The 123,763-nt window shown below is 33.1% G+C and overlaps 1 protein-coding gene across 1 annotated transcript; it reads right to left on the bottom strand.

The window, feature by feature from the left end:
- Positions 1–44,489: 44,489 nt before the first annotated feature.
- LOC106717546 (lachesin) lies at positions 44,490–120,831 on the bottom strand. Its single transcript, XM_045679473.1, has 11 exons — positions 120,772–120,831; positions 120,594–120,645; positions 50,781–50,884; positions 48,609–48,816; positions 48,153–48,308; positions 47,709–47,837; positions 46,144–46,281; positions 45,822–45,971; positions 45,678–45,746; positions 45,079–45,162; positions 44,490–44,600 (listed from the first exon to the last, which is right to left on the bottom strand). The coding sequence occupies exons 1-11, from the start codon at positions 120,829–120,831 to the stop codon at positions 44,518–44,520; spliced, it is 1,233 nt and encodes a 410-aa protein (XP_045535429.1). The 3' UTR covers positions 44,490–44,517.
- Between the last annotated feature and the right edge of the window lie 2,932 nt (positions 120,832–123,763).

The following is a 123,763-nucleotide window of genomic DNA, read 5'->3' as shown; positions in this document are numbered from 1 at the left end:
TGAAAAATATCGGTTCTTGTTATAACGTCAAACTTGTAGTTCGTATGAGCTTCGCGTATGCAAAACAGTTGTAGTATGAAGGAAATTTGGCTCATTGCAAAGTTGGCGGAGAAGTCAAGCACGAGGTCAATTATCTCTAAATATTACGAAGATGCATGTATTTTATTGGATCATTTCTTTGTTTACTGATGAATGTAGTAAAAAGTTGATGATTTTGTTTCGCTACAATATCAGATCATCAATAAATTAGCATCGTGTCAAAATGGCTGACTAAAATGTAGTCACTGCAAAAATATGTAATAGTTTCTGCATTGTATTTAAATCTTTTCCCAATTCGGTACTTATAGGGTTTTGTAAATTTCTTTATCTATGTAAATTACCGAAGGGATGCCATAAAATGAGGTATAAAATAATTACCACCCAAGCAAATACATAATCGTAAATAAAACAAAGTTTGAAGATTTAGGCGCGGCGTTTCGTGTTTGAATTACTGTCTGACCTTTAATTAAGCCTGCGCTACGGAGTTGTATTTTATCAGTTATCATTGAACGTAAACGTTATGAGATTCACAGTTTATTAAATTGAAAATTAATGCAAATATTTGTACAAAAGAAAATACTCTGTAAGATCAAAATAAATCTGCTTCAAACCGTCTTTGTAAGTATACAAAGAAATCTTTTCTCTTTATTAGTATAGTTTCTAGTAAAGATGTAGCTTGAATTTTAAGAACGGACTCTGAAGTGAAATTACCACTTATTTTCTAGTAAATTCGTATGATAACTTGATTCTACAAGGTATCTTCCGCCTTTGAAGAGGGAAATGTGAATCAAAGCCTGGGTCGTATTTTACAAGCGGTTATCATTGAAAGCTTTACCGTACTAGCTAACTCCACAGGGACCGATCCCTCTATTTCCTTTTGTATTTGTCGCATTTCTTTGCATTTCCCTTTCAAAGGGATTTATTTAACGGTCCTAACAAACGTTAGCTTTTTGTGTAAATCCCAAGATAAGAGATAAAAAATGCGTGCAGTTCATTTAACTTGGCGTATACAGTTGATTGAATTAAGAAGGTTGCAATGACCTTTAATTTTTTTTAAAAACACGTCTCCCTTTTTTGTAAAGTGTGATAACTATTTTCAAAAAACAATGTTCACGTTCGTTAACTGTTCTTGACTGAAACGTGAAGGAAATTACATTATACTAGTATTAAATTACTTAGACTAGCAAACCTTCTATATATTTTTTATACTTGATATTACCATAAGATGTCAATAATCGGCCAGGCGATGATGATTTAGGGGGGGGGGGAAACTAGTAAAAATCTTCTTTTATTGGCAACACTGATGTGATCGATTTTTTTTTATTAAATACTAACAAGTAGTTTTTCAGTTGCGTATGAGGACCTATAGGCGTTGTAGGAATCTTATTATTTTTGAAGTAGTAGTATATCTATTTTATAATTTTTCGACTGTCTAGAGCCCTTGCCTCCCTTGGTAACGCCCATGCCATAACATAAACGTTGACGCTGAGTAAAACTACGCTCATAACTGGAAAATATAAAATGTCATATTTTTAACTATACCTATATAAAGTACAAATACCAAAAACGTAGACTACATTAAAGCAATTACTTCGACAATCTTTTCTTTAAAACGGTGACAAATAGCTTTATAATTGAGAAAGATTCTCCATTTAAGAGCGAAATAGACTTTCTTCGTCCCGTTTTTGGCCTCATTCTTATACAGTTGTTTGTAAAGGATTTATTTAAATGTTTCAACAAACATTACCTTTTGATCTTGAGCCTAAAGATTCTGCTTTGTTTGAAAAACTTTGTTATAGTTATTTTCCTCAGATTTACTTGGAGTAAAAATTAAAAAAATAATATCAGCTTGAAGTTTTTATGTAGAGAAATATGACAAAATGTTACCGTTCTATTTAATTCCAACATATTTGGTAATAATTAGTTTCAGTCTTGACCATTGACTTCAGGAACCACTATTTATGACGTCATCAAAACTCCGATCTTCGTTAATACCTACGGACTACTTACCTTCCATTCGTCTGTTTTTTCCTATCTATTTTATTCCTGTAGTATGTTTTCTTTAGGTATCTATTTATCCCACTCGCATAATTCACTAACAATATTACCAGAATATATTCATAAACCTTTATTTACTTCTGGGATTTACAAAAATACTAACGTTTATTCGGTGTTTTAAGAAAAATCCCTTTGAAAGGAAAATGTAGAGCAATTCGACAAATACAAGTAAATGGAAAGACTGATCTCTGGGGAGTTAGCAAGTGCGGTGCGTTACAAAGCTCTTAATGACAACCGCTAGTAAAATACGGCAGCGTGCTCCTGATTCATGGATACCTCTTTAGAAGAGAAAGTTATTTCTAATATTAAGTATATTTCCGGTCAACTGATCTTAATACCTCGGTGTCTTGATGAAAGACACCAATTTGTATAATAGTAAAATATGTATGTACATAAGAAAATATAGTTTAGTTTAGTAGAAAAATACAGGTTAATAGTAGTAATGGTAGAAATATGTTCGAGCAATATACTAAATAGTCCCATTAACTGCTTTTACCGTAACATATTAGACATCAGTGGAAATTAATTTGTTTTAACGTCTTAAATTGATCTCGGAAAAATTTGAATTTCAACAGAAAAATTGGTACAGAAATAACTAACTAGGGTGACGCAGTGACCCGAAGTGGGTCTAGGCCTCTGACAACAAAAGTCTCAACTTTCTCCCTGTAGCTCCCGAAGATCTTTATCCACCTCATCTATCCAGCGGTACCTGGGATGGTCAACTGGGCGCCGTCCAATCTATGCGCCTTTATCATCCATTCAGGTACAGAGATACTAGATGATAATAGTAATAATAACTATGAACAAACATAGGTATATTAATATAAGTACAAATGACTTCAAGAAGGCATTTGAGGTATGCCTTTTATTATTAAATCTTACAAAAGACGAACGTAAGTGAGACGTCGCCTTGATCTTTATAAGTGACTACAGTCTTTATGTAGGTATTTATGAATCCTACTTTAACCTTGGGAAATTATTAACATCAGAGAACAAAGATTAAAGATAAAGTGCGAAATATTAAAATGTCACCCATTTTCATTTAAATATGGTAGAACCAAGTAATTCCACGTATTTTAAATCTATTTTTACTGTAAAACTACCTTAAAATTACTAGTAATTCTTTTTCGGTGCTCTCTTATGCTTCACGAACATTTACGCGTGCCTAGGCGAAACATATTTTATGACTGTTACAAGGTGCTTCATAAAAATAACCATAAATAAACTTAACATTATTGTTAAAAACTAGAAGAGTAAAAATATAGTAGAAATTAGTGTTATTTTTTATATCATAAGGTGGCACACAAGCGATCATCTAAATACGCCTAAATAGCGAATCGACCGCTGTCCACAGACATTCGCAATTATGTTGCTCATTTTTTTTGGCTTCTACGTTTTTGAAAATTATAAACAAAAAAGTATTTGAAAAAGAAGTGTTTTATTGATTGCTATATTCGCCGATGTGAGCTGTATTGCATGCTCGTTTCTGTACGGTACGTTTTGTATGGACGGGAAAAATCGAGTATGTGTGGTAAATGTTCAACAACCGAGCAGAAATTTTCGCCTTTTTTCTAGACGATGCGATGTCGATGGAATTCCATCCATTTACTTCGCTCTTTTTCGCACCAAGATTTAAGGGAATAATAAAATGTAGGACCGTGCCAAATTTAATGTTAACAATTATATTTTGTATTATGTTAATACAATTTTAATATTTAGGTCCTTCGTACACAAGATAACGAAAATCTTCGAAAAGGGCGATTTTAGTCGCTAGGTATTTGACTTACGCAATGCAAAGTCATATTGGTTCGTACACAGCCCGCGTCGCCGACATTTCTATCTGTCATTCTTGAAGACAGCCCGCAACCTGTTTATAAAGATCGTCGTGAGAAATGTCGCTGCAATTTTAACGATGACGGAGCAAATATATACACTTGGTATATAGTCGCTACACCTGTACTGACCGACAACTTGCGTCAGTGATTCAACGCTGTGTGTACCATACCATACAACCGTACAATATTCGTTTCAACGATTTACGTTGTCTTGTGTAGGAAGGGCCATACTTTTAAAAGCGACATATTTTTTGCACGACAATTAAATATTAAAATTAAAATATTAATGAACTATCTCAATTAATAAGTGTCATTTATTTGAAATGCATTGTAGATAATGAATTTTATCGCATTCGCATCGTATTTCATATCGCAGTGTTGTTCTTCGGTATATATCTTCATACGTTTTCATCAACATATATACAAAAAAATACAAAACAGAAAAATATTTTTTTTTACAAATATAGATACATCTTATTTAGTACTGATACATCTTCCACAACATTGTGCTTATTTCTAACACTATTGTGATGCTATGACCTACAGTGAGAAACCGACTATATACATTGTCAGGTCGTAGCGTAGGTCGTAGCAGCGTCGTAGGCAATTTCTATAGTTAATTGAAAAATACTAACAAAGTGAATTTAAACATCTAATCACATAGGTTTTAAAAAAAATATTATTAGGTGGTAAACAAGCAAGCTGCTATTTGGATTCGCCGAAATAGCGAAGCGACCGCTGCCCATAAACATCCACAATTTCAGATTTGTTGCATAACTGTAATCGACGGAGAAGAAGACGCATATAAAAGAATGTTTACCGAAAAGGGTGGGGAGGGACAGAAGGTAAAAAAATTCTTGTCAGGTTAGGATAAAATTAATTGAAGCATTTAGAACAAATGAAATGGTCAGCAAGTTTGCTTAATAGTATTTGCCGTTCGGATGACTAAACTTTCAAAGTCACTTATTATTATAACAAATAATATTTGAAATGTAATTGAATTGTTTTATGGGCTAATTACTTACTACTAATAACATTAATCTGAGATGTCTGCGCCAAACTTCACGCACCTGGCGGAGCGGCGCGGGAACGTCATTCAATTACTCATTCTTGTCATTCTACTCATTCTATTCATTCTATTCTTTCTATTCAATTCTCGCACTCGCGCACTAACATGTAACATCTAACTTTCAATAAAATCGCATCTAACCTAATTGCAAGCGGTTTTTTATTTCTTGTTCTGTACTGAACAAAGTGGCGACCGTGACAGGACGGACATTACTACCGTCACCGAGCTTCCTTGACTGCAACACCAATCGACTCGACAGGTTTCAATACCTAGAGCAGATAAGACAACATTTCTGGAAACGTTGGGCTAACGAATACATTGCGGAATTGCAACAACGTTCAAAGTGGCGTACTCAATCAAGACACTTGAAGATCGACGATCTTGTCCTTGTAAAGGAGGACAATACACCTCCATTATGTTGGCGCCTCGGTCGAGTCAACAGGTTGTATCCTGGCCCTGATGATGTCCCTCGTGTCGCTGACGTCGTGACTTCTCATGGAACCGTTCGAAGAGCACTCAATCGCCTATGCCTTCTTCCCTCCCCGGAAGAAGACCTATCTTGAAGGATGTCTCCTTCAAGGCCCCGGAGGATGTCTGCGCCAAACTTCACGCACCTGGCGGAGCGGCGCGGGAACGTCATTCAATTACTCATTCTTGTCATTCTACTCATTCTATTCATTCTATTCTTTCTATTCAATTCTCGCACTCACGCACTAACATGTAACATCTAACTTTCAATAAAATCGCATCTAACCTAATTGCAAGCGGTTTTTTATTTCTTGTTCTGTACTGAACATGAGATTTTATTTTGATGTAACGTTCTTATTTTGCTAGTGTAATCTTTATTATTCTTATGTCATGTCACTTTTTATTTTGTATAAAATACATGTTTAAGTTAAAAGATTCTTATAATGTACATACTTGGAAAACTTACGGGCGCAAGTTGGCCATTGCCTTAATATTAATTTTCTAGTAAGATTTTACAGCAACGTCGGAGTAATACGACCTATTTAAAAATAAAAAAAGTAAGTTAAAATAGGCGGGTGGCGAGAAAACGTAGTCCCGACTCCGACTCGTCCGTCGCCCGCGGCGTCACTGTGGGTAGCGGACGCTTTCAGCTGACGAGCTATCTTCCGGCATTTCTTAAAATATTGGATATATTTACAAATACCTTCTTTCGTAACTTTTTAATAATTTAGGAGTAGTTCCGCCATTTACATACCAACGCGGTAGCGATAATGCGGTTTTATAACATTGCGAAGCTTCTATGCTGATTAAAATTTTACTAAAGCTTTGTCGGTCATTTAAATTATACCTGATTTATGATATAAAAATATTTAAGATTCATTATACGAAGAATGAATGAGCAGCGGCATGTAAGCAGGCCTTTAATCCCAGCCATATTGAAATATCCGCGACTGTGTTTACGAGGGATGATCCGCTTTTATTGAAACATCATATTGCATAAGATTGCTACAGAAATCGACACCATAAAAACGCTAATATCAATGTATTTATTTATTGCATAGATTTTTCGATCTTCAGTATTGGCCGTGGAAAATGATTTTAAAACGAAAATCATTTTGAACTATCATTCTCATTGTAAAATTAATAAAAAAATCAAAGCAAAAGGCAAAAGCTGAATATTTCCCATATATTAAAGATTATTTGTAACAAACGGGTTAACGTTGGCCAGGTGTGCATATCATATATAATAGGGGTTAATTTTTGTCTCTTTTTTTGCTATTTATTTTATTTATTTTATTATTTATGTTTTACTATTTCTTTCTTTATTTTTTAACGATTGTTGGTGATCTAATACATTTTCGTTTCCACATTAAAAAACGGATCAAAATAATTTCTATGTGAGGATAAATGAGCATTTATAATTTTAGAGCCACTGGTGCGTCAAATGGTCGGACCACGAGAAACAACCATTACTGGAAATAAAGCACTTGAAATGTAGGACAATAATGTTAATTTAAAGCCGCAAAACACAAATAGTTAAATGAACATTTTGGTTCGGCCTCATACATTCAGTCTATGCGAAACGCATTCTATTTTATGTTTTAAACTTATCGAAATTTTCGAATCGATTTTAACATTCCAACCATTATCAAATAAAGGTTATGATCGTTCCTTGTTTTAATATTTTCACAGTTCTTACTTGTTATGGTTATTTTATCTCATATAAATATTACTAACTGAACTGAACTAAATAACAATACACGACTCTTTTGAACGCCTCCAGTACTGTAGCTAAAATTTTCCAACTAACTATTTTGATTTTGACGTAGTGCTTTCAGTGGGCTGACCAGTGCAATATTTATGGGCGCTGTTTGCTAGCGCCAAACAACGCGAAAACGGCACTCACTGCAACACGAATGTAGTGTCATGATTTAATTTATCTAATGGCTACATCTGACTGTTTTAGAGACAAGGGTAACATTCGACACAAGCTTGAATGTTAGTTTTGTTAATGTTATCATTTTTTGTTTAAATATTAACTAATTATTGTTTTTGAATAATTCTAATCCCCTGTTTTTCAAAGTTTACCGAAACTTGTGTGTTATCTTGCATAATATATAGTTATATGTTTTGCGTTCTTATTTTTATGTTACAATAAGCGCTTGTATCCAAATAAAACGTTTCGATAGATATAAGTAGCGTTGCAATTTTAGTTAATTATTAATCGTAAAAGTCAATATCTTATACTCTTCTTACTGTATAAATATCACAGACCTCGAATTGTTATAAAATAGTACCTATGTTAATTAATCCGTTATGTAACATTGACTTATATTTTCATTGCCTTTGCCTATGTCCAGTAAGGTCTATGTCCATTTAAAGATAAGAATAATAGCCAGAAATGGTTCCTGCGTCGTAAACTTGTTGTAAAGTGACAAAGGTAACAAAGAAGCATCAAAAGACGACCTGTACCCTGTACCATACTAATTACACAGGTCTTAGGTTGGGATAAAATTGATTAGGGGGCTTTCAACAAATGGCGTGGTCGGCAAATTGCGACCGTGGTCCGTCGAATAGTAATTGCCGGTCAGGCGACCGATCTTTTAAGCGTATTCAGTGTGCGTTTAATTATGTTAGTGATACAACTTAATAAAACTGTTATAACATAATAAAATGGTAGTAATTAAATAAATTAACAAAAATCAAACAATTGTTTATAACAATACAAAAATAATAGGATTGTTATTTTGTTGTAATCTCTGATTAGACACATGCCATGAAGGTTCGCACGAATGGATTCGACGTGGTAATGGTTATTAGTGAAACGATAATTACAAAGATAAAAGCAGACAATGTAGCTAGGAATTAAGTGAATCCTGCGTTTATTGGCAGAATATAGTTTTAATAGTGTCGTTAAAGGCTGCCATATACCGACAGCTTCAAACGATCTCGTCGTGGGCCGGCTACTTTTTTTAACGTCGAATTTAAAATGCGTTTTTTGTACGACGTTGTTCAGGTAGATCAAATACTAATAGTAATGTTTTGTTTGCAGGGAAAAATAATATTTTAAATAGAAAACAGATGAACATAAATTTCTTCATAAAAACACTATCTATAATATTAATATTAACCTAACCTTTAGTATTCAACAAAGATGAGTTTCATCCTCTCTCTTACCGTATCGTTTGTTCAACCTCCTTAGTAAACTTCCGTTTTCAGTCACTTCCGCTCTGGTCGATATAAACTTCGTTTGAGATTTTCCACCGTGTACTTTATGAAATTATTTTCTTTCTAACATCAATCCTGTACTCTTTGTAAAAATAACAATGATAAATTAACTTTAAAGTAGCAACAAAGCAAAAAATATACATTGATAATAAAATAAGTATATCTATACATATAAAAGAAAGTCGTGTTAGTTACACTATTTATAACTCAAGAACGGCTGAATCGATTTGACTGAAAATTGGTGGGCAGATAGCTTAGAACCAGGAAACGGACATAGGATAATTTTTTACCCCGTTTTCTTTTTTTTATTCCGCGCGGACGGAGTCGCGGGTAAAAGCTAGTATATTATAAAACATTACTCTTATGTAAAATTATAGCTATATAAAACTGTGTTGAACTAAGATCAAATGAAGGAAGATAGATCGCTTTGGAGCACGAAATCTAAGTGCGCCGACTCCACATGGATTTGGATAAGGAGAGGGGAATGATAATGAGTTAGTAGGTAGTTTAAGTGATATTACGGACACATATTTCTTTGTTCCAAATTTCATCCAGGTCCCTTCTACTCTTCTAGAGTTGCATGGTAACAAACATGCATATGACCAGGCTTTTTATAAATTAATCTTACTTATATTATAAATTAGAATGTTTAGATGGACGGTTAAATGAATGGATGTTTGTTAATGAGTTTCTTCAGAACGGCTCAACTTACCTCGCTGAAATATTGGCATAAAAGTAAAAAATTGTCTGGAAGAACACATACTAATGAAGTTTTTTTTTAATTGCGCACACATGGCGATGTAGACGACAGCCAGTAAATCAAAATATAAATTGAAACACTGTACCACTTGCATTAATGGCAGAAAATTTAGAACAAGAAGAATCTTTGTCCGTAATATCGTTTGTTTAACTTCTTCAGTCAATTTGACTTCTGATCTCGAGTCTATTTGAGTTGCATAAGAGATAGCTATCATTACGGCCACTTTGTTGTCACGGGTTAGCCATCAAATAGATTCAAATTCTTTTTTTTTTTTTTCTTTAAATATATTTCTGTAACGCATTTAATAAAATGTAATCACATTATTCTTTTGAATGAAAGCAATATTAATTACAAGTAAAAAGGTGTAAAAACTTTATATCAATTCCATTAACTCAAGAGAAGCTGGGACGCGTTAGTATTCTAAAATGTGAATATAATTTTGTCACTTGCAAATGAAATACACATATTTTATAAAAGCATTGTCTACATATCTGGAGCATTGTTATCAAATCAGTCCCAGCGTGCGTTACATGCTTGCACACTAGCGCCACTAGCTCCAACAGGATTGAAATGCATTCTACTCCACTAGCGTAGTTACTACTAGAGTAGAATGACTAGTTAGTCATTGTGCTTTTGTATAATCAACTTCATGTAACAGACTGCACTACAAAAATGTGATTTAAAAATAAATAATCCAGCTTATACTTTTGAAATGGTAGAAAAGGGAATAGGCAAATGCATATACTGTTATGCATAAGTATGTTAAACAGTTAATAGTTAATTAAGAGTCGTTTCTACTGACGATACGCATATAATCGTTTTATTATTATATGTCATAGCACAATCCTTTAGCTGTACTTTATTTAGTATTACCGTTGATATAATATAGCTCTGCCTAAATAACTATTCAGGCACAGGTAAAAAATCATGGTCTCAGTTGAGAGCAATTAAATCCAAAACCAGAATGATGTCGCTTAACGTCTAATTAGTCTACCCGTTTCCTCCCTTTGCTATTATTAGAATTAAATGAAAATCTTTTTCACATTCATACATTTTTCTTATTAACAGATCCTCTATAAAGCGGCAGCCAGACGTTTCTGTTAAGCTATCAAGTTTTACGGCCTGTTAAACCTGATCCTCTCTAAACTGCACTAATTTGAGGGTAATTTATACGCAACGAGCGCCGGAAGTTTTAAAACCGATTTTAATATTATATTTCATCTTTGCACGTTATTAATATTTTTATTGAAACGTGCAAAGATCGTCTATATATAATCACTTTTTCAAAAGTACTTTAGTTTAGTGGCTAAATGCAATAGTAACTTTAAATGGCATAAATATAAAAAAAAACATATGTACGAAATTTTATTTCGTTCTACACTTTATTTTATTGTTGTTTGTAACACTATTAGTAGAGTGGCGCAAATTGAAGCAAGAAAACAAAGAGCGATCAAACATCGCCCGGCCCCTGCCGTACTAATTACACAGGTCTTAGGTTCGGATAAAATTGATTGTAGGACTTAGAACAAATGACGTGGTCAGCAAATTGCGACCGTAGTCCGTCTGATAGTAATTGTTGGTCAGACGGACCTTTAAAGCGACTGCCTTATAACTTTATGTAGGTTTATTAATTCGTTCACAATGAAATGATATGAATGAAATCATATGAGATGAGATGCTTTTATGTTATAAAATAAAAAGTTAATTGTTAATTTTTAATGAAGGAATATAGTTTTTTCAACTTGAAGATTACTTGTAGTTGTTATAGAGTTCATATTAACATAATAGGACAAACTTTAGCTTAGAATGGAATAACTTTAGCTTTAGCTAAAGAATGGATACAGAATAGTGACAATTTTTTCTCGATTAAAGTGTTTCGCCTTTTATTTTGTTTGGTTTGACGGACGCCGTTGAATATTCATTCGCAATGTAGATTTCACCGCCACACTTCCTCGATGCGGCTTTTTGAAAAATCGTTTCGTATAATAGGAAGATAACGAGAAATTTAATGTGTTATCATAGACATTAATAGCTATAGTTGTACAGCACACACACTCCTCTCTCTCTCTCTCGATACTAAAGCAAAAGGAAGACAAGAGAACCTAAGACTGTTGCTTTAGAAGACTATTTTGAATTTTTAAATGGTAACTTACCATAAGATATTTTTGTCGCCATCAACATTAATTGACACAAAAGCGAGGTATACGTCGGAGCATATAAATGGGAATTGACAGGAGCACAAATAAGAGCATATTTGGGTACGATTAGTATTCGCCGTGCGGCCACCGTTCATTGACCACGTCATTTGCTTAACCCGTGTGTCAATTCGATTTTGGAACTGTTCGAATTTCCATTTCAGAGGCCAAAGTTCATTTACAAGTGCAAAGGTTGGGTATACTTAAGTTTGGAATTGTCGAAAATACTGTTTATTTGTAGAGTATACTTAGTTTAGTTTTGATATTTATTTAAAAACATACATCGAGATAATTATTAACTAGATTAGTTTACTAAACCTTCTCTCTATTAATATCAAAAATGTAATCTATGCTCGATAATTTCTGTTTTTGTCAGTGCGAGCAAAGAGAGCCCTCTACTATCCAACAAAGTTTACAGTATAGAGGCGGTATACTTTACTAAAAATCTATTACTCTTCTAGATTTGGCCTATGGCATAGTTATTTCAATTTAACTCTAGATGTGTTTTCTATTATGAAGAACCAAACTTATACTGAAAAGAAAAAAAGTAGTTTTAATTGTATTTTATGTAATAGTATTTCTAATGCTATCTGTAAGAAAATTATAAAACCAATACATGTCATATGTATATTAATCGACATATTAAGACATATTTTTATAAATTATGTTTTACAAATTATGATAAAACCTTCCTTATTATGATGAAACCTTCGCGAGCCCTACTAGACACCAACAATTTTACAACTTCAATGTTAACTTTTGCTTATGTATGTTATTAATTCTTTGCTTATTAATAATCAAGTTCTTTAAATAATCAATACTTTAAAAAAATATACATTTCAAGCGAAAACTTGCCTTTGATTAAATTATTATTAGGACTGTTGAGGGTAGTCTCAAAAAAGGTTTTATAAGGAAGCGTGCGCTGCTGCTCGAGGCAGTCTCTCTCCATCCGTCATTGCGGAACGTCTGACATTCTTGTTACATTTTTGTTTACTTACGTTCGGTTTGAATTTATACTATTGCGAGGATTATTTAGAAGTAGAGTTAAATTCACTATTTCGCTGTTAGTTTATTTCTTTTAAAATACTTTTGCATCAAATATCTAACATTATATTATTAAGCAGATTTAGTAGATGTAGAAGCAAAGTATATTCGTTCTGCAGTGCTCAGAAACAACTTTATCTTGCTATGTGATACCAAAACATTTCACAAGTTAATATGTATTAGAAAAACTATTTTACTGTCATGTTGCAAATTACTTAGCAGTGTGCTAAAGGCTCCCTATAAATAATGCAATATAAGCATTTTTATGACGCCAAGGAACATAGATGATGTAAATTCTAGTTAGTTTTCTCTACATTTTTAAATTATCTTTGAGAAAATTTTTAATCTAATTTTTTTTAATATCAAAAAGGCAAATACTTCTTTGCCGAGTACATTTTTTAATTTTATCCGCACGAAGCGGCGTTGGCGGCGCAGTCCGGTAACTGTTATGCTATCAAGTTTAACGGCCCACTAAACCTGAGCCTCTCTAAACACCACTAATTGTTGGATTATTTATACACGCTTCGCGCCGTAAGCAATTAAAGTGATATGAAAATGATGTTTTACCGTTTAAACTATTTATATATTTATATAGATGATTAAAAATGTTTCAACGTTATTTAATAGATGATGTTCTTTTGCTGTAACAGACATTATATATTATTATTAAACTGGGGTAAATATGAAATTGGGATCAATCCAATGTATTATTCCCGAATGTTTCACAAGTTAGTTTTGCAATGTTATAAAAGTGCTTGCGGAAACCAAATCAATATTTTTAAATTTCTATAATACCTTGTTAGGTCTCTATTTCTTGGAATAATTTTTTTTGACTGAAAGGTTATATTAAAAATGTGACGAAAATTGTTAAATGTTTTTCTTAGTTCGTAGTTATAAAATCTCTAGCTATAAACATTTGCTCTTTGATGCAGGTCGAACGTTGTAACGTTAAAGGTTACAGGCTATTATTTTCCGATACAGTAGAGCCTAATGTTCGATGTGTGGGCAGTAGAGAGGGGTAAGGAAGGGTAGGGAAAGAGGAGAGAACTGTCCGCAATTTCGATACTCGCTGCGAGCAATATTTTGCCACGTACCAGAAATTGCAAAGCCAATGTAGTCGACACTAAACAACGTTTGACGAATACTGTTCAAGTTTTGACATAAATAGTGTTTTGTCAAAATGTGAACAATACTAATGTTTTATATTTATTTTAATATTCACCATCTTCTCTTATTTGAATATAAATAATTCGACGCTGTGGTAAAAAATGTAACACATCTCGGCGTTAAAAAAACTTCTACAATCATATTTCTAATAAAAGGACTACAATCATAATCTTTACACAATTACTTCAAAGTTGAATGCCACGCCCTCATGACGTATTAAAAGAGAGTTCAACCGTTTATGCTATGGAAGATGTACAAAAACTCCAAACATTAATATTTGCGTGGTAACTAGTTAGGAGAAATAAAATAAACAAGATAATTTTATCAAGTTTATTTTTTTCCATTTCGATTTTTCCTTTTTCTATTTTACTATGAGAGAAATTCTTTGTTTTAGAATAAGGAGAATTTTTTCCCTTACATTAACAAAGAATTGAAGCGCAAACATAACGCAGAGGGTTTGTTCGCAATTTGATTGACGGATCACCAACCTTTTTTGTTATTGAGACTGGCATGAAAATAGGACTCAATTTTAATAACAAAAGACGTATAAAAGACTAAATAAATAAAATCAACACTACGAAATGCGTAGAAAACTTATTATTAACGTAATATTAAAAAGTTACACTAAATTATTAGTTCATGTAACTCAAGAATTGTGATAATAATAAACTAAATATATTAAGTAACTAGCGGTCGCCCGTCACTTCGTCAGCGCAGAATGTAAAAAAAATAGCCCTTAGTATGCCTGCACTGGACAGACATACATTCATTTTAATTAATAATCATAAATAAAACGTTTTGAAGACATTTAAAAAAAAATCACCACAAAGTATAATGTGATGTGATGTATAAATGAGTTATATTATATAAAAATACGGTTCTGGCAAAAGGATTTAATGTTTTATTACCTCTAATCTCTACATACATTTATATCATTGATATTATGCCGAGTATTTGTTATTCGTATTAATATTCCTCGAGTGTCGTCATTTATTGTTGTGATATCACTTTAATACTCATTAACAAGATGGTGTAACAATGAGAGCTTTGTTTGCGCCAAAACTAGTTTGTAATTACTGACATAGCCCCGAGATACGAATGACAGTTCATTGTATCGAGTGACAAATGTTGATGTTGATTCTGATAGTGTTGGATAGTTTACACGACTGTCAAATAAATTATTGTAAATGTAAGACATTTTGTTAAAGATAATATAACCCCTTTTTATCACTATTCATTTACACTCACAATGGTATGTGTTATACAGATAAAATATGTGTATCTTTGTATATTTCTATCATATAAACTCAAAACCTAATGAACCGATTTAAAAAAAAACACCAATAGAATGCTACATCTCTGAAAACTTTTCACTATGGCTACAATTGTCATCATCGACATTATGAATTTGTAGAGTTAGTTCGGCAGTGGAGACTCTACTACGATATCTAATTAGATATGCAGCCAGATCTAAGGGAATACATTTTATAATGCGTATTTATGGTAGTATAGTCATGTACACAAGTGTGACAATGCAGTAGCGTGTCAGTGGCGTGACGTCATGCTTGAGGCGGCTCAGTGTCACGCCGCCGCCGTGATGGACACCGGCTGAGCTCACAGACCTGTTCACATGTCACCGACAGAACACTGAAAGTATAGAGTATACATTTAGCAAATAATAATGACTGAATTCATTCAGTTGTTTAGTGAAAGGCTAAAATTATCGTTCGTAGTTTAAATTTATTACTCCCGTTTTAAAGTTACAAAATAATCTATATATATAAAAATGAGTTGCTGTTCGTTAGTCTCACTAAAACTCGAGAACGGCTGAACGGATTTATCTTATCTTAGTCTTGAAATGTTCGCTAGGGAAGGTTTAAAAGGCGAGAAATAATTCATACCGCTATTAAGTTTTTTTAACTGCGCGCGCACGGAGTCGCGGGCGACAGCTAGTTAATTTATATTAAATTTTTGTTAAACTTGTAATCAGTGACAAATTTTAGTTTGTTAAAGCTATGCTAGTACTGCTTAGTATACCTTACTTGCATTTTTAAAAGTATTTTATTAAATAAAAATGTAAAAACGTTGACACGGTAAGTATCTAGCACTTGTGCACATACGTACTTTATTTGTTATTGATTTCAACTTGCCTTAAACCAGCGAGTAGATTATAACTGATCGAAATTACATCTTAAGCGATAAAACATGTACAACTCACTTTATCTTTTTAGGCCTACAATGAAATTCCATTAATAAAAATGAAAAAAGTTGCTTGTACCATTTCCGTTTCCTTGGTAGAGAATAGAATTAGAATATTATATTTTTAAGCCGCATTGGTTTATTTACAATAAAAACGCTTTCGACTGTGTACTTTATGAAGGAATGAAAGTATTGCTAATAAGCTTCAATCAGTTGACAGTCGTGGCGTTAAGTTGAAGTGTGTTGTAAGTTGTCCTTGAAGTTGTCAGTGTACGGCCCTTAGACATTGCTATCAATATTAACAATGAAGTAATTTAAATTAATCCATATACGAAATAGTGACAACAATACCAAAAGGCGACATGAATTAATATGCAAATAAGCTGTACAGTAAATTGCTTTACTGTTTTAGCTTATTCGCACGAACAAGAGATGTAAAGAATAATAAAGAATGTAATAAGGAACATGAAATTGAATTTAATTTCAGACATAGCTGCGATATTTTTAATATTACGCACCGGAGAAAAGGCGCGGATTTTCTCTTAAGCCGTATACAGAATTATTGCTTTTCCCCGTAACAATCTTAACAAGACCAATTTGCTTTAACGGGAAGTGGCGCCCTTACTTGAAAAAGTGTAGGGGTTTAAATACAAAGCTGACCCTACGTGAGGCAGGACGTTATGGTATGAATACAAATTAAGTTTTCATACAATTTTAATTTTGTAACATCTTTGTAAAACTCTTTCTAAAAATTTTTGTAATTAACAATACACGGGATTATATTTCGTTTAAAATACATTGTTTTTACAAACTAGCTATACCACGACTACTTTCACGCAGAATAGAAAACTGAGTTAGAATCCTATGATTTTTTCAGACTATAATCTGTCTCTGTATCAAATTTCATTCAATCATCCCAATTCTAAATTAGTAGGATGCAACCGGAAATATCTACAAGAAAAACATAAGGTTGACGAGACATTTTGACAATCTTTTTCCTATTAGCTCTTTTAATAATATTAGTATAGAAGATATAGAAATTGTATCGTTTCGTATCTGAATGTAGTTGCCTATTTAGAAAGCTGGGCAGTGGCCTATTCAATTTGGTACGTTTTGATTAAGAGCCTGTATATTCAGTAAGCATTAGCTGCGCACTTAATTAACAGCCAATCTTAGTGGCAGTCAGAATGGAAAGCCGATTACAAGTAATCCGTGTTGTGTGATTAATAATAATGTTACGTCATAGTTTAAAATCAAATTGAAATAACAAATAACTTTTGGCAAATATGATAATATATTTGTTTTAAGTTGTTTTGGAAAGTCAAGTTGTGAATATATATATATATATATATATATATATATATATATATATTTTTTTATATAATTAGCTTGTAATTTACGCGAATCTTATGCGGAAGCAACGCTAACGCAAGTAAGCGTTTTGCAAATATGATAATATCTTACGCTAAGATATCTAAAATCTTTATTTTTCTTATTCGTGGTTTTGATTCAATACTTGTATTATGTTCAATAATTATGAATACTTGTGCCTTAGTCAATTCTCCTGTTAACAGTACTCAACTATATTTGACACAACTTGAAAATAAACCTACAAACAGCCGTACCGATGGACTGTAAACGTAGTAGAAATATATAGATTTTGGAAAGAATTTTTCAGTTTATTAAAAAAATACTTCTAGATTTATAGTAGGATCCCCAACAGAGATTTAAACATTGTTTATTAGTCTGTCGTTTTCAAACACTAATTAGTAAATATCAAGCGCAAGCAGATTATCCAGAACGTCTGCACGGGACGTTGACTTTGATGAATATTGCCAATAAACAACAATGTTTACGAGCCTCTCTAAACAGTTTGTCTTCATCAGATACACTCATATTTCGATCATATTCAATATTATAGAGATTTCAAACGAATAAACAAGAAATAGCTGCAATAATATATTTTTTTAATTGTTTAAATTCATATAATGGCATACTCAGAGTCCTGTGGTCACTTAAATAGCAGAATTTCTTACTTAAGAAGAAAGAAGTGGGAGGTATTATTGTTCTTTTCGCTTAGTTCATGACCCTTCGTTACCTGTTTACCTTTTACTCGGTCTCTTTCTAAAAAATAAAAGTCGTATCTTATGTCAATTTTCGAATTGATATGTACAAATAAACGTCATGTTGATGTAATCTTTAGTATCAAAATGATAAGGTGTATAATGAGTAAAAGAATATATGTTAAGGAAAAATAAAACTATAAGTAAAACCGTACCACAGTTTATTTTTGTTTGGTGTTGTCTTGCATACTCATTTTTAATTTTCCGCTTTCACACTTTTCATTCGATATACCGTGTATATGGAATAAAGAAAACTTAAAAATTTTAATGGTCACATATTCTGTAAAGTAAGGTTAGCTTACAAACAGATAAAAAAAGGTTACAGACAGATAAATGTTGCGAGAAAAAACTTAAGCTAAATGAATAATAATAATGCGTAATTTTTTGCAATAAGTATTATTCATAAATCTATAATGCTGAAATATTAATTCAAATATTAAATACATATTATATCACAAATCTTGTAGTTATGTGACAAACCGAATCAGGACATAAATACACTGATTGGAATTGACTTGAGGCTGTAGAAATGGCGCTTTTTCCTGTTTCGATTATTTTTAACTTTGTAACATTCGGTTAAATTACAATAGTGATTTATTATTTTTAACTTTTTTTGTTGTAGTCATGATTAAAAATATTTTTTAATTGTCATACCGAGCATTCGAGATAGGTTATGTACTGTTGCGGATTTTTACGAAAGCATTATGTTGCAGATGACATGAGCGAACGCGCTAATTAAAAAAAAACGCATTCTAATGCCGCGGGCGTCGCGTGCTGAAAACAAGTTTCAGTTTATGTAAAAGGCCTACGCGCGAATACTTCCCAAGTCTACGAAACGCTACGTACAGTAGAGGACGTACATGCGTAGAGGACGTAGAGCAGGTAGCGAATATTTTTTTATTTCCTACCCATTTCGGTGCAATGTCATTAGGTGCCTACATTTAAATTAGGTCCAAAACTTGTTATAGCAACATACCTGCTAATTTATAGCTTTTATGGTGATAGTTTACCGAACGATATTCAACTCTAAGTGGGAAGTGAATTTAATTCTTTGACTGTAAACATTAAAGCTATTTATTGCTACTTTTATTTTTAGTAGCATTCCTTGTAAAACGTAAATCTTAGTGAAATCTAAGCGTAGTTCAGATGAAATTTTTTGTTGTCAAATTAAAACGACATAGGTTTTAAGTTCTATGAAGCAGCCGCACAACTTGTCATTTCGAAAACCTGCCTTGTCAACATGTCATTTAATATCTTACTCTGAAAACCACTACTTAAAAATTATCTATTGTAGAATGATAATTCTGCAAACATAATAATGACGCCGAAAGATTTTAAATTGATTTCTGATCTCACCAAACATAACTCTCACAATATCGTTTCTTATAATATTTTGAAATAAAAATTATGTTGTAAATTTTTAGATTAGTTTGATATATTAAGCAACAAAGTTGAATTTATTGCAACGCTAACGTTAATGCTCTATAAATCGATAGAAATGTTGTGCAATACGGGAATTAACGAACCATTACTTTGTCCGTCGCCGTTAATGTCAATGGAACGGAAAACATAGTTGTTTGTGTACAACCATAGCGTTCTGATTTATTTTTATAAAGTGCAAACAGATAATAAAACATCTGGTCACTTAAGATATGCCGTGAGCTAAACTAAATAATTTTAAACTACTTCGGCAGGGCTAATGTTTTTCTAAATTTATTAAATGGATCGATCTAATTTTAACACGATAAATTGTTAACTGATAATATAATCTTGAAGCGCTTTGTTTCTGTTATTTATTAGTTACTTGTTATATATATCTGTATTAATGTTATAAAAAGGATTTGGATTGAATAGACTCCGAAACTAATGAACTGATGTGAATGTTGGGAGCAACACTATTCCCGGGTGACAAAGGCTATATTTATTATTAGATTTATTTAACTCCGCGCGGACGAAGTCGTGGGCAACTACTAGTTAATGTTAATTGCTTTTAAAGTACTCGTTTCTCGTTTCTACTTGTAGCATAAGTATTTTATAAATAGACGAACTTCCCGTTCCTATAAAAGGGCTATAAGTAAACAGCGTTATGTCGATCGTTCCCCTGACATCGCTCTTTCTGCCAATCTCCATGCAAGGCGATGTTTCAATAAAAACGGATCATCCATCCCTCGTAAACACTGTCGCAGATATTTCAATATGGGTGGGATTAACGGCCTACTTACGCACCGGTTTCGATATTTCCCTCACGTCGTATTGGAAAAACATTTTTTAAGCGTAATATTACATTACTCAATTTTCTTTTTACAATACAGACAATGTTTGTAGGCGGCACTTCAAACTACAAGAAGCTGCTTACATCAAAGGGAATTTAAAATAAATTATACTTTTACTCATCTACACTATAATGAAGGAGTTGTGTTTCAAAGTTTTATATAAAACTCGAGATTGTACTTATTTCAAAGTACGTTATTAGGTTTTGTTTCAATCTCATCTTTCTTAATTTGTCATAATGGAACAAGTTTGAAACGCTACAGTTCAGTTAATATAGAAAATACGTATTAGTTTTGAAAGGAACTAAAATTATTTATAAAGAAAGGTACGTTCTTAAATACAAAAATATCATAATATGTATCATTGGAGGTGATACAATAATTGAATATTCACATAGCAACTTACTTTAGATTTTTAATTGTTACTTATTACCCATAATTTATTTAAAAAAAATGCGTTTCTACAAAAACATACGAATGCTTTAAATCCGTTATTTCCATAATGTTATTACAAAATATAAAAGGAATTCACATTCTCAAAATGCTTTATAAATAACGTTGATTTTACTTTAACATATTTGAGGACATAACAGAAAAATATTTTATTATAAATCTTTATTTTATTGTCATGTAAAGGCTATGATAGTATTTTCGTGTCGGAAACAGATAGGTCATAAATTGGCATGTAAAATGAATAGGGCTCCAGCAAAGACATTATTGTAAATGAATTATATAAAATTTTAGCTCAGTTATTTACGTTCTGTTTTAATGTTATACGAAGATTTATTAGAGTATAATCTTGTGTCTTTAAACGGCATTTTAAAAATATTTTACACATGAAAAGTATAGAGTAAAATACTTCAGGTCTTTAAATCAACATACGTTAATTACATACTAGTAGGACTTACTAAGAGTGAAATTACTAGAGGAATACATCATGAGGAACGTATCTAAGAGTAATATTTGTTTCCACATACGTTCACATTGTCATGTTAACAGAGCTCGGAAACATACTAGTATATTCAAGACAAATAATCTAGATTGCTGTTCAACAAACAAGTGCAAGTATGTTTACTTTCATAAAGCCATTTTAATGAAAAAGATAACTTCGAAGAGCTATTATGTGCTTTAAGGGAAGCTTGTTTTATTATCCTGGGGTGCTAGACAAAATAAGACGCTCATCAAAAAGCCAAAAAAGTATGGAAGTATCAACAACTTTCGATATGTCACGTATTTTTCCTGTACATTTTTACATATTTTGTCAATAATCGAATGTTACATTGTCTACGAGGGCTATTAAGAAAAGCTTGATTTAATCCAGACGTAAAGCTTTACGTCTGGATTAAATGCTTTCATATTTTACAATATTAGTTTTCATTTGTGTCATCGTCTTGAGTATGAGTCAGAATTATCTATCATTCTATTTTTAATTCGTTTTCTTTAACTTATCGAAAAACACTTTATTTTTTTATGATAAATAATATAATTTCCCGTTATAATCATGTCCCTGGTCTTACCCCAGGCGTGGGGTCGGCGTACAAGGTTTTATAAACTTTAAAGTTTTGGCTTAATTCTTTACGTCCGCTTGCCTGTCGCTAACCCTACTTGGGTAGCATCATTTCCTGTAACCCTGACAATCTGTGTGGTAAATCGTGTCATGTTCAAAATGTGGAAGTGTAACAAAACATTCGAATTAATAATAAAGATTAGGGTAAGTCCCGACAAGTTAAAATTAGAAACATATTGATTATAGTTATAATATTGTTTCAGGTCGTTGTAACTCTATTAAAACGTAGTATCATTTACGCGAATCGAATGTGAGTTCATTTTAAGGGATCAACACTTCGCAGCTAAAGGCTAGAACAAATAAAAGCGTATTCAGCAACCGATTAATATTCAACGGAGGAGAGCTTCCACTCTCTAACCGCGTCGTTTGTTTAACCTCTTCAGTCAATTTGACTTCCAACCTCGGCCCTGTGTAATGTTCATTATAGGGGTCAGAATCGAAGTTTAACTACTCGTAACGCAATCAAAATTATGACTCTCTTGTAACAATATCAATAACATTAAAATATGTTTCAACATAATAACAAAAGTGGTATATCATTTTTATTGTTAAGTCGTAAATATTCAGTGATTTTGTTTGTAAGATATAACATAATGCAGTTTTTCGTGCTCGTTCGTCTGTTCTAACGTTAAAAAAGCATTTAGAATTTCGAGACTATCGGGAAATAGATATTTAATACCTAAATTCAGAAAATAAACAACAATTATTAGCATAAAAAGTTAAGCATAGCTTTTCTTTTGCGCATATCTTTCATTAAACAAAAAAATCAAGGCAATGTATTTCTGCAGTTTATTTAACTACATGTATTTTTTCTTTAAAGTTCTACAAAATTTGTTATTAACAACTCTATATTGGAGCAAACAATCGTGAACAATATCAGTTTTGCGGTATTCTAAACTTCAATGCTAACCATTCGGTTCTGGTTTGGACGTTGCTGAATCTGCCTCACATGTTTGCCATTATAACTTGCTACAGATGAATTCCAAACTGAAACAAAGCAATGCGTAGTAACAATGAAAAAGGCCATATCTGAATTTCAATAAAAATATTTAATTAACTATTGGTGGTTCATGAAATATTTAATACCCGTCCATTTTTATTATCCGTCCCTGATTCGACAGGCGATTATTATTATCTTATTTGTCAATCATCATCCCATTCTTTTCCCTGCGGAGAGTCGTCATAGCTCTATGAATCAAGCCGTCATATTCACTACTAAAATTATTTTTTACAAAAAGAAATGTTTGACACTAGGTAATAATTTCAAGTGGTTAAACAATAATCAGTGGTCACAATGTTACCGTACTCCTCCGAAACGGCTTTACCGATTTTTACCAAATTTTGTATGCGTATTCAGTAGGTCCGGGAATCGGCTACTATCTACTACCTATTAAGTTTTTTTTTACTGCGCGCGGACGGAGTCGCGGGCGACAGCTAGTGATAAATAAAATTATTTATTACTCTGGCTGTTGTAACTTAAAATTTCTTGGTGCAACGCATGAATAGCATTTTAGCTGTATCTTCATTTTGCATTCATGTGGTGACATTTTGTATGAGTTATGTATCTCTGTCCGCTAGGTGCAGTTTATTTTGCATATGAACACAATGGCTAGTTATACTGGTTCAGTGATTTGAGCTATTCAAACATATTCTATAAATAGGAATACGTTTAAAGTTAAGAAAAAGCGTATTTGTATTTAAAAGTTCCATAGAGCGTTTAAAAATGTATGCAAAAAAAAATTACAAGGAAATCTGAAAAAATAATTTAATACGACTCTTTACGATGTTATTTATGTCTATGTTTTGGTATTTTATTATGAATCAAGAAATGTGAATCGAATCAAAACTTACTTGACTCAAATTGGTTTTTAAATATAAATTACCACATAAAAATATATTTCATTGAGATGACAGAAGTACATAATGTTTTTTACAGATTATAAAAGAGAATTTGCTTGAGAAATGATTTATTCTACCTTTTGAATGATTAGTCTATTTAAAACACGAGTTACGTGAGCTTTAGATTTATGCCTGATCCAATTAAACGTACTTAAAGTTTGTTGATCTGAAGTCGAGAATTAATTGGAATTGTAAAAAAACTATGAATGCTTTTTCTGAGAACGTGGATCAGTTCCATCGCTCATTGTGATCTCAATAACAAAAGAGTTATCTAAAAATCTCGTTCTTAATTTGGATTTGAAATATTTTTTTTTTCATCAATTTTTATACTACAATTATGTAAAAAGTAACAAACAATAAAACAAAAAATAAAGCCCGTATAAGTATAATTTTATCCCGTTTATCTTAAAGCAGATTTTGTTTGTGAAAATAAAACTAAATATAGATTTTCACATATAAATCCCATGAAGGTTTTAGTATCATCGTCTAATTTTAAAATCGCTGTTCCTTTTACAAAAAAAAAATTGAATTCACAGGAAGCGTATATTCCAACATCAATCACCATTTAACGCATTTGGCGCTCTCATTTTTAGACTTTATACTTTTACGGCATCGCTTTGTATACAATGAAATATGCCAATGGGTTGCCATGCCGTGTAAGGAATCATTAATTTTGCTTCACTTTGATTACATTGTTAACTTTAATTCATTTTTATTTATTTTTTAAATTTAAATCATTTGCGCATTTCTTATAACCATATCGACTAAGCTCCATTTTTATGCTGTGATATGGTTCACGACAATAGTCGGATTTGAGCCCTCGACCGCATACAAAAATCTATAATAATTTAATAAAGCGTAAACACACTTCTTCATAATAATCGTAGCATTCATGGCATGTTTTGGAATAGTTCTTTTTGAAATATACTATACGCGAATAAAAAAGGGGTGATTTAATTAAAAAAAAATGTTACGCGAGAAAGGGGAAAAAATTATAAGCAGCAAAGATAGATGGTTGCCATGGTAACGACTTCGAATTTTGTCATTAACAATTGAAAGTTTCACGCAATGTAAAAAAGAAAACAAAGTTTTTCTGTGTAACAAAAACGAATGAAATCCCTGCGCAATGGTAAAGCCGCCCGGAAACAGCCAGTTAAAATATATAGTAAAGATATAAAATAAAACAAAGAAATAACTATTACTTACTACTACTACTTTCTTTCTTTTTATCTTATTAAGTCTACTACTAAATATATAAGGAGAGTGGTAGGTAGGTAAAGAGAAATTAAATACCTGTCGTTGGAAAAGAAACGGCCGTGTACGCGGAAATCAAATTGACTAAAGGAGTTAAATAAACGACTTGGCTTCAAAGCGAGAGCCGTAGTTTGTGGAATATTAATTGGCTGTTGAATTCTTTTTAATTGCTTTTGTACTTCGACGCGGTATGGAGCTGTAACTTGATGGTTTCAAGCTCTAAAGTGAATTAATTAACTCGTTGCAATTCTTTCGTAATGCACATTCATAGTGAACACCTTGTTAATCATTTTTAAGGAAGGAATAATGTTAGATATTATTTTTATGCATACTTTTAAGAGTCTACGTTGTGCTTGCAACTTATATGTACGTTTTGCATGAATTCAACAAAAATACTATTCCTTAGAGCAAGTTCTTGTTCGATAGTTCTAGTTCCTTAACAGTATAAAAATCTTTTTAGTACGACTACGACCTCTGATTTTCCTTTAAATCCGTAACAGAATCGTGTTTAGAAGGCAGTTCACTTAGTTTCCGATTGCATTACAAGGACGGCAGTGGAGCCATTACCTTATCTTAAGTCCTCTGTGGATTTATTTAGCTTTCCCTCGTCGAAATTTATCGAAAACCTCTCGATAAAGTTGTCAACAGCAATGGATTTATGCCAATTTAAATGGAAAAAAAGTATTTACATCAATGAACAATATTTATTTCACTTTCGTTACAACATACTTAAACCTAACTAAACAAGGTAGTGAAGAATCAAATCGCTTTAACATTAGATCAAAATCTGATCTCCAACACGCATGGAAAAAAGTCATCATATTACTTTATGTTTTTTTTTTTTTTAATAAGAGAAGGGGGTAAACGAGCAGCGGGAACACCAAAGTGTTCATCGACGCCCATGGACATCTGCGATACCAGAGGAATCGCAAATGCGTTGCCGGCCTTTGAGATGGTGATACGCTCGCTTCTTGAAGGACCCTAAGTCGTAGTGGTTTGGAAATACCGCCGAGGACAGACCATTCCACAACGCAGCCGTGCGCGGCAAGAAATTTCGCGAGAACCGCACTGTTGTGGAATGCTAGCCGTCCAGATGGTATGGATGGTACGTGGCGGTCTGTCGGGTCGTCCGATGACGAAACTCGGCGGCAGGAATCGTTCCAAACACTTCTTCGGAACACTCCCCGTAGCACAAACAATAAAAGATGCAGAGGGAACTGACGTCCCTCCGTAAGGCCAGAGTATCAAGCCGATCGGTAAGAGCTCGGTCGTTGACGATTCGAGTCGCTCTCCATTGTATGCGGTCAAATGGAAGAAGCTGGTATTGGGGTGCTCCTATGTTTTATGCACATTTTTAAATTGACGAGTACGCATGAGTTTATATTTTTATTTTGTTTAGAAGGTGACTAAATACTAAATCACAGAGATATAACGCTCTTAGTTTAATTATAAGATTAGATGATAGATTGTTTAATGCAACTTAATATAAGACTTAGTAGTGTTTAAACAATATATAAAAAATATCAGGTTTACATAAAGCGTGATATATAACTTGCAACTTTTCCGGACATGGCGGAAGAGGCAACGAAATTAAAACAATAAAGCAAGTTGATTTGTGAAATTGTTTTCGGTAGATATTAAAGTATTTCTACCGGATAACTTATATTTCAGCATATTACGAAATCGCAATCGCATATTTTTCTGGGTTGAATTTGTGAATACTCATCATCTCTCTGTCCTTATCCCATTCTATGTGGTGTGATCACAAAAGGTTTTTGTATTCTAAATCGATCTACATTTTATAAATTCAGTCATCATATCCTTCTTAATCATAAATCTTTCGTGTGTTCCATCCTTTACCGTACAAGCTTTTTCTTCTTTAATTCCTCTATCACCGGTATATTTTCGTTTATATTAAATAAGTGAAGTTTAACACAGTTTTTTACATATTTATTTTGTTAGTATAAGAACAACTAATGAGGTTAATGTGAAATCTTGCGTGGAATAATTACTCAGTACTTGGCATAATTTCGCAATTCTGTTCTAAAATTTGACGAACTTAACCAAATTTTCCGCAAGGGATAATGAGAGGAGTTTGATTTAAAGTTCCTCCAACTGAACAGAGTACAATTGTAATAATAAATCTTTTGATATTTGAATTGCGATGCTTATGATTAAGATACAAACGACAATACGAAGAACTACAAAATTTGTAGTTTTTACCCTGAACAAATAGCACTCTTTCTGTTTATAGAAGTTTTCTCTTCAAAAATTATAAAGTAAATTACTCAACCATTCCACACAACATTCTGAAATGTTTTTTGCAATTATTTTCGAGAATGCAAAAAAACAAAGACCGTACTTTGTTAAAATGAATTAGGTACGTTTAATTTGTTCTGACGCGTTGAAAATTCCCAAGTCAATTTCGTTGATTTTCTTTTATTACAAATTCGTTTTTATTTTGAGCTACATTGTTCGAATTGACGAAGGTTGACATTTTGTATACAAATATATAAAATATACATACAAACATAAGCGAAAATCGTGACAGTGCAATACGTTATATTGTAAAATGTTATGTGTGAGAAGTGATATATTGCTGGTACACTACCAATCCACCCCTGTTTTACTCAGGGACACAGACTGACGTTAGAAGTCCCTATCGGTTTTTGTTTATCATTACACTATTTTTCAATTTGTTCGGACCAATCTTTAAAATATTAAAGAAGACGTGTATTTTTGCATTGTTATTTATGCGAAACCATATAATAAGCTTTTTCAATATAATCAAAATGGACATGAATACGATATATTGTGAACATATCCAAATTTTCAATTCGTTTTCAAAATAAGAAAATTACGTTACTTAGTAAATAAATAAAGGGTTAAAAAGTTCCATCGTTTATAATCGCTATTAACAAGAAAAACGGGTTCAGGCTAAACCATCAGTGTAGGTTACGATTATCACACGGCTGTGGAAAAAGATTAGCACATTGGCCGTTAACGATCCTGAAAACAGAGCTACACTCGACGACCTCGGAGCCAGAGGAATAAAACGAAATTGTAATAAAAGTAAATCGACAGACGCCGTTCTAAGCCCCTTCTACGTGCTTCCCAGTCCAAGTTTATTCGTTGCACAAAATTACGGCCTGTTCTTCTTCAACCCGGGTTAACTCAACCTTTAGATAATATTATTGTAACAACAAATCAACCTATTGTATTCGCAAAGATTATCTTTATCAAAACTGTGCTTACTGCGGATGAAATTTCTAAATGCAAACTGTATAATTTAACAAGTTACCTTTAATGTGAGAAGTAATTTGTAGTTAAAATAGAAGCTTATTTGAGTAACTTAAGTTTTTGCTGAATCGAAGTAGTAAGTTTTCTATTTCGAGTTCTCAGTCATAAAAAAGTTTATAGCGACGTAATCTCTTTATTTATTGATATTAAGTAGATGTTTACGACTTGACCTTACTGTACTGTGACTTATAGGTTTTCTGAAACTTATAGGTTTAGATATAGGTTTAGTTTATGCCTTTAGTACCTAATATATGTGTTTTAGGAAAGAAGTAATTGAAATTACTCAAAGACATAAAACATCAAAATAATAAATGTGGTCGCTGTTGTCACATATTCGTTGATATATGTTAGTGATGTTGTTAATTGTATTTTACAAGACTATTGCAAATATTTGGACAGTTATATTTGCAATGAATACAATATACAACGGTTCTTTTTAATCTGACGGCATTTAGGTAAACACAAATAAAAATTTTCGGTCGGAGCAAAAGAAAATCAACGAATTGAACACGGAAATGTGAATGTGCTAGGTTAAATGAAACGTTATTCATCTTTACAAATTACGGTTCACGTTATTTGGTATACTCCGAACATGATTGCTGCGAAAGACTCAAGGCATGGAGACTTAAATGTGTACTGGGAATTAGTATGGTAAACAAACTTGGCAGGACAGGAAATTCGGACTAGTATAAAATGAGGATCGTAAAACTTTGCTTTGAATATTTTTAGAGAACCTTTAAAGCTAAAGCAAAAAAAATTATGAGAGTCTGTATTAACTATGGTTAGGTAATAATTAGCAGTTACTTTTGGGGCGACACAGTCTTAGGAGATGTTTTCATGTCGTTAAACAGTGATAGATCCCGCAACCACAATATTTGTTGAGTGCACGAATTGTGAGATACCATGACCACACAGAAGACAGACGAGAAGTGGAGACAATTCCGCGTTTCGTCTGATGATTGTACGTACCGGAGACATAAATTTTAGTCCACGTTCCCTTTCTTAAAAGGAAATGAAGAGATTGGGAAGTGGATTTGACGCTTAGGAAGGGGAAATGTCCGCTTTCTGTGCGTCATCTCCTCCGTTCATTAAAGGTAGGCAACACATCTGCAATTGCAGATGCGTAGCGGTCGCTTCGCTTTTTCGACGAATTCAGGTGGCCGCTTGCTCGTTTGCCACCTTATGATGTATTAATAAACATCCAACGGTAACAGGATAAAAATTATCTTATGTCCGTCTCTTGGTTCAAAGCTATTTCCCCAGGACTTTTCAGCCAAATCGTTTCAGCCGTGTAACTAACACGAATTTCTTTTACATATAAAGATTTTACCCAAGACCAGGATTGAATTGGATATTTCTTTTCGACCTATATTAAACCGATAGATGTTCAATGAAAATTCTAAAGCTCAATTCCGTAGTGCTTTGATGATAGGTACTCTTGAAAATTCCTACTTGAAGTTGACCAACTAATTCAAGTTTTCCACAGCGACTAATGAGACGAGTTTGATTTGAATTTCTCTGTGAGACGGAAAGTACACTCCTATATTGAATACGGACTTTAAATGAACTAGACTTTTGTTTACTGTGAAGTTCAATATATGAGACATATAAATGATACCTTTGCCCTTTAATTAAAATGTTATGGCCTTACCACAACATAGACAGTGTTTAAAATACATTTTAGCTTAAACATACAACCTTTTTATACCGTGACGCTAGCGCACAGCGCGGATTTTTGACTCATCATGATTATTGAAACAGTTTATGCGTACGCTTGCGAAATGCGATCTTTTTCAATAAATAATGAAGTACTTATACCAAAACCACTGTGGTGGATAACCACATTGACGTCAATAATATCAATCGGCGGCGGTCAAAGAGTTAACGCTTGTTTAACTAAACAGTGTCAAACAGTATTTTTTGTAGTAATACAGCTAAAGTTTAAAACACACGCTAACGCTTTAGGTATGAAATTTCATTTAATTTTAAAGCTAGCTACAAAAATACCGTATATATTTAACAATAGGAAAGCAACTAAGATACGTAAACAAAGATTAATATTGAAATGACGGATGATTTCAGCACTTTTGAAACATCTGAAACAGCGAGTGAGTGTACAGTAATCCGCCTTTATTGCTTTTAGAATGACAATAAGCATAATATTGTGTACCAGGAACGACGCTTAAATATAATGCAAATGTCCAACATGTCAAATAAAATATTATATTCATGTTAACTTCATATAAACTTTTATAACTTCATCTTTCTAACTTATAAATTGATCTGTATTTTCGTGAGGTTAATGTTAGGAGTGGAGTTACGTACTTCATGTTGTTACCTAATGTTACACTTTGATAACCAATCTGAGTATTTATCTTAGAAAGTTTGATGTACCCTTGCTCACCTTTTTAGTTGTAATACACAAGTAATATCTAGGGTAGGTAGGCAATACACTAGACTTCAAACCTCTTAACATTTTAATTATGTGATAACATTTTGCGTTTTTCTCGCTTAAGATAAAGCTTTACTTTAGTACTACTCAGTGATCCAGTATCTCGAGGGACAACAATTGCAATCTACAAAATTTCTTGGAAAACTAAACATTTTTTTCACCTTTTGCAATAGATAGAACCACAGGTGGGCACAGTTAATCGAAAAGTTAACTTCGTTAATCGTTAATTCGTTAATTTAAAATTTAACTTCGTTAATCGTTAAAGCGTTGAATTTTCGAGAATTTAACGCAAGTTAAAGTTAATCGTTAACAGTTAACCATGCCAAAATTATACATACTATTTTCACACTTATTGTGGCGACACTTGTTTAAAATATTAATTTGATTATTTTAATTATAAAAATTAATTTTTATTAATATAAAAATTAATCTTAATTCTATAAAACATTAGTATTAGAGACAAGTATGAATTAATTATAGTATATTTCATTACGAGTGCGGAAAGCCTGTCATTGCAAAGTGTTCCGACAAATGTCTACCCAAGCCAAGGCGCAGCCAAAGGTGAGGGTTGACAGTTGGCACAAGTATTTTTAATACAGTTGTAAAAAAATTAAGCAATTTAATGTAATAATAAAAACACAACTCAACTAACTAAAATGTTTGGAAAATAGCGCCAACCGTAAAAGAATACAAACAGAAATTTTTTTTTGTTTCACCCATTCTGGGTAGGCAAAGGGAACTATGCCCAAACGGCCAAGTCTTCAGTAGGTTATTTTTATAGATATGAAATAAAAATTAAATTTAATGAGATGAAATAAAATGAAACCAACCTAATTCATTAAATCAAATCATTAAATCTGATATTGTAAAAAATTCGGAGCTTCTTTTTAGAAATATTTGTATGAAGCATAAAAATTTCAGTGATTTTTTTTTGTAAAAACTTCGTGGTTGGTTTTTTCTTTTTAATAGACATTATTTTGACAATTGGGAAAGAGAACACACGAGTTTAGAAAAGTAAAGAAAAAGCACGAATAAAAAAGTGTTTTTAATACAGTTGCTCAAAGGCTTATTGCAGGGACGAAGAGCGTTCGGAATGTGGGCTATTACATACTCGTGCTTTTATATACTCGTTATGAAATATACTATTTCGAACCTTCTTCTTTTGATTTTGTCCTGTTGGCCACGTCTTTCCCGGACGCTCTGATGCATCACACTTGCACGCGAACTTCACATATATCAATTATCGACTCGTTCGTTCACCATTCGAGTCGCCGACAGTTGCCAAACATAGTTGAACTTACGAGCGTGGCGTTTCGCGTAATTTAAACAAAATGACAGCACGTCTCCAAGTTTCTAATTTAACGATTAACGGACTTTTATTAACGGAAGTTGTGTTTAACGGAAGTTAACAAAAGCGTTAACACTTTTTGAAGTTAACTTAAAAGTTAATCCGTTAAGCAAAATGTTAACTTCGTTAATTAACGATTAACGGATTAACGAGTTAATGCCCAGCTCTGGATAGAACCTTTCTAATACAATGCTTTTTACAAAATGTAATCACGTATTTTTTATGCCAGTTGTACACTTGCAATATTCCGAGAGATTTCATTTCAATGGAGTTTGAGCGAAATACACCGTTAATTAGTTAACCAATACACAGTGACAGTGCCAAGAGGAATGGTTTCAATTTAACCGAACAATAGCCTCATCAATGCGCTTGATAGTTACATGCTTCATGTTTTTAGCTTACGTGCTCAAAATGTTTATTATTTGTGTGATTGATTGACTATAGAATAAAAATTGGTTTGAATTTTGAATTCGATAATTTTACATAAATAAATACTTTTTGTATTTGGGGTGCAGTAGAGTTCTAGTAACGAAAATGAATCATTACAGAAATGGAATGAAATCAAAATTACAGTAGTTTTAAATCTGAAATCATATCTTACTAGTCTGAAATTTAAAAAAAATGTAATGAAATAAAAGGACACATCAAAGGGATATTTATGTATATTCTTTTTCATAACTTGTAATGAAAAATGTAATCGAGCCTAGTCTGAAATGAATTGGAAGGACATACAAAGGGCTGATACACTGCTCGCTATGCATTTCAGCGACGACTGTACAAGATGTATGAAAAATAAAATGCCAAAGATACTACAAAATAAATTTATTTAGTAAATAATTAATGTACTAACGCTTATATTTATAAATGCCTTTTATTAATATAAATCTATTGCCCTCGTTTCTATTTATAATTTCAATAAATCAATTGATTAAAAATATATGGACAGCTTGATTTTATTTTGTTGTCATTTATCGGAACATAATCAATAAATGTAATATAGTAATGGTTTGACATTTACATTTACATTAATTCGTATTAAATGTTCAATAACGATGATAAGTAAACTTTATTTATAACGAACTAAAGACAAAAACTGGTTCAAAATATATCGCAAAGGAATCAGAAGTTAATGGAAGAAATGTTTGAACAACATGTTCATCTTGACAAAAGTGTTAAGATAAACATGTTTAAGATAAATAAAGGTTTTGTACTGATCGATATTGTTAGTACATCACCTGGTAAATAGCAGACGTTTAGCAAAATCCGTGTAATGAAAGGGATTTAACTAACAAACAAGTTTTATCTCCATGGAAGTTTGCGGCGCACCTTAATCCTTCACGTGCTTATCTCCTTCCAAACAATAAAGTAACGATAAACCGGGGCTTTCAACTTTCTGCTTTCATATAATACAATATATAATATTTTCCATTTATAATACATATATAAATAAATAAGAGATACGGAATGCCTATAAAGTAATCCCTATCAAAATAATCATAAGATGGAAATGCCACATTTCCTTCTTATGATTCTATTTTTGCTTTTGTCTAACTACAATAAGTTTGAACTTCGTAGAAAAGAATGTCTTAGTATATTTCGGTTTTATTTGTCAATATTCTTTTTTTTATATTACAAGGTGGCAAACGAGCAAGCGGCCACATGAATTCGCCGAAATGGCGAAGCTACTACTGAATATAGACTTTCGCAATTGCAGATGCGTTGCTTACTTTCAATCGACGAAGGAGGAGACCATCAAAAAGAGAATATTTAAAATTCCTATGCATCTCCTCCTCCATCAAATCCACCTCCCCTTCCTATCCTTTCCTTATAAGAAAAGGGTGGGAAGGAAAAGAGGACTAAAATAAGGCCTTCGGCACCACACTCATCAGACGAAACGCGGAATTACTTCCACTTCACGCCTGTCTTCTGTGTGGTTGTGGTATTTCACCGGGCGAGCCGGACAATTCGTGCAACAGATGGCGTCTACCACTGATAAATTTATAAGATTTGTTCACTGTTAAGAAAACACAGAATCTTTTTTCATTTTAATTTGTAAAACCTTTTAAACAACAACAGATATATAGTGATTACTTTAATGGTGGTCTCAGAAAAATTCGTCGACATTTTTTATTACTGTAAGTAATGGAAAATATTTTTTTTTGATTCTCATTCAAGTAAATATTTGTGTATCAATTGTCATAACTTGATGCCTCAATATCTTGATTATTTTTTTAGTGGGTTTGTAAATGAAATTACTAATGTTATAAGACAAATCAAAAAGTATGAATTGTACACGTGATATTGGTTAAAATAAATATTGTGTGCATTTTACAATCTGTGTAGTTCATAGTTACATGAGCAGAAACAATTGATACTTGCCACCATTCAGTTGGAAGCGATATCGTTCATGTTATATTTATACTCGACTGCGTACTGTGCAGTTGGCCATCTAGTATTGCAGACTACGTAGATGTATCACTGAGGATATTGTATTTTAAATATAGCATATGAGTAGGTATACAGTACAGGGGAGGTCTTCGGACCGGTTCACAATGCAAGTAGGTCGATAACTTGTTAAAGCTACATACATAAATATATACGTGCTAAATTGTTATATCTCTGTACGGTGATTGTTGCATGCCAGTTTGCAACTACTAAACATGTAGGACTTTTTGACAAATTTATAACTGTTTTTTTGATATTTAAACTTACACAGACATATGAAAATAATAATCCTCACATAATGTCCGCGATTTAAGTACTTACAGGTTAATTTTATCTAAGTTATAGTGTCTAATATAACGTCTCTAGATATAAATAAATTTACCCACATCATCAAACCCTTTTAGGTTTATTATATTCCAAACAAATATGAGAAGACGCAAATCCGACACTAACCTCCATCAGGTGGGCTCTCGATTTCCTATAATCCATTTGGCAAACAACGTAAAGTCGTGTCGAAGTGATTGATGCTCGACTCGGGGAAGGATCCCATTGTTGTTTAATTTTTTGAGTTACAGCAAAAATTTAAGAATCTAATTCAATAATTAAGCTTTCGTCTTTCGTATCATATTTATTTAAATCATTTTAAATCCGGAATAACGTTTATTTTGTTTTTGTAAAAAGGTAATTGTCTCCATACCAAGTATTCTCTAGTGTAATTTGCTATAAAAAAGATTAGGCGTATTAAAAAACATAATGTTCTCCTTGGAGCTCTTTTACCGTACATTCTATTTTTTTAGCTTTTAACAATGTATTTAAAGTATTTTGTTTTTATAAATTGCGTTTAAATTAAGCGCCTACCAAAGTATTTTATATTCGTATTTTTAAAATTATCCATTTGAATAAATCAATTGTCAAAAATCAAAAAACCTGTTTTCAATATTTCATTTCAGCCTTTGTGCATAAAAATATTATGCCAAACAAAACACACCTATTTTTTGTCTGATAAATTACTTTTTAAGATATCATTTTTGTCCTGACTGGATAAAGTAACTATTACGTTGTGTTTAATAAAATATAACATCTAACAAGAGTTTCTAGCAAACAGTTTCTACAAAGAGTTCTATACTTAAACAAAGCTTTTTCCAATTGCCTTGTTTCAAAGCATATATTCAACCCTCATACATTAAACATACTTCATCTTCTTCGGGTGTCTTGGAAGCAAGTCGCTATGATACGGAGAGGTTTACATTATGAAAACATTTGTAATAAAATCCTAATACCGATATATATTTTTTTAATTTCAAGATTTCTATAGTTTTCTGTTAAGTTTCTGTGTTTTAAGTTATATGTCTATATCTGGTCAGAATTAATTTCTAGGAGAATAACAACTCAATATTTCAATTGTGTGGGTTAAGACGACGTTTTGGTGATATTGCTATACGAATATAAAACTGTTGGTTATGCGTCCTCTACTCCGCCAAATCCACTTGTCTTTCCGAACATTACCTTGAAGAAAACGGTGGGAAAGGAAATAGGACTAAAATTATGCTTAAGAAATTCTCCCATTTCATTCCTGCCTTATGTGTGGTTGTGGTATTTCACCGGCCCAGTTGGCAATGAATTTCCCAAAACTAAATAATATTATTTTTAATTTGAAAGATTATTTTTATTCCATTTTGTAAAATAGTATTTTTATACTTGCTTTAGTATACTTTTCATTAGAAATTTTTAATTAAAAAGTACTAAAACATTATTTCCTAAAATCTGTGAAAATAACGTAGCTGCTTTGTACGTACAGGTGTGTTGAATTTTTTTCTAGAATTATTTATATACAGGAATTATGTCGCTTGATGCTTTAAAAGCATTTTATTGTTCGAAACGTGCAACGTAGTTACGTTGAGAAAATGGAATACTGCATTTCGCGTCCTGCGCCTTCGGCTGTGAAAGAAAAATATTTTACCGACAGCTTTTCATCTCTATAATATTTTTTAATCAGGTTACCTGGTTTTTTACTTTCTTATAAAGCTTTAACCAACAAGTAATTAAAATTTGATTCTGTCAACTTTGTAGGCATAATACTATGTTTAGAAGTTAGGCGAAATTTAAATGCTTTCAAACAGAAATTAATTATAACAGGAAAGATTTTAATAATAATATTTGATTCGACAATTTTGAAATGTCCTAATTAAACATTAGAATGAAGTACATAAAGGTGAAAGATTTAGTAATAGTTTAGGTTAGATCAAATTGTAATTATATGATATTAATGTTATTTTTGGTGAAGTAAAAAATTATACGTTTAGGCGCAAATCATTACGTTTTTTCATTACGTTACAGTTTAAATTAAAGGAGCGTGTATTAATGTATGGTCAAATACACATACGAAACGAAATCTTATAATACGTTTTTTAGACTTCAGCCATTTATCAAATGTCCTTGAAATCACTCATTTAATCTAATCCCAAAAGCTTTAAACATTTCCCAAACGATAACGTGTATTGACAATTAGATAAAGTTATTGCTCTTCTGCAAGTAAAAAGCAAAATGCGACGTTGAATATTATTCCATAAAAAGTGTTGCATTTCATTGTATTGCGATATGACGCGACGAACCGTAGCCCCGTCTGTTTAAGTAAGCAGCTAATCCCACCAGTATTAAAATATCTGTGACAATATTCCAGTCGACAGGCGTTCTCTTATTAAAAGCTTCAATATAAGTCCCTATACAATATGATGCGACCTTACCAACGATATTACCATAAAAATAAACAGAAACAGATAAAATAAAATGTACTTATTGCATAATGTTTGCACTAAAATGTAGAATGTTGCATTCGATTTTCAAAAGAAATATGTACTAAGTGTTATTACTAACATGTAAAGATGTAATATTAATTCTTAGTTACTAAATTTAAGAAACAATTAATATTCACTAACTTAGTTAATATTCAGTAGGATAGATTCCATTTCATTACGACTAGTAAATACGAAATATGTACATACCATTTTGAATGAAGTTGCTACCTGTGCATATCTTAAAATTAATGATTCATGTAACAGCGGTGTTCGAAGACGAAATGAGCCGAGTTTACAGTTTAATAACAACAGGCTGCTTACGAGAGGGCTTGCTTGCATTTTGCATAAAATCGATAGAATGCGGCTAGTTATTCGTAATAATAAGGTACACTTTGTATTTTCTTTGCGGATGTTGTTCTACTAAGTTCTGTAAAGTTATTTATATTCTATTTTTATCTACTGTTGTTTTATTTTAAGACATATATAAGAATGTAAATGTTGTCATTATTTTCATGCTGTTGTATTGTATAAATGATTTTCAATTTACTGTTGTTGACTTTTGAAATATCGTTTCTATTGGGTATGATATCTTTATATATAAAAGAAAGTAGTGTTAGTTACACTATTTATAACTCAAGAACGGCTGAATCGATTTGACTGAAAATTGGTGGGCAGGTAGCTTAGAACCAGGAAAAGGACATAGGATAATTTTTACCCCGTTTTCTATTTTTTGTTAAGCGCGGACGGAGTCGCGGGGAAAAGCTAGTTTAATCTAGTGATTTGTTAATTAATTTGTTGTTGCAATAAACACTTTTTACTACTAACTTTTATAGAGTTAAGTTTTATGTGCAACGATTTCATTCCCAATTCTCCTCTTTTTAAAAAACTTTTCTCTTACATATTCCTGTTCATGCAAAAACAATTCTTCTTCATGTCGATAATTCTGTAAAACTATTTAACAACATGTGAACAGTTTGCTCTTATTTTTATTCAAACAATGCTGTTTGTTTGTTTAATAATATTAGTCTATCCAAATACCTTGACGGCTCAAGGTCATTGCTGCGTTGCACCGTAACCTCCCACCGCATCCCGCTATACCTAATGCCCGTTATACACGTTAGCCGAGGCTTGCTGAGTGAAGGCGAATACCAAGCGCCAACGTGTATAGGTCTCATTTGGCGTAGCTTGTCAAGGCTCGCCGCACCTCGCGACCGCTTGCCTCACTTCGGAGCAGTGTCGGTTTTTTTTTACACAAATCAATGGCACTCGCGCGCGCTTTGCCAGTGGTATCTACACGTTGGTCCGTGCGCCAGCACAAATTAATTACTCGTCTATATAGGCCACTTGCACAGACTTGTCCAAAGTATAAAAAGTATCACTTGATTTGTATTAATTTGCCTACAATCGCGTTGGCCTCCACTTCGCAAGCCTCGGCCAACGTGTATAGATTAAATTGTGTTATGCGCAGCGACACGCGTGAAGTTTCGAGCCGCCAACATATTTGAAAAGTACTGAACGACGGTTCTGGGCCGACATTTGATGTCATCAGAGGAGGTACCCGCTTTTCCAGTTGCGTCGATGTTACTGCTTGCTCGACCCACTTATTAGGTTGGATAGTTAACTGGCGTCTCGCGGAGGATGTATCTAGTTCGGACCACAAGGCAATCCTGTTCGACCTGGACCTGGACAGGTCCAAGGGCACCAAAATGGTATCCTCCACCCGGAAGTATACTACTAAAAAAGCAGACTGGGTTGGGTTTCGTAGGAAACTCGCCCAGCTGTGGGAGAATGAAAGGATAACAGCGGCAGAGATTAGTAAGATAGAGACGAAAGAAAGATTAGATGGAATGATAGAGAGGTATGTTGCTTGCGTGGTGGAGACGTGCGAAGAGGAGCTGCCCAAGGTAAAGAGGAAGAGGAGGGCAGGATTGCCTTGGTGGTCCGAAGAGCTCTCTCGACTCAAGACCGAGGTCTTGAGGAAGAAGAGGCGGATCTCCTCCGCGGCGCCAGTTCGGAGGGAGTGGGTCGTGCAGCAGTACATGGACGCTAAGGAAAATTATAAGCGGGTGATGAAGTCGGCCCAGACCCAAAGTTGGAAAAGTTTCTGTTGTCGCCAGGAGCGAGAAACCATGTGGGACGGAATCTACAGGGTACTACGTCGCACAGCCGTGAGGAAAGATGAAGCCCCCCTCATGAAGAATGGTAAGGTACTAGAGGGGGAGGAATCGGCCAGGAGCCTAGCGGAAACGTTTTTTACTGAAGATAGAGAGGAGGAAGATGATGTGGACCACAAAGAAATAAGAGAAAGAGCTGGCAGAGTGAACGAGGGGTCGCATGATGATCCATGCGACCCCCCATTTACAAGAGCAGAATTGTTGTGGTCCGCATCAAGCTTTAGCTCTAAGAAGGCTCCTGGCCTCGACGGTCTCACGGCTGACATTTGCTTATCGGCAATCACCCTGGATTCAGACATATTCCTGGCGATCGCTAATAAGTGCCTAAGTCTCTCTTTCTTCCCCAGAAGGTGGAAAGAGGCAGCAGTAGTAGCACTGCCTAAACCTGGTAAGGACGACCTCACGCAGCCTAAGTCTTACAGACCAATAGGCCTTCTGCCGATTTTTGGGAAAATTTTAGAAAAAATGGCTGTAAGACGTCTACGGTGGTACACTGCACCGTCGATCAGCGGGCGCCAATACGGTTTTATGCCGCAGCGATCTACCGAAGACTCCCTCTATGACATGGTCCAGCACATTCGATCTGAGGTAGGAGAGAAGAAGATCGTTGTGCTGGTATCATTAGACATAGAGGGAGCCTTCGATAACGCCTGGTGGCCCGCGATCCGGTGTAGATTAGCGGAAACACAGTGCCCCGTAAATCTGAGGCGCATGATCGACAGCTACTTTAGCGAACGGTCGGTGCGCGTCAGATTTGCGGGAGCGGAGTACGTGAAGAGTACCACCAAGGGCTGCGTGCAGGGATCTATCGGGGGGCCTACTTTTTGGAATCTGCTGCTGAATCCCCTTCTGGTGGAGTTGGATAGAGTGGGTACACACTGCCAGGCTTTTGCCGACGATGTGGTTCTGATGTTCTCGGGGGACAGATCCTCGGAAATACAGGAGAAAGCCAATGCGGCCCTCGCTCTTGTTCAGAAGTGGGGAGTCAGGAACAAGTTAAAATTTGCGCCGCAGAAGACGAAGGCTATGGTCCTCACTAGGAGGACCAAATACGACTCCCCGCGTCTGAACATGGGCGGTAAGCCCATTGAGCTAGTAAAAGAAATGAAAATCCTGGGCTTGACAGTTGACGATAGACTCACCTTTAAGACGCACATTGCAAATGTGTGCAAAAAAGCGCAAGGCCTCTATCGTCAACTGTCAAGGGCGGCCAGAGTTTCGTGGGGTCTGAACTCAGAGATCATCAGGACCATATATGTGGCAGTTGTGGAACCCACGATTCTTTACGCCGCTAACGTTTGGGCGCCCGCGGCAAAACGGAAGGGGACTTTGACGTTGTTGAACCGGGTGCAGAGGGGGTTTGCGCTGAAGATTGTAAGGGCGTACAGGACCGCGTCTCTGAACTCGGTTCTAGCGCTTGCTGGGTTGCTTCCTCTGGACCTTCGGGTCCAAGAAGCAGCCCTTCTTTACAAAGTAAAAAAGGGTCACCCCCAGCAGGTTCTTGTAGACCTCGAGATGGAGGAACCGATCCCGTACGCCCAGACGCCACACCCTATGCACCTGGAGGGGCTGCAGTTCGACTGCCTGGCGGACGGTGACGAAGTGGCCCAGCAAGCTGCCGTCGATGTAAATATGTTAAATATTTACACCGACGGTAGCAAAATTGAAGGTAAGGTCGGCGCGGCGTTATCCGTTTGGGATGGCGCTGCGGAGATTCTCTGCCGGAAATTAAAGCTGAGACACTTCTGCACCGTATACCAGGCGGAACTGTATGCCCTGCACGAGGCAACCCTGTTCGTAGCGAAGAGCACGCGCAATGCGTTTGGTATTCATTCCGATTCCAGGTCCGCCCTCCAGACGGTAGTAAATGGTGAGTCCCTCCATCCCCTCGCAGTGAAAGCGAGAAAAAATTTGAAAGAGGCTAGAATGCAAGGGAAGGACGTAAGATTATATTGGGTGAAAGCGCACGTGGGGGTGGAGGGAAATGAGAGGGCGGACGAACTTGCGAAACAAGCTGCAATCGGAATGAAGACCAAACCCCACTACGAAAAGTGTCCCATTTCATACGCCAAGCGACAGATCCGCTTGGAATCACTTGGGGTATGGAATGGGCGCTACAGGGACGGAGAAACTGCCTCGACAACCAAAGTCTTCTTCCCGGATGTCATAGAAGCGTACCCCATTATAAGGAAACTGGACGCAGACCCGGTATTAACACAAATTTTGACCGGACACGGGGGGTTCTCTGCTTACCTTTGCAAGTTCCATTGCAAGGATAGCCCCTCGTGTGTCTGCGATCCGGGGGTACAGGAAACCGTGCTGCACATCATCACCGAGTGCCCGACGACCGCCGCAAGGAGGGCCGACTCTGAAATAAAATTAAAAGAAAAAATTAAGACAGAAAATTTACATAGATTAATTAGAAATAAAGAGAAGAGAGATGTGTTTATAGACTTTTGTAAGGAGTCGGCCCTCACGGCCATAAAAAGGAACAGGGTGTAGGATAATTTATTGTTTTAATTATTAATTGACATTATTTATTGTTTTAACTTTTTATTTATAATTGTAAATTTAATTTGTGGATTTTATGGATATTTAATTGGTTTAATTTTGTTTTATTGTAATAATTGATTTTAATTGTATATAGTGTAATGTTTTACGAAATTTTTAACTTAGACTTAACAATTAACATTGTGATATTAGATTTAAGTTATTTTAAATATGAAATAAAGATAAATCCGCACCCCAGGTCCCTGACCCAAAACATGTTAGGGGGAACGAGAGGGCGGCATAGCGCCGCCCATAAAAAAAAAAAAAAAAAAAAAAAAAAAAAAACATATTTGAAAAAACTTATACCAAACAAACAGTGGATGTACATCCTTATTTTTAGCTGCCATATACTACCAGGTACATTTAATAAAAGACAATATTTTAGACATGTTATTTTTTAATTGATCAACATTGAAGATAAACAGCTAACGGTAACGATGCCTATATTTTCTAAAGATCCTTCAACAGAGAAGCTTATTTATAGAAAATTTTAATCTACCTTAGTCATGTAAATAGAAGCCAATGCGAAGCATAGTAGCGTTACATTGACAGCTGCTAAAATCCCTCAAATAAATATTTTTTAACCTTTGGCATACTTCTGCGAAAGCAAATAGGGACTGAAGCGAAGTGAATTTTGATTTTATGAAAATGTTACGACTGTAAAGTTTTGTCATAATCACGCTAGGGTCTGCCTGTAAGTTAACCTTTGTTTAAAAACTAACTTTTTTGACCTGCATTACATGTCGCTTCGGTTTATATTCGCTTTTGCGACAGTGTGTTACAGGCGTTAGTTAAGATTATACATGTACTATTTAAAGTAAAATAAACAACACTTACCTTAAAATATATCTTTTTACAATCTGCTTGTGGCAAAATTATCTATATAATTTACTACATCATCTATAATACTACTTTGTTTACAAAGCACGCAATATTGTCTCTTTTTGCAATAATATTCTATTATAATATTAATTTATTTACATAATATGTACACTAACTTTAACTGCTACTGCGTTACGAAAGAAATAGTGAAGGAGCCTCGAAATAATTACACAGTTATTTGTTACATATATATACATGTACACGAAAAAAGATCTAAATCATATATTTCTTTCTTTAATGAATCATCTGTAATTTTGCTTATGATCGTTAACATCTAAGAAAAGCGGCTGCCACTTTACAAAAAATAAACTGCATACACGTTTGCAACTTTTAAAACAAGATTTAAAACAAACTGGGGAAATGTGTTTTCAAAAACAATATAAAGATAAAATATCACAATGTATTTATAATACTAACTCCTATACTCAAAATCGGCAAATGGTCTTTTAAGTAGTACCTTAGTATTGGATATGTAAGCGCATAATCAATGCATATTAAGGAACGGCTGCGGCGCCCGTCATAATTCTGATAATGACTTCAAGAAACCAGTCTGCACTAAGTAGTCGTATAGACCGACAAAGCTATCTGACCTGGTGAGCATAAGTCAAGCTAAATTAAGATATCTCACTAGTACTCCCTTGTCAATGACAAAAAACTACCATAAGATCCTTGTGGAAATATAGTCAAAAAAGTAACACAAGATCCTTGCCGTGCTGCGGCTGCCTTGACGATTTTTTTCTTTTACGTCATCTTTTAGACCTATGTAGGTTTACGTATTTTCTGACAGAACTAACCTCAATAGCAGCGCTTCTTGTACCGGCTCAGGTAACCTTGATACGTAATTTAGTTTGACTTTACCCACCGGGTCAAATAACTTTGTCGTTGCTCGATGAAAAATATAAACTGTCTATAGTGATAGTGACTATTAGATGACATTGACTACGGCAGTTAAACAAATATTCTGTGAATATATTTACAATAGATTCTAATCATCTAATAATGTTATATAATGACTTAGATATGGCACGTTTCATAAAATCTATCAGTCTTTTAATTATTAAGAAACTTAATTATACGTATTTATCTGGAGCGACAATTAATTTGTACAATTAGAACAGTTTAACTTAAATTGGTTTAAACTGATAGAAATAAATATAGTTTTTATTTTGTATGTTATAAATATCTTTATAATAGTAGTAATGATAGGTGACAAATTTCAGCTACCACAATAATGTATTTCCATATTAACGCCGTCAAAACATGTTTCTAAATTATCTTAATATTTACATATATTTTAATCACCTTAGTAATTACTATATTTTCATGACAATTGTGTTTTTCATTGCCTTACATAATTTTATAATATTGGCACTTATGAAAAACCAGTGATTTATTGTCAACTTAATAAAACTGATGTTATTGTAACGAGTAAGGTAGCGCGTTGAACTGCAGACCTGGATGATTGTGTAGACTCGTAATCTATGTGTAGGAAATAAAAGAAAAGTATTAACATCTTCCTGCATTTAGTCTACGAAGGGTAGGCACAGCATCAAATGACCTTACTCCAATGACCTGACCTATTCAGTCTTCCACTACCTTTGTCGCCATCCATTCGATACTCTATAGATTCAATCTCATTGCTTTTTTGTTTATGTGCTCATCTCTAGACAAGATAGTTTTACGTAAGGAAGGTAAAACTTATATTATTTTTTATATTGAAAAATAAGTTTTCTTAAATGAAATTAGTCAATCATACTGCTCAGTAATCTTTTAACATTAAAAAGGTTTTAATGGAAAATTTACTTCCTAAACACTCATTAATCCTTGTCATGACTTTCTTGTTTAAGGTTCTGATGCGTCGTTACCATTGGGGTTTTACAAATATTTAATTACAACAAGCACCAATAAATTTACTAGAAAAAATATTCAACCAAATTTCAGAAATAACTATGCTTACCCATATCTTTCCATTCTTCGACTTCATAATCACCTATGACTCGATTTTCGGCGGAAGATTCCCTCCATCGATTCTTATTTTTGCCTAGGTAATAGGTAAAAACAATTGATCATGAAATTGCTAAATATTCCTTTACAGATGAATTTTACTATCCATTTCTCATTGCAAGAGTAATTTGGGACTAACAAAAGGCAAAAACCAGTGACAATATATTACAATGACGGGTAACATTGTCAAAGAGTAAACAAAATTGCCTTTGCCACAATAATATTACTAACGATCTAATACTTCGAAAGCATTCGGCCACGGAGGCAAAACCAATAAATACAAAAACCACCATCGACCTTTTCATTCGTAGACTAAAGAAGTGTGATAAATTTATAAGCGGCACGTGGCTTCTGAACTTTACACTGCTATTTTTACTCGTGTATTTATGCCTGTGTGAGTTTTTATGTGGGCACGTCTGTAGTTTTAATTTCATAGACAACTGCTACATACTTGGCAAAGATGCATTTATGTTTGAAAAAAAGAGCAGGCACAATAAAATTAAATATTCTACATGTGTACTAGCAATTAACAAATCTGAAAGGAATTCCTACCTTTCTTTTTATAAGGAAATGTTGGGACATAGTTGACAGTAGTACTGATTGTGGAAGGCGCCGGGATTTCTAAAATAACGTAAAAAGTTATTTTACTTATAGATTTGTTAGATTTAATTTATATCTAATTAAATAAAGAAATACCATCAAGTCGAATGAATCCGTCTGTTTCCCCTAGTGAATTCTTCGCGACGCATCGATAAGAAGTGAAGTCCTTATTTGACACCCTTCTTATGGTTAACTTCATTATTCGACTATAACTATCGTCGGTTAGTGTAGTTATATATTTATTGCCTGAAATATAAATTTATATAAACTAATTTGTCATTAAATTGAAATCAACTGATTAACATAGAAACCATTTTAACTTTTAAACCATTATAATCAACTTTATTAATTCGATGTTCGATTTTTGAAATCCTCATTAATTAATTAATTAAAATGTTTTATTACTTTTATAACTGACCTGATATAATCATATCCCCTCGGTCGGTTGTCCAATAATTAATAGAAGTTGGATATGATTCGGTGTGGCATTCGAGTGTCACATCCTGTCCTATATAGGCAGCTTCAAGTTGATTCGGTATTGACAGCATCGGCGGGACTAAATTTAACACAAAGGTAAATTAAAATTATATTAACATAACATTTTTTTTAATTTCCTTGGTTTTGTATTCCGTAATGAAATAACTTATTATATTAATAACTCTATATTTCTATTCTGCTTCAGCGGGAAGTTTGAACTTTAACATTTCACCCGAGCTACGGCAAAGAGTCGCTCGATATGAGATCAAAGATATACCTTGAATTAAACAGTGAATGTAGTTTGTTACATTGGTCCGCTTTATTTTAGAACGCACTAGCTTTTACCCGCGACTCCGTCCGCGCGGAATAAAAAATTGAAAACGGGGTAAAAATTATCCTATGTCCGTTTCCTGGTTCTAAGCTACCTGCCCACCAATTTTCAGTCAAATCGATTCAGCCGTTCTTGAGTTATAAATAGTGTAACTAACATGACTTTCTTTTATATATATATAGACTAGCTTTTACCCGCGACTCCGTCCGCGCGGAATAAAAAATAGAATACGGGGTAAAAATTATCCTATGTCCGTTTCCTGGTTCTAAGCTACCTGCTCACCAATTTTCAGTCAAATCGATTCAGTCGTTCTTGAGTTATAAATAGTGTAACTAACACGACTTTCTTTTATATATATAGATATAGATGTTACTTATTTCAAAATTATCTTTTATTTAATACTTATTAAAAAAATAATTCATATGCTACAAAAAATAATTTACAAAAGCAATAAACAAGGTAAAGCATTATTGGCCTCATATGAGTACATTATACGACTTGTCTTTCATTATAACAAAGTGTTGTTGGTTAATCGAGTGAAAGTTACGTGAACCTTTAACATCACCTATTAGAAACGGCAAGGGGAAAAAGTAGCTGAGATGAGAAACGTGAATTAAGGAAAAGAAAATCATCTCATTGGCTTTCAAGGCGAGGATGCAGAGGCTGAGGGAGCTGAGGGGGCTGCGGGGCGCAGACAGAATCACCATTATCGCCCTCGTGTCGTATTCACGTCAGCATAATGCTCTAATTGGGTGCAATTACGGACGAGCCGGTAGAAGACCCCGCCAGGTAGAGCTCCCGTCTCGTAAATAGTCGTTAACGGCGCCCGCCTCGAGAAAAATAATATTTCTCAAACCTGAGTACTGCCGAAACGAAACGATGTGAAAAAACTCACGTACTTATGACAGGATGATTTGAGGTCGATTCAATGAGGCGCTATAAATGTGCCCGCTATTCCAAGAAAATTAAAGGCAGTAAAAATTTGATTACAATTATCTCTGATGATGTCACAATTTTATGGCTTTTTTCTTTTATTGCTTGCTTTAAGTAAATTGAAATTCCTAGATGTACCGAACTTGAATATGCTAACGTTTAGCGATATAGTTAATTATGATTGAAATTATTACAGGAAGTCAAAACATTAAAAAATATGAAGAAATGAGAGTGGCACTTACATTGAACCATGAGGACGACTCGTTTGCTAATTGAAGGCGGCACCCCGTTAGATGCAATACACAAATAAGCACCCATGTGCAGTCGAGATACTTTAGATATTGTCAAATTTTCACCATCCACCACGTTAACTGAAAAAAAATCAATTGAATAAAAATGTAAACTGATTTTTTTCTATTATTTCCTTTGTATTTGAGTTATTGTAAAGGGAATTTTACTGAATACTTTTTGAAAACAAATAACTCTCACAAAAAATTTCTTTCAAAATCCATTTCATTTTTAAAAGAGACATATTGTATATGTTGGCTTCGTATAATTTTGCACACCAAAAAATAATAAAACATTTTGTCTTAAAAAGTTGAAAATAGTATTGTTGATTCAATTTTGATGATTTTAATGGACAAGTAATAACTCGATTGCATAAATCAAATGATGAATAAATGTACCAGATTCTCCGTTACAATTAAACTCCTGTCCATCTTCACGACGCCACATGACGTAAGGTTCGGGGTAGCCAGTAGCTCGGCAGTACATTGTCACGTTTATGCCTTCACGAACCACCATGTCAGTTGATGTCATATTGTCTATTATCATTGGCGGAACTGTTGAAAATGTACATAATAATTTAAGTAATGAAATTAATATCTTAATTCTAATGTAGTGGTATTTCTTTAAGCAGTGGTAAGATATATTTTTTCCAAGTAAAAGGGAAATTGACAATTTTATTCTTTCATAAAAATCCATTGTATTGATAGGATTCTGGGAAATAGATTGTCATATTACTATATGTATTATAGTTATTGCATAACAGTCTCTTTTAACTCAATAGTATATCTTAACAAATTTTGACCTATATGTTAAAATATAGCTTTTTCTCCTCTTATTCTCTCTTATTTACTTACCAACAACTTGCAAATAACCTTTCCGTGAGCGCATTGGATCGGTGTTTACTTGGCACATGTACCAACCACGGTCAACTTCCTGTACATTCTTTATGTGCAAGTACCAAGAGCGATGGTCGTTGTACGACAGGCTGATTCTTGGATTTTGTGTTATAATATTGTGATGTATGCTCAAGATTGTCTGCGTGTCAACTCTCACCCATGCCACCTAAAAGTAAATTAAATTAATATTTATTTTTAATAGTCTTAAATGAAAAAATGGTTCCTTGCACTTAGTTTTTGGATCACACGAAATGGGGTAATAAAATGTTAGTACGCAGTACAGGTATTTAATTTTATATACATACTAAGTTCATAGTAAAAAGGTAACCTTAATATCTACAGTACAAAACGGTTACACAAAACAGGGTAGGTATTATTTTAATGTAAACCTACTCTTTTATATAAACACTAATAATATTAGATAATCTAATATATAAAATTCTCGTGTCACAGTTTTCGTCACCGTACTCCTCCGAAACGGCTCGACCGATTCTCATGAAATTTTGTGAGCATATTCAGTAGGTCTGAGAATCGGCCAACATCTATTTTTATTTTTATTTTTTAACTGCGTGCGGACGTAGTCGCGAGCGACAGCTAGTAATACAATAATAATAATATGAGAAATAAAGTACTTCCAAATTTATTTTAGTAATATAGATATTATTTTCATCCATAACAATTTCTTAAAGTGGGGCATTAAACAGGAGCTTAATTGTGAAAGGGTTAACTTGTTTACGGCTTTAAGAATATTAAATTATCAGCTGAAACTTAGTCTCCGGAGAATTCCTCCTATACCATATAAATCTCGCCACACTACACGACACTCCAATTTTGCTAACTAGCCTTCCTGCATGATTAATAACTGGAGAATTGTGCCACTGGCCAAAGTGATATTAAGTTGCCTTGTTAAAACTTTACTGTGCCGCACCGATGAAGTTGTACGTAATTTTAGTTAGCGGTCTTGAGCCTCAGTGCATGAACGAATTTTTGTGCAAAAGTTTACAAATGTTTTATTTTTTTTACAATGAAGTGAAATAAAGAATGGGTTTTATTGCTTGAGTATGCTTTGTATTAGTGGATTATATATCAAAATAATCACCAGCCTCAGGCAGTAAACTGTCGGACAATAGGCTTAGCAGAGCGGTACAATTTAGTCAGATATCCACCCCTTTTAATAATATTCCTTGATAAATTGTTTACAACTGATGACGCCTGAGTGTTTCAAAGTAAATACAAATTATGAATTAAAACCTTGATGGTGAGGAGTCATCAGTAACGACATTAAAAGATAATCTTTGCAAGAGATTTACACAGTTGAAAGTGGTTGCTTTATCGTACTTTGTCAGAATATTCCGTATTATAATTAAGGATAGATAAAACTATAAACTAATAGAAGTAAATCTGATATCTAATATAAATGTTACATACCAAAATAATTAGTTTATAAGGAAAGAAATAATGTCATATTTTCATTTAGTGAGTTTAATACGCAAAATAAGCGCTAGTCGTGGGTTGACGAAAATAGAGCTCGTAAAACTAAGTTAAATATAAAAGGTATCGTAAAATCTGTGAATCTGCTTTAGATTCAATGTTGTGCAGTTGTCAATTGGAAATATTATACTAATTAATTGTGTTAATATTTATCACGTCACGTACTTTACAGAACACTTTATTAAATATTTAATGCCTGGATGAATCTAGATTACTGGGTTGTGTTATACTTTAGTATTGAATTTATGTCGCGTGATTATACCGTCTTAAGTGCTAAGCGGGTTTTGATAAATAGCAATGCGACATTGCAAAGTTGCAACTGTGGGCTTTATTTTAAGTTCAAAATGCTCAACCTTTTAGTATTTGTATTAGAAGATTACATTGTTTTAAATATATTTGTATTACATAAAGTGTTATTGGCAATATACAATAATAACAAAATAATGTTTCGTTATGCTTTATTTTAGTGATATTTAGTACGTCTTCTATGGTTAGTGCTATAATTAATCTTGCCATATTTTTAGTTTACGGACTCGCATATTATTTTTTTAGTTATGAAATTTATATATGTTCCCGAATTCTAAATCTATCTAATTCCGAAAAAAAGCTGTAAGACTTTGTGTGCAGCATTTTACTTACCTTGTATCCCTTTAAATCCTCCACAACGCAAGCCAGGAGCGCATCACGACCGACTGTCACAGTTACATTGGGCACGGGCTCCACGAAACGCGGGTATAGAGATTCTGAAACAAATAGCTTGAATTAATTTCACGAATGATAATGCAATTTTACTGTTACATAATTTAATCTATTTTACGAACGCTATTATTTTTTTTGTTTTCGATATGACTTCACGATATTTATGATTCTGATTTGAAACGTTCTATAAATGTAATTTGAAACACACTATAAATGTAATGTATATGGTATACAGTATGGTTAAAAAAATAATTTGCGTTCGTATTAGATCAACATTTCACTATTACTAAAGAGAATTGTCTATTTGTGTGTTCTACATTCTATCTGGAGACTTCTCCAAATGCTTAAAAATGTTTGTCTTTTAAGACTGTTCGTACAATATATTGCTTGAGGTTAGACAAGCATTCTTCCCCGGGGATTTCAGTTCAAACTCCGCCTTTTATATAATACAAATCGGACCACTCATGTCCCCGGACCCTCGACGGTCGTGATTCATTCAAAATACAAATCTGCTTTGGTGCCTCTTCAATATAATGAGATTGCCTTTTGCGCTCCGATGAAAAGCTTGAAAATATTATATGAAATTAAATTTGGAAGATATGTGTTTGTTTATACTTCAGTGATTACAAATATTTTAAGTGTTATTACATTAATAAATGTGATCTTTTAAAATAATTAAAAATGCGCGAAACGAAAACTAATATTTAAATAATGATAGAAAATAAGTTTTTGTTGGGTTCACTGGGTTGTCAATCCATTTCGATAAACCTTAAACTTATCTTGATTCTTAATATATATAAGTAAATAGTTTAGAATGAAGTATCCTTAATTGACATTTACCTTGAAAAAGGCCACAAAATAGTAACTATGGATTTGAGTAAAAAGGAAACGTTGGATACAAAATGATGTACGAGACCGCTAGTACCAAAGCCCTGCAATCTATATGGAATAAACAACCTGAGACATGGACAAATATTCGCGAATGATTGATGAGAGAGAAAGCGAATAGAACAAATCCATCGTACAGCCATCAATCTTGGGGTTGGGGCCACGGGCGCGCTGCAAGCGACGCGCACATTCTAATGAAAAAAGAGCTTACAGAACACGAATAAACAATCCACATGTCTTCCTTGTAGCATCTTTATGACAGATTACGTATCAATATTTGCTACTTTATATATTACTGTGATTTAAAGGTGTCAACTAGGAAGATACCCTTCCACGACTTTATTTTAAGCTAGCTATATTTGAGACAAGGGTTTATGTGATTGTCTGGTCAAATATTCATAAATGTGATGAATAAAATCCGATTGTAATTAGTACTATACTTGTTTTAAATTATTGTTACGACAAATATAAAGTCTAAAACATTTCGTGGACTTTCGAAATATGATAAAAAATGACTCGTTCATTAGGCTCGAGTGTTTACGAATGCAGAGGAGTGTGTAGCCACAGTTGCCTGCTTCCCACCTCGGCCAGTGCGGTGGTAACTCGTGTATTTACCTAATTGGAGCTCTGTGACAAAAGTCCGCGGCTGCCGCCCGCGCAAATTAGATTCCCACTGAACCTTGCCGAGCCGAGTCGCATTCTGCCCAGAACGCTCGCCTGCGCTTAACTTACCTATTTCACTTTAAATGATGTACCCTTAATTGAAAAACCCCACAACGACCCATTTTCACTTAAACTCCAAAATTCATTTCTATCGCTTTTCTGATGTGATTTGTCCACATTACATTACTTATAATTTAACAAAATATTTAAATTTAACAAACAGACTATATAGAAGTTGAATGCAATTGTTTCGAATGCACAAGAATTAGCCATTCGTGAGATTACAGAGGAATCACATTAAAGAATCTCATTCCGCTTCATAGAGGAGTATAACTACATTCATGAGTATCGATTTTATGCAAAATGCAACAATATTGAGTAGGAGGCGCGGAGTGTACGCGCTGCACCGAACACCTATCTAGTGAGCAATTACATCCCTATCGCTAGCGATGCTTGTAAATGGCTGCAAACAGAGTCGAAGCATTGAAATGTGAGGCCCCAACTGGTGAAATTGAGAGAATTGAAGTCATGTATAAATATAGCACCCAATTTGTGGCTTAAAGGCAGTAGGCCTGCCAGTTTAATGTCGATAAATTCATTCAATTCAGAACACTTTGTGTTAACAGAAGGTTTAGTTAAAGGAATTATAATTGCAATCCGTGTTACATGTTTTTAGTATCTAATATCCATAACCTTACAATTACTATCATCAACTACAAGACATCCCCGCTATAGCAATCGATCTTAACATTATCAGAATCCTTCATTATAATCAAACACAGATAGTACACAAAGATAATAAACAATATAGGTACATACAATAAAACAAGATGTGTTACGTGACGTTTTTAACGCTTGTAAGACATACCAAACATCTATGAACTTCTTTCATGAACTTCTCTATTCCGAAAGACAGCTTTAAAGCATTAAATTAAATGTATAAGCAGTTTAACAATTTCCCGTCACTAAAATCATCAATAGTGGTTCAATCTCATCTTCCACGATGTCTTTTAAGATCATATGATCCTTCTTTACACCATCATATTTATCTTAGTACCGTGGGTAAAAACCGTTTTTTAGCTATCTAGGGATCCAAGTACAAGCTCTCATTTACATATTATTATTATCAAAATTAAATAGTTCATTTGTTTTTAGGTTGTAATTTTTCTAGAAAATGTTTTTTTTTAAATTGGGTAAGGAATTTCATGCAGTAGAAAATACTTTAAAGCACTAACGACTTGTGCATATTTGATGCCGGCGGTACTGAGTGGTAAGCCTCCATTATGCAAGTTTTTCTCAAACTGAAACTTCAAGTTTGAGCTGACCTCTTCACAGCGCACATACAATTTTGTGCCTCGATGAAGTGTAATGGGGCTTTGCACAAGTTTGAAACTAAAAATTTAGAAAGTAAAGAAAATAAAAATAGTTCCGTAAACCAATTTAGAAAAGCTGAACGTAAGCTATGCTGTCTGTGGAAGTCTTTGGAATAGAGCTAATGTATGAATCTTCATATTTTTATTTTTTTTACCTTCTCGGCTTTTCTCACGTACCATACCCGTCGCCTTCAAGAGACCATTATTATATCAGGAAGGATGGCGCCCACTTTTTCCTATTTTAAAGTTTGAGCAACTCTTAATTATATATTCTATTTTATTTTTAATATACTTTTAATCATTTTGAGTCTACAGCAAAAGCTTTTAAGGTATAAATTATTATTATGGAATTGCAAACGTAATCAGCTTAATTGTTGTTTTCTCGTGCCTTTAATTATTGAACAAAGAATTAATTAACTTAACAGTGTTTAATCAGCCTCCTTTTAGAAGTCTCGCTACAAATAACCTTTTAGAGTTAATTTATAATGACTGCAATTTTTTTAAACGTTATATTTATTTAAATTTTATCTCAGTCATATAGAGTAGATATATAAAATATAAGCTTTATAAATAAATATAAATTCCTAATGGGAAAATATACGGAAAATTTATTTTTAATATCAGTTCGAATGGAGATATATCACGAGCAACTCAATAATTCTTCAATGGCTAACGTGCAAAACTTTTTCAACTTTAAACTGGGTCGCAGAGTATTAAAGTAACAACAGTAGGTAAAAAGCTTCGTAACACATTTAAAAACAAATATTATTTCAGCTTAAATTTTTTAATAAATAATGATGACTTTCATAAGCGCCTGAAACAAAAAACAAAACAATAAGAATAAATTCCGCAAAGAAAAATCTTAGAGAATACCGTCTGTATGAAAGTTATAAAAATATCTGCATGACAGGTTGGCGTTATATTGCCGTTATAAATCAGTGGAAGGGGGGTTTAGGCGACACTGGCGCTGGCCGCGGGCGGGGACGAGGCGTGCGGCGTGGCGTGCGGCGTTTTCGTGCCATGTTGTAGACGACACCAATCGGATGCATACACAAACACGACGATCATTTCAGAAGATTACGTGCCGCTACACACTTAACTCGATAAATATGAAGTCCTTAACATATTTAACGCAATCTTGAAGATTTTTTTTCAAATATGTTATGCCATTCAAGCAGGTAAATTGACACATATTTTTTGATGTTTTTAGGTCGCAACTCCCTTATCACCATAAACATATCAAGGCACAACTGAAATTACAAAGCTTAGGTACAGCCTGGATGTTTATGTATATGTGTGAAGGCCATGTATGGGTTGACTGCAATACCATTGTCATATAAGTGTAATGGCTAAAAATATTCTGGCGAGTGAGTTATCATCCCATGTGCATTATTTTACAGAAACATTTTTAAAATTAACCATTATTTTAAATTGTATTATATAGGAACATTTCTTAACAAACTGTTCAATATTACTGTGGTGTGAAAACAACGAGTCGCAAAAAGTGGCGAGTATCGCGTGAAGTGGTTCCGATGCTACGGGCATAGACGTCAAGAAATATGGGCGAACGTTGCGCTCATACCAAATATACGACGGCGTAACCTCGCCCTATCGAACTGTATCGCACGCCGTCTTATTTTATTTTTATCTATTTATGTCTTCAAACCTAAAGTTTTTGTTGGAAATATTCACTCTTATACTGTAAAGCTTCTTAAGTGTAAATAAAAATAACACATTGGATACGGTCTGACTGTTAGAAAATCATTTAATAAATATTCTTAGTACTTTTTAAGCTGTCACAAAAAATTATACTATTTCTAATTATAAATGTGAATTACTTACATAATAGACGTGAATGGATGATTGTAATCTATATATATAAAAGAAAGTCGTGTTAGTTACACTATTTATAACTCAAGAACGGCTGAATCGATTTGACTGAAAATTGGTGGGCAGGTAGCATAGAACCAGGAAACGCACATAGGATAATTTTTACCCCGTTTTCTATTTTTTATTCCGCGCGGACGGTGTCGCGGGTAAAAGCTAGTTATAAATATTTCTACAAAATTGTAGAACTATTTATAATTACTCATGTTTCTCCCAATATGATTACTTTACGGCACCAATAAAACTATAAAACTGTTGATGTACGTTACCATATACTATATTTATTTAAGTTATGTTTTGGAGTAGCGAATAAATCAATTTACTGCAGCTGACTTGCGAGGTAACTAGCATAAAGTTGAAGAGAGGACGCGCTGCGAAATATCTTTAGAGATGAAAGGGCAGTGAAATGTAAATACGCGAGCTTCATAAACCCAGCACTTTTGCGCTATATAATCTTTACTCGCTCCTGTATATGTTTGTAAGAGCATTGACATATGATTTTTGTCAAATACCGTTTTCATTTACATAAATAAGAAATTACGTATTAAATTCTGTGACTTTTAAATTGTCATAAATTCATGTGTTTTCCTACAACATTTGTGAATTTTTAATGTATATTAATACAAATATAAATAATATACGAACATTCAAATATTATCGAATTCTGAGGGAGTAGTTCAATCAATGAAGTGAATTTAAAATCTAAAGCAGTATGCCAACACTGAATCATAGAAGATAGATGACGCGGAAAATACGCGAGAAAATTTAAAAGGAAAGCAAGGTGGAAGGGACACGGAAAATTGGCTTCATTAGATGGAGTGGGATGACGCGAGCACATCGGAATCTAACGAAGTTATTCCGAATGTTTTTCTAGAGTTTGATATTGATATGCAACCTTAACTCTTTTAGAAGAATATTAGAAACAGAAAATGATGTTTTTAAATCATAGTACTCGAATTCTTGAAGAAATTTTTTAATCAAGGTTCATTATATATTTTTTTGCTAATCAATATACATTCTATATTCAAATACAAAAAATAAAGACCTACTTGAGTAAAGTAATTCAAACAAGGAAAATTCTTATATTACAATACTTGTAAAGTTTCTAGTCAACATGTCGCCAAACAAGTTTTTAGAAAAGAGTTTCAAACTTGTATGAGAAATTAAAGCGTAGCTGTTGCATCTCGCAAATAATGAACATATAGACTGCGGAGTTAAGTTCAGAAGTGAACTTGTAACTAAAAGTTACTCCCAGTCTACTTTAATAGTGACGCATATTAATTTCGCGGTCAATAAATGATATTAAACTTTTAGATATACATATTTTGTAATGTGTTCATAACGTTCATAACGATAACGTCATCTTTTGTCGAAGCCATATTAAATGCGAGTTTATATTTATATTTTTTTTTTAATATTTAGTATAATAATAATTTATGTTAACTAATGTAATTTTCCGTTCTTTGGCGAAAGTATAAAATAATAATAGGGGAAGTGAAACGGGGATTTTTGGATTTACTCGAGCATGGCAGTCAAACATAAGGTTCCCCTTGTATCTTGTATCCAATGAAGTAATGCTAGCCTTATATGAAGCATTTTAATTGTGGAAGATGTACTTGATTAGGTGAAAGGCTCTCTCTTTAAGTTTCACCGCCACGCTCGAGTAATTCCTAAAATTCCCACTTCGCCTCCCTTACTATAAGAAGAACAGAAAAATGATTCGGTCAATATTACATTCAAAGGACTTAACTAAAATACGATAATAGTCTTTTGAACATCCGGAGCTTATTCAATTCACAGCTAATCCGCTGAATAATGGGCTAACAGATATCAACGCCGAACCAGTCCTCTCAAAAATACGGATACGTCATTGTTCCGTGCAATATGATTTTAAATGAAAAGCATTCAAAGTAAATTTCTTTTTTTGTTCAAATTTATATGTGCTGTTACAATTACAATAATTCCTTCATTTAAATGGATTTTAAGGTATGAATATTCTATTGAATAGTATTTGTTTATCGTTCGTATTGAATTTCAGATCAAAAGTAAGTAAACATTGGAAACATGCTATGCGAAAACTCAGTATCAAGAGATTTAAAATGTAATAAAGACTGAGAATATCGGTGTTTTTGCCGTTGGGCCAATTCGCCCACCAAGCGATCGAAAAAACGGGAAAAAAATCCATTCTGCCGATTGATCGGTATCGACATATCCGAAAATAGTATCGTTAACTAGGCCCTAGGCTTACTTGGCGACTTTCCAAGAATTATTGTTGACACTTAATTTGTATTGCAGTGTACTTAAAACGATAAAGAAGGTTTTTATATTATAAAGTGGTAAACGAGCAAGCGGCAACTTAAATTCGCTGAAAGAGCGTAGCGACCGCTGCGCATAGACATCAGCAATTGCAAATACGTTGCCTACCTTTAATCAACTTCCTATGCATGCTGTCCTACGTCTTTTAAGAAAAGGGTGGGAAGGAAACGTGGACTAAAATTAGGCCTCCGGCATAAATACTCATTAGACATAGTGTACAATTGCTTCCACTTTACGCCTGTTTTCTGTGTAGTTGTGGTATTTCAGTGGTCAACAAATATTGTTGTTGCAGGATGGACCAATATTAAGACCACAAGGTGACACATAGTAAGGTAACTTATAGAACTATTGTTTAACAGTTTTTAATTAACATATTTTTTTTAGTAAATGTTACCTCAGATAAGGAATAATGTAAATGTAAAACTGTATACTCAAATAGACTTTAAATATTTAAATGAACATGTAATCATTTAAAATTCTCATGAAGTAGTAAACACATATATTTTATTTGAGTGCCACGTGTTTTACTGTAGCGAATGTTATTATGACTTGCGGCTTAATTTAAAATCTGTACCGAAACCAATAAGTGCCAACGGGTTTAATATTTTTTAACTGAGGCTTGATTCTGAAATTTTATTTGTATTATTGTACATTAACTATAGCATACATAAATATTTTGAAAAGTTGATACCTTTAAAAGTTAGAAAAAGTAAGCAATCGCAATTACTATTTATTATTACCCGAATGTCAAGAGAGTAACGTTTTTCGCGTGTATGTAAGTTTGTTTTCGTGTAAGTGGGTTTGTATATGTATATGTAAATATCTATGTGATGGAATAATGCCTAAACAAGTGAACTGATTTCGATGAGTGAGGTATCATTGGATTCATCTTCTTCCCCGGAGTGTCATAGGGTATATATTACATCGGCATAATACATATAGTAGAAGACGTGATATAAAATACAGTCAATAGATGGCGCTATTTCCTCCATTAGAACATCAGTCAGTCGGGTGTTATGGTTTTTTTTAAACTAAGGTTACTTAATATAATAGGTTCATCCATAGCCATTAACTCGAATTATTAATTCATTTCATTTCAATCAGAGAGTTAATAATTCAAACCAATTAAAATCAGTTTGATAAGGTAATTTTAAAATACAACAAAGATAACCCAGGAACACAAAAAAATACAAACCTACCAAAGCTTTTAATGACAAACATTGGCATGTTTTGTTAAAAAATATTATATTTCATTGAATTTAAATTATCTAGTTCACTTAGAATATTATAATGATAATGGGATGATGAATGAATGATGATGATGACGATGCTGTGATTAAGTACAGATATAATTTAAATTCAACCAAATATTTTAATTTTTTTTTAACAAAACATGCCAATGTTTTTCATTAAAAGCTTTGGTAGGTTTGTAATTCAATATCATTAGTGATTCACTGCGTTATGTACACAATGGAAAATTAATAAAGGTATATAAACATGGTATTTTAGAATAGGTTAAGAATTCAAACGCTTATATAAATATTTGTTCATTTTTACATTTCAGTTCGTTCGTATTGGAGTTGCCTGAAAATTGTTATTTTATGCTTATTTTTCCTGGAAGAAGAGTAAGTAATGAAAATGAGACTCAAAGTGAATTTTAATAGAACATTTCAAAAATTTAATTGAGATTATTATTCTCTGTTTAATAAATAGGATTATCATTTGTAAAAAATTAAAACTGAGAAATTATTAATTTGTTTTTGCGTTACAATTTTATTTATAATAATTTATATAATGTTTTTGTTATCAATACATAATGTATAAATAATATTTATGAACATACAATAATATCTATTTATCTTTATTTCTTTTATGGCTCTGAAGTAAGTTAGGTTCCTTATGTAAAACATGTGGTATGAGGTAACTCTACATAACTACGCTAAGCAAAGTACTTATATAACTTAGTGATGATCGTGAGTAATTTGAATAATTCTAAATTAAACAGTTTATATCAGATATTTAGTGCATTTTAATAAGTCTATAATTCCATTAATTTCTGTCTATATCATATCTCTATTTGATTTTTATGATGACCTCTGTATCATATGAACCTTAACTAATTGCTACAACCCAACAAGAAATGCCTGAGTCTTTCTGAAAAATACCTTGATTCATCAATGAACATATAATTTATGCATAATACATATTAATATGTAATAAATTACATCAACTACTATGTAGTTCGCAAAAAAGTTGTATGACATTCTGCTATGAGATATTAAAAAAGTAACTGTCCTCATTTGAAAGATTAATGTGCTTATAGCTATGAATCCAAACCAGCACTTGTTGACTAATGACTTTGAAATATTTCAGACAAACTTTTGTAATTTATAATTTCTATTTATCTTCATAAATTAAACATTAATTATAAAAAGCATAAATTAAACACGCATTAAAAAAGTAATAGATAATATTACTGATTTATCACTATAATGTACCAGACGAGAAAACATAAATAGAATCATAGACAGATACTATAAAACAAACGGATCAGCTGTCACATTTGGTCTCATTTAGTTTTTTAATTCAGCTGACCTGTCGCACACATATTGCAACAAAGCCATTTTGTTTTATTGTGTTAAAATACACAAGAATTATAAAACAAAGAATACAGGATTATGATTTCACACAAATGTCAAATTTAAAAAATTCAGTTTATAATCAAAATCATTAAATTTATAAAGTTAATTTACGTATGTACAGCAATAATGAATAGAGTATAATTACTGAATAAGTCATTTTACCGGCGATTTACGTGGAATTTATTGTTTGTTTACTTCCTCGGGTAAGGAAAGTGTTGATTTAAATTAGCTGTTAAAGCTAATAATTGTTAATATGAGTATAATATAATATGTTTTGTTATTTTTTTAAACGTATTATATAGATGATAAGTAAATAAATTAATATGTTGATTAGTTAGTTGTTATTTTATTTAAATAATAAATATACCTAAGTAACATTTACTTAACCGAACAGTAATTTTTACCTTTGAAATACTTACCATCAGAAGAGGAAACAAAACTGATCACTGATAACAGTAATGTCAATATTAAATATGAATATGATTTTTTACTTGTCATATTCAAGTCAAATAAAGCCATCAAATTAAACTTTATAAGCCGGTAATAATGTCTACAATTTCATTAATAATGTTTCGAAGTTCATTCATTGATTCAGTACTTCGAATAGGTGCGATTAATTAATTATTCATTGGATGGGGAACGCAATGGTTTCGTGGTTTCCGATGCCCGTAGCAACGAGACGCTGTCAGGTTAGGCGCGAGCTACGAGCCCGAGGCGCTCCGCTAGCGAACTGACTCGCTTCACCAACAGCCGCCGCTTTGTCTACGAGAATCGTAGACGCGTAGCGCTTGCGTAGCCCCGCCTCGCGCGAGCATAAAAGGACGGAACATTGCCAGTATTTGTAACAGTTTGTGTCAAATTGATATAAATGGAGACGGTTTTAATAAAGTGTAATTGACTTTGCCGACTTTGCGTCGCATTAATTTCGGCCAAGCTAAGACGCCTCCGGCAGGTGCGGCGTTAAATAGCACCAAAGTATCTTCTTCGTGGAGATGAATATTTTCATATTTAAATGGATGATGATAATGAAAAGATAAATTGTTTCTGAAGTTATATTTTACTCTGAAAGTTTAATTAAGCTTAGACAACAAGATATTACGACTATAAGAATAATTTAACTACTAGCTGCTTGTTGGATGGCATAATATTTCTTAAAAATTAATCATATTGAAGTATAGTTATTACTGAAAGAAGTTAGGCGTATTACGTAGTTATAATAAGCCCTAGAAAATTGTATAAGTTGTAGTTTTTTTTTCTTATGTAGAATAAACTGTTATTACAACAAGATATCGAAATAAAAAATAAAATCAGCGTATGCGTTTAATTCATTGTAGTCGCTCAAATAGCATCTGTGCCTTTCAAACGGATGGCTGTATACAGAGTAAATTACATAAAAAAAATATTTTGTTCAGTTTAAAACATTTGGGTTTTTACTTCGCTGTCGTAAAACTTTATGAAGGGAAAGACAACTAACAGAAGTTTGTTGATCCAAGATAGTAGTAACCGTAGGAAAGTAAATACTCGAGTAAGCTTTAACTTGAGTTGACCCACTAGAGAACAGCTTAACCGACTACCCAAGCTTGTCTAGAACTAAGTTTCAGTAGTAACTACTGTGTAATATGTTTACACATTACACAATAATGATTTTGCATCCTACAGTTTACCACATGTCGAGTACATCTATCTAATTACCTAATAAGAATCTAAATTGGGGAAAATTAAGTAATAGATAAATAAACTTGTGAACGCCGAATTAGGTTCGTACGAGTAGCTAAACATTTCATCAACATTTTGAATTTCTGTCCATTTTATGTTCATGCTTTGAAAAAAGCATACTTTGTATCTTAGTTAAAGTAAAGTACATGTGTTGAATTAAAACTTAGCACGTCTATAAAAGTGCTTCCCTTAGTGATTTTTCATAAATACGCGCGGGTGCGGTCGCGAAAAATCAAACATAATGGGGCGTCATTTCCGCGTATATGTAATTTTCTTTTGTAAAATATGGGTTGAGTTGTATTTCTTAGTGTCTTTTAAATTATATTCCGATGGTTTGTTGTTCTGTTATATAAATACGTAAATTTAACGCAGAATAAAGATAGGGACGGACTGGGAATGGGACAGTGATAAGGAATCCCCATCTCAAAGCTTCGACAACCCTTTTTTCCGTCTTTGCAAATCGTCGTAGATTACGCTAGCAGTGCCCGCTCATACCTTCCGAAATCAGTCCTTTTATAAATGCGAATACTTGATAATATAATCACAATTTGTACATAATGTTATTTATTTAACGGATCATCAACTTTCAAGAACTACTTAATATAGGCCGACCATAAAGCCTTCTTCAGTAAATGGCTCCCGGTCTAGCAGATATAAGGATTTACTCGTACTATATTTTTTTTTAATCATAATTTAGAGTAATACAATTTTGATTTGTACGTAAAATTGTAAAATATTACAATGCCGTGTTTATTACAAAAATAAATATATTACTTCAAAAATACTTGGTAGGAATCGTACACGCACCAAAGAGAAGTTTGTTCGTTTCAAATTCAATATGTTAAGGCGAGCGTGCTCCCGTTCAGGCGCACAGGCGCTCAGCCGACACCAAAACTCACTCGAGCGTTGCTCACAGAAAATTTATTGTTTTTCTAAGAAAATTTTCTGCGCGCAGCGTTACAATCCTGCAAATTCCTCGGGGAAGTGTAGCGAAACTTAATGACATCTTGGAAAATTATTTGTATTGCTACCACTTGTTATACTTAGCCTTTTGTTTCGACTGTTTTTTTTTTTAAGATTAAGAGTTTTAAGAAAAGGTAGATAATGGTACATTAGTGCATACCATCATAGAATACTCCGCCATTTAACCTGTTAATTTATTGTATTGTAAAAGCATTTTAATTTTCTTTTCTTTTTAACTTTTTATCAGTAACGTAAGCTAAACTAAAATAACATGGGTTGTAGATTTATTTTTGTTTATTTATCTGAATTAGCGATGCCGGTGCTAGGTGTTTATAATAAAATTAAGTTTTTCATAACCAGCAGTTACATTCCATTTTCAAAATATAAGTTTATTATTTAACTAGATGTCACCCGCAACTCCGTCCGCACGAAATTAAAAAAAAACTTAATAAGTAGGCTATATGTTCTTCCAGACTATGTTCTACATCTGTGCCAAATTTCATCAAAAGTCATGGAGCCGTTCCGAAGATACCTTCAAACAAACATCCATCCATCCATCCATCCATCCATCTAAACATTCGTATTTATAATATTAGTAAGATTTTACGTGAAGAATTTTGGGTTCGTGTAGTTTCAACTTTAATAATTCAACATTAAAAATAGTTACTTTGCATAAAATACTTAGTAGATATACATACGCATAGTTGTTTAGCTTTCGACAAATAAATCTGATGTTGTTATGATATAGACTTTCATAGAATACGTAATAAAGTTTTTCAAATGATTGTTAGTCTGTGTTCACGACGCTAGGGAGCGACACGTGCGCGGGGCACTCTCGAGACTGATCCCTTCTTTTGCTTAGATTAAATTTGTTCCTATAAAAATGTGCCTTCTACTCTATAGAATTGAAAATGTGCAGATGTCGCCAAACTGTATGGAACTCGCGATAGCGTCGACGATGCGATGCCTACTGATGTCCTTCGTAGGTTGAAAACATTATCCCCCTATTTAAAAATAAGAAAAATAACGTATCTTACTACTACTTTACTAATGTTAGGTACATTCGTGGACCATAGCTGCAAGAACGGGAAAGTTTCTTAAATCGTAGAATCGATATTCGATTTCAAATTTAAACTGAAAGCATTAAATACGGACAGAAAGTAATACGGTAAAACTTTTATTTTTTTCCAAAGAAATTTATACATTTAGCGAGGAAAAATACGAATCACTCTCCATTAGCGAATCAATATTTAAGACATTGAAGGAGGAAAAAACTTTTTAGCTGTGACATACTTTATTACTTTTTATTCTAGGTCATTTTTTAAGTAACGTTCTCTCATAAAGCTCTTAATAAGTAAATCTTCACCAGCTCACTATACGTCCCCACTGAGGGGTTCGGAGCCTACCCTAAGAATTAGGGGTGAATAGGCCATAGTCAACCACGCAGGCCCAGTGCGGGTTGGTTGACCCTTGTCTATTCAAGTTATGTGACTTATTTTTTGGAGATTATAAGTTTTGTTTAAGGTTTTAGTTGAATAGATTTTGCTATAATTGTGACGCATCTACTGGAATATTTGTTTACTTTTATTTTATTCAGTTACTAATTTGAGTAATTGGCATGCACAACATTATATTTCGACTGTTTTTTGCACTAGAAAGAAAAGTCAGTGGCTCCTTAAATACAGTTTAACCAAGCAAGGCGATATTGAGGCTGTAATCATTTAAGTATGCAATAAGTAATCTTTATTATTATTATTATTTCTAAGCTTTGTAGCATGAAAGATTAAGAGGAGAATATATTTAAGCATGCGTTGTCATAAGATTGGCGTAAAGCTGCAAACATTGTCCATTGTTTGTATTAGCAAGTTGGCGACAGCGACGCGGGCGGCGCAGAGGAAAGAGTCGGGTGTCAACCAACAATGCCTCCCTCCAATAATAATACGGCCCTGAACGATCAATCTTTAGACTATTAGGATGTTTTAGCGCCTTGATGTATTGTTTCAACTTCAATAAAGTTTTGATGAATTTTCGTGTTCTTGCCAAACCTTTGTTTTAATTGGGCCGTTGAATATTAATGAACGAAGTGACGGTTAAACAATGTTATATTAACTGTCAAATAATTTTAAGCTTGTATAGGATGCTGATAAAAGGTATCAATTAAGGTAAACGTGAAATATTATCAGTCTTTGATTTTCCTGCAAGATTTATATAGATTTTTGGATTTTCATTAACCAGTCACTTTTGAACTCAAATAGATTTTAACCGTAAAAAGTATTATAAGATAAAAGTGGTATTCATAGTATACCAGTTAGACGATATTTATGATAAAATTAGTAGCATGTCGTATCTGAAATCAAAAGTACTATGTCACGATGGAAAGTAGTAATTTCAATCATATTCGCAACTACATAAAATGTTGACGCTTTTCACGCGGCGTGCGCGCCTTTTCATTGTTTTAGAAATTCCACTGTTATTTTCTCACGTTTTTTCCTTTTCATGCCTAAAGAAATATAACTTTAAAAAGTTGAAAAACTGTATTTAAAAAATAATATTGTCTGTAATAGACTAATGTATAAAGTGTTTGAATATAGGGTAGGTAAGAACGTAAGCAAAACCGTCTTTAAGAACATCCGAGGAAGATTCTGAGAAACAGCAAAGCCAACATGGCCATGTTATCTGCTTCATTAAAAGTTTATAGTGCTCGACCAGAACATTCCTATATCTAAAGTTAACTGTAAAATGCACCACTAAAATGAATACTAGACCCTATTAAGGATACGTTGTCGGTTATCTTTCTTGGAAAGTGGAAAGAAAAAAAATGTGAACTCGAAAATAAACTTCTTTTATATATATCAAGGATTCTTACCTAATTAATCTTCATCAATATTCACTTATCGATTACATAACACCTCGATTACTTTCAAATATGTCGCCAGCACCAAGCGACTATCTACACGTGTGCAAATCCTAAGAACAATAATATTTCATCCGGTTGCCATCATTTGCCGCTTAAGCACGATAGAAAAATCGTAAATTCAAAGGAAAGAATTTTCTTTATAGTCTCCCAAAAGTTTCAGATACAGGCACGTTCTTGCGCATATGCGACAATGTTAGCACGAATGGCACCAAATCAATATCTAACCCTTTTTATGTTTTTTTTAAATATTCTTTCTCTATCTATTTCTTATCAATATTAAAAGTATTTATTCTATTCTTCAGATAATAAATTACGATTGAAAAGTCTAATTTAATTTTTTATAAAAAAAATGCATAGATTAATTAATTAGTGCTTATATTCGAAATCTAGGCAAGGCATTGTACATAATATGTACATTCTTAAGTTAGACTCTGAATGCAACCAAAGTTCTTGAAGTAGTTTTAATATACGGAATTAAAAAGTTCTTTACAAGATTTTATACACTCATATGCTCCTGTTAAAATATTATTTTATTATTATTCTATTTTGTTACCTGTAAAGATCGTTATTTTCGTTACTTTTTATATTGTTCAATAATTTTTACTAGATTATGTAAAATTATAATTAGATATTATTAAGATTTACGTATAACACAAAAATGTATAATAATTCATAACATATATTACGGTCGTATCGCATAGAATTCATTTTGCATTGATATATGCGAAGATTTGCGTACAATGGAAAGAGTTTAACCGATATTGCTCGACTAGATATATGTTTCATATGGGCCGAGCTGGGTTGGGCTGGGCTGGCGTCAGGCGCGATGCAATCCGTTGTAGTCTGCGGTCGTGCGACGCTGACATATCCATGAATCTGTTGCCCGCAAATATTCGATACACTATTCAATAAAAATGTTTTGCTCTTTTATATTTTGTAGATGATCGTAAAATTTTTATAATACTCACTGAGGCACTCTGAACCCGTAGTATTAATTCATTATAACACAAAGTAGTTAAATGTAAAGAGTGATGTACTTAGCGTTTTATAGGTACCATGAGAAATCTACGGAGCTAAGGTCCTGTATCAAATATCTTAAATTGCTAATTATTTTTTTTATATCATAAGGTGGCAAACGAGCAAGCGGTCACCTGAATTCGCTTAAATAGCGAAGCGACCGCTGCCCATAGATATCCGCAATTGCAGATGCGTTGCCTACCTTTAATCGACAGAGGAAGGGACGCACAGAAAGAGGATATATCCTCTTTCTATGCATTCCCTTCTCCTTAAGATCCTTTTAGTTTATGAAATAATAAAAAAAAAAACTAAACATATTATGTTAGGTTGTTCTTAAAATACGAGGTTGGTACGTGACAAAATGATAGGTACAACTAGTACACGGCTTCTTCAGAGAAACTTACAAGTGCGTTTGACAACTGCTGGTAATTTTTATGAAAAATTGGACGGACATGACCCTACTGCTTGTTTAACTTGCTCGAAAAATGTTCTTCGAATTACATCGAGAGATTAGGTTAAATTATATACTTACTAAAGAGTACGGCATATAATGCTCATGTTTTCAAAAATAATAATCAGTGTAGAAAAACATAGGTTATAAAAAAATAATCATACTAAATTATTTTTGTTATTGTAGTTAATGACTACAAAATCTATATATATAAAAGAAAGTCGTGTTAGTTACACTATTTATAAATAATAATAATAAAAAAAAACTAAAAACGTTTTAATTGAATTGTTTTTAATAACGTGATTCATTCCGTCGTTGTCCCTAACGACACGTGAAATATTTTCACTCATTAAATCACGTGCTGCTGTAGTGGAGTGCTTCGAGTGCTCTCACACAATAACGATTCGATGGATAAATCATGTTCAAATTTTAATACCGTAAACACGTTTGTAGTTCACAATACAAAAGGGATTCTAGCTACGTGATACTTTCGATAGATGAAATCTGAAATTTGTAAATATGTAGAATGTGAGTGTCAAATTAAACCAGACACTTTTCTTTACTGTTTAGCTTAACCAATTATTTTTATACATAGAATTTTATTTTTATTTTGTTTTTGTATTTTAATATTACTCAAAACAAAAGCATTGTAGTGATCTGCTATTATTTATAGAAACGATTATTTTCATTAATATCCAGGAATCGTTTTTCTAAAATACACAGCCATCCAGTATTGAAGGTTAAATAGCCCCTATATGTATATACAAAAATTTGTCTATATAATTTAGTTGGTTGATTTATTCGCATCAGCACATAAATGTAAAGCGCGTGAAGCTATTGTTAGTGAATAAAGAATCGCGTCCAGTGGGGCCATAACTCAATCGGAACTATATTTCTCGAGCAGACCGAACTGGAGCGTAGCGATAGCTGCCTCCGCAAAAGTTGGCATCGATGGCTGCGGAGACCATTGCCAATTTCCATTAGCCCATCATCCAAAACGAAAAAACGCAGCAACGATCACTTTTTCATTCAATTAAAATTGGCTACTAACCAAATTGCCAACACATATACTGTAAAATCGTTCCGTTTTTACTTTTGTATCTCTGAACACTGTGAAATATGAATATTAACTACATTCCCTGTGATGTTTTATTATTTATTATAAAAACATATTACTTATTAATAAATAAAACCTGGCAACCAACAAGAATGACCCAATCATTTACAACAAGCAAGAAGGCTATGCCAGGATCGCGACAAAGACGCGCATTATCTATTCCTCACCTTAAAAGCTGCGAGTGTTATGTTACAAAATAATTAAAAAAGTGAATAAACCAATATTTAAATTTCGCAAATTTGAGTTTCAAAGATTCTTCCGTTCTTTCTATAGTTAATGATACCCAGATTTCATTGAACATTGAGAACTTGAATTTACGAGGAAAGTTAATTTAATTAGCAATATTGAAGATGATTACATTATATTCACGGCCTTATCTCGTTAATTAATTAGCTAACCAATGAAAGCGCTATTTTATTTTGTTTGCTTGATACATTTCAAAAAATAAATTATTGATATAAAATAAAATTGTAATAAGTACGTTTTAAAATTTCTCTTAGTTGAAATTACCACGTCATAATATTATACACTGCTTTTTCAGAATCCACTACACAATCCTCAAAACATACTTGATAGATGTAAAAAAAAAACTGAAGCAAGCTAGCAACGGTAAATGTAGTGGTATATGAGGGAGTAACATTCAATAGTGGCTTATGTCGGCGTCAAAAATATTGTAAATCCATAAGCTTTCAATATCGCAAAGTTAACTCAGGTTTTGTTCCCATTGGCCACATGTTCTGAATATCAAAAATGCGAAAGCGGCCGTCAGTATCCGAGACACGTATCTCGGGACCCTATCACTTCGCTCTTCGACGCTCTTTACTTACTTGCCGGCTGCGAGGCGCCATCTGCACATTCCATACTTAATCCACTAACAAATTTGATTAGGTATCAATATTGAACCCAAAAATATTGTTCTTACAAATATTTTGTTTTGTATTAATACTGATTTTACACCACATTACTGCTCTCGTTCTAAGCTGATTAATAAGTAAAATATAAATAGGAAGTTAACAATGAAGGTTGTTTTGTGGATTACTATGGTGATGCTAACTGTTGCACAATTTATTTACGTTAATTTTTTTATTTATTTATTTTAATAGGTACACAATACAGTTTAAAACCATTACATAGTTAAAAAATAACATAAAGTAAGTTCAAGAAACTAGATTATAAACCAATCTGAGTGTACACAACATGATTATACAATGTGAAACAAAATGAAAAGAGTGATAAAAAAGTGGTAAAGTGCATATTAAGTACTTAAAAATTAATTATGTTTAACAGTTATATTTATGGGGTTAGAAAAGTCATCAAATAAAGGGATGAGAACAACCAGGTATTGTCACTGCAATATTTTTGAGACAGACTTTCTGAAGACTATAATTTAAATTATTTTATTATTGTCATCTTATGCTTTTATTTAACTTATTTATATATTGTTAGTTATTGTTGTTATTAAAAACACAAATACTTGTCCATTGTAAAAGTTAGATGTAATACTCAGAAGAAGAGAGCTAGACGGCGCCTTAATGGCCTCTCGACGACAACTCAGCGAGCACTTCAGGTCACTTCGTTATTCGGATTGTACAGACCGTTACGTGCACTATGAATAACCTTAACCGAAACTTAGGAATCGCTTAACCTTATAGTTTTTTTTCCACTTATGTCTTTATCCCTAAGTGAACAATTTTGATACTAAAAATGTTATTGAAAATTTCCAATTTAATTTTAAATCATTATTCCAATTGAGAAATGTTAGTAGTTTAATAACAGCAATTTACAAATATTTCATCCATCCATATCCATTCTAAATAAGCTCGAAATTTGTGATATGGTTACAAAAATATTCGAATGGGGATTCGAACCCATGACCGCAAGATCAGTAGTGCTAGTGCCTAGTGGCCATTGCGAATACAAATTAGCATACAGCTTTGATGATTTAATTTCCGTTTAACTTATTGATACCAAAATTAATTTATTTTTAGTATTTATTACAAATATACTTATAAGGTCATCTTAGTTCTAAATACACTCTCCTACAAAAAAATAAAAATAGCTGAATTGTGGGTTGACAATAATAGGATGATATATTGTTCATGTGTGTTAAAATTTAAACATTATTTTGGATTTTTCAGTAATTTTTACACGTAAAAACTTAAAGAACTAGAAATCTTCTACACAGACATTTTACCACTAGTAAATAACTTGAATAATAGGTAAATTTTGTACATTACACTGCAGAATACAACGAACTTGCCTCATTTGTCACATAACTTATGCACAACGGGTGATAATAACTTCGTATTACGACCAGGTAATTATTTTTTGGACTATAGCTAGAAAGTAACTGACATAAATGGCTGATATCATCGACGTAAACATATATTTGTGTGATACGTTAATTTTATTGCAATGAATTCTATCCGTTATTACGATTAATTACGACGCATCCAAAAACATGTCATGTCAAACTAATACATAAGTGTTCATCAAGTTAATTCTAAGAATACAACACATTGTGCAATTGCCAATTTTTGTGATACGATTATTTTCATTAGTACGAAATATCGTCGTACTATGTTACGTTGTGTAATTGATTCTAACAACTGATTGTTCTGATCGTGCTCTATAAACTTTTTAATGAGGCATAACTTTTCAGTAGAAATTTATCGTGCTTCTCGATGGCTTTTTGCAGACGAGAGTGAAAAAAAGTTTAGCTGAAAATGTACCTATTTTTGAAATCCTAATTATAGAAATGAAAATTTTACCCACATCAAAAATCAAATTGTAAACTTTTACGAATCATTATTACATATTTTGACATACAACAGACATCCAGTGTGAGTCATGTTCATCATCATCCTTATCTCACGTAGGGTTGGCGTTTTATTTGAGTCGTGTTATTTGACTTATAATTATTAACGAGAAAGAAGAAAAGCACATGGCTAAGTAACTTCTTTTAATTTAGAATTATTATATTCAATCACATTTGAGTAAGAAAAAGTGATAGTGATGTGAATGTAGATTTCCACCGCTGAAACACTGGGCGTAAACACGTCAACTCTATTATTAAAAAAAAAAGAAAATTAAAAAATTAGGTAAGAGATAAACGTAATTTATTTCCCAATGTACTCTGACAAGACAGTCCATTTGTATGACTTTAAATTACAGACGTTTGTCAGAAAATGTTATTTTCAAATAAAACTTAGTATCTAAGAAATACGCCAAGTAATAATTACAAAAGTTAATGAGGAACTGGACTCGAATTGCGTACTAAACGCCAACAAAGTTGCTTGTCCATCTTCATTATCAAGTTATAATTATAGTCATGGAGTTGGGACAAAATAATGAGCCACTGTACCTGTCACTTTTCTGAGAAGGTTTATAAATTTATGTTAACTTTGGTTTTGGTTAAATCTTACAATTTACAGTTAAGATGTTTATAACTCATTCTTATAAAATTTCATTTTCTTTGATTATTCAAACGAGTACTTATTGAGCAAGATCACGTCAAGTGGACCCCCAATTTTCCACTTGATCATAAAAATTAAGTTCATTACTTTTTTCAGAAGTAGTTACCAGTTAGTTTGCTTATTTCTGAAAAGTAATAAGCACAATGCTGAGTAAAGGCCTTGTCCATTCAGCATTGCAAACCTAGTAGGAACTTTAATTTTTTATACTTGTTAATATGTACATGCCTGTTGCTTTTTTATATATATAGTTTTGTGTTTTTCCCTCCCTTCTGCATGTTTGTTATTTTTTTTTTTATATTACATTATTATTGTTTTCTTTCCAATTATTGTTTGCATTCTGAATGGATTAAATGAGTTTATTATTATTATTATTATTATTACCATGAAAAATTAATCCCCTGCACAATTTTTAGAAATTTAAATTTTGACAATAATTTTTTTTACAACGAAAAGTTTTGGTACTTTTAATTAATAAATAGATTTTAAATTACATTTTGTTTAAGATTGTTTTTATAGAGTGCCGAAAAGCATTTTATCTTTTGTCAACTTACTAGGAAGCAGAAACTAAGTCTCTGCTTGTCAGGACCTAAATAAAATGTTGCTATGCACTTTAATATTAAGATAGTAAGATAAGTAATATTACATTGTAAGGTGACTCATCGTATCTAGAGAGAATATAGCTTGTATTTTCAAAAGCCAATACTCAGAATCGTCTAATACAAAAGAAAATTAATGACTTGATATATTGTACACCTTTGTTACCACAAATATTTCACTATCGCCTACGTATCTTCGCGCAAGATGACATAAAATGTATTTCAAATATTCTAGAAAGTGAAAAAGTTTTGGCAAACGATACATCTCAATGTCCCATCTGCGAGATGAAATTGATCATTATGAGCAATTGTTCCGTATTCCATTTATCTAATACGATGAAGATATTTACTAGGTTTTCATTTAAGTCCTTATTCCAATTTAATGGTATTAATAATCTGCCGTGAGAAATTGGATTTTTATAATATTTATTTGGATGCGTACTAAATTCTATAGTGATTATTTTTTTTAATTTAATTTCATTGATGTTGTACTGAACAACTATTGGGAATATTTTAATATGAAGCAACTGTATGATGTTCCAATGAATTTAAACGTTTATTAAAAAAAACTATTTTTTATATAGTTTACACAACAAAAATCAATTTATCAAATCTATACCATCCATTGATTACTTTTTGTCTATTGCTCTACCCATAACTATTTTCAACATAAAATAAACTTCAAATATGATATTTAAATCATAATTTTATACAAATACTATCAATTTAATGACTTAAATTGACAGCAAATGTTTTAATAGGCGTAATATTATTCCAGCCAAAGTTGACCACTGCAACCACAATCATTTTGCTACGCTCTGCCAAATTATTCACATAAATACCATTGAATTATACAAATACTTTAGGGCATTAAGTTATAATCCACAAAGGAATACATCTGGAATGAATGTATTCCTTTGTGGAGTAGTAAAGGGTACGGCAAAATGCATATAAAATAGGTAGGTTGTTAAATATGTAATTCCAACTAAATGTAATCAAAATTACAATTTCAATCAATAAGTTAATACAGTAACAATGGGCATCAAATGCATCAATTTACATAATCGTAATACATAATATAATTCGTGATCATAACCCATTAGTAATCGAGAATGGTTTCATAAATCACAATTATATTTCTGAGTTCAATTGATTTGCTTTTATATGGCATAATTTATCTATTTTTTATTTCTATATAAACATGTACTGTAATTTTATATGTAACATGATATAACTTTTTATCTAAAAATATTTACATAATTCGAGATCATATTTGTATTAAAACAAATGCAGTATAATATTATTTATTACTAGCTTTTACTCGCGACTCCGTCCGCGTGGAATAAAAAATAGAAAATGGGGTAAAAATTATCCTATGTCCGTTTCCTGGTTCTAAGCTACCTGCCCACCAATTTTCAGTCAAATCGATTCAGACGATCTTGAGTTATAAATGGTGTAACTAACACCACTTTCTTTTATATATATAGACTAGCTTTTACCCGCGACTCCGTCCGCGCGGAATAAAAAAAAAAACTGGGTAAAAATTATCCTATGTCCTATTCCTGGTTCTAAGCTACATGCCCACCAATTTTCAGTCAAATCTATTCAGCCGATCTTGAGTTATAAATGGTGTAACTAACACGACTTTCTTTTATATATATAAGATAGATTACTTATATTTCAATATTAATTAGCTTCTGTAACTAGAAACCAACTTATGTTAAATATGAAATTATTATTGGCACAGATAGGCCGTGTTAATCTTCCGACGTCAAGAACACATGGCGATATTATTTTTCCTTATATCATATCGACTGATTAATAACTAAACCTTTTCTTATTGCAATTATTACGTCTCTTCGCTTCGAAGTTATTTTTTTTTTACGATGAACTATTAATTCCATCTACAGAAAACAAGAAATAATGTTGGGATTAAGACATTTGCGGATATAAATACGTTTAATACTTATCTTAATTACACCAGTCTGGACCAATAATAGAGGATATTCATCTATGGTAAAATATAAATTGCAAAGAAACATTAAATAAAATTAATTAATTTAGTAATATCGTCGTCGTCTGCTCAAATTTGTCTACACTGAGAGGCTCGGAGCCTACCCAAGTTGGGTAACTAGGCCATAGTCAACCACGCTGGCCCAGTACGGGTACTATACTCATAATAAAATGTTTGTTAATTTAAATAATAGTCAAGTTAATAGAAATATTTGTGGCAATTAAATAAATAAATTAAACATTAAATTAATTAGGGTTAATGATTTACAAGTTACATTTAAAATGATTTATAATTGAGTAAAGGGTAATTTTGAGGGTGAAATTAGTTTTGTACATCGAAGTTCAAAGGTTCGGATAATATATTTTCCAACACTCCACTCTCCAGGTAATTGTGGCGGAAAGTTTCCGAACGTGAGCGTAATTTTAATAAAGTCCGCCGCAAGTCAGCTCGCTTATTTACCTTAATTTAAATCTTAGAATATTTCGAGAGTCAGTCGTTTTTTATGAATATTAAATTATTGTGAGTTATACGAGAAATAACTAAAATCTTCGCATACACTCTGTATTACAAACGTAATTTCACGGTGCAAAACATGACTGGAAATAAATATTACAATATGATTATCTCACACCTAATTTGTTATTCTTACTGTGACATTTTATGGATAAAACAACAGTGCAAAAATATATGCTATCTTAGTCCTTTTCAAGGGGAAAAGGTAGAAGACAATATGTTTTCATACGAGTGTTTTGGCTGTAAAAACCTACTGTTACTTCATAATATATTACTTTCATATGACGAAAATGTGTTTGTTTAATGTTACGAACATTAATAAGGTTACTGGAATATATTTACTAGCAAACATAAAATAATTTGTCACATATAAGAAACATGTTTTTAAAAATGTATTTTGACACGAAAATTAATATGTCTCAATTCTTGTGTTTAACAGGAGTAGAAATAAATTATATGGTATATAAGTAAATAATTTCCTTACGGCCAAATTTGTTCAATAAAAATTTCAAAATATTAGTTTCTCCGTTGAATACTCAACGGCTATAACTTCATTTTATACAGTGATGATAGTTACAATGCCTTGAAAATTAACGGCGTGTGCGTAACTTTGCAAGTTTTTACGGTTACGACAACGATTATGAGGCTATCTTTTGCAAACGACCTCTGTCTTTATCCCCCACAATTTTCCTCGACCAAGTGAATACATAGTATGTGGTTTACAATATTGGAAATAGTTTTTACATAGTTCGAGTAACTTTCATGCTAACCGTACTTCACATTTCTGAACGACAGGCGGGCAATTCTTTTCGAGTCTGTTATTATGTGTAAATATTCTAATAATTTATAAAGCTTAAAAAAAATTGTTACATTTTATGTTTTAGTCTGCGACATCAGATATATATGGGTATATAAAAGTTATTAGTTTGAAAAGGTTAAGCCAACGCTTTTAGGTCTGTACTGACATTAAAAAGGTAATGGTTTCCTTTGTAGATACCTGCTTCTAAATAGATAAAAGGTTACCTTGTTTACGTGTTGGCTATTTCTGGTAATAATTAAGTTATATTTTGATTAATTTGTAAGAACATTGGAATTTGTTTTTTTTTTCTCTAATTGTTTTTATTATCATTAACCTAGACCAAACATATAATAATAGTCGCACATCCATGATATAACTTATTGTAATAGGATCTTTGGTAAGGTTGGTTCGTACCGTTTGGTGAACATAATTTACGTTTTTCTAAGGCCTTTGTATATATCAAAGCCATTTCTGTTACATAACTAACTTAGAGAATTGTAAGTAAAAGCACAAACGTAGATCATACGTCACATTATGTAAATGAAAGAAAACAGGTGGCTGAATTTCAATACAATTTCTTAATGGTATGGAAATCGAAGCTAAGGCGAAATATTCGTAATTTTCTTTTCTAGTAAAATGGATTTCCATCGATAATACAACGCTGAAGAAATATGATTCATATTTTAGTTTAACAAAATTTTGAAGTACTTTGTTGGAAAATTTATATAATTTACGAAATGCTTTATTGTTCAATATAAGTGCAAAACGTATATCAATCTTGTACACCACAGCATAATAAATTCTAAACTAGTTGTTATAAACGTTGTTTGTTATCTAATTCTGTATGAAACGGAAAGGGTGATATTTTCAACTTTTTCTCAATCAATGTCGTTTTTCCTTTTTATTATGGTCCTGATTTTTAATTACTACCTTTTTAAGGTCGTATTATGAAGTCTTCTGTGACATGGTATTATAGACCATTATGTTATTGTAATCCGTTCTCAAATTTGATTGTATTGTATCTTACACAATCTAATCTCGGGGTACAATTGAGACTTTATTTAAAAAGAAAAAGTTTTGTGAACGCCAAACTGTTAAAAAATTACAACTATGATACTTAAATTAATAATACTATACATTACAAAGGCTCTGTTAGTATATGACTTGGCTCCAATCCACGACACAGCATCTGCGTGTATTAAACATAAGTCAGAAGTACAAATACTATCAGCAATGCTCTAAATCATTAAAGCAGGCCGTAACATAGTAACATATGACTGACTAGTGCCTTATAATATAAGCAAGTTGATACTTGATACAGGAACTATCAATCTTTAAAAAGTATCAATTTTTATATTCAATATAGACTAGAATACAATAAATAGCAAATATAAATGGCTATAAGAAACTGCTTTAGCTACGAAATTTTTAAAAATCGCCTCGAATTAATTTAATCGTGAAAGATATATTTATCATGATGATACTAAAAATTATCCATTTATTGTAAAAAATAACACTACAAATAGACATTTACTGTATAAATGTACTCAATAAAGCTCAAAGTGTGGAAATCGAATCTTTTTATCAATTTCCATGGCTAATTCCGAACAATTTTACTGTTTAATCCCACTTTAGTTATTTTTAATACCTATCGCATTAAATTAACATTCGAATTAAATCTGACACGTACATTAATTTCATGTCATACGATTATTTGTTAAAAAAATTATCTTTTGGCTAAATAAAATTCATATGGTACATATCTGTTTGTAGAAGCTACTAGGGATTTTGTAAATTTTTACTAAGACTTTACTTGTTTGAGGTTTTTTCAAATTCGAAGTAACTCGTTCGTTGGACGACGAATTGCAATCTCGATTTTAACCAAACCGAGACGAACGAATCGTTGATTGCTTGTATTTTATACTCATCTAAAATTTTCTCTTTTCCCGTTCTCTACTTATCCTTATATCTTTATCCATATACATTTTAACAAAGGCTGTTACAATATATTTTTTTAATTATTTATAGTAACCATTTTTTTTATTTAGCTCAGATTCCTCCAAATAGTGATGTTAAATAAATCTAACTTAAATTCGTTTAACAATTTGTCAATTTATATTATTTCGCAGATCTGTTTTTGTTCTCCAATTTATGATACTGACTGTAGACTGATTGATACGCCTCATTAAGTAATTGTTCCATTTGTTGTGTCAATCACTACTTAAAATCTATTGGTAACAATTAGTCAACTTTATTCAGAGCCACAGATTCATGGCTCGGTACAATTTACAAAGTTTTATAGACGTCTTTATTGGTGTTTTATTATTTATCTTATTGTTTTGTCACATCATTAAATATTACAAACAAAGCTGTTCTAACAAAACTAACCATTAGCGATATTAGATACTACAGTTCTAACTAGGTAAGTCATTTAAATAATATATATATATATATTCAGTTGAAATATAATTGTCTAATTTATAGATGCATCTTAGCATATCAATGAGGTATTATAAAAACCAATGTTTTAACATTATCAGTATATTTAAATATTTACAAATCTCAATAACACTTTGAAACTTGAAAAGATCGCACCTTTTCCGATAGGATTTTGCGGTTAAAGAATTTTATTTTAACTTGTTACGTGTTCAGCTGACTTTGAACATGTTCGGAATCAAAAATAACCCTAGGGCCCAACAAATCATAACACAATAAGTTGTTGTAGGTAATTTCCGAACGACCCACGATCTTTTCAACATTTGAGATAGGCAAGCGTATAAATTGCATTCGACCTTAACGGGCAATATTTCATCACTTTATTTACGACCAGTACCTTTTCCTTTGCATGATATATTACCACTTTCAAAGGTTTTTGCTAATTGTCCATAAATAAAATTTTACATAAAAGAATTATACATCATATTAAAGTTTTAATGAGTTTATTTTTGTTGGTTCGCGTAAAATGGGGTAAATTTTAGCAAATTTATCTACTTACTGTGGGTTTTTGACACCAAAATCTCCGTTTAAAACATATTATTATGTCTGTTTTGTCAAATATAATGACAGGAAGGACGATATGTTTTATACAGTGGTTTTGGTTTCAGAAACCCATTGTTAGACGTGAAACAATAATATAATGTAAGTCAATAGGGCTAGTTCATATTATCATAAAACTGTCAAAAAAATATCTACATATATTTCAACAATCAGCTGGTTGATGATGTCACATCATGCAAATAAGTTTAACCGCACTAAAACAAAAATTTCTCCCAAAATATTAGTTTGACTCACTCATTACTATAGGATTTCGGGAGCATACTATAAATTATAATTCCGATCATACAAAGGGATTGATGAAATGAAAACAAAACGGGACTCGACGAGGCCTTCAAACGAATACGTTATATTATTTTTAATACTCAGAAAGCGAATCAATTATAAAAAGGAGGAAATAATTGATTTGACTGGATGAGTTTTATAATTTTTAAACCGCCAGATTAGTTTATCTTTTATAGTTTTGTATTTAAATCTTGTAACTCGAATTTAATCCATTTCAAATTAGATTAATATGAAATTTGACATACTTTTTATACCCGAACACCAGTCGTCTAATGATAAGTGATCCGACACCTATGGACATCTGCAACACCACAAGAATTGACACCGCAGATGCATTGCTATCCTTTTCAGAGCATGTCAAGGACACTTTTCTTAAATAATTAACAAAAGTTTATGCTATTATCCTGTCTAAGATCATCAGAAAAGAGAAACTAATCAAGACTATTTTGTGAAGTTTTGGTATGTGTTTTTTAGCCTTTTCAATGAATATATTCAATTGTGTAGTAACCCAATCTCATTCGTTTGTATTATTATCAGCAGGGAAAGCGATAACCCTCGTTCTGCTCGGCGTGACGCAATGCAGAGATTAAAGGCTTATACCATGTACTATTATAGCTGTGGATTAAAACCGATTGTAACCAATACAGGATGTATTGGTTTCAATTTTTGGTCATATTTTGACGGCCGTTTAAAATAACAAGCTGCAATTAAGTTACTTATTGTATTATTTTTCAATGAGTATCTAAAGATTTTTTATTAAAATTCATCGATATTTCAGTTTTTTATTATCTTAAAATGGATTATGAACTGTAAGGTGATACTTTACATTTAATGCTTAAGAGCAATATTACAAAACATGACAATGTCTTTTGTACTTCACCTAGCGAAGGTAACAATGAAGAGTACGTTAATCTTCGGTTTGTTCAAACTTGTCAGAGATTAATGACAATGTAAAATCGACACCTCATTACGCCGGTGACTTTACAAAAAACAATACTTTTTAAAACTTTGTTTGCATTATTCTTTCATTATTGGTTAATGATTATTGTAAGGTAGAGGTGTTATTTGTTAACTATCTGAGAAAAAAAAGGTAACGTAGATCTTAAATTTTTAGTCATTATTTTTGAATTGTACAATAATTACGTAGTATACGAGTATATTAACAAATTACTTTTTTTATGTAGTAAAACAAGATACAATACTTTTTTACAAAAAATATCCACGAGTCATTTTATTACTACAAAAATTCTTTGATTATGCATTTTAATCGAATTTCGGCTAAAGGCAACCACTGCTTAGCTTAAATATGAGGTATCACTGAAAAGTAAGATCAATATGCGTCGAACGTAAACAAAAATGTTTGTGCGGAATATGTTATTTATTTTAGTTTACCAGAATCAATCGAGGTTAAAATTTAGATTATTGACGGTCGAGTTGGCGATTGCAACTTTTATGGCGAACACAGTTACATATATCTAAGGACTTACTAGCCAAAGATAAAAGTTGCGGAAACTCGTAGATTTTTAGTTATTGAATAAATAAAATCGTATTTTAGGTTAGTTTTTTCCACTACTTTTGACGTAACTTTGACAGTTTTTTTAATAAGTGACCTAAAGCTTTATTTTATACAGCCTTAAGTCATGTATGCTACTTAATTAAATTAAAAAAAAACAAACTTATTTTAAAAAATCATATGAAATGAGAAGAATTTGGTTCCCTAACAAGAGAAATTTACAACGTCTCCGGTGCTATGGGATGAGTAGCCCCTCCGCCTTAGCGTACCAAGGCGGGGGCTGCTCCCCCTCCGCGCCTCCGGCTTTTCATAAACAATCTAGGGGTAGGGCAGAAAGTACCACGTGGTGTCGGGGTTGACTGATTCGGTTCTGTGACTCAAATCCAACCTTACAATCCAAATTTACATAGAACTGAATTTACAGAAAGCAACTGAAAAACCGTTGATGGATAATGCCAAAGAGTATGTAACTATTTCGCTAGTATACTACGAAGTAATTACATACTCTTTGCTACTTCGTAGTTTTGCGTTCCGTGTCTTCAAAATTATAAAATAATTAAACAATAAAAATGTCAGATTTTTATTATTTTTAATCAATTTAAGATAACATTTCGCAATAAAAACTAAAATAAATAATATATTTGGTTTAAAAAACTTTAATCAAATTAAATAGAGTATTTTTTTAATTTATTTATACATTTAATTTACATATACATGACTTAAGGCTGTATAAAATAAAAGCCTTTGCCCATTCTTTAACTAAAACTGTCAAAGTTACGTCAAAAGTAATGAAAATAACTAACCTAAAATAAGATTTTATTTATTCAGTAATTAAAAATCTACGAACTTACGCAACTTTTAACTTTGGCTAGTTAGTCCTTAGATATAATTGTGTTCGCCATAAAAGCTACAATCGCCAACTCGACCGTCAATAACCTAAATTTTAGCCTCAATCGATTACACTCGATTATTAAATATATGTATATAAGTATGCCGTGTAAAATGTCACCAAAATCTATTTTGTGAAATTATAAAGAGTGCTCAAATTAAAATATTTGACAAAAGAAATGAACACTGAAGACGAAATTAATGAGAAGTATTTTTGTGGATTTTATAATTTGATTGGAGCAAGAAACAAAAACGAGATAGTAGAATGTCTTGGGAATAGCACGGACAATCTCTTAATTTAGTTAATTGGTAGTTACGGAGAAGAGATTCAAGATGTTCTTGAAAGATCACGAATGTCTTTATCCAATTTATTTAACGACGCTAGCGCTCTCATTATAGATTTAAGTGGACATCGCAGAGGACACCTTTGCATTTGACTTTCATTAAAATCATAAAATTTGGCTTAGAAAGATAATAATTGTACTTCGATTACATTGATTTTATTAAATGGGAGTTTCCAATTCCTTCCAACAAATGTGATGGAAAATTTAATTGATTTGTCAGACTTAAAATATTCTGTTTTTAATTTTATGCAAAGTTTAGTAAAAGTAAAGTGAAGTTTAGTAAAACTGTAAAAACATTCATAAAAATCGTGTATATAACAGAAACTTCAATACATAATGCAATAGGAAAAGCGATAATGCCTATTGTGTTCAGTTAGACGTAATGGCAACATTAAAGGCTTACACGCACAACGGCGTGGCTGTTGATTTTCAACCCGTTCAACCGAACGCCCTGATTAATCGGCAAACTTAAATTTACTAGAATTTTAATGTGTTTAATAATTATTTTACATTGTCATACTAAAAGTGTGTTTGATATATTTAATATCACTGCGTACTTTTGAAAATTTAAATCATTACCATAAAATTTAACCTTCCAGTTCCAATACGTGAGTGTAAAATGATTTTTATATGACTTAAATTCAATGAACTTAATCGAAGTTTTTATTAAATAAAAGGCTAGTTATGCATATAAACATGTAAGTATACGTTCATTCTAAAATAAGATATTTCATTAAGTTTATACAACATTTATTCCCAATTTATTGATAATTGACGAAAGTTAACACAAATGCATAGAAATGGAGCAAATACGTTATTACGCTACACCCTGACTACAGATTTCTAGTACTTGTCCATGTGCCATCAATTCGCTCACGATAGCTCTTTTGATAAAGTATTTTAATCTCTGCATTGCGCCACCCTCAACGGATTGAGGATTATCGGTTTCGATGTCAATAAACATCGTTGGACGAGTTCGGCTACATACATAACTCACTGCAGTATTCCGCGTGTGTTGGACACAAACTTGCTCACAAATAACAAACAGCAGAAGATTTTTCTATCGCATCTGATATGTATTCAATTATGACTTGGTTTTGTAAAGGACAATTACACAATACCAAATAATTTTCCATATTAAAAATTCCATAAAAAAAAATTCCATAATAATTCGCAATCAATTTTTTATTGTAAATAGCTGCACTTACGCACTTCAAATTAATTTTAAATATGTTAATTGCACGTTCATTGTTCGCCCAGTTTTCTTAAAAAGGGGTAAACATATTAATATTATGATTAATTCTAAACTAACATCTCGTCTATGACTTACAACTACGTTACTAAATATAATATAAAAAATTGTGTACATACATGGCACGATTTTGTCAAATGAAAGTCACGTTAAAAAAAATCTGACACGTGGACATGTGAAACTTAAGTAAGCATCAAGTTCTGTGCCAGTTTTAAAATTATTGTTTTCGAGTTCATCATCATCATCATCAACCTGCCCTTATCCCTATGGGTCGGTTCCTATGTTTTCGAGTTGTAAACAATAAATTTATTTCCAATTGAATAACATGAACGAAGTGACTCGTGAAAGTTCATAAATATTCACGGAATTCCTAAGTTTTCGCAGGTTGAAATGGACAATTTTAACTTGTGAAAAATTATTTTTAGCGGGATCAATTGATATTTTTGGGTTTAATTATTTGGAATCGAAACTCGAAATTGATTAATTGCTTTCGATTCACGCCCCGTATCGCTGTGGCGAGCAAATTTATTGGATAGATGTCGTTTCACCTTGTTGCTTACGAAAAATGTTTTTTAAGCATTTAATTTTTTTATGTAGGCATATATTTTTTGTGCAAAAACTGTGAAATAAATTTTAATTGGCAATCAGAAAAACATCTTTTGCATGCGATACCAATATTATAAACTTATGTATTGTTCGCACTTCCGTGGTTTAAAATGAAGTAACTGGCTATAGCATCGCGACTTCCTACTAATTTAGTGGACAGGGATTTCTATCAATATATGACTTAAAGTTTGTTAAGTTCAGTTGTAAATAAAAAAAAAACTGCTGATGTAATCTGGTTTATCCAAATAAAACAAATTGTTCTTGCTTTACTTCCGAAAAGTGTATGTAATGCTTTATTTTTTTTTTAATTATTTAACATTTTTTTCACTATTCCTTTTTAAATATTGCTACAAATCTATGAACTATTTTGTAATTTATTTCAAAACTTTGTATATAATATAGACATGAAAAGTAAATTTCCCTATCGTGAAATAATTGCTAAAGCATGCGAACAACATGCTGAGTCTAAAGTCCATTCTGTCAAAGTAAAAATTTCTTTGTGCAATTAAGGTTTGTTTCCAGCTCTTAACAACGTCAGTAGAAGGAAAGCTTGGCATCCAAAAAATTAAGGTCAAATTTTTGGAATTTCTTTTGCCTTTGCTTCGAGAAAAATAATGGCTATGAAATTATGACGCAATTAACTAAACAAGCATATTTTGACTACTAAAATAAAACAAAATGCGTTAGTGTTTTCATGTGGAAGGACACATCAATACATAGTATAAAACAAAGTCGCTTTCGCTGTATGTCCGTATGTATGCTTAGATCTTTAAAACTACGCAACGGATTTTGACGCGGTTTTTTTTAATAGATAGAGTGATTCTTAAGGAAGGTTTGTATGTATAATAAATGCATAATATAGTAGAGAAACACTGATAAATTTAAAGTTTTCTAATGTGATGTCGTAAATAAGCACGTTTTTTTGCGCTTATATTGCAAACGCTGGCTGAACCCTACGAGATAGACCAAAATAATGTACTACAGTATTGTTCACCTTAAAAAGTTCAACAAAAAAGTCCGCGATGGTATATGTCTATCTCTTAGGGATAACCCAGCATAACCATTTTTATTCTTTTACGAAGTGATTTTAAACAATACAGCATTAATCCTTATCCATTTAAGTACCTTAAATAAATTGTGCATTTATTCTGTAGTAGGTATATTTTGCATTGCACCCGTGCGAAGCCGGGGCGGGTCGCTAGTATTTTTTAAAAATAAGAGTATCAGTGGTTTATTACTAATTGGTAGTTAGTGTAAATTCAAATTCGATTATTACAAGCTGTATTGATATACTTGTAAATCCACGAAAGTAACCAAAGGATTTTAAGGGGCAGTGTTTTTAACGTAATGTGTCTAACGATGCATAAACATTCCATTATCATCAATCATTGACGCCACGGTGAGACGTGCCAGCCTCACGATTACTGGAGTTTTTTTAAAATAAAAAATCTAAGCAGCGGTTCATGATTATTATTTATACCTATAGATGACTTTTTAAGCTCATATATTTACAAAGGTTATGTGGTATTTTTGACGTTACTATAAATTTGTATTTCCGGTTTTTTAAAGTTATAATGAGATATAAGAGTAAGAGTAAGAATTAAGTAAATAAGTAAAAAAAACGTATGTCTTATCACATAACTATTGAAAATCGAATCGTGTTTTTAAATTTAATTTTGCTCTTTGTTTTATATAACTAAGCAAGATTTCTATCATAAATAAACCAGCGGTCTTATATGATAAAAAATGGTGACACGATCTTCCTATTCGCTCATATTACGATAAATGTTTAAAAAAGTGTAGGCCTACGTCAAGATTTGCTTCAAAAGTTTTCTAATATGTGTCCAAACCTTTGCCATTCCAAGAAATGATGGAGACATTATTTGAAAACTTGTGAAGTTACCCATATAAATTAACCTACTCACGACCGAAATTTCTCTATTATATATGCTGTGATCAGCAATATAATAAAAAAAATAATTTTAGAACTGTCTGTTCAAACATGATATAGAATTAAGCTGTAAAAATTGTGGCAATTTGTGAATAGTTTTCCACGATCATTATTTATTATTTATTATTAACAAAGAAACTTTAGTAACACGCTTTATGTTTATAATTTTTTTTATCATGTCATTAAATATCATTTGGATTGTAGTTTTTTTTGAATATAAAAAAAACGTTTAAAACAATAAAGATGAACGTTTAAAGTAATGAACAACTGCTTTCGAAAGACAGTCAATTTTTCAAAACAAAAATCTTTACTATTTTAGAAAATATAACCTTTTTATTTTAAATCCAAATACCTGAAACCTTGGATATGAAAATGTATTATTAATAAAGAAAATGCCTCTACACAAATTCTTAAAATTTCGTTAAAAGTATTTCAAGAGGAAGCAAACATTTCAGAGATAATATTTTGAAAATTTTGGACAACCAATATAAAAAAATCACTTCCTTCTTTTTTATAGTATAAGATGGCAAACGAGAAAGTGGCCAACTATATTCGACAAAATAGCGAAGTAACTGCCCAAGTCTTTCGCATTTGCTGCTGCGTTGCTTACCTTTAATCGACAGAGTAGGGGAACAGAGATATTTCCCCTTTCTATGCATTGTCTTCTTCATCAAACCCACCACCCCATCATTACAATAAAAAGGGTGAGAAGGGGAGGAAAACCAAAGTTAGTTCTGTGTGGTCGTGGTATTTCACTGGTCTAGTCGGTCAATTCGTGCAACAGAGGTTATTGTTGCTGGCTCTACCACTGTTAATACCATGGAAGGAAATGAGTTTTGTTTGAACATGACGTATTAATAAAATTCAAATAATAATTATCTGTGCAGTGAACAATTCTGTTCTTCGTTTCTCTGTACAGTTTAAATATGCATGTTTTAAAATGAAAATTAAACAAAAATTCCTCTTTGCTCGTAATTGGTATCGCAAATAATTTAATGAATTTATCGAATAAATTAACTTTTATCTGAATCACAGCTGATTTACAGCTTTCTTTATACGTTTATTTATATTAGTAACCCGAGAAAGTCATACTAATATTATAAATGCGGATGTTATGATACGAGTATCTGTTTGAAGGTACCTCCAAAACGGCTCGACGACTCTCGATTAAATTTGGCATAGATGTAGAACAGTCATATTTTTTTTTGGAAATATGTTAAATTAAAAGGGAAATGACGTTTATTTTAATGTTTATTGTAACGGCTTCAGCGATGAAAATATAAAAGCCATCTCTTCAAAAAGTGTCTTTAGAGTGTGTATTGAAACAAAATGGGCATTTGATTGTTCAGGTTCGATTGAGTCGAAGTTGATTGCAACAAAAGGAGAAAGAATAAGGTAAAACATCTCGTAGTTTTATAATATTTTAACAGGAAATCGTTATTCATTAGGTGTTAAGTACTTACAATTTTTTTTAAATATATAAAAATCAATATAAAAATCGTAAAAATACGAAAAGTGTTTGTGCATAAGTAAATGAATATTGCAAGCGTGCCGTTTTCAATCCTGTTTCAGAACGCTTTACGCGTGTAAAGCCATCGGAAACAGGACGCCTCGCCAAAGCCTTTTTACGCGAAATGTTTCCGAGTGGAGGATTACATACGACCTAGATACTAGATACAACTTTGATGGCAATTCCTATAGATTTATAAAGTTATTGTTAGAAATATTAATCACAGTATAATACAATGTCTGTTTCTAATTTTAACATGCTCACCAGCCCCCTAAATTCAAAAGAATTTTCTTTGAAGTCATGTCACAAAAAAATATATAGATCAAATTAAAAATATACTAATGTAGACCGATGTAAGAAGTACCTATAAACAATGCCTGTATGCATAAATGTAAGAAGAAGCGACAGAGGTGACAGTTACCAGGTTTATACATAAGTGCGAGATTACCTAATTTAAATCTCTGCTTTCCCTGAGTATGTCGGCTCGAAGAATTATAATAATTTAATGATATCAATTAGTAATAATTACACCACAATTCTATCAGTGACTGGATGTTAAACGCTCGGTGAGCTACAGCCTACAGAGATTGCGGATGCAAAATACGTGCAAAGGCAATTAAGCTTCTGACCGAATGATTTACATGATCTCTTTATTTATTTTTTATATATTTCATTCAAGTCGGTGATTACTACGCAATTCTAATAAAGTATACGTTGAAAATACCATAAACAAAAAAAAAACTCTTTCGCATATTTATCAATAACGATAAGGTAATGCGATTCTTAACACTACATTATTATATTCATGTACTTACAACCAATAGATCCGAAAGAATTCTATAAAATATTATTGATTATTAGTAACACGTAGTCATTTTGTTTACGAGGAAATGGGAAGTGACAATATACTTTATTGTAAGGAATTAAAATGGAATGGAAACATACGTTAGCAATTACATACGTAATGGCTGCTCTACTATTACAACAAAAGAAAGAAAAACTATTTGTTGATACAATTTTCCGTTACACCTCGGACAATCCACAAGCTTACTATGTATGTATAAAATGTTACGGTGCAAATTTAATATTTTTAACTTTAATATATTGTAATAAGAGATACTGATATCATGATTATATTAAATTCACAAATTAGTTATATAATAGTTTGTGAAAATTACCATTACTTGTTAGTAATTTATTCATGGATTTCTGCATTCTTTTTTTAACTTTTAACAATTATTTATAGGTTATTTCTTGTTACGTGGAAATGATACAAACTTTTATTTGATCAGAAATAGAAAATAAGTTATTAATGATGTAATCACATCACAATATGTAATGGATAAAGTAACATAATATCATCTCTAGCGTTTGCTTTCTTTGTAAGATTAACACATATAGTTTCCTATCATTTGTTTCAGTGATAACGTAAAAACAAAGTAACAAAGGTTGTTTTCTCGACACATTAGATATATTACTATCTATACAGATGTGAGTCGGAGGGTCATTGTACTGTTATATCTTGATTCAGTTCCAAGCGGGCCAAAATACTTATGCTATGCCAGACTTGGAATTTCGACGAAAAATACATTATTTTATACGAATTTGTAGTTATGTATTTTTCGTTGTTATCTCTAGTAGTTTTAATTTAATTGATTTTGAAGTGTAAGGCGTCATTTTCGGCTCTTGTTGTTCGTTGGAGTTTTAGTTCAGTAACAATTAGTTCTTATTTACTATTACACATTATGTACATGAATTGAGTATACATTTTAAACAGTGCCTGGATACATACAAATAAATAAATAGATTTACAAAGTATTGCATTCAATGGTTAGGTAAATATCCTGTTTAATATAAACACTGTTGAGTACAATGTCGATTATGCATTTTAAATTTATTTATATCGGAGTTTAAAATTGCAAATCTAGTTGGGGCAAGGAAATATATGAATTCGTTACCATGAAATTCATCTTATTACAACCTGGATTTCTGCCAACAAATTATGCTTTCGGAGAAATACTAGGTTTTGTTTTATAATAGTTATCTCAAATATTTGCTTTTCAAGAAACGTTAACATTTTTTTTTTCATTTAATATTAGATTTTTTATTTAAGGTTTAAGTTAACATCTTGCATCATTATGACATGAATATCGAAAATGTATTAGTACAGTTAAATTATGGAAAAAATGCAAACTGTTTCATTTCTTTTTATAATATTATTAATAAATATAAAACAAGAAAATATTTCTGAAAAAAATATTATAAACTTTATCAGATTTTAAAAGGCCTTTGTAACCCTAAATCCTTTGAAAATCTTTTGATAAAGTGAAAAGTAATTTTGAAATTCAATAAACTCTAACCTTAACTTTCGCTTTTCAAAATCAAATTATGTAAATGAAATTCAAATTATGGACCATTATTTTATTAATTTGTCGATTTTGTTTAGTAATACGATTATAATGGTAAGACATTTAATCGACATTTAATCGATCTATAGTTTTTTTTACATTGAACACACAAATATATTATTATGTTTTTATTTTATTTATTTATAATTCTAAAAATATATACGCTAATAATTATTTTAGCAAAAAATGTAATACTTGAAACGTGTTATTTTTTATTATATAAACAAATAGGCCAAAGAGCGTTTAAACCCTTTATTCAAAAACCTTACTATAAATAAATGACCTTATTGGTATTTTGCATATTTTATTTTAATTTAATCCATTTTTACGCCTCAAGCTAATAAATAAAAGTAGTTGTGTAAAAGCGTGAAAAATATTAAAAGAGGTATAAATATTCCGCCGGGTGCTATTGCGGATTTCTAGTGTTTTTTAACTCACTGACTTGCAGATTCGCTAATGGTGTGTTGTTTATAACAAAACATGTAGTAAATAAGCGCTGAAATTACTAATATTATAAATGTGAATGTTTGGATGGATGTTTGTTTGAAGGTATCTCCAGGACGGTTCAACGGGTCTCGATGAAATTTGGTATAGATGTAAATCATAGTCTGGAAGACCACAACATAGACTATCTATTATGTTTTTTGAATTACGCGCGGACGGAGTCGCGGGTAACAGCTAGTAAAGTAATAAACCATGATTATTGTATCGCTAAATTGGTGAACCTGAATATATTTATAATTTAACTTATTAAAACTTTCATGTGACATTATACGAAACTATTTAAACATATATATTTATTCATTAAAATTACTGACCATAAAATATGATTCGAAGAAAATTTAAATATTATTCAATTATTCAAATCATTTTGGCGGTCTTTATTGCTTAAGAAATTTTGGACACAGTTTTAAAGTCGGATTGAGTGGTAAGTTTTCGGTGCTTAAAAACTTTCTTCTTTCTCTTATTTGAAAGTGCTAAGTAAGATTTATTTTGCCCTAATGCTTTCATTGCTTATAGATTTTTTCCTGTGCAAAATTTAGATTTTTTGCACAGTGTTATTCGAAGTAATTCCTTTTGTTGGTATAGAAGATAAGAAGAATGGAAATTATATCATATTAAAAAAGCGGATAATACACAGAAATGTATTATTGACTTAATTTTTTTTACTTGCATATAAGTCTATTTTTATAAGTTTCGATCTCATCACCTTATTGAAATATGTATCTTGATGTTTTTCACCGCACAAAATACGGACTGCTTTATGTATTGCTATAATAGCATTAAAGATATTAATTAATCCATCTTACTAATATTATAAATGCTAATATTTAGATGGATGGATGGATGGATGGATGTTTGTTTGAAGTTATCTCTGGAACGGCTCAACGGATTTGGATGAAATTTGGCACAGATGTAGAACTTAGTCTGGAAGAACATATAGACAACTTTCACTTTTTTTTTTAATTCCGCGCGGACGGAGTCGTGGATGACAGCTAGAATTTAAATATATCTATTAATGTAAAACCATACAAGAAAGTCCAGTGCCGACAAAGGAAAACCTACATTTTTTATTCATTTCTTAAAATAAGAAAATAAATTAAATTGAATTGACATTTTTATGGTGATATTAAATGAAATCAATTTGCTCAAAGCTTGAAATTGATCTAGTATTTCTATACAACGAACTTTCTGCCTATACCTCGTCCATCTTCTCTAAGCTAAATTGAACTGTCGCTAATCCAAATTGAACTTTTAGTGTATGAAGTATGTTTTTGTAATTGAATTTCAATATAAAATGACGACTACATGAATTTTAAATTTCTTATCAGAATGTGAAACGCTTGAGTTTTTAAAGTCAACTATAGCTTCGTAAATTACTTCGCTAAATGGCACGCGTGTTTGCCAGAAATCAAATGAAATAATATTAGAGGGACTTCTTGGTCCGTCTAAACTGAATAAATTTTCACCATGAACTGATATATTTTTCACAATGAATTTAACATAAAAAACAACAACTGAAATAAATGCGACCAAGATGTAAAAACAAAACGTCAAAACTGAAAGATGTCAAAAAGAAAAATAATTTATAAAAATGTCCAAAAAGGCTGGAAAAGGCTGGACGAAACCCCGAGGCCGCGACACTAATTACTTTATTTAGAATAATAATTATTTAAAATTAACTAGCCGGTTAATCACTTTTTTAAGATTAAATAATCACCAGGCTTGAGGTGGCTGGGCGCAGATGGCGCTTAGCCTTAACCTCGTTTCAGAGTACCTAGGCTCGAGGTCTCCCTCAGGAGCCTCGGTTCGAGCTGTTACTGAAATCAGAAAAACATCGTTGCTTTGTTCTTCGTGTTTAGTTATGCGCGTAGACAGAGCTGGACAAGAGCGATGGATTAATAGAGGGCGTGACGTCATCGTGGGGTGTTTGTGACGGTAGCCGGTAGACTTTACTGCCTTGGAGTGCCGTAACTTTTTATAAACACAGTACAATATTATCCCATTAACTACCAAAACTATCAAAACTTACGGATGTCAGACTTTTTATGGGGAGGAAACGGTAAAAAAAAGAGAAAGGGGATGTTTTTTAAATGGCCATAAAATACTTCACATGAAAGTTTTAAGTATAAATATTGTATATGAAGTGCACGAAAGTAGACGCAATAAACGAGACTAGCTGTGTCGGGATCATTCAGTTGTCTGACTTTCCAGCTCTGTAAATAAACCGGTCAGAGTTTCCCCGCTGGGGATGACAAATGAAGGATAGTGTGTAGTTTTGAATTCAAAGTTACACCATCACACTACTTATTATTTTAAATAAAATAACATACTTCTAAATATTGAAACCAATAATTTTAATTTTTATAAATTAGAGAGAGCGCGTTAAAAAGCGCCCGTGCGAATAAGGGCTTACAATCCAACATTTACTTTACCAATCACTTCGTCTACGTAGACTACGTCACCTACGCATTATAAAATAACGATTTAATTTCTATCTTTTAAATGTTAAAACATTGTTATTTGAAGAATAAATTCCCTAGTAATCAATTATTACATAAAAAGGCGACATAAAATTGTGTGTGAGGAATTTCATTGAAGGAAATATATTTTTATTTGTCGCGCGACAAAGCGACGCCGGGCCAAATGAGCTTACCGCGCTGGATAATAAGGTGCTCGGTAATTTACATTTCGTATACAAATAGAAGCAAGAAATAAAATGCTTATTGTTTCTAACTCACTCTGAATATTATTCAAAATGTAAGCTTTCGCGAAGTCTTTAGCAAGTTAATCATTTTTGTTATACAGTGAAGTCGATGACTTAGTTTATTTCTCAGATATATATGGCTACTTTACATTATGCTCCTTATTTCTGTTTACATTATTAGTAATAGAAAGGGAAAAGTTATGGTAACCGTAACTAATGTTTTCGTTTTCTATCGTTAACGTTACGATTGTTATCGTTAACGTACATTTTCGATTTCAATAAACCGAAAAAATAACACGACGAATGTGATATGCATACTTTATAAATAAAGCATCTTGTCTTTTATGAAGTTTCAGCTTTATTATAATCATTTATTTATCGTGCCTAAATTAATTAAATGAGTTTTAACTCACTCAACGGTATAGATATTGAGAAGTAACTTTTTGTGAGAACTGTCAACTTTTTAATTAAACATTTAATCTGTGATACTAATAAGCGAATCCGTTCCATTTTGCTGAATGTTAATGATACTTACAGCACACTGAACACGTTTTACTAATTAAAATAAGCAATTTGCTCATTTATTTAATACCAAAGATGAGTTTTATTAAGAGTATGACTAGTACAAAAGTATTTATTTAGAGAAAAAATATACTTAATTATGGTGGGTTTTGTGTTAGTGTAAAAACTAAAATGTTTTTGTAGTTAAGATTACAATGATTGTCAACGCGTCTCTTTTCCAACAGTTTTTTTTTGATAACTCGTAACTTATACTCATAAAATATAGTCTGTATTACTCCAAAAATACTGTTATACACAGTTTAGTTAAACACGTTTTTTAATTTTTGTTAAATTGATTGATTGATGTTATTGACGTCAACGTGGTTATGTTTCACCATATGTATCACCACAATGCTTTCGGTATAAGTACATTATTATTTTTTAGTAAAGATCGCATTTCGAAAGCCTACGTACATAATAATGTTTCAGTAACCATGATTTGTATTAAAAATCCGCGCCGGGCGCTAGAGTCACGGTATTACAGGGTTGACGTATGTTTAAGCTAAAATGTACTTGAAACACTGTCTAAGTTTTTTTATGGTGAGGCCCATTGTGTGCTGATGTTTTTTTACTTTACATTATAATTATTTTTTACCAAATATACATCTTGTAATAACTGCGCAAGTACTATAACTACTAATATGTGTAATTTAATTTTTATTAACAAAGAACTTGTTCTGTTCGATAACAGAACAATTTCAATACATTTGGGAAAATGGAATAGATATTTCTAAAAGGATTAATCGTAACTGCTTTGTACGACAATATCAACGTGTACCAACATGGTAATAAATTTATGACAGTGTTTCCTCTCCTTGTAACAAGTCTGCGTCCAAGCAATGACGCTATGTTGCTGTGTTTGATTTTATGGGATTAAGCGAGCTTTACACCGATCAGTATGAGAAATAATTATTATTAGTAAAGCTCTAGGAATAAACAAGAATAAAATCTTTCTTCATTAAAAACTTCATGTCCAACTTTAATTCAATATCAGACTTTCGAAAATTTAAATTTCAACTATAGTCATCTTCCCATTCCTATTATTTTCTAAAAAGGAAAACATAGAAATTTCCTGTACATACTCTCGTTTGTACACCAAAGCCAAACGGGTCTTTGGGTAGCCACCTTGCCACATTGTTTCATAAAAAAAGAAAAATAATAATCCTTTATTTGTACGGTATAATATGTAAATTCGAATGTAAGGTCGAATCTCATCTAGCCTCTTGTTAAAGCATCCACACAGCGAGTAGGAGCTTGCTAGCGTTGCACTCTGCACTTGTTCAACGTAAATTCGATTTGCCCAACAATCGCTACTTTTATACGAAAGCACGTATCTCTCCTATATTGTTGGTGAATATTTTCTGCCTCAATTTTCCTTTAACTTATTATTCACTCAGTGAACGAAGCGCAACATGAAACAACATTTTATACACAAACATGTCATAAAATACATAATATCCTTAAATATTTCTTTTGTTGTATAGTACCATGAATATTCTAAATGTAAGAATATGTGTTTACTCTATATTAATGACGTCCCTTTAATTTACTATGAATTTAATTCGTATCGCGGAACGTTCAATGGCGTAACGCTTAATGTCGTTGTTTTTTTAAAGATAACTACAACGGTGCCAATATGTTTTATACAAGTGTATTGACAATGGAAACCAACGCCTTATTTGAAATGTTCTGATGGTAATCGTTGGATGTCAATGAACAGCCTTGTAATATGGTAGCGATTACGGGAGACCAATCTATAAACAACAACAGTTTCTCTTATCAAATGAAGTGAAACGTTTTAAATTTTTAATGTATATAATAAGATAGTGTGGTTCTAGATTGTTCTCAGTAACGTACATAATGAACATTGTATTAAGAAATCTCTCATTTTCTTAGGCGATTCAATTTCCGACGACCACTCAACTATGCAACTCGAGGATAATTAGTCTGGGGTTCATTAATTGTTCCTTAAAGTTATGAAAGCAAATCTTCATAATTTTCATTATAGTAAAAACACTTTTTAAACCTTATCTAGGTAATATTTTTCAAGTAAAAGGTTGCCAATGTCAAAGAACCGAAAATATTATATATGAGCGATATTATTATGGGTAGAACCAATTCAACTCAAAGGTGCGAAATGTGGGATCAGGTAAAAGTATCAATTATTATTATCACAATAAAAACCTGCCTACAACTAATCAAGAATCGTTGGAATTTATTGAAAATTAAATTGTTATAAAACCATTAACATTAATTAAAATTGAAATAACAAGACAGAAACAAACTGTCTCGTTATTACCGCATTTCAATTAACAAACCAACGAAAACGATTTAATTTAATTAAGAGTCTCAATGAACAGAATAATTGGTCGTATAATTGCGTCTACGTTATATTATCTTGATGTTTTACCTTTGAGACAAAATTCAACAAAACAAATGATTTATAGATCAAATGATTGTTAAAGTAACTAAAATTAAACTGGAAATTGTACACTGTATTCGGAGTGTTTTTGTTGAAGTGTGTCCCCCTATAGAGAACGTCTAAAGTGACACGTTTTCGCAAAATCACATATCGTGTATGTGATCAGAAAGTGTTAGAAATATAACAAATAATTTATAAGTTATAATATATTGTTTGACAAGTCGTCTAAATCTTTAAACATTGCAGGAATTTTTATGACAAAAAACCCACAAGTCAGCTTAGTTAATTTGTTAAAATCTAGCTGAACTTATCCAAAAATCCAACTGAACTTGTGATAAGTACTTCATTTTTGTGGGTGCATGTGTAAATATATTCTGTGTGTCTGTTATCTGCCTTTGTGAATTGTAGTTTATTTATATAGTACGGAAATGCAGAAATTGTGCACCTTTGTGCTTCAAACAAAACCAATGAAGCGTTAAACCTTTACAATTTCGTTTCATACATTACAAAAATTGGAAGGAAAATGTTATTAAGTATGTGAAAATGTGAAACATAAATTTTTCTTTGATAAAAAATTTAAAAAATTTATAATGGATGAAACAGCGACAAAACAGATCTACGTGACTAAAGTAATTGGTACTATTTGGAAACGTTTAAAGCAAACTACCATTTATGCGTAACTTAAAATTGTTTACTTAAATAATTCAGTGACAAAACGAAATCAATACTTGCGTAAAAGAATATTTCTTATATAAAAGCCAAAGGAAACTTTATAGCTAAGTTCCTAGTTAACAAAACTTCTTGACTTGAAGAAATATCAAGTTTATTACTTATAAATACACAGACTGCATACGTTCCCATTGTACTGCATTGAACTTTGCGTTGGTACTATAAATAATATCTTAGTTCTTAAGTTGAGTAAAAAATAACAAAGTTTAAATTATTATGTGCTACAAAATTATAATAGCATCGGTGGCGCATTGGGTTCAGCACAGGCGTTGTATTTTAGAGGACCTGACTGAATTTCGTATTTACATGTATTCAACGTTTTTCCAGTGAAGGATGAACATCGTAAAAAACATGCACATATCTGCAAAGAAATTCAAAGATGTGTGGAAAACAGCCAATCCGCACTGGACCAGCGTAGTCCGTACTATTCAGTCACCCACGTTAAGAATTTTCCTAATAATCCCTTATTGAGGGTAGGCCTGAGTTTCTCGGAACAGACATACTGATATATGAGCTCACGACAAATGTATAAAGCATTTCAATCACAAAGTTTCCATTAAATAGTTTTTTTTTTGTATTTATTCCCTTACAAGTGCAGTCTACGACATCCACATGTATTAATGGCAGTCACCATTTCATTCAGACATCCTTTATATCTTGCCGAACACTAACAAGCTACGTAAATCTGTTTTGCACTCACGTCGAGATACTCGTGCCCTCAGTGGGCGCCGAGACGGTGCGGCTCACCGCAACGAGCTACATATATGCACGACTCCACTCAATCTATGTGTATTTTCATATGACCTTTGCTTTTCCTAAATATTTAAGTTTAGTACAAATTAACAAGTTTAAATTAATTAAACTAAAAAGCTATGCTTAATACTAACTATGTACTAATTTTTCGAATTTCCGCAAACACAATTGAAATATAATTTGTAAGGGTCAATTATAAGTATTGTAATATTCAAAATATATCACGAGAACTGGATAAATTACATTTCTCACGGATCAAAGGACTAAAATATGACCGGGGCATGTAATGAATATAAAATAAATCCTCGCACAATACTAAAACAATGCCATTGTAAGGAGAAAGCATATTATTCTATTTCTAAGCGAACTACGAATTCAATAGAATATATTCGGATTTCGAAACATTGTATTTTACATCATTAAAGATCCAAAATGTTGTCTGGCCCGATGAAAGTTATCAGTTATCTCAGACGAGTAAACAAATAATGACATGAGTTTGCACATAAGACCCGACAAGCCGGCTACTTAATTGTATTTTAGCCCACCGGACTAGAAAATTGTAGCGCTATATTATTTAGTCAATGTTAAGTTTTGACTCCGCCTAATATAAACATCAATAATAGCAGTATAAACACTAGATATATGAAGATAATGTAATATCCAACAATTAACATTCGATAAAAAAATCGACATTGTTAGAGGTCATAATATAAAAGTCAGAAATAGTTTGCTTCCGTAGAGTCGAAATAATGTCAAGTAGATAAAACATTTTCTATCTGAACAGAATCATAAAATAAAAAAAAACAGTATACATGTACGAAATTTTATTTTCGCTTTGCATTTGAGCAATTTGTAAACAAAATGTAAATTAGAAGGTGGCACGGCACGTTCGCCGGCGACAGAGAATTAGGCTTAGTGTCACTGTGTTGGTTAAATAAAAATATACTTCCTCGGGAAAAAGCTTTTTAGTCAAATTTTGGTGATGCATTGTATTAACTTGAATACTTAATGTAATATTTCCTTTATCGTTTATTTATTGTAAACTACACAAGGCTCGTATATTTTTACAGCACGAATAGCTTTGCAAATTAAATTCTTAAATAAACTGTAGTTTTTTAAACACAAAGGCAATTAAAGTAACTAAGAAAATGCTTACCCTTACAAAATGAAGTATCGCGAACAACAATGGCGAGAACTAAAATAAACAGAGTTCACTTCTGTTTGTATGAGAGACCAGAATGGATCGTCGACTTCCAGATTTTGACTGCTTGTCAAAAATAACTTTGTACAACAGAAGGTTGTCTAGACACAGAATAATTTCGCTTTGTTGCACAAACTTGCTATTTTAATGCTATTGTTTATTTAAACCTTAATAAACCAATTGGCAACATGTCTCTACTTTTCAGATATAAAAAAATTGTTGCATATGATCATCCATCGTAAATTGCTTCTAGTTAAGAATTATATAAACAATATTATATAAATATTAAGCTGATTGTTCGTATATAAGCGAAGGATAATACAGGGTATATAATTCTGGATCAAACGGGTCATGTTCTGTTTAAAAAATTTGTAAGCTAATAATCCAATTTAATTTAAAACTCAAACTGAATTTACGAAATAGGACACAAAAACAATGCTGTTCATTTCTTGATTTTAAAAGAAAGATTGTGTACGCCACTCACGATGCCGCGCCGTTTGCGGAGGTAACAATGTTGAGTGGAAAAAGAGTTAAAAGGCACCCCTCGTTCCCTACAGGGCCTCAAGTATGTTCGAGCTACGTTTCTCTTTCGGGTCATTAATTTTATTGCAATTTCTAAGAATTTCTACCATCGCACAAGGGTTTATTTTAATATTTTGTCCCCTAACTCTTTAACAATGTGGTTTTGGGGAATATAAACTACGATGTAGGCATATTTTATTTGGCTGAGTATTTAAATTTCAGCAAGATCTGTTGAGCCTTTTCGGAGATACCTTCAAACAAACATCCATCCATCCATCCATCCAACTAAACATTCGCATTTATAATATTAGTAAGATTATTACATTCTTTTCTGATTCATCTGTATAACAACTGTTACAACTTTCCAAGAGTTTCCACTCCAAAAATACCAATATAAAAACATACGTTTATCTACGTTTTTCAACGTGAATGAGAGAGAGATTACCGTGAATTTTTGTACTGGTAGTACGACAATGGAAACTCGCCGTTAACTTGTAAGTTGACTGAAGATAAACATAAACATAATGGTCCAAACTAAATCACAGTCAGGTAGAAAGTACAAACAATTGAAGCTTATGGAAATCAGGGGCCACAGTATTTTACCGGATTAAATACACTAGCTATTAGTGCCGGGTTGTCCCGCCACAGTTATTTATAGCAAAGACTTGGATTTAATTAAAACATCTTACTCTGAGCCACCTTAAACGACGTATATTTACTTTCATGATAGATATATTAAATCATCTATCATGAAAGTAAATATACATCTAAATAATAGACATGGTCACAACCTGCTCCTGTAAACGTTTTTCGCCTTAAGACGTTTGTTAATTTTTAGGTTTATAATAAGTTTACAAAGTAAGAAGGATTAAATTAAGGTAAAGATTTAATTATTAAAAAGTTACGCGATATCCAATAGGATCAAGTCTTAAGCTAGGGTCTGAGAATTCCTACAAAGTACAGTTAACCATCTTGAGGAGCGAAAGATGTTTCGTCTTATTTTATATAGAATCAAGTCTTATCAAGAATCAGCTCAGTGTACTGGGATGCTGTTGAAATATATAAATTGCTTAAGATAAAACTTCAAAGGATTTTGAATGCTAATTATAAAGTAAAAGCTGTAGATTAGCATTACTACAGTAAGTATTGAGGTTGGTAGGACCAAGGCGCCATTTTAACGTGCAGTTCAACCGTGGCGCCCGCTTCGAATGCAGATTTGAATAAAACTCCGTTTCTAAAGACTCCCCTGGGGATTAAAACAACTTTCGATGAGCCATTTCGCAAATTAATTAACTTATTTTACGCCTGATAAAACAGCTCCGTAGGTAAAATTCCTTTCAATTGATGATGAAAGACCGACTCTTTAGTTATTAATGAAATACGAAAATTATGTATTCGTAAAGGAAGGTACAATAACTATGTGATTTTATAATATTTATTGACAAAGTATTTTTAAAATTGTACCTGCTAAAATTTTATTTTACATGTTGTACAAAATAAATCTTAATAATACTATAAATGAGAATGTATGGATGGATGAATTAGTGGATTTTTGATAGAAGGTATCTCCAGAACGGCTCAACGGATCTAGATGAAATTTTGCATGGACATAGAAAATAATCCGCGGGGACGGCGGGCAACATATTCATACCTCTAAGTCTAAAAGTATATTTAATTTTAATTATGCTTTAAGCAATAATTTTGTTTTTATTGAGTGTAATTTTTCCTTTTTTATAAGAGAAGGGGGCAAACGAGCAGCGGCAACACCAAGGTGTCATCGGCGCCCATGAACATCTGCAATACCAAAGGAATCGCAGATGCGTTGCGATCGAGATGGCGTGGATGGAACCTGCCGGTCTGTCGTGTCATCCGATGAAGGAACTCGACGGCAGGAATTGTTCCAAACAATTCTTCTGAGCACTCCCCGTGGTAGATGCGGTAGAAAATGCAGAGGGAAGTAATGTCCCTCCGTAACGCCAGAGTGTCTAGCCGATCAGTAAGAGTTCGGTCGTTGACGATTCGAATCACTCTCTGTTGTATGCAGTCAAATGAAAGAAGCTGGTAATGGGGTGCTCCAGCCCAGAGATGCGAGCAATATTCCATGTGGGACCAAACGTGCGCCTTATACAGCTGAAGGCGGTGGCCGGGTTGGAAATACTGCTTCGCTCTGCCGAGCACACCCAGTTTTTTGGAGGCTAGCTTGGCATTGTCTCCCAACCGACCGCGAAACCGAACGTCTTTCGATATGTCAACGCCGAGAATACTGATACTGGCTGAGGCAAACAGGGGAGAGTCCTCGAAACGAAGATCCACGTCTTTTTGGGATTGAAATCAACAAGATTTCGTCGACCTCAATCGGAAACTTCACCTAGTAAGTAGTAGGTCTCTAGTTCAGACACAAGTTTGGTCCGGTTCTCATCGGCAGTAGCCCGAGAAACGTTACGCGGGTCATGTACAGTGCATCACCCGTGCTATATTCTGCATAACAATGGATATTGCTAATTTGCAGCATGTCATTGATATGCAGAAGAAACAGGGTGGGCAACAGTACACAGCCCTGTGGGACACCAGCATTAATTGGTTTGTCCGAGCATGCACGTCGGCAACGACCTTGATGCTCCGACCTTCCAAAAAGCTGGCAATCCAGGCGCGTAGTTTCACGAAAGAAGTGCTCAGTGCCACACCCGATCAAAGGCCTTGGCCGTTCATACTAACGGCCAGGGCCTCAACCTTGCCCTCGATTGCCTCCGACCATCGAGGCGTGTGGTACGCAAGAAGATCGCCAGCTGAGCGACGCTGTCGGAAACCGTACTGACGATTGCTAATCAGCTGATACCCATCTAAAAGTGACACAACAAGACTAAAATTACAAGTAGTTAGTTGTTCAAATTTATTTAAAGGTTGTTTCATAATTTTACAAATAAATGAATTCAAAACATAAAACAATCGTATTGGTCGTACATACTCGTATTACAGTCTTAAAATAACTACCAACAAAGAATTATAAATGTAATAAGATTGCACAATGAATTAATGACCCTAAAGCAATCAGTATTAATAATCACATATATATAAATTCATAGTTTAACATTTTAATAAATATAATGTAGCGAGGTTTTGCCTGTTGTTATTCAACCACGTTTTATACGCGTGGTAATGCAGCGTTCTGCCTATAAACAATTAAACAAGCGAACTCAGTGTGAGACCGTATGTAAGCACGTAATGTGTGTATTCGGTAATTGTGGCGGTAACATAACGGAAAGCAGTACGTGACTGTAATACGCTAGAAAGAAAAGTGCCTATTTTGTTCTATTATAATTTATGATGCATCTCAATCATGTAAAGCCGGCTGATATTGCCTATTCGTTTGAGGAGCTTCCGAGGGGCGAGCCAAATCTCACCGTCCATTCCCACTTCCAATCTTGATGTTATTTTGAATTATTGTTTAGGGCTACTAAGCGATCCCGGCACGTAAATATTTCGATTTAAACCGAATCCCCTTTTGTTTTGTAAAACTGTTTACGTAATTCTACGCGTTATGCTTAGGTGTTTAATATAAAGAAATGAAACTCCTTTTCAGAAAAGCAAGGAGCACTGCCGACCTGGCATCCAGCCAAAGCTAAATTAGATAATGGAGTTTGCGTGCAAAAATATAGGAAACGGAGAACAAAGACAAATGGGGTCGACTCTGACTCCGGAACGATGAAATAAAATAACACGGGCCAGACTCAGTAAGGCCTATAGCTATTTCTTATGTCGGCACGTAATTTCAACACAGATTACATGTAGAATCTCAGCTCCCCGCTGAATGCCAAGACTTCGTTAAATAAAATATGCCTTGTTTTATATAAATTTGAATACCGATCTTCCATATTTATTGTTATGTCTTTGAGTTTAGTATTTTTATTCTTAATTTTATAATGGTTGATTATAGCTATTATTAAGCCACATTACAATCTTATTTGCTTAGAAAATGTCGTCGTTAAGTCGCATTTATTTTCAACTCGTTTTAATTTATTATCTAAATTTTATTATTTCTCATATCTAAAAGCCTAAATAAATCCCACCAAAATCATCATAAAAGCATTTTATTATGATAATATTAGGAGCGTATAATAATTGAAACATGATATCGCAGGATTGAATCAATCACTCATATATTTTAGTAAGTCATCTCGCGCTAACAACATTAAGGGGACGTAATTAATGAACTCGGTTTTGTGCTTATTTTGTTTGAAAAACAAAATTTCAACTTTGGAACCCAATTGACTAAAGCGAGGACGTCCATTCGCGTTATTATACAAGATGCAAAATCTATGTGATTTTGAACTGAGAAATGAGAAATATTAGCAGAGTAACAAATAGCGAAGTACATAAGAATAGAATTACAGACAAAGTACTTATCGTAAATAAAAAGCTTTATTTTTGTTATGATCTATTCAGTTGTCAAAATTTTTCGTCATATTAATTTGGAGCCTCTATAAATCTGAACGGACTTTCTTTGTATTACAAAAGCTGTAACGCGCAACACCGCGCGCGCGGCTTTAAAAAAAAATCTTAATTTGTAACCTATGTATTCATCCAGACTAGGTTTTACATCCATGCCAAGTTACATCGAGATCCGTTGCACCGTTCTGGAAATATAATGTTCGTAAGAAACGGGATTCTTACCACGATTAGGCTTACGAACATTATATTTGTAAAAACCACGAAAGTTTGAAGTTATATGTTCTGGAAATATGTATCTTCTAAAAACATCCATCTACTCGTATACATCTAAACTTTATTAGTAAGAAGTAAGGTTTGTTATACGCAATACTTAAATAGCTAGTCTTGTAAGAACAGTTTATAACCCAGTTTGTTATTCAACCACATTACCAAATTATACAATCAAATACCAAAACGTGAAAGCAGTATCAGTAATGTCGCATAAATTTGCGTATAATGTTGCTTATCACTTAATTACGGTAATTACACCGTATGAATGATCAATGGCCGTTCTGGATAGATGAAAGAATTTATAACATGCACGGCTAAAGCCGGCCGGGCTAAATAATAAGGTTGTGATGCTGGCAACAATGATTTATTATATAGCTCTCCTCGACCGCTCGAATGAACCACATGAAAAATGATCTCAGTTATTGCTAACGGCAACTCTGCAGTTGACGCTTTGTTTAAGCACAAATGACTCACACTATGAACTTGTTATTTTGGCCGACTTGTGTTTTTACTAGATTACGATGGAACGCGGCCTACGTAGATGTCGTCGCAATATGACAAATCGTCTGTTTCGATCTCGGAAATGTAGGCGGCACTAATGTCTTATTTTATTATATATTATATATGTGTCTCATTCCTGCGATATGTTACATTTTAATACAACCATTATGTATAAATTATTATGCTTATACTTTTATTTTGCTCTTTCATATTCCTTGCTTTTTTCTCAAAACAAACGTATTCGTTAGACATATATGGATAATGATGACTTAAATTGCTCAATACCACTTCTGACAATACGAAAATTAGTTCAAACGTAATTTTCTAAACAACATTGACTATACTTTGACGATATTTAACTTTTGTTAACAACGAAAACAAGTGTTTTTTATTTAAATGTAACCTTCAGTATAGTCGAGATCTGGGTCAGAATTTTTATAAGATAAATTTTATAGTAAAAATCGTTAAAGTTCCCCATTCAACTTGGAGTACTTAAATGGAGTTAAGGGCGATTGTGTTTTTTTCTTCGCTCGGCCCGTAACGGTCTAATTGTCACTTCAATCCAAACGAAGAGCGCGAAACGCTCGTGATAAGGGTTTCTTTTCTCCACGATGCCGGAAATTAATTGTCACCGAACGGAAAATAGGGTGAAAGTCCAATTAATTATTACTCACTTCATTTATTTAATCCGAAAGCCTGAGGCTTCCTTCTGATATTAATGTCCAGGGTGTCAGGCTAATCTTGCAGATACTTTTGAAGCGTTATTTCATTACAATTTACTAGCCAACCGAAACGTTCTCTGGAGTATTTACGCACGAAGTTTTTTTTTCAAGTTTGGAGTTTTAAATGTTATTTCCTGTGTGCATAATTTCATATATCTTACCGTTTTTCTTACATGCGAAACAAAACGTCTAATCATGAAATGATAGACCGTGAGCATACAAAATTACGTGAAAAAACAAAACAAAAATTATATAAAAAACAATATACAGTGTGCCTGGGAACATGTACATTGGAGTACGTTAACGGAATACCATGGCTTTTTGAGATATTTGAATAAATGTAAAATAATTTGCAAACTTTAAAGCCCTCTAGCGGCTAAACGAAACAACTTTGGATAGAGGTAATTAGGGTTAAATCGTCATAATTCTGGACCAAAGAATCTGTTGTACTTGTACTTTGTACACGTCATTCCCGGACATCCTGTATAATATTATTAATATTTTCTTCTGGATACAAGTTTAAGTTTCTCTAAAAAATATAAACATATTTTTATATTTTCCAAACTTCTTAAGGGTCGTTTATGTTTTGTTCCTAAAGTTTATCTTGAGGCTTGTAACAAGATTATTATTTGACGCAATTACATACCCTATTTTGAAACAAAAGGGTCTTAACATCATCAACTTTTGTATCTAAGCAAAACTTTTGTTTAAAATTGGCGAAAGTTTGAATGAAGTGACTTACCTCGGGGCGTTTTCTGTCGTCATCTGCGATGATCCCACCAACTTCGACAAATAAAAATGTATATTAACCCAAGACGTTCTCATATGTGTAACATGAAAACCAATGAATATAACATCATAATTTACTTTTGTTATGTTCCTATGTCCGTCTCCTAGTTCTAAGCTACCTCGCCATCAATTTTCAGCTAAATCAGTTCGACCGATCTTGAGTTATAAATAGTGTAACTAACACGACTTTCTTTTATATATATAGATAAATTATAACATTTTCATTAGCGAATTGAGAATATTTGCTTCATCATCATCATCAGCTCACTATACGTCCCCACTGAGGGGCTCGGAGCCTACCCTAAGTTAGGGGCAACTAGGCCGTAGTCAGCCACATGGCCCACTGCGTTTTGATTGACTTCACACATATCTTTGAATGTCTTCTCAGATATGTGCAGATTTTTAACATTATTCGGATAAATATACATATGTAAAACGAAAATCGAAAAACACATTGGTAAATAATGGGATTCGAACCCAGGACCTGTCGATTATAAGTCAAGTGCTTAACCGCTGAGCCACCGATGCCTGCTTTGCTTACTAATTCAAAGTACTTAAAAATATTTCAATTACTTTGTTAATAAATATCTTAAGTTTATACGAAAAAGGGGTTTATAATAAATTGTACCACTTGGCAAAATTGCTGGCTAAGAAATCTGTATTTAATGCAAAACTTTTTACACCAAAATTCATATTAGCAAAGCATATTCTGCTTGCACAATGTCTGGCAAGTTAACAAACAAAGGACATTAGCGTTTTAATGTGCGCCCTGGGGGCAGTATCGCAGTCCTGGTGTCTCCGGGTCTAAAGAACAATTTCCTACAAGACTCCCTCGCTTCTTTAATTCCGTAATCAGTAAGCAAGAGGAGCCAGAGTCAGTGATTATATAAATTACGCACCTGAGGGTCATATCATTAGAATAATTAATTAGCGTACTGTTGACAAATTACACTAATTCTGAATATACGTGTAGGCGTAACATATTGCTGATAATTTTACCCTGTAGGATTTTCACGTCCTAAATTGGAAGCTTTTAGGAACATAATGTTAGAATGTTGATAATTAATATGAAAATCTCTTTAACGACATACATTTTTCTGTGCGTCCCCCAAGTATGTCCTTCTCTATTAAAGGTAAGCAACGCATTTTCAATTGTGGATGTCTATGGGTAATGATCGATTCGCTATTTCTGCTTATTAATGTAGCCGCTTGCTCTTTTGCCACCTTATGATTTAAAAAAAAAATCAGTTTAATAAATACAGTGCTTTTTGTATCTCTATTATCTTAATATATATACTTTCATATGAAATATAGCGACGACCTAAAAATAAAATACACAAGCCTTATTGTTCTAAAAAAAGTTTCGTGCTTAAAGTAGCAAGAAATTTACCTAAGCTTGAAAAATGTGGCTTACAATGCTTTGCTCACATAAACACTTTTATGTGCATACGTTAAGCAGCGCTATTTTTAATAACGAGTTGTAAGAGATTTAATTTCAGTGCAGAGATTGTTTTAAATGAAGGCAATGAGACCGTTCCCGCGACCGCGCTCGCTGCATTTGCCCCACTTTATTGGAGTAAAGGAAACATTTATTACATGTTAAGAGCCCCTTTACGTCTATACCGTTGCCAAGGATCTAATAGAGTGTAAACGTACACGGAATAAATGCATAAACCAAAGTTGTAATTAATTTTCATTGAATTGCCCTTCATATTTATTCATAGATGCTCGGTATTAACCCTTGGCGTGCATAGAAATTATTACATCTCATAAGATTAATTTTAATAAGACTAGTTTAGTAAGAATTTCACCTTTTGGCAAACGATATGAAAATCTTCGTTAATATTACATTAACACTTGTATTGCCACTTGACTTTTTTTAATTTTTTCACCAACTAATACAAAGTTCTTTGTTTAAAAAATTAAATGGAAGGTTTTTATTGGTTAGGGACATCAATGAATTTCATTCTCCCCTTTTAATACTTTAGGGAAACGCGTCCCCTTCAAGTATACGCCTTCCCGTTTTCCTATAAGCATTAAATTTGTTTTCATCTTTGTATGTATAAACTTTTTTACAGCTAAAAGGTCAGAAATGCGTGGGTTATGAATTCGGTACTTGAATAAATCTATTTTGAATAAAAAGCTTTGATAATAGGCAAACATAAAAAAACATAAAAAGTTGTGATTTTTATTTTTTTTTACACATAAAGTGTTGAATACAAATACAGTATCTTAAATAAATCTGACAGGTTATAATAAATTAAAAATTATCACTTACGCTCCTATGCGCACTGTTTATCTTCAAGAATATAATATTAAAATAATCATCGCCTCTACTAAGCGTTGATCTATATTAATAATACCTAACACACTATCTTTACAGATGATATTAGAAAACGTTCTTTTAGACTTATTTCTGACGTTCGTTAGTCAGAAATTCCCTTAACAAATTCCTATCTCTCTATACTATATATAATATATATACTATACTATAGCAACTGATGTCAATATATTTAGCTACATTTGCAACATTTAATTCGAAATAAATATGTAAATGCACGTCTAATGAATTTGCATGTATTGGCTGTTCCACCTTGGGGAGAAGCTGGCGGACTCGCCTGGGGTTTACTACTGACTATAAATAAGGCTCCACAGTCCAAATATCCGGCAACGGACTAATTGCTACGACACTTAATCCACTAAAATAAAACGGAAAAGAAATTAAACATTCACTTGCATTAAACACACCGCAGTAATTGGCTATTCGAAACTGGTAATGGTTATTTTTCAAACATAAATATATTCATAATATATGACTTATATCGGATTATCTATTGTCTGGAATTGAAAAAAACTGCACAATTTTTTTTGTATAAAGGCTACTTTGATTCAAACATTAATCGGAGATTAAATATATAATAAGATTCACAATGTATAATCCCAAAATGCATAATTAAAATTTCAGAGACATTAGAAAAAAAGGACATTATATTTGAGTTTCTATTGGTAAAATGATAAAATTGTAGTTAATCCCTTGTGGCTCAGCAGACATACGCCTCGGTGGTGGCTGTTTCCGACATGATATAAATAGGGCGGTGTTTGCCCCCGACTTGATTAATCACGGTTCCCACCTGCGCGGGCTTTGCCTGAACAGAGACACTATACCAAGGAAATGCCAGAAAAAAACCTTGAACGTCATTAGTACACCTAAAAACATTTTGAACATTTATTTAACACAAATTAAAGATTTAAATGTTTTTAAATGTTTCGCCAAGATATAATAACGTGACCTCATTAAATGATTCAAAAAATTTTAGCTATTAAACTAACTTTCAGAGTTCTAACTTTGATTTTATATTAAATTTAAACATATTTAAAACAAATTGAGAAATAATTAATAGCGTTTGTAGTTTTTCAGAGAAGAGCTCTTTATTGATATAAGAATATTAAAAATAGATTCGGTAGTTTTTCAATTAAAAGACAAGCATTAAAATATTAATTTTCAATATATCTTTTTCCTCAAATATATATTTTTTTAAAGTTCAACGAATATTACTTTGAGATAATTTTCTCCAAAAGATTTACCTTAAAAATCTTTCCGATCACAGCACATGTTTATAAATAAATAGTTTGGGGCGCGTCGCGTCGCTTCTCACTCCTCCGAGGCCAATTAATCACGGGCACCACCTGTGACTGCACTTTAATACCGCCAGATCGCAAATATATACGAAAACAAGACAATTAAAGTTATACAATACAACAATATATATACATACAACTTTTCTTTATCAACGTTCCTTTAACCGATTGCAGAGAAATCTAATCAAATAAAAAGATTCGATGTAACATTCTTCCGGTTTGCATTTTGCTCGATGAATAAGAGGTAGGTAAAAGTGCTTATGCTTTGTGTCCATCTGCATTTCTGCAGCGCGACGGCGGCGCGCAGACGCTCGTAAATAATCCTATGGACCTGAAAAACGTTTCACTGAATCCAATAAAATACGTATCCGCAGAGACTACGCCGCAGTGAGCTCGTTACCACGCCTAGACGATTTATTGAGATTTGAAGGCTGAAATATTGTAGGTATTCCATTTTTAAAATTCTCTATGAAATTATACTTCCTCCAATTCTTTGTCAAATTTTTATCTAATGCCTATTAATTTATTGAACGAAGACACGAAAGGCTTCGATTACGTACATCCGATACAAGGTTGGCGTATTCTTTACCGGGAACCCGATGCCTACTACTCAAGGAATACCCGGCGTCTTCGATTACTTCGTAAGGGTTCCGAAAATTTGCGTTATATACTTGAATTTGGGGCCTCATCTAAAGCTATTTACCTAAGGTATAATGTTACCTAGTTTTATTAATAAAATAACATCAAAACCATGCTAAGTTAACGATTGAAATACATTAAGTCATTATGGTAACGATACAGTCAAAACTTTGGGCAATACCATGAAAGAAAATTGTACTTTTTCTTGTTCGAATGACAGTCGAGACGAGTTGGTCTAATTTGGAAGTTTAACGACCGTCGAACTACAGTTAAGTCGAAAATAGAGCAAGAGAGCCACGTAACTGTGTTACCATTGAGCATTTTAAACGAAAGCCATTTAAACCTTATTTACATTTTAGTATTGGAATTAAGGTGTAAATTAAAATACATTTTCATGGCGCACCGAGCGAATACTGTAAAACATTTTGCTTAATCTTTATTATGAATGTGAATCTCGTTCATGGCCCGAGGCACTCGCGTTTCACGTGATTTGGGACACACAATGTAGTAAAGATAAGGTGTTCCCTTCCAAGCCACTGAGTCTATTGTCAATCTCTCACGCAGCTTGGCATCGGCGCTTGGCAAGTCGAAAGGGATCGCCCAACGGCCAACGCTACGCTCGTATAAGTCCTTTGGGATTTCACTACTTTGTAATTACACAGATAAGTTGCCTTGTCATACGCACACATCATACTCTCCTAAAAAAGCCAACACTTTTATGAATATATTACTTGAAAGCTTTCGAAATATAACTTTTCTATAATACTAAATCTTATTACTTTTAAGAAGACATAAAAATGAATAAATAAAAGTTTAACGATCAAAAATAAAATATTGGTTTATCTTTGCATTATAGAAACATTTATAAAATTTAAGTACCTATAGCATGTGAAGGTAATCCTTTCAGTATTATTACAAATATCTTTTTAAGTCTGCAATTAAGGCCAAGCTCTCGGATAAGCCATCGAGCAGTTTGCCAAGCGACCGCCGATGAACGCCATTACAGTGTGTCACCAATAAATGAATATTACGCCGTAATTTATTTCCTTTGGCTCTATAAAGTAAAATTTCACAAACAATATTAGTCATAAAAGTAAAAGATTTATGCAAGTTCATACTTTCATGCGCGATAAAATGATAAGCGAAAATTTAGACAGTTTAGTTCTCCTTTAGTGAAAATGGCTTCCTTTAGATAGAGAAAACGTATAATGGAATGCAATAACTCTTGACCGGGTGTGCGAAGAAATAACAGTGTGTCATATTTCACAACCCTCCAACATTTTTATAAAAGCGGACCATCTGCTTTTGACCCCTCATTCTTTTTGTTTCACGAATTATTTCAGTATAAGTAATAAAAGCCAGATGTAAATCTAAGCTTTCGTGCTATATAGTTTTACATTAAAATTTAAATCGTAGTTTACGTTTTTAATCTGATCAAATAGTCATTAACGATTTAGGTTGATGTTCAGTTTCATTAATTCATAATTAAAAACCTTTTAAAATTACTATTTCCTTTTCTTAATTTTTATATTTTACATTTGTAATTAAAAAATAAGTAAATGTGCTTTTTCTTATCATGGTACTACACACATATTGTAATAATAACCTCGCGTACTTACGTAAACTGTTCCACTTAGGTCTTTATAATAAAAAAATACTCCAAAAACTAGCAAACGCTGCCACCTTAGTAATTTGTATAGCTGCTCTTTTGTTACTCTTTGTATTAAGTTGTTAATATAAGTGAGTGATATGCTTGGTCAGATAGCATAAGATTAAAGTAATTTTACATACATCTCATATAAACATAGGTTACCTACTCAATGAAATTCTATCTAAATTATTTAAAGTTTTGTGAGACACTATACCACCCTAATTAGAAATCCTAGATTAACTCAGGTGTATTATGAAATTAGTCGGTACCCAGACCAAAATACACACGAGTTATGCCGACCGTGATCTTCAATTAGTGAAATACTATCTCGAAAACTCTCGGTAAAAGTAAAATTTTGATTCAAGCTGCGCATCAGATTATCCTATCTTACATAAAGCACTTTTGAATCTTAGATGAATTTTCATATGGAAATTTGATAACATTGTTAATATAAAACGAATTTAGTGAAATTTTCTTTTTCTGTATATTCCTAGAAATGTAAATTCTCATGTTTATTTTAAGCGAGTTTCACAAAATGAGAGGAAATTTGATTAAATATATCATCATTTGGTATAATATACACAAAAAAACAAAACTATAAATTTCGTTGTATCATCACAATACAAATGTATTCCGTGACTATTAAAAAGTTATTTGGGTTAAAATTCGTGAGCCATCACTGTTTTTAAAATTTAATCATGCAAGTTATGAAGTAAAAGATTAATGTACTAAGTTTTTATTTTTTAATGGTTCAAATTACTTTCAAACATGACTGTATTTTCTAGTTTATCTTAAGTAATGTAGAGAAAAGAAAATGTTTATGAAAAAAGGAATCTTAATAGAGGTGGACGAAAAGCTGTGTTCATAAAAACTTTTGGGGAGTGAACGTGTAAGGAATAAGCGTTACAGGAACTGGGGTGACTGCGGTCATTCCGCTAAACGAAGATCAGAATCGCAAGCTGTTAGCATAGAGATTGCGATCGAATGGAAGCCGCCTGAAGTATTCCATCCCGAAATCGAGGGGCCCCGATATTGCGGCTCACCCAAACAGCCCTTTCTCCACATTTTTCTAACATTGCCAATGTTTCCATTTTGGAAACACAGCGCAGTGCTAAGCAGTCAAAGAATTATATTCACTTCCCACTTAGGATCAAATATAGTAAACTGTCACCATAAGACCTCAAATATAGCACGAATTTATGACAATTGTTCGACCTAATTGCTTTGTGGACTTAGTCACGATCAATAGTTGATCTTGAATATAAAAACAAGTTCTTGCCAATTTTTCCTACACCCATTAAATTTTGTTTGAATAAGCATTTTTGTCATTTGATCGATGGCCTTTTGTCCATAACGTCCCTAAAACTTTTCAAAGTTTTCTTTTGATTTTATTACATCCTTTTTCAATATTTGCGTAAAGCATTCTGTGTTATTCGAAGAAAAATAACAACCCATTAATCATTTTTTGTAAATTTTGTTTACGAAATACCATAACAATCAACAGTGACGTAAGAATGATGAAGAATACTTTTAATATCAAGAACACAACATCGAATGATTGACTCACGCTTGAATTTCTTTAGAATTTTTTTCTTTTCCTTATTGCCTATTAAAATCAGACTTTGTAAGTAATGTTTGTAAAGGACAGAGCAGTGCTCATGGAGAGGCAGTGATGCTATGGAAGGTGCCAATATATTTCCTGACGCCTGAACGGTCAGGTAATTGTGCTTGAAACTTATCTCAGAGGGCGAACGTGAGTGGAATACCAAGCAGTTCGTTGGTCTTGTGCAAATAACAAAGGTTACACTCAGTGTTTACATTATTAAAATATACCTTATCATTTAAAACACTGTTTTCTACAAAAACAATTGACTGTTATCATTAATTCATCAAACCATTTTTCTTGCCAATGTTAAATGAACAATGTACCATACATATATAGTATATAATAGAGAGTGTCAGTAATAGAGTAGGATTTGTGTTCTGTTGACTACAATACACTGTTGCAATACATCGGCAAGGTGCGCATTCGCCTTACCTTACATAAGCTCGTTGTAAATCACATAGTGACTGCTTTCTCTGACAATTCCCCGTAGCTTTATTATAATTAACTGCACTGTAATCACGATCATAATTATATATATTGCTAGGTCTATTGATATATTACAATACTAATTATTACTTGTTCAGTATCAAGTAATTTTTACGTATATTTATTAATAACTGTTAACAATATCTTTGCCCTTATGTGGGACCTACTTCACTATCTGGCCGAGATCACTATGTATGATAGCAAAATTAAAAAACATGCCTAAACCCATATGCTTGTTATAGCGACACAATTTTTGAAACTATTCCCTGTTATTTATAAGTCTGTTTCATAATTAAATAACAAAATTTATGTATTTAATCTGTGGCACTTGACTGTAGAAGTACTACAAGAAGTCAAGTGTCTCAGGGTAATGTAAAGCAAGAACGAAATGAACGAAAGGAAACTGTCGAGTGGTATCTTTTTATTTCTCTTACAAGTCGCCGACAGTCTGTAGAGCACCAAAGGTTGACTGAATCTCGCTGACGTAGACTTTGTTCAAGTTATTTACTTGAGAGTGCGCTCATTAGCTAAATGACCGTATCTTATTGGAAGAGTAATCAAAAGATCTTACAACGAGAAAGTATCCTTTGAGGAAATAATAAATTTATACGAGTACTACATTTATAATTTAATGTTTTACAAAAGAACACTGCATTATCTTGTCTTTGACTCATGACTCATTTCTACATTTGTATCCCATGGTCACCAGTCATTTCAGCTTGGACTCCGTCAGAATTATACTTCTAAAGTGTGCTAATTAAACGATACTATAGAATAACTTATTCTATTCAGTGTTCTATTTTGGCTTCATGCAGTTTTAAATAAACGTTCAACCGAAATAACTACGCCAATGTTTGTAAATTGAATTATAGTGAAAGTTGTTTAGGTTAACATTAGTAATTTATTTTGTTATAGTGTGGACACGTTGAAAAAATGAATGAAAGGAGATTAAAAAATTAAAATAACGCCGCGAATGTGAGCGGCAGTGTCCGTCGGTGCCGGTCCCAGACGGACTTTTACCGTTCGTTCAGAATGCGTGTATGCGTAGATGTATGAATGTAGAAGAAGCGAGAGAAGGGTGTCAGAACCGCGCCATATGGATGTCCGTGGTCTCTGCCTACCACTCTGGGTTACCGGCGTGATTATGTTGTTGTTGTTGAACTTTGTTATTTTCCTTACATTTAAGCTAATTAGTAAGTCATTCTTATTATTACAATAAAAATATATCGAATTAGTAGGAATTAAAAAGTATGTAATCGTATAATACGAACTACATAAGTACCAATTTTAATTTAACAATGTAACTCAGTACATACGTCGTTCTCTTTTGACAGCATATGATATTTTGTAAACAGATTACATACACATATATATAACTAGCTTTTACCCGCGACTCCGTCCGCGCGGAATAAAAAAAATTGTAAACGGGGTAAAAATTATCCTATGTCCTTTTCCTGGTTCTAAGCTACTTGCCCACCAAATTTCAGTCAAATCGATTCAGCCGTTCTTGAGTTATAAATGGTGTAACTAACACAACTTTCTTTTATATATATAGATATACATCCAATTGTTATTCTCATTAATTACTATGTGAATCAATAAGCTACACAAACGATCTAGGTAATCGATTTCTGAAATCGTAATGTTTTATAAGTCTGTAGATTATAACATATCTAGCATGGCGGTCGGTTGTTAGTAATAACAAATAAAAACAAGTTTAAATTAGTTTGAACTCGAACTCCACAAATGGAAGCCGCGTCCCCGGAGTGCGATCGGACAGCTATAATTAAGAACGGCGCCGTTGCTTCATAACATTTCTACTTCTTTCGATTTTTCTAATGAAACTTTCAAGAAAAATGTTGCTCAGTTGTATTTTAAATTATAAATCTACAAATAAATCAAACCTTGATAAAAGGAGGCTTGGAGAGAAGCGGAGGTAGGAAAGAAGATGTGAAGACTTTCGTATCTACTTGTCCTATTTAGGATAAAAAGAACTGATTCAATTTTTCATTTTGTTAATATAAAAGGTTTACCTACAATTACATACATGTGAATACTTAAGTATATCTTAGAAACATTCTAAAAAAATTCAAATTCAATTATTTTCACACTCACGACACATTTCAAGACGATTCAGATTAGAGAATACAATGGAAACAAGCATAATGGCGTACATGGGATGTTAATATAATAACAATGCATAAAACTCGGGGCCAAGGGACGCGGCGGGAACAAAACCGATATACGTTTATTCCTTGACAGCTGAGCTCTTAGGTGATTGTGGTGGAAACTTTTATCGGATGTCGAACGTGCGCGAAATAGCGATTCCCGCGAGCTCACCTGTACACAACGACAAACATTTCTATCTTGATAAGGCCGCTTTCTAAAATTAACTCCATTGATACTCCCGCAACCATTTGCACGTTGACTAGATTATTTTTGTGATTCCCATAGCAATAAATATACTTTTTTAGATGTTTTCTTTAAGATAAACGGAAAATCGTTTACAGCAATGACATTAAATCAATTACCCACCTTTATTATATAAAATTCAGTGTTAATACCTTGCCCAATTTGGTTACTATATCTCTACGACAGGTTTTAGACGGCTGAATAACTTCACCAATTTTGGTCATCAATAACGCATTATTTTACCCTCAAGTAGGCGATAACAATATATTTTATTAAAAAACTATGTATAGATATTCTTTTCTTCCTCTTGTTATAATAGATTAACTTTAATTTTATGAAAATAATAAAATGTTAAATACTAACCCCATAAAATAAATGCAGCTCAACCATTATGTAACTCGGGGTATGAAAATCGAAAGTCCTTGAACAGTCTAAAAACATACACACTATTAAATTATATCGGGCAAAAAGAGAACTTTCTAAGAGTGCTCTTGAAATATTACTCAAATATATTCGAACAACTTTAACAATTTGATTTTCCTAAGACAGATTTCTCCATCAACCGTTTATGGTAACGCCCCCTTATAACTCACGATTAATTGCAAAAGCTTTCAAAATCAACTTATCAGATAATTTCAACGAATAATAAAATAGTTAAATAATAAATAACATGCGTCATAATTTTTATATCGTAACCTGGTAGTGTATTTTTATCAAGTTACCGAGAGATATGAGAAAAATATACGTCCGAGCAAACAAAGCTACGAATATGAGATGGCTCATAATAAATTTCTAGACCACAAGCACTACATATTACTTTACATTCATTCCTATCATGTTCAAATAAATGCAAGACAATGCATCTCAACCGGCCGTCTGTTACACAGTCGTTATTATTTTGTAATTTATATTTAAAAACCATGCATGAATAAGATTGTTTTTTATTTATTTCTATTAGAGTGCATGATCAAATTATTAATATTTTCTTTTCAGTTTGCTTATTAATATTAGATATAATTATATCCGTAAGTACATTTTGAAAGATAAATTATCGGATATTTATTTATACTACATTCTAGCACGGTTAGTACTCTAGCATCATGGCGGATCTTCATTCATTTTGAAAACTAATATTTTACTATCATTTTGTTTAATTAGCATTCGATTTCGATTACATATTATTGTAATATTTTAATTTATTGAAAAGGAGAATACCTTTATCTATATTATCTTGCCAAATTTTCCTGACAAAGAAATTTTAGCGCATATAAATCTCTCAATTACGGCACGGTAAAATATATAGCCGAAGAAGAACGCGACTAGCGAGGGGGGTTTTCTCAAGTGAGACGTAGGTACACTGGCTCGAACGTAGCGCTCATGATATCTGTAATGGCCACTCGAGCTATCTGTTCAACCGTTATTCTCAACAAATCTTCCATATTGCGGCCAACTGAACTTCAATCAATATACTCTATTACACTTGCAGTTTACTTTACAATTTGAATTCGCTTGTGAAGCTTTAATTTTTTTAACAACGTGCGTTATTTGTGTATATTCGACAATTAATTTAAATACATCTAAAATCAAATGAGTGATGCATGTTATGTCTAAATATATTTTTAAATTATACGTCTAAATTTTACGTTGCCGTAAATATTAAGATGTATGTAAGCTTTCGTCATACGTTAAATATTCAATCACGAAACACTTTGATCGTATACGAAAATAGGGTTGTCACAAAATGGTACGCTCGTGCCCGCGATTCCGGAAATATATTTATCGAGCAATATTTGCGTCCAGATTTGCGATAATTTCAGTTTTCTATATGAACTTTGTGCTAACATAAATATTATTTTATATTGAAAATAAATGAAATATGTTCTACATTTATAGCTTTAGATATGGCTATACGATATAATGGAGCAAGTTCTATGTAAAAGTACTCTGTGTCATCGTTAATTCACGATTCCGGTGGAGTTACAAAGAAAGGTTATTAATATCGTTGTGCACATTCGTTAGTGCAAGGTGGCCTGCTTTGTTTCCACGTTAACAAACTTTGTCGTCTTGTTAAGAAAGCTGTTCATTTCGTCGAAATTTGCTGATACAGTTTATGAAATGATATTTTTTTCAAGATAAATGCAAAAAACATTGTAACTAGTCATAGATATATTATGTTTAAATTCATTCTATTATAATTTCAAAAAATTGACACAGTTACTGCTGCACTAGAATCATTTTATGTTTACTTAAGCAGTCGTTTAAGGTAGATTTTTCATTATCAAGCTAGATGGAGAAGGGAATCCCTAAATAACTACTTTATTACTTAGAGTGCGATAGTTAGGGTCGCTTAATGGTCACATAATCTATATAGTACATGCTGACTGCATGTATACAACTTTACACCGAGTGTAGCAGTATGTTAGGAAACGCATTTCTTGTTGATATGAGCATTATATTGCTTCATATAACTGTGATTAAAGGAAATTACAATTTTCTTAAAACAAATGATATGTTAATTTTGTTTAATGGCGGGATCAAGGAAGTTATTCTGAGCACAATCGGAAAGCGGTAAAGGGTAACTGACGCCGATACTCCGTTCGCAAGGTGGAGGTGGCGAGGTGAATAATTGCCACAATCATTGCCTACCCAACTAAGCAGTGATCACGTTGACGCAGTCTGAACACTATTACTAATACTATAGCTTTTATTTCTTAATTTTTACATTTTACGAGCGCCAATTACAAAATGGTTAAAATTAAACTTTTTTGCGCGGCAGTCATATAAATCACTACCTAGTATATTGTTAGATATTTGATGCAAAAGTATTTTAAAAGAAATAAATTAACAGCGAAATAGTGAATTTAACTCCACTTCTAAATAATCCTCGCAATAGGATAAACTCAAACCGAACGTAAATAAACAAAAATGTCAGACGTTCCGCAATGGCGGATGGAAAGAGACTGCCTCGAGCAGCAGCGCACGCTTCCTTATAAATCCTTTTTTTTGTGTGGCTACCCTCAACAGTCCTAACATTTGTGTGGCTACTCTCAACAGTCCTAACATTTGTGTGGCTACTCTCAACAGTCCTAACATTTGTGTGGCTACCCTCAACAGTCCTAACACGGCCTCTCCTGACATGAGACCGTCCTCGGGCTCGTTCTTCCAGCATCTTCAACACTGGAATTCATCTGTAACAATGGAATAGAGTCTTTCGATACCAGCTCGTTGGCAGGCGCAATGCGGGCGCGCTGCTCGCGACAAGCGCTGCACTGGCGCGCTGCTCGCGACAGGCGCTGCACTGGCGCGCTGCTCGTCGTCAGGCGCTGCTGTGGCGCGCTGATTGCAGACAGGCGCAGCTGTGGCGCGCTGATTGCAGACAGGCGCAGCTATGGCGCGCTGATTGCAGACAGGCGCGGCTGTGGCGCTGATTGTAGACAGGCACCGCTCAGGTGCGCTGATTGTAGACAGGCGCGGCTGTGGCGTTGATTGTAGACAGGCACCGCTCAGGTGCGCTGATTGTAGACAGGCGCGGCTCTGGCGTTGATTGTAGACAGGCACCGCTCAGGTGCGCTGATTGTAGACAGGCGCGGCTGTGGCGTTGATTGTAGACAGGCACCGCTCAGGTGCGCTGATTGTAGACAGGCGCGGCTGTGGCGTTGATTGTAGACAGGCACCGCTCAGGCGCGCGTTTCAGGGACCACACTGCCACAGGCCTTATAGATTAAATTTGCCTCAGTGTATTGGGTTACAGTGATCCAGTAGCATCTACATCGGATCATCAAACAGCACAGATCCAGTAACAACTACATCGGATCATCAAACAGCACAGATCCAGTAACAACTACATCGGATCATCAAACAGCCACAGATCCAGTAACAACTACATCGGATCTTCAAACAGCCACAGATCCAGTAACAACTACATCGGATCATCAAACAGTCACAGATCCAGTAACAACTACATCGGATCATCAAACAACCACAGATCCAGTAACAACTACATCGGATCATCAAACAGCACAGATTCTCCTCACCATGGCACCATGTAGGACAAGCGTCCCGCAGTTTGTCAGTCCTGAAAATACCCTAGAAGCATCATCTCCTGATATAAAAACGTCTCATACTCATAAAGGGCATCGATGACTATTACGACATAATGACATCCATCTGACTCAGGGAAAGGCTTTTAATCTTATCACGACTCGGCCTTACCTGACCCTCACTAATAAACTGATCGAGGTATTCAATTTCAGTTTGAAGTATAGAACACATCTTTAAATTAATTGAAAAGACTGATGTTGTCTTATTTGGCATCAAAACTTGAAATATAAAAATATTGGTTCGATCTTACCGCAGTACAAATTGAATAGATCGTGTCCACAATCCTGTCAGAGTAAAATACACAGACAGCGCGTGAGCCTCACTACTCACATATTCCCATGCAGAATAAACGGCTTGGTCCACGCTAACCTTGCTTCGCGAACACTGGTACGATTCTGATTTCAACTCAACTTACTGCGACTACAACGATTATCACGGTAACGATCTGACATTTTTCTCTTTGCATTTATTTTCACGAAAATGCAAACACAAACACAGAGTGAGCAAAGTGGATAGAATCACGCGGATCCTATCCCACTTCTGATGTTAGATATTTGATGCAAAAGTATTTTAAAAGAAATAAATTAACAGCGAAATAGTGAATTTAACTCCACTTCTAAATAATCCTCGCAATAGGATAAACTCAAACCGAACGTAAATAAACAAAAATGTCAGACGTTCCGCAATGGTGGATGGAAAGAGACTGCCTCGAGCAGCAGCGCACGCTTCCTTATAAATCCTTTTTTTTGTGTGGCTACCCTCAACAGTCCTAACATTTGTGTGGCTACTCTCAACAGTCCTAACATTTGTGTGGCTACTCTCAACAGTCCTAACATTTGTGTGGCTACCCTCAACAGTCCTAACACGGCCTCTCCTGACATGAGACCGTCCTCGGGCTCGTTCTTCCAGCATCTTCAACACTGGAATTCATCTGTAACAATGGAATAGAGTCTTTCGATACCAGCTCGTTGGCAGGCGCAATGCGGGCGCGCTGCTCGCGACAAGCGCTGCACTGGCGCGCTGCTCGCGACAGGCGCTGCACTGGCGCGCTGCTCGTCGTCAGGCGCTGCTGTGGCGCGCTGATTGCAGACAGGCGCAGCTGTGGCGCGCTGATTGCAGACAGGCGCAGCTATGGCGCGCTGATTGCAGACAGGCGCGGCTGTGGCGCTGATTGTAGACAGGCACCGCTCAGGTGCGCTGATTGTAGACAGGCGCGGCTGTGGCGTTGATTGTAGACAGGCACCGCTCAGGTGCGCTGATTGTAGACAGGCGCGGCTCTGGCGTTGATTGTAGACAGGCACCGCTCAGGTGCGCTGATTGTAGACAGGCGCGGCTTTTTTTTTTTTTTTTTTTTTTTTGTGACTGAGTAGTCACTGTTTGCCTTGAGAGGCATTTACAGTTTCACCGGGCTTGAGGTGGCCGGGCGCAGATGGCCGGCCGGGGACCTCGGCTTGGGCTGTCACTCATTACGCGTTTAGCATTCCGATTCAAGGGTGCCCGAGAGGGCCGAACCTCGGCTTGATCGGTTGCTATTATCTGATTGCTATTATTAATACAGCTAACATTACTACCACTTCGGAAAGCGTTAGCGCTGGGAGAAGAAGTGGCGGAAGAAACTCCTGCAACGCTTCTACTATTAATAGGAGAAAACCTGCCTGCTATGAGGCCGTATCGCGAGAATGATTGTCGCAGCCGACATCGACTGCGGCGTGTGATCTGTTTGTGATGTTTGAGCTTAGCCTGGGCGATAGTAATTGCATCGTCTTGAAAGTCAAGAACGTGCCTAGGTCTACGATAATCCCGACGAAACTTACCGAGCGCGATTGGATTGTAGGTGGCGGCACCTACAACTAGCGGATTAGGATGACCGACGGCAGAGTCAAAATAACGACGCGACGCCAACTTCAGGTGTTGGGCAATGGTGGGCAAGTCCAAGTCTATATGGAGATCGCTGTTGCGCATGTACCACGGGGCTCCCGTGGCTCTACGCATGAATCTATTCTGAATCACCTGAAGTCGATGTATTTGTTTCGGGGCGATGTGCGCGAATACCGGACTAGCATATGTCATGACGGGACGAACTACTGATTTATAGAGTGTCACCTTGTTCCGAAGGGACATTTTACTCTTTCTATTAATCAACGCGGAAAGACGACCTAGGATGAAAGCCGCGCGGTTCCTGACCCGGGTCACATGAGCGGAGAAGTTAAGTTTAGAGTCTAATATGACACCTAAGTATTTAACTTGGTCTTCCCAAGGTATTGGGCTGTCCATGAGTTTAATGGATGGAAGAACAGCTCCTTTCTGGCGTGAAAAGTAGAGCGCCGCGCTTTTGCTAGGGTTAATTTCGATCCTCCATTTCCGAAACCAGGCACCAAGTGTGTTGGCAGCGGTTTGGAGACGTCGACATATAGCATCGGGTTTGCGACCGGAAGTGAATATGCAGGTGTCATCGGCGAATAGAGCTAGCTCTACACCGTTTACGCGGGGAATGTCATTAGTGTAAAGGGTAAAGAGAACTGGCCCTAACACCGAACCTTGGGGCACCCCGGCTCGAACGGGGTGCAATTGAGAGCGCACTCCCTCGACGCGGTAGCGAAACGTGCGATTACTTAGGAAGTCTCGTATTATGCATACGAGACGGTCGGGAACTCCGTACTCATATAGCTTGTATATAAGCCCGTTGTGCCATACTTTATCGAACGCTTTTGCTACGTCAAGGAAGATAGCTCCGGTGCTAAGGCCGCGTTGGCGTTTAATAAGTATGTGCTCCGTTATGCGGTGCACTTGATTGGTGCATGAATGTTTGGCGCGAAAGCCAAACTGTTCTGCAATAGGCATCCCTTTTCTATCCATAAATGTACGAAGGCGGGCTAATATTAATCGTTCATAAATCTTCCCAAAGGTTTTGAGAAGGCTTATGGGGCGATAAGACGTGGGATTGGAAGGCGGCTTTGATGGTTTGAGGAACCCTATGACTTCGGCGTCCTTCCACTCGCTAGGAAAGACGCCTTTAGTCATTGCCGCATTAAAAATAGCTACAAGAAGTTGTATAATGGCAATGGGAAGTAGTTTCGCCACCCTATTGGTGATGCCATCTGAA

This window comes from Papilio machaon, chromosome 9, assembly GCF_912999745.1.
Source record: "Papilio machaon chromosome 9, ilPapMach1.1, whole genome shotgun sequence".
In the NCBI taxonomy this organism is placed as follows: Eukaryota; Metazoa; Arthropoda; class Insecta; order Lepidoptera; family Papilionidae; genus Papilio; species Papilio machaon.
Note: the sequence above shows the minus strand (reverse complement) of the source record. Positions and strands in the feature narration are given on the sequence as shown.

Bases quoted from the DNA above. Each gene is read 5' to 3' on its own strand.
- LOC106717546 (XM_045679473.1), bottom strand. From the start codon at position 120,831: ATGTGTTCTATACTTCAAACTGAAATTGAATACCTCGATCAGTTTATT. The intron at 48,817-50,780 runs GTAAGTAAAATG...ATTTACTTTTAG, and splicing joins AGGATTTAAAGGGATACAAG to GTGGCATGGGTGAGAGTTGA. The intron at 45,747-45,821 runs GTATTTCTTTAT...ACGTTATTTTAG, and splicing joins CGGATTCATTCGACTTGATG to AAATCCCGGCGCCTTCCACA.